Genomic DNA, 144179 nt, shown 5'->3' with positions numbered 1-144179 from the left:
TTCTTTAAAGGTATAAAACAAGGTAAAAGCTTAAAGAGAAATAACTTAAATAATTTTATATAAGAAAAAATCTTATATGGTAAATTTAATCCTAAAATTAAATGGTTGTTTAAGAAGAAGGGATGTTCAGGACAAACCAGAAAGTCCAAGCATGTCATGAATGGTTGGTGTAAGTCACAATAAGAGGATTTATATATATGTTAAAAAACTCAAAAAACTTTTATATAATCAAGTTGTCATATTATTATTAAGTTTTGGTTTGGTCAGGGAAAAAATGAGGTAAAAAATTTTTTAATTAATGTTATTACACCCATGTATCTTCCTGTATGCGTTTTTAAAGTTTTTGTAACATTATGTTACAGTATGTAACCTCCTGGGTGTAAAAGGATGTCAAGTCCTGCTAAATCTTAAACACTGACAGAAATTAAAACCTCATCTTGAGGCCCGTAGAAGGTGCCAATAAAAATAAACTGCATTCCTAACACAGGGCCAGAAATTAAAGCCATTAACTCCTCAAGACCCAGGGACCATTGCAGAAGAAGTGGACAGGTGAGATTTTAAGGACCGATTTTAAGAGATAAAATAAGTTCAGTTTCTCTATAAATTAATCATTAATGCCAAATGCACACTGATGCAAGACCAACATATGGACCCCTCTGTCAGATAAACAAGGTTTTCTTAAAGCATTAACCAACTCCTTAATAAAGGTTATAAAAGGCTTATGGAAGTTATATCATATGATCAAGACTAAAATTTTATAGCTTGTTTACAAAATTTTAAAAAACAAATTTAATTGGCTTCATGCTGTTTTTATTAGAGCTTCTTGTTTGGAAAATTAAGTCTCCTCTCTCATAGAATGAAGGCTTTCACTGTTTTTTTGAAATCCTTGAGTTATCACTTTGTGTATTTGTCCATTTTCACACTGCTGATAAAGACATACCCAAGACTGGGACATTCACAAAAGAAAGAGGTTTATTGGACTTAGAGTTCCATGTGGCTGGGGAGGCCTCACAATCATGGTGGAAGGCGAAAGGCACATCTCATGTGGCAGCAAACAAGAGAAAAGAGCTTGTGCAGGGAATCTCCCATTTTTAAAACCATCAGATATTGTGAGACTTATTCACTGTCATGAGAACAGCATTGGAAAGACCTGCCCCCATGACTCATTTACCTACCACCAGGTCCCTCCCACAATACATGGGAGGTGGCACAGCCAAATCATACCACTTTGGTTAAGTGAATGAATTTACAATGACCTGTAATCCTATTTCGTTATATCAAGTATTTTAAACCTTTTATATTTGACAAACTTTCCAACATCAAATTATAAATTATGTCTTTTTCTGACTTAATTAATCCTTTAAGATAGTAGAGTCTCTAAAATCCAAAAATGACATAATTTGGCTTATTTGATATAAAAATAATACAGGAAACATTGTCAAATATGAAATGGTGTTTGGTTTTCTTTGGGTTGTATTTGTATAAATATGTTATTGGTATGTGTTCCAAAATTATGGGAAACTCCTATAATTCTGATATGACTTAGTGTACATTATCAGTGATAATCATAATTCTTATGTTAAAATTATTGTGTGCCACAGAGGTAACAAATTTCCTTGTCAATTGTGTCTTTGATTATGGCTGCCCTAAAATTTTTGTCATCCACAGACAATTGTTGTCTTGTTTTGGTCCTCTTTAGAAGGTGGTTTTATAATCAGCTATAAAACTCTAACAGGTGCTCTTGAATGGAGGTTTCTGATAACTTTGGAGATTGTGACATCAGAATAGAGGAAAAACTTTCAGGACTCATTGAAAGCTAAATGTTCATGAGTATAAGCAGAATAGGGAAGAACTGCATGGACTGAACTAATCTTTTTGACTTTTTGCTTAAAATGTTGTTGATCCTTTGTTTTGTTTTTCAGAGTCTTGGAACTTTTCTTTTGAGCCATTGACAGCCTTTAACAATTTAGTATATTCCTATGAACAAAATTTAGAGCATATTTGTTTCTCTCTACCTGATTTCTCCAGTATTTGGGAACCATTTGTGAGTATTCTTAACTTATGGCAATACAGTTATTTGCATAAGTGCAGTAAGAATCTATTTTCATTTGTAACAGGACACAATTGGAGAAACTGGTTATTTTACCTAGGATTTGACTGGAATGGTGTACTTTCCTTTAAAGAATCAAACTTGACTTACGGAGCCAAGAACGATCTTGGAAAAACTGGTCTCATATTTTGTGTACACAGTCCCTGTACAGGGTTTCTGATCTGTAGTAACTAAAGAATGTCACTTTCTGACAGGCCCAGAAGTCCCAGGTTTATCTTAGAACCTCAAGAGGAGAGGAAATTCATCAAACTCATAGGTATTTGATGGCACAAATCCTTGACTGGGCTCAGGTTTAAAAAAGTCTTATCTGAGATTCCTTCTAGGCAACAAAGTTCCATCGAAGCCAATTTAAAAACCTATGTAAAAAATAATTATTATTGCTGCACTGCATACAAATAATTAGGCCAAGTATAATAAAGTAAGGCAGTCCTACCATGAATTGTCTTCAGCAAAAATGAAAAACTGAAGTGAGAAAAATTATGTTTCAAAAACTATAGTACACCTGTTGTTAGATTCTAGTCTTGGCCAATGTTTTAAAATTTTTAGTATTTTCTACAGTTTGGAAAGAATTCTAATTTTTTCTTGGCTATAAGTCTCAAAATAATGTTTTCAATTTTTTCATGTTTTTTTTCCCACATGTTTCTTAATTTGGAGTCACTGAAAACTAAGCTGTGCTTTTGTAAAGTCCTGTGAACTGAAACTAGACAACTTAAACTTCAGAAGAAAATAACAGCAACCTATTGACATATATAAGCCACTTTCATACCTGCCTACAGATGTATAGACTTCAGAGTAATGTGGCCTATATCGATTTTCAGGATTGTTCTTTTGTTTATTTTTTTTTTCTCCCTTCCTCCCCCTATTTTTTCTGTGTAGGTCATGAGACTTCACAACCTTCTAAAAATGAGCTTTCCTAATAACTTTGGATCTACCTTACAGGAATAAATCATCCTAGCCATGAGAGATCAAACAAATCCTAGGACCAGAGGCTCATTTTCTTCTAAAACACTTTCTCCAAAATATTTTTAAAAAGAAAAGGGGGGAATGTGAAAGAAAAATATCTTGGGCCCCCAAAGTCACTAAGCTAAAGGGAAAAAAGCAGCTGGGAACTGCTTAGGGCAAACCTTCCTCCCATTCTATTGAATGTTATCCCTCTGTTTATTGAGATAAATGCATATCTTATAGCTTCTTTTGGAAAGGCTAATCAGAAACTCAAAAGAAAGAAACCTTTGTCTCTCACCTATCTGTGACTTGGAAGCCACTTCCTGTTTTTCCTCCCTTTGCTTCGAGTTTTCCCGTCTTTCCAGATTGAACCAATGTACTTCTTACATATATTGATTGAAGTCTCATGTCTCCCTAAAATATATAAAACCAAGCTGTGCCCTGATCACCTTGGGCACATGTCATCAGGACTTCTGAGGCTGTGTCATGGGTGCATCCTCAAACTTGGCAAAATAAACTTTCTAAATTAACTGAGACCTATCTCAGATTTTCTGGGTTTATAACATAATAAAGATTTATGGAAGAGTTTTGGGAACAGTATAAAGAATTGCTACATACCCTTTACTCAAGTTCCCCAGTTATTAAATTTTTAGCCCATTTGCTTTGTCATTCTTTCTCTTGCCCTCCTACTTTCTATATGTATTATCTGTTGTGTGTGTGTGTGTGTGTGTGTGTGTGTGTGTGTGTGTGTGTAATGTAATTGTTTCTGAACCATGGGCAAATGAGTTGCAGACATGATGACCCTACATATCTAAATACTTCAGTGTTACCTAAAGTAAGAACATTAACCACAATAAAAATTATTAAACTCAACATGATACAATAATATCAACTAATCTACATATGTTAAATTTCACCCACTGTCTGAATAATATCTTTTATAGGAAAAGAAAACCACAGATTATTAATTGCATTCTATTATCGTTTCTCTTTAGAGATTGCTGGATTCCCCTCCATAAGGGGCATTTGGCATTTCCCACCAACAATTAAGTTTTTAATACTCTGATTGGGTTTAATTTGAGTCATGCATTTTCTCCTGAACCAATGACTATGGGGAAAGAGGTTTGCTGATGAACTTAGCCTCACTCACTTTCTACTCCCTAGGAGCCCGTGGATGGATTTAGGTTCACCTGAAGCAAGTGAGGTCAGACAGGGAGGGTGATTCCCCAAAGGAAAATTGGGGTACTGTTTCTACAGAATAGAGCTGAATGAAAACAACCACCACCAATATCCAATAAAGTGGTTCATGGATGCCCAACATGCATCTATACAACAAAACAACAAATGCCTCTGATGCTTGGCTAAAGAGAGACAGTGAAATTCGAACTAGAGCACAGGCAGACTCCAACCTAATTCTTTCACTTTCACGCAGTAAATATTTTAGTTTCTTTTTTTTAATTCATAGCACGACTTTTTTTTTTCATTTGAGGCAGGGTCTCACTCTGTTGCCCAGCAGGCTGGAGGGCAGTGGTGAGATCATGGCTTACTGTAACCTCAACTTCTCCAGGTTCAGGTGATCCTCCCACCTCAGCCTCCCTAGTAGCTGGGACTACAAGCATGCACCAGCATGCCCAGCTAATTTTTTTTTTTGTAGAGTTGTGGTTTTGCCATGTTGCCCTGCCTGGTCTTGAACTGCTGGGCTCAAGTAATCCTCCCGCCTCAGCCTCCCAAAGTGCTGAAATTACAGGCATGAGCCACTGTACCCAGCCATAGTACAACTCTTAAGAGAAAGACTTCAGTCTATCTACTGCCTATGATTTTTTGGTTTTTAATTTAGTTAATTCTCACAGCAGTTCTAGGTAGCAGGAAATTGTACATTTATCCCACTTCTGAAAAGTCTGTACTAAGGCAGACACTTGAAATGTACTAAATGTGCTCAAGTAAATAAAATAATCTTAAACCCAGGTTTTTGTTCCAAACAATAAGTTTTCTGAAATTATGATCTTTCTAGAAGAACTTAGATATGATTTTTCCTCTCAGTTTCTCTTTTTTAAAAAGTCTTAAGAATTTTCATTGTTAGCATGTTTATTTTTCTGCCTTTTCCAATGAGGGAGTTTCCATCTTTCTCAGAAACTGGAGGGCTCTAGTGGAGAGTGATGATGTGTCATCGTTTCACATTTCCTCTCACGCTCATTTTTCTCCTGGTTGTAAAGCTTCTAAATGATCGATTGCCATCTTAACAGATTTGAGGCCAGTCAGGGTCTCCTGCTGTCAGCACTGTCTTCTGGGGCAGTTTGTTTAAGCCCAGGAGAATTAATGCTCCCAGATATGTCTGCACCAGGACAAACTGATTTCTTACATTAGATCAAAAGTGTATTTAAGAAAGCATTCACGGCCGGGCGCGGTGGCTCAAGCCTGTAATCCCAGCACTTTGGGAGGCTGAGACGGGCGGATCACAAGGTCAGGAGATCGAGACCATCCTGGCTAACACGGTGAAACCCCGTCTCTACTAAAAAATACAAAAAAAAAAACTAGCCGGGCGAGGTGGCGGGCGCCTGTGGTCCCAGCTACTCCGGAGGGTGAGGCAGGGGAAAAGCATGAACCCCGGGAGGCGGAGCTTGCAGTGAGCTGAGATCCGGCCACTGCACTCCAGCCTAGGCGACAGAGCCAGACTCAGTCTCAAAAAAAAAAAAAAAAAAAAAAAAAGAAAGCATTCACTGAACCTAAGTGCTCAGTGTACTTTGAAGCACACGTTTGTTTACCTTAGTCATTAAGCCTCAGAAAGTCCTACCATTCCTTGAGGCAGGAATGCACTCTTTTTAAATTTTCTATTCAGCAGAACCACAAATGTCTAAAAACAGAAATCCCACTTAATGATTTCAGTCTGTCTCCATCCTTACTCGACAACTAGGCAACTATTAAACAAAAAGAGGCCCAGTGCTGGCCTGCCGGAAGCTTTCCCTTCTGTGAGTTGAAACTGGGAAAGTGCAGGGAGGTATTGAAGTACGAGGGGAGGTGGAATGAGCCTTGTTGGTGGAGACAGGACCCCTGAATCTTCATCTAGCTGTAACCTCAGCCACGCCACTTATACTTTGTGGGGCTTAGACTATGATATCCAAGAAAAATACTTCAGAATTTATTTATTTATTTATTTACTTATTTTTGAGACAGAGTCTTACTCTGTCGCCCAGGCTAGAGTGCAGTGGTGCGATCTTGGCTCACTGCAAGGTTTAAGCGATTCTCCTGTCTCAGCCTCCTGAGTAGCTGGGATTACAGGCACACGCCACCATGCCCCGCTAGTTTTTGTACTTTTAATAGAGACGGGGTTTTGCCATGTTGGCCAAAGTGCTCTCGAACTCCTGACCTCAGGTGATCTGCCCGCCTCAGGCTCCCAAAATGCTACGATTATGGGTGTGAGCCACCGCAAATACTTCAGGATTTAATACAAAAGTCATAATTCTCCCCATATTGACAATCCCAAAAGGAGAGTTTTCCTGAGAGAACTACCATAACTTGGTAAAATTATAATTTAGATTCTTCCAGATAAAAGTCATTTGCATAAATTTCCTTAATGTGGTAATAGAACCAGTCCCTCAGATACATTCTTCTGTTTTGTTTGCTACAGGTGAAAGAAGGCATATTCCTAGTAAAGGTGCTCTGTTCACTCAGCACAAGGTAAACTCAAGCCCGTTTCTTTAAAAGTCTTGTACGGACAAACTATGAAAGACAAATCTTTATAAAAGAAAAGAGGGGAGAGGAAGATGAATTATTCCTTTAAAAACAACTCATCTGACTTTGAAATGGGAGGGTATGAGAAAGTCATTAGAGGATTTTGAGTGACGCTGGCTACTTTTCCAGAAAACTCCCTGCCCCAAAGTAAATAGCAATTATGTCTTGGAACCCATATTTTGCCTACATTCTATATATATAAAATTGGACTAAAATGTAGAAGAATTTTGAAATAAAACAGAAACAGAATGGGACAAAATAGTCCCTAAGCTCTCTTAAAAAACAAACAGTCAAAATCAATTTTCCGCATTCCAATTGGCAACTCTGGATGCTCTCATTGAAAAACAGAAGAAAAAAATTTTTTTGTTTTTTTTTTTGTTTTTGTTTTTTGAGATGGAGTCTCTCTCTGTTGCCCTGGTTGGCGTTCAATGGCGCAATCTTGGCTTACTGCAACTTCCTCCTCCCAGGTTCACGCAATTCTCCCCTTCTGCCCCCCGAGTAGCTGGTATTATAGGCGCCCACCACCAGGCTTAGCTAATTTTTGTATTTTTAGTCGAGGTGGGGTTTCACTATGTTAGCCAGGATGGTCTTGAACTACTGACCCCAAGTGATCCACCCGCTTCAATCTCCCAAAGTGCTGGGATTACAGGCATGAGTCACCTCGCCTGGCAGAAGAATGATTTTTGATTTATGGCCTCTAAGTCTGAATGCTTGGCCTCCAGGTCTTTTAATTAAGAAATATTTCACAATGCATATTCATTATTTTGTAAAAGGCAAACAATAACTCTATCTCTGTTAATGTAACTTAGTCTAGATAGTACACTCAATCAGCTCCTTGTCCCTCACCAAATCAAAGTAAAATAATTTAACCACTAGAGAAGGTCTTAGAAATACTCTTATTAGAGAATATTCATTCATTCATTCATTGGAATGTTTACTGAGAGCCTGTGAGCATGTGGAAATGAGCCAAAACATTGGCTAGGTGTGGTTGCTCATGCCTGTAATCCCAGCAATTTGGGAGACTGAGGAGGGTGGATGGATCCCTTGAGCTCAGGAGTTTGAGATCAGCCTGGGCAACATAGCAAAAATCTGTCTCTACCAAAAATACAAAATTGGCTGGCCGTGGTGGTGCACACCTGTAGTCCCAGCTACTCAGGAGGCTGAGGTTGGAGGATCATCTGAGCCTAGGAGGTGAAGGCTAAAGTGAGCTGTGATCGCACTACTGTACTCCAGCCTGGGTGACCGACTGAGACCCTGTTTCAAAAACTAAATAAATAAAAATATATATTTTTTAAAAGGAGTATTTTCTCTAGGTTCCCATTAAAATTAAAAAAGAAAAAAAAGGAGATGAGCCAAAACAAAGGCCCTGATTTCATGAAGCTGGATCTTATGAGGAGAGACACATAATAAACAAATATCTCTATAACATCAGCTGAGGATAAGTGCCACAAAGAAAAATCATGCAATATAACATAACAGTGCAAAGAGCAGGTGGGGGGAACATGTTCTGTTTAGGTAGGAAGATCAGGGAAGACCTCTCCCCACCATGGTGACATTTGATCGAGACCTGAACGAAGTGAGGGAGTGAAACATGAGGTCACCTAGAGTGGGGGTTGGCAAACTTTTTCTGCAAGGAGCCAGACAGTAAACATTTTTGGCTTTGTTGGCCATACAATCTCTGTCGCAGTTACTCAACTCCGTCCTCGTAGCAGGAAGCCAGACACAGACAACATAAATAAGTGTGGCTGTGTTCCAATGATCTCTTATTTATGAGTGGTAGAATTTGAATTTCATGTAATTTTCACGTATCACAAAATATTATTTTTCTTTCTTTTCCCCAACCATTAAAAACTGTAAAAAATATTGTGAGCTCAGAAGCTGTACAAAATAGCCTGTGGGTTGCATTTGACCCACGGACCATAGTTTGCTGATTCTTGATCTCAAGGAAACACATTCCAGGGGAGGCAGCAATTCCAGCCTGGATCAGGAACATGCATGACTTGATGATAGAGAACAAAGGAAAGGTCCATCCTGAAGCATCAATTAGTAGTCATTATGGAAGACAGCCCACTACACTCATTCCAAATGATTTTTACCTAACTTTCCAACTTCTGACTTTCTAGATAACAGCCTGTTCTATATTGAGCACCCTTTGAAAGACAGATACCATGTTCCAGAGAGATGGGCAGATTAGGAGAAACATTTTAGAGGAAGTAGGTTTTGGACTGGTTTGGCTTTGGAAAAAAATGGACAAGATCCCAACAGGTGAGTCTGTTGGAGAAAGAGTATTCTAGTTAGAGGAATAACCTGAATAAAGGCATGGACGTGAGTTTCATAGTGCAGGCTAGAGACTCTTGTAATCCCATCAAGTATTGGGTGTATGTTGCATACCCTAACACTTTGAAAAGCAAGCCCTAAATGATGGTACTCAAACCCTTGCCTGCATCAGAATAGCCTGGAGGACTTGTTAAGCCAAATTGCTAGACCATTCTCCCAGAGTTTCTGATTCAGTAGATCTGGGGGAAAACCAGAGAATTTGCATTCCTAGTAAGTTCCAAGGTGGTTCAGATGCTGAGGACCCTAGAAGCACACTTAAAGAGCCACTGCCCCACAGGGTTGGCTGCTACAGAGGAAAAGTGGGCTGTAGCAATCTTATATTGCCTACTTTCAAGGTGGGGGTGATACCTGAAAAATTTGCCTGAGATCAGCTATAAAACATAATAGTGCCAGGTCCATCCTAGGCTTGCTTGTGTGTGATATGTGGAGTGGTGTACATCATGCCAAGCTTTCAGAGAATCCTATGATGTCACCAAGGGACAAAAGAATTGGAGACATTTTGGAAATGACTCACACAGTGAGTTTGTGCATCCTCCTCATAAGTTAAAGGCCAAGATTAAACTTAAGCTCTCCAGCAGCTAAATATATCATAATAAGCTTCGTATTTGCATGTACTATTGATTTTTTTTCTTATTCATTCTTTTAGAGTGACAAAGCAGCACATATTTCTTTAAAATCCTTGACTTGCATCAAATTTCCAGTGATTAGCAAGAAATCTGAAAGGCAGGCAGTAGAAAGACCAATATGCCCCAAAAGAAATAGGTTTTGGCAAGCTGGGCACGGTGGCTCATGCTTGTAATCCCAGCACTGTGGGAGGCCGAGGCGTAAGAATCACTTGAGTACAGGAGTTCGAGACCAGCCTGGGCAACATAGCAAGCCCTTGTCTCTACATATATTAAAAAGAAAAAGAGAGGGAAAAATAGGTTCTGGCCTGGTGTGGTGTCTCATGCCTGTAATCCTAGCACTTTGGGAGGCTGAGTGGGAGGATCACTTGAGCCCAGGAGTTTGAGACCAGCCTGGGCAATATAGCAAGACCCTGTCTCTCTATAAAAAATAATTAATTAAAAAATAAGAAAATTAAAGCAAAAAAGAGATAAGTTTTTAAGTGGAAACCACCAGGCCAGATGTGATGGCCCACACATCTGTAGTCCCAGCCCTGGAGACTGAGGTAGGAGGATCATTTGAGCCCAGGAGTTCAAGGCTGCAGTGAGCTATGATGGTGCCTGTGAATAGCCACTGCACTCCAGCCTGGGCAACATAGTGAGACTGGTTCTTGAAAAAAAAATAAATTAATATTAAATCCAACTAAATATATGGAACAGAAACTCAAAGTTTGAATTCAGATCAGTTTGATGGTTTGCTGAGCTTGTTGCTGACTACTCCCTTCTAAGGGATAAGGCCCTGTCTACAGACTAAGGTTGGTACCACACCACCCTGTTCTCCATAGCTGTGGCTTATTGGGCACTTGATCCAAGCATGGCCCATGTCAGATTGACCAACAATCTATGATGTGGCATGTCTTAGAAACCTGAGCTGGGCCAAATTCCTCATTGAGGAACTGGTAGTTAGGAAATAGAGGGAGACTGGGCTATTTTGCCATGAGAGCCAGCAAAAGGCTCCTGTGGGCCATGTGCAATGCGTGAGTATGAAGAGGCTTAGCCATAAAGGGAGGAGGACAGAGTGGACAGATTCACAAGAAAGCAGCAGAGAGGCTGTGAGCAAGAGAGCCTGTGACCACTGGGGGAAAGGAATAGACTGGTTCTGGATGATTCTGTAGTTCCAGCGTACACGTGTCCTTAAAGTCAGCTCCCTTTTCCTTGAAATATAACTAACTCGTGGGTTTCTTTCCTCAACCAAAGAGACCTAATGCAAACCAGTAGCTCTTTTCAATGAGAAAAAAAATTGACTATTAACTACCATTGTTTCTAATTAGAAAAGCAAGCAAAAACTACATTATTTTAATACATTCCAGCTTATATACAGAAAAAATATGGTTTAGTAGCAAGTGTGGATCTGGTTTTTGTGGGGCTTGAACTTTATACAGATTACAGATACAGATCTTTTAGAAAAGAATGCCAAATTATAGGTAAAAAATAGGTAGAGGGTCCAGGAGGGGCCTGTGAAAGTCAGGAGCCTTGAACCTGAGCTTCACTGACTGCATGGTAAATTCAGCTCTGTTTAGAAGAAAGAACATGATCCTAAAGCTAATGTGGCCTTAGGCACTTTTTAAATTTAAATAACAACATTTAACTTAAATAAAAAGTGGACCCCAGAAAATTACATAGTGTTCCCATACTTTGGTTGATTGCTTTTTAAGCTGTCGCAAATGAACTTTTCATGGCCAGGACCAGTACTTTTAAACGGATGAAATAAAAGGGAATAGAAAGGAAAGCCTCAGGGTGCATCATATGATATAAGGATGACTATTGTAGTGTGAGACTTTTGTTTCCATTTTATAAATATGTAAGTCAGTGACTCGCAAACTCTTTGGTCTTAGAATCTCTTTGTTCTCTTAAAATATACAGAGGACTATTATTGTTGTTGTTTTTAGAGACAGGGTCTCACTCTGTCACCCAGGCTGGAGTGCAGTGGTGTGATCATAGCTCACTGCAGCCTTCATGTCCTGTGCTCAAGTGATCCTCCCTCTTCAGCCTCTCAAATAGCTGGGACCACAGGTGCTTGCCACCATGCCAGACTAATTTTTTCTTTTGTGTGTGTGTGGAAACTGGGTCTTGCCCAGGCTGGTCTCAAGCTCCTGGCCTCCAATGATCCTCTTGCTTCAGCCTCCCAAAGTGTTGGAATTACAGGCGTGAGCCACCACATCTGGCCCAGAGGAGAATTATTTAAGGTCAGCACTTAGAATTAAAAAATACACACACACACATAGCCCCAAAATGTTTTTGTTTATGTGAGATGTATCTGTTGATATTTACTGTATTAAAAATTAAAACTAAAGCCAAGCATGCTGGCTCATACCTGTAGTCCCAGCACTTTGGGAGGCCGAGACAGGCAGATCACCTGTGGTCAGGAGTTTGAGACCAGCCTGGCCAACATGGTGAAACCCCGTCTCTACTAAAAATACAAAAAAAAAACAAAAACAAAAACCTAACTGTGCATGGTGGTGCACGCTGGGAGGCGGAGGTTGCAGTGAGCTGAGATCACGCCACTACACTCTAGCCTGGGCAACCGAGGGAGACTCTGTCTGGAAAAAAAAAAAAAAATTAAAACTAAGAATTAAAAGTACATATATTTATTAATTGTTGTTTTTTAGAGAATGGAATAGTAAAATCGCAAGAAGTGAAGACATTTAAGGAGGCATAGAAACCCCTCAAATGTAAGAGAATCACATTTCTTTCTGACATTACAAAGGCTCTTTTTCTAAATGCTTAATGTGGGGAGGATCTGATTAACACAACAGGAGAAAAAGAGTGAAAGAACTATGTTGCCAGGAGGTGGCGCCTGCATGCAGCTGGGAGCCAGGAGGAAAATGAGGGGGCAGACACGCAGACTTCCTGAGAGGAGAGGTTCCCAAAGGATGCTGGCAGCAAGGAAACTTCAGGACGAGGGCGGGGGATCTTCCTGGCCCAACAGCAAATCAGAAAACGGAAGAACAGCTTTTTTCCATCCCTCTTTACCGCCCCAGTGTAAGCAAGTGGTTTTCAAATTCCTTGGGGTGCAGAAGAATCACTGAAGATGTGTTGAAAATGTAAATGTGATGATGGGACCCACATCAAGATTTAGAGCTGCAAAGTCTGCATTCTAGGAAGCTTCCCAGAGGATCCTGATATAGGTGTGGTCCTCAGACCACAGCCGTAATTATTCTAGGAGAAAGGAGCAAACTTTACAGCCCTAGATTTGCATGTGAAAAAACTGACATCAAATTTCACCTCTCAGTTGACAAAGGCCTTTCACCTCTAAGGTCTTATTTAAGATGCAGAATTACCCTTTTATACATGTGGCAACCGAGAAGCCTGAGCCAGCCCACAACCAGAGCCCTCAGCTTTCAAATCCAGTGCCCTTGTCTTAGCCCCAGGCAGCATCTCCAGGGCCCCTGGTTAACAAGGATACCAGACCCGGATTACCTTGGTGGTTCTCAAAACATGGTACCTGGACTAGAATCACCTGGAACTTGTTAAAGCATAATTTGGGGGGCCCCCCTTCCAGACCTGCTGAATCAGAGACTCAGGGGTGGGCCTACCATCTTGTGTTTAATAACCTGCCCAGTGATGCTGAAGATGTAGGCTGAAGTGTTGGGTTACCTTGGCCAGACCCTGGAACCTAAGTCATCCTCAGCATCCAGATCCTCGGGGCATACTGCCAAGTGGAGCCAGCCACTGGAGAAATCATGGTGGGTGGAGTGGGGTGGAGGAGTGGACTAGAGAGGGCCTGTTTCTAAACCTTTCCCTGTGGTCAGGCATAAACCAGTGCTTTGGGGGCCTGCCTATGTTTTCTGCTTCTCTGCCTTGACACACTGTGCCCTTATTTCCACGCTGCCCCCCCGGAAAATTGATCTGATATCAGATAAATGTGTATCTGACTCAGCCCTACCCCTTCTCTTCTGCAGGCCATATGGTTGCTGCTGACCTTCAGCTCCAACCCCCACTCAGGTCTTGGCACAAGCTGGCCCTAAGAGGGAGGGCTTGAAGGAGCACCAGCCCCACCCTTGGGGAAGTAATTCATCATCCTCATCTGCCTGCCTGGATCTCTGCTGCTGGCTAACACATGCTTCTAATCATGGCTGTTTGGCTCTTGAAAGCTGAGAATTCCCCGCCCCCACTTGGAGATACCTGATACCTTGTCTTGTCTGCAGAGCCAGGCTCACAAATCTCCTTGGTGACATCTTTCCAATTACCCATCCTACCTCTTTACAGGAAGCGAGCAAGGTCTTCCTTTGGGCTCCTGTGACACCTTCAGCTTACCTCACAGCATTCCCTCACTCTATTATAATTCTTTATTTACTCTCTAAAGTCCTTATTAGATTCCTAGCCCCAGGCAGAGCATCAGTAAATGTTCCTTAGGTGGGATGAATTTTCGATTTCCTCCTAATCACAGGCCGAGATCAGTGCACTGCCTTTTATGTATCTGGATTCCTGCTACCTAGAGAGGCAATGCAGGAGCTCAACAAATGAGGGTGACCATGAAGGTGGAAGAGAACCAGAGCAGGCATTATTGCCTCCTGGGTCTTTCCCACACTGCGTTGAATGCTTGAGACCCTTCCTGCACTCCCCCTTCCTTTTACCTTTTTAGGAACCAGTGTCCTGTCCCTGGAACCTTGCTCTCCAAATCTTGGCTGCCAAATCTTGCAAACTGTTGAGAGAATAGCAGAAAGGATTCTGAACAAGGAGATCAAATAATTTATCACTCAAACTGGGGCACTTTGGAGAGTGAACGGGGTAGTATTAATAATGACAACAGGCAGCAGGGCGCGGTGGTTCATGCCTGTAATCCCAGCACTTTGGGAGGCCGAGGCCGGCGGATCACGAGGTCAGGAGATCGAGATCATCCTGACTAACATGGTGAAACCCCGTCTCTACTAAAAAAAAAAAAATACAAAAAAAATTACCCAGGCATGGTGGCGGGCTTCTGTAGTCCCAACTACTCTTGAGGCTGAGGCAGCAGAATGGCGTGAACCCGGGAGGTGGAGCTTGCAGTAAGCCGAGATCGTGCCACTGCACTCCAGCCTGGGCGACAGAGCGAAACTCTGTCTCAAAACAAAAAAACAAAAAAAAAATTCAACAGGCATAAATGGGAGTGTCACAGGCAAATTGGGAGATTGGGAGACATGGACACCCTATCTCTGAGCCACGGGGTGGCGTGGCCCACCTGTGTTCAGGAGCTAGGTTTGGCTCAGCTGGGCACAGACAGTGAAAGAAGTCTTATGGCTGAGGCAGACAGCATTTTCCGTGAAAACTAGTGCCAAAGTTTGAACTATGGGCAGGCCAGAATAATGAAATCTCAAAGGTCATTTGACCCCCAGCTGCCTCAGTAATGTCTTCATTTTGGGCAAGTCCTCTCCCTTCTCAATGGGCCCCCACAGTTAGAGCCCTCTATCTCCAGCATGTCTCGATGAGGGACCCCAGGAAGTCACTGACCTAGTTACAATCCTCAACCTGTCTAGCCTTTGTCTAAAAATCATTTTCAGATGCTCTCTTTTGGGCCACACAATGGCTTTCTGGGAGGAGAGTGCTTGGAATGACGGGACACCTGGACACCGGTCACAGAAACACACGACACAGCAGAGTGTGAATGAAAGGACTTCTGTGTGAGTAAGCATCCCCTCCCCCACACTGGGCAGTATTTTACATGATTAAATGTAATCATGCTTACCATTTATATTCTTACTGCACCAAATTAGAGGGTGAAATTATCCTTATAACAAAAGGATTCCCCAGGTTACAAAAGGATCCCTGTAAGAAGAAGCTTCTCCTGTGTATGTTTATAGATCTTTAAATGCTCAGCAGAGGGAGAAAGTAAAAGCTGAAGGACTCCAAGTCACTGCTTATTAAAGATTGCTAAAAATTAAGATGAAGGGAATCTTGGCCAGGTGCGATGCCTCATGCCTGTATTCCCAGCAATTTGGGAGGCCAAGGTGGGTGGATCACCTGAGGTCAGGAGTTCGAGACCAGCCTGGCCAACATAGAGAAACCCCATCTCTATTATAAATCCAATGTCTTGCTGATGTTCCAAATACAAAAATTAGCCAGGCGTGGTAGTGTGCGCCGGTAATCCCAGATACTCAGGAGGTTAAGGCAGGAGAATCGCTTGAACCTGGGAGGTGGAGGTTGCAGTGAGCCAAGATTGTGCTACTGCACTCCAGCCTGGATGACAGAGTGAGACTCTGTTTAAAAAAAAAAAAAAAAACAAAAAAAAACAAAAAAAACACAAAAAAACCAGCGATTCTGAAATTATGATGTTCAAATGTATTTTCCTATGTTTAGCTTTAAATGGTCATTTCACCAGTAACGTTTTCTACTTTACTGGGTAGAAAGCTAAAGTGCCAGACGTCCAGCTCAATACTCGACCCAGAGAGCATGAGTTAGGTGACTGGCCCTAATCCACACCATTAGAAAGAGGCAGAGCTAGGGCTCGAACTCAGTCCCCAGCCACAAAGTCCAGTCTGAGGTTTCAGTCCTACCCCACCGCTCATCCAGGGCTGCCTGAGACCCCAACTTGCAGCCTCCAGCCCCTTCGCACCCATTGACCCCTTCCTGGGTCTCTTACAGGTGGGAGCAGTACTGTCCATGACCATGGATCATGAATCACCACCTGATCACGAATCTCAAGGGCTTTGTCTACAGGAGTCGGAATGGTGCTTCCAACTGCTCTAAGGCAGAGTGGGAACACCGCGTCTCAGCGCCCTCCAAGGCCCGCGTGTGCTACCCCCGCGTGGAACTCCGGACATCTAAGCACACCCAGTCCTCACTGCAGCACCGCATCCCACCGGCAGGGAGCGCTCCTCCTTCTCCAAAGAATGAATCGCCTTCCCTCTTCAGGGCCTTCCTCATGAGGTTCCCGGGCCTGGAAAGCTCTTGCCCGTGCTGGGTTAACTACGATTACCTCTCTATAGGCTGAAAGCTCTATGCATGCTTTTTGTGCTCATCTGTTGGGTTTACTACCCTCTCTTTAGCACTTAAGTGCTAAAGATTTAGTACCTGGTGCATAATCCCCTGTTGAGTGACAGCTTTTAGGTGTTCTTTTCTGGCAGCCGAATAGAGACTTCCTGCAGCAGCTGCTGAAGTGGGAAAGCTTTCAACACCACCATGTAATATGGAATTTCTCCAAAATTCTGTTACCTTTGTACCACTATGAAATGAAAAGTCAACAGGACACATCACAAAGCCAGTCATCAAATAATACATATTATATTTATCTGAAGTTCAAAAGTAGGTAAAACAAATGAACTATGATCATTTTTGACTTATTATTATGATTATTATTTTAAGACAAGGTTTTGCTCAGGCTGGAGTGCAGTGGCGCTATCTCAGCTCACTGCGACCTCTGCTTCCCAGGTTCAGGCATTTCTCCTGCGTCCGCCTCCTGAGTAGCTGGGACTACAGGTGCGCGCCACCACACCCAGGTAATTTTTGTAGTTTTATTAGAGATGGGGTTTCACTATGTTGGCCAGGCTGGTCTCCAACTCATGAGTTCAGGCAATCCTCTCGCCTCAGCCTCCCAAAGTGCTGGGATTACAGGTGTGAACCACCGTCCCAGACCTTTTTGATAATTATTTACAAATAAAAGAGGTAAGTAAAATTTCCTTAAGACCCTGAATTTCTAAACAATACTCATTAGTTTCTTTTACAATATGTTATATAAAGACCTCCCTGGAAGAAGATCCTATTCACAAATGCAATAAAAAAATACAAGCTATCAAAAAAAAAAAAACCAAAAACCAACCAAACATAATCAACATAAACAACCAGACAAAGACATAAACTACCTAGGAACAAACTTAAAAATAAATGCAAAGCTGGGTGAGTGGCTCAATGCTTATAATTCCAGTGCTTTGGGAGGCTGAGGCAGGAGGATCAATTGAAGCTAGGAGTTCAAGATTAGTCTGGCAATATATCGAGAACTGCCTCTCTACAAAAAATTAGAAAAAGAAAAATAGCCTGGTGTGGTGGTTCAAGTCTATGGTCCCAGCTACTTGGGAGGCTAAGGGGGGAGGATCACTTGAGCCTCAGAGATTGAGGCTTCAGTGAGCTACAATCATATTACTGCACACCAGCCTGGACAACAGAGCAAGCCCTCATCTTTAAAAATATAAGAGTAGAAATACATAAATGCGTAGAACTGATATGATGAAAACTATAAAACTTTCCAAGAGATATGAAAATTTTAATAATACTGAATGACAATTCTCAAAATCAAGATATTCATAGTAGCATTATCCATAATAACCTAAAATTAGATAAAATCCAAATATTCATCAACAGCAGAATAGATGAATAAATTGTTGTATATTCACACAACAATAAAGAATGAAATCCTGCTAAACCCAACAACATGGATGAATCAGACATAATGATGAATGGAATAAGCCAGTCATCAAATAATACATATTATATGATCCATTTAGCTGAAGTTCAAAAGTAGGTAAAACAAATCAAGGGTGATAGAAATTGGAAGACTGGTCACCTTTGAAGGAAGTAATGACCAGTGGAGGGCACAAGGGAGGCTTAAGGAGTGATGGTTACACATGAGTATTCACTTTTGAAAAATTAAATATTAGCTGGGCATGGTGGCTCACACCTGTAATACCAGCACTTTGGGAGGTAAAGGTGGGTGGATCGCTTGAGCCCAGGAGTTTGAGACCAGTCTGGGCAACATGGTGAAACCCCATCTCTATAAAAAATACAAAAATTATCCAGTCGTGGTGGCACATGCCTGTAGTCCCAGCTACCTGAGAGGCTAAGTGGGAGGATCACCTAAGCCCGGGAGGTTGAGGCTGTGGTGAGCCATAATCATGCCACTGCACTCTAGCCTGGGTGACAGAGACCCTGTCTCCAAAAATAAAATTTAAAAAAATTAAATTAAATTAATTTAATTTAATATTAGAGCTTACCCTCCAGAAATACAGCAATTAAAATGAATAGGCTACCACTATACTCGATAACATGAGTAAGTTCATAAAGATAATATTGAGTAAAAGAAATCAGACACAAATAAGTACATACTGTATGATTACATTTATATAAAGCTAAAAGAAATCAATCTAGTATATTAAATGTTGGACAAGTGCTTACATCTGGGAAGGAGGTGCAGTGAAGACAAGGAGGGGGCCGGGCGTGGTGGCTCACACCTGTAATCCCAGCACTTTGGGCTGCCAAGGCAGATCACCTGAGGTCAGGAGTTTGAGACCAGCCTGGCCAACATGGCAAAACCGTGTCTCTACTAAAAATACAAAAATTAGCCGGGCATGGTGGTGCATGCCTGTAGTCCCAGCTGAGATTGCGCCACTGCACTCAAGCCTGGGTGACAGAGTGAGACTCTGTCTCAAAAAAAAAATAATAGGGAGGAAGCACGAGAGAGGTTCAGAGTATTGATGTTTCTCTATATCTTAATCTGGGTCATATATATAGGTATTTTTTTCCTTGTTTACATTGAAGGACTAGAGTGTCTCATATTTATACAGGTACATTTTTATGATTTTTCATCAAACTATAATTTGTGCACTTTCAGTATATGTGATATACTTTAATTTTTACTGTATGTATTTGAGGTGTATGACATGATGTTTTGATATACTGACTTATCTTGATATATAGACATAATGAATTGATTGCTATAGTCAAGCAAATGAACATACCCATCATCTCATATAGTTACCTTTCTTTTTTGTGATAAGAGCACTTCAAACCTACTCTCTGGAAAATCACGGATATGCAATATTATTGGCTATAGTTCTCATGCTGTACATCAAATCTATAGCCTTACTTATCCTACAAGACTGCAACTTTGTTCCCTTTGACCTGCATCTTCCCATTTCCTTCTATCCTGCAGGGCCCCCACCCTCCATAACTACCATTTTAATGTTTCTGTGTATTTTATATATGTGTGTATATGTATAGATAGATAGATAGATAGATAGATAGATTTAAAATTTACAAAAAAAAAAATATGCATTCCCTTTGACATTGCAAATCTACTTTTAAGAACTTTTCCTAAGGAAACAAAATAAAAGCTCCCAAAGATGTACAAAGATATGCATGGAAGCATTGTTTACAATAAATAAAAATTAGAGACAACCTAAATGTCTGATAGGGGAGCCAGATGAATAATGTATGAGACATACAAGTACCAAAACACTATCCAGCCAACTGTAGATGACACAGACCTACATTTATTGATCTAGAAAAAGGCTCACTGTAACAGCTCAGATGACAAAAACAGGTAAATATATTGGTGTTTTCAAATATAATACCGTTTTCTGTGGTAACTCTGGGTGGTGGATTATGTCTGATTATTTTGCTTTTTGCTTACATGTTTTTTCTTTTGTTTTCCTTTTTAAATTTTTTTTTCAAGGCAGAGTCTTGCTCAGTCACCCAGGCTGGAGTGCAGTGGCATGATCTTGGCTCACTGCAACCTCTGCCTCCTGGGTTCAAGCGATTCTCCTACCTCAGCTTCCCAAGTAGCTGAGATTACAGGCACGTGCCATCATGCTCAGCTAATTTTTGTATTTCTAATAGTGGTGGGGTTTCACCATATTGGCCAGGCTGATCTTGAACTCTTGACCTGGTGATCCGCCCACCTTGGCCTCCCAAAGTGCTGGGCGTAAGCCACTGTGCCTTCCCTTATATATTTTTTCTAACTTGTCTATAAAACTTGTATCTTTACATGCCTGTAACACCAGCACTTTGGGAGGCTAAGGAAGGCAGATCAGTTGAGGTCAGGAGTTCGAGACCAGCCTGACCAACATGGTGAAACCCAGTCTCTACTAAAAATACAAAAGTTAGCCGGGCATGGTGGTGCACGCCTGTAATCCCAACTACTCAGGAGGGTGAGGCAGGAGAATCGCTTGAATCCAGGAGGCGGAAGTTGCAGTGAGCCAATATGGCACCACCACACTCCAGTCTAGGTGACAGAGCAAGACCCTTTCTCAAAAAAAAAAAATATATATATATAAATATATATATATATATATATATATATAGCTATTTTATTCACTGTAAGACAGCCCAGTTATTGATAAACAGACGAATTGCCTCCCCTAAGAACGTGGACTCTGTTAGTCATGGTACTTTGTAGGTATGATCTCAATTTTAGAGCTTCCTTTTCTAGACCCGTGAAAGTGAAGACAGTTTTGTTTTGAGGGCTTAAAATTATTCAACATATGCAAAGCATTTGCATTAACTGACACACAAAAGACACCAATAAATGTTATTGCCCTGTTTTTGGTGTGTCCAAGGAACTTAATTTCAGAATTTGGGTTTCAGATACATTACATCATTTCAAAAGATGCCCAGTTTTCCAGGGGATTAATAAATAGTCTATAGTCTCTCTTGTTTTGATAAAGTATTTTTGTCCTTGTATCAGTTACTTTGGATAAAAATTGTCAACAGTTCCTGGACCTTTTTCCTTCAAGAGAGCAAAATAAATGGGAGTGGCGGGTTAGGGCAGATACTTTTTTTTTTTTTTTTTTTTTTTTTTTGAGGTAGGGTCTCTCTCTGTTGCCCAGGCTGGAGTGCAATGGGATGATCTCGGTGCACTGCAACCTCCACCTCCTGGGTTCAAGCGATTGTCCTGGCTGAGCCTCCCAAGTAGCTGGGACTATAGGTGTGTGCCACCACATCCGGCTAATTTTTGTATTTTTAGTACAGACGAGGTTTCACCATGTTGGTGAGGCTGGTCTCGAACTCCTGACCTCACGTGATCCACCCACTTTGGCCTCCCAAAGTGCTGGGATTACAGCCATGAGCCACTGTGCCTGGCCTCAGGTATTCTTGTTTAATCCTGTCAGCAGGTTGAGTTGCCGCACTTGTGCTCCAAGTTTGATATATAAAGGATTAACATCTGAAGGGGTTTAGAAGAAGCCAGACTGTTTGTGAAGTTTCCACCCACACCCCTCTGGTCTCTGATACTATAACAGCATGGAGCTGGCATACGTCTCAGGATCCCCGGAGAACAGCAGGTGGGCTCTTTTACTGTATTTTTCTATTCAACATAGTTAACCAAGTGACTTCAGACAGACCGACTGACCACGCCACACTCAACTGTTCCTGGCCTCAAAGTTTCTGCCTCCTAAGTGTCTTATTTTTTTCTTTGAATAAGCCCAACCAGAAGGACAAGCCATAGGCATCAGCAGAGCATTTGGTGGGTACAGAGGAAACTGAAGTCCCTTCCAACCAAAACTCCATGTCCTCAACATGTTAAGAGGTACCTCCCCCAACATGACTAGTCCTAGTATAAATCCAATGTCTTGCTGATGTTCCAAAGGAGAAAAATGCAATTGTCAGAAGCCTGATAGACTATGAAGCATGTAAGTACATGAAAGCTACATCATTGGCTGGGCACAGTGGCTCTCTCCTGTAATCCCAGCACTTTGGGAGACTGAAGCAGGAGGGTTGCTTGAGCCCAGGGGATCGAGATCAGCCTCAGCAACATAATGAGAGTCTGTCTCTATAAAAAATAAAAATAAAATATTAGCCAGGCGTAGTGGCATGGTGGCATTGTCCTAACTACTCCAGAGGCTGAGGCAGGAGGAGGATTGCTTGAGCCTGGGAGGTTGAAGTTGTAGTGAGTCGTGATTGCGCCACTACCCTCCAGCCTGGGTGACAGAATGAGACTCTATCTGAAAAAACAAACAAACAACAACAAAAACAAAAACAAAAAAAAACAGAAAAAGAAAACTACATAATTTATGAAACAGAAGTTTGTTTATACTGTGACAGTGTGTAAATATTGCAATTCTTTCAGTAAGATAGAAACTAAAAGCAAAGGTTAACTTATGAATACGTTTATATGAAGAGACCACGTTGGCACAGGAAGAGATATGTGTGGAAAATTTTTCTATTTTATCCACTAAAAAAGCTACCCCATTTTCTCACCTCTCCGAACTATAGCAATAGCTAAGATTTACATACCACTTAGTAGTGCTTCATATGCATTCACTCATTCATTCCCCATAACTACCCATGAGGCAGGTAGTATTTTTCTCACTTGTTTACAGATGAGGAAACTGAGGTTGTTAACCATCAGCCCCGGCAGCACAAGCCTTGTTACTTCACTTTGTCATCATTCAGCTCTTTCAGTGGCTTTTGAGGCCTGGCTAAAGGCCAGTCTCCCTGGTCTAGGCTTATTGATGATGAGATAAGAACTGCCAGACCTCCATGCACCCTAGAGATAGCTTCCTGCCACCAGCTGAGATTAGTGATGCTGGGTTATCCGTAGCTGTCAAGGGCTGTCATCACTGAGATTGTCAGCATCCCTGCAATCTGGTTGGCTCCTGCCAGGTCCACCCACCTCCAGGTTGTTAGGTTGTTAGGTCAGAAATGGGGGGCTTGTCTCTCACTGATTTATTGCTCTTGAGAGCTACTTAGAGAAGTGGAGAGATCAATATTCTTGAATGGAAGAAGGACATGAGTCCATAGGTCAGGAGAGGTCTGAGCTGCCAACAGAGAGGTGGGAGCTATCTGCACAGAGGGTACTTGAGGTGAGAAGCCAGCTTAGGCCAGTGCCCAGAGGGATGCCAACATCTAAGCATCTGGCAGATGACTTGGTGTTATTTCCTTAAGCTCTATAATTACCTCTACTTTGTTATTCTCCTTGCATCCAATTGTTTCCATAACAAAAACTGCAAAACCCTTAATTATGGCAAAGTTCTGTAACCTTGTCTTTGGGAATAATGAGGACAGAAGGAATGTAAGAAACAGGATCCCATTTTACAGCAGATTAGGGTAAATTTAACTTTTTTCCAAGTTTATTATTTATTTATTTTTGATTGATTGATTGATTGATTTTCGAGACGGAGTCTTACACTGTCACCCAGGCTGGAGTGCAGTGGCATGATCTCAGCTCACTGCAACCTTTGCCTCCCAGGTTCAAGCAATTCGCCCGCCTCAGCCTCCAGGGTAACTGGGATTACAGGGGTGCACGATGCCTGGCTAATTTTTGTTTATGTTTTTGTGTTTTTTCCCCAAGATGGAGTCTTGCTCTGTTGCCCAGGCTGGTGTGCAGTGGCATAATCTTGGCTCACTGCAATCTCCACTTCCCGGGTTCAAGCAATTCTCCTGCCTCAGCCTCCCAAGTAGTGGGGATTACAGGCACGCAGCACTACTCCTGGCTAATTTTTGTATTTTTAGTAGAGACAGGGTTTCACCATGTTGGCCAGGCTAGTCTCGAACTCCTGACCTCATGATCCGCCCACCTCGGCCTTTCGAAGTGCTGGCATTACAGGTGTGTGCCACTGCGCCTGGCTTAGGATAAATCTACATATAAAAAAACTGATGCCTGGAACAGGAAGGAGACTAGCAGATTAAGGTACAGACCTCCCAAGATCTAGTGGAGGGAATAGTGAAGTGACCAGGGTGAGAGAGAAGCAAGTTGAATCCCTAGGAATTCCAGAAGTGGGAGGTGAGGTGGAGAGAGGAAGACCGGGAAACCAGACCAGCTTAAAGAGGAACTAGTTAACAGAAGAATAAGCACGAGGACCCAACACAGAATACAAAATTAATAAGAACCCATTTTCTTTATTAAAAATTAAAGACATTATAATGGCCATTTATTAACAGCCATGTGTTTGGCACTTTTTGTAGTCGTTTCACACAATTCTAGGGGCATCCCACTGAAGAAGGGTTTACAATCCTCATTCTACAAAAGGGGAAGCAGAGGCTCTGAAGGATCTCCTTGTGAATTGCTAATTAGAAGCTCTGGAAATTACCTATGTTCTGACTCAGCCACTTCCTCACTGTGGGACCTGCGGCACGTCACTTCATCTTGAACCCCTGAAAGACACCTGGCAGCTGAGAGACCCCTCTGGGAATCACGAGACTCTAGGGGTTCTAATGTCCCTCCACTGCACTGTCCCCCTGCCCCCTGCATTCAATCTCTGTCAACCTTAAACAATGAAGTTCAGAAAATGTAAATAAGCATAGAGTTTATCTGAGCACAAAGATTGAGGATGGCCATCCAGGAAAGCGCTGACTCCAAACAAATGATGTCAGCATTTCCAAAGTGAAGTTAAGGTTTCAATTATATAGGCAGAGATAGGGACATTCCAGGAGGATTACAAGTGTGCACGCAAAGTGCCTACCCACAGCGATGTGGTTGGTTTCAGATTGCTATATTCCAAGGAAGATGATGACTGTGAGGAGGGACAATGATCTAAAGGGGTCTTATCGCGGTTGCTACTTGGTCTTCTTAATTATTTACAGTGGAAAAAAGGCAGAGATTGCATCTGCATGCCATGTGACTCAGGCTGCATAGCCACATTCCTCTCAAGGCTCGGGATCATGTAAAGTTCCAGAAGCTTTAAGTTGTAATTCTTTTAAGTTTGATTTAATTTCACAGTTCCAAAATCCCTGTTTTACAGGTAAAGAAACTGAGGCCAGCGGCAAGGGCAGGTCTAGCATCCAGGTTCCTGCTTAAGTACCTGTGATTCTGAAGCGGAACCTGCTTACAGAACATCACTGGCGGCTCCTGGGCCTATATAAGAAAAACCGATGCCCAAGCGGGAAGGGGACTAGGAGGCCGTGTTGAGAAAACCAGAGCCAGCCAGTGGCCTTGAAGTCAGGATGAAGGCTGGGCGCTCGCCCCGTCTAGTCTGCCTTCCGCGCTGGTGCTGAGCAGCTAGTCCAGAGAGGGCAGGATCCGCGCTTCCGGTTTTCGGGCACTCCGGGTGTAGCCGCCTCTGCCCTGGGGGATCCCTTCTCCTCCAGCAGGCCGGGGAGGCCCACGTGGGCGGCTTTGTTGCAGCCAGCTTGCAGTTGTCACGGAAACCTCCTCCGGCGTCTCCAGGGACCACAGCGGTAGAGGAAATAGCCACCAATGAGATAGCGGGGTTCTCGTGACGTCACGGTAGCTGGGCAGGCTTCACAGCTTTGGCCGAGAACTCAGCGGATCCCCGGAGTCTGAGGCCGGGGGTTGGGATTCTGGTACAGGGAGAGGAGTAAGAGTGGCAGTCTGAGAGACGCAGCTTCGTCGCCTCCAGGGTGTCCGAAGGCACCTCCTATCAAGTTCCTCCAAAATGCACCTCTCCCCTCCCCCCACCTGCTCCTCCTCCTCCTGAATTCCTTTTCTTTTTTTTTCTTTTTTTATTTTTTTTATTTTTTTTGAGACGGAGTCTCGCTCTGTCGCCCAGGCTGGAGTGCAGTGGCCAGATCTCAGCTCACTGCAAGCTCCGCCTCCCGGGTTCACGCCATTCTCCTGCCTCAGCCTCCCAAGTAGCTGGGACTACAGGCGCCCGCCACCTCGCCCGGCTAGTTTTTTGTATTTTTAGTAGAGACGGGGTTTCACCGTATTAACCAGGATGGTCTCGATCTCCTGACCTCGTGATCCGCCCGTCTCGGCCTCCCAAAGTGCTGGGATTACAGGCTTGAGCCACCGCGCCCGGCCCTGAATTCCTTTTCGATGCAGGCACCGCCGTCTACTGTAGGATAAGCGGCCCTTGGGTGGGGGAGAGTGGAAGAGAACTGTCGTTGGCAGAGAAGAGAAGACTTCAGGAGAAATCCTGTCCCTGGCTTTCGCTGAGTGGGGTTCAGGCAGCTATGGGAGTTCAAGAGAGGAAGGGCTTTTCCTAACGGGGGAGGGTGGGAGAGAGAAGTGCCACCCTGGAAAACTACTCCACTAGTTGCAGTGTGCATGGCGGGAAGGAGGAGAATTGGCTGGAGCTGAGCTGCAGGGAGCCTGAATGCCACCTTGTCTTGCTGCAGATGGCCCCAAACCTTGCGGTGCTCTTCCTCAGGTGGCCATAGGACCTGGCTCAGTCCAGCTTGAGGAGGGTCCCCGGAAGGAAGTCATTCCCCCTTCCCTTCTCAGAATGAGTAAGAACCAACTGTGAGCCAGGTCCTTTTCCAAGGCCTGGGGTGCAATAATGAATAAGAGAATAAGGTTCCTGCCCTCAAGGAGACTGGCTCTAGGATGTGTTAGAACTTAAATTCCAAACTCTCCACCCCAGCCTCTGCTCTGAAAGTGAACTTTTGTACTGAACGAAGTGAACAGATTATAACAAAACATGGCCCTAAAAGGGTATCCATTCTTGATGGCGCCCTGACCATATCCGGAAACCTGCTTCTTTGCAGTGCTCAGGGCTGAGGTCCTGGGGCCGCCTCCTGAGGCCCCAGCTTGGTGTCCATCCTGTCCCCTCCTCTCTGTATGTTTTCTTCACCTTCAGTTTCTGCTTCAAGGATTCCTCCAGAAAGAACGGGGCTAGGTTGGAAGTGGTTTATCCTAGTCTCTTGTCCCTAGGAAGGAGTAAATAGGCATGAGACTTACAAGCTATCAGGGTTTCAGGCGTTTGGAGGCTGATCAAGAAAAAACAGGAACACTAGAGGCAGGCACACAGAAGCATTATTGGGCAGTGCTTGGATAGGGATGCATAAGAGGGGAAGTTCCTCATAGCATGAGACCATCCAGAGCTTTAAGGTGGGGGAGCCATCTTTCAGAATGGGAGGGGTTAAGGCATCTCCTGGGGGAGAGGGTGACCAGAGAGGGGTCTTCTCGGTTTTAGGTGATGTCCCTCAGCAGCATGGCAGGGAGTCTCCAAAGGGAAGCAGCTGCTTGGGGTCTTATAACTACAAAGCTATGTTGTATCTATTGCTAGCAACTTTGTGTGAGGTTTTGCAGGGTTTGCAAAGCAGGCAGCCTCTAAGTGGCTAAAAATATGCTTCTTTGGACCATTTGAAAAAATAATTGGATGTGTAGAAATTTGAATGTGGCACTGGCAGGCTTTTGAGCTAACAGGTCTCAGCCCATGGTGAAGAAATAAACAACCTAGGAACCCATACACGGAGGCCATCTTTGCCTCATCAATATAACACATGTACTGAAGGAAGAGAGAAAGGTCTGCTGCTGGCCTTGCCTCTTGGCATGACCTTGACCCAAGGTCCTCTCGGATAGTAAATGAGGGACATCTCATGGCAGACATTCCCACCCCCCGATGACTCTTAAGCCTGCCATTCAAGTCCTTCATGATTTGGGTCTGCTGACTCTTATACCCTGTGCTGAGTGTCGTAATAGCGTCATGGGCAAGGTAGTCTTCAATGGATAAGACAGAAATTTCCTCATGTCATGTCCAACTCAAGAACCTTAACAGCTCCCTATTGTCCACTTTGTCCTGACCACAGGCCTAGCCAGATTCACTGATTCTTAGTGCCATGTCTGCACTGCCTTGGCCACTTGCAGAGGTCATTCTACTGCTTTCTGGGTAAGTTGTTGAGTTCTTGGGGACTTAGTGAGATGTTCTTAAGCCTGCTGGCCTCAACACCTGTGGCAGATGCTCCACTTATTCCCCACTTTCTGTTCTCCTCCTCTTCCATGATAATAGAATCTCACACAGCTGCCCCAAATAATACCTATATTTCCTGGCCTCTCTTGCAGCCAGGTGTGGCCAGGTGTGTTAGCCTCCTAGGGCTGCTGTACCCGAGCAGTGCAGATCGAGTGACTTAAAACCACAGAAATTGATTGTCTCACATGGAGGCTAAAAGTCCAAAAGCAGGGCCGTGCTCTCTCTGAAACCTGAGGGGTGAGTCCTTTGTTGCCTCTTCTGGCTTCTGGTGTTTGCCAGCAACCCTGGGCATTCTTTGCCTTATAGACACATCACTCCAACCCCTGCCTCTCACATCCCATGGCATCTTTTCCCTCTGGGCCTCTTTTCCTCATCCTATAAGGACATCCATCATATTGAATTAGGGCCCACCTTAATGACCTCATCTTTTTTTTTTTTTTTTTTGAGATGGAGTCTCGGTCTGTTGCTCAGGCTGGAGTGCAGTGGCACGATCTTGGCTCACTGCAACCTCCACCTCCCAGGTTCAAGTGATTCTCCTGCCTCAGCCTCCCGAGTAGCTGGGACTACAGACACCTGCCACCATGCCTGGCTAATTTTTGTATTTTTAGTAAGAGGTTGGGTTTCAGCATGTTGACCAGGCTGGTCTTGAACTCCTGACCTCAAGTGATCTGTCTGCTTTGGCCTCCCAAAGTGCTGGGATTGCAGGCGTGAGCCACTGCGCCTGGACTTTTTTTTTTTTTTTTTTTTTTTTTTTTTAAGAGACAAGATCTTGCCCTGCTGCCCAGGCTGGAGTGCAATGGTGTGATCATGGCTCACGGCAGCTTTGAACTTTTGGGCTTAAGCCATCCTCCCGCCTTCTTGGCCTCCCAAGTAACAGTGACTACAGTGTGAGCCACCATGCCTGACTAATTTTATTTTTATTTTGTAGAGACAGAGTCTTGCTACGTTGACCATTCTCAAACTTCTGGCCTTAAGCAATCCTCCTATCTTGGCTTCCCAAAGTGTTGGTATTACAGGCATGAGCCACTGTGCCTGGCCTTTTACTATAAATAAAAATAAACTTATAAGTGTATAAATCCCTTATTATGGAGTTTCTGTCCCTTGCAGAACCCAGTTCTAGCACACACACTTCATGCTATCTCAGACTTGGAGCTTATTAATGAGGTTTGATTTCTCCTTGGAGTTACCAAGAGGAATAGAACACAGGTGCTTTTGTTTTTAGATCTTCAGATTTATTTGGGGATTCTATCTTGCATTCTCCTTCTCAGAGACACCCACCAGTGCCTAATCTGTGGCTTCTTTTCTGGCTTTTTTTTTCTCCCTTCACTCAATTCAGAGATTCTTAATCTAGAGCAGGAAAAAAGTATTATCTTGCATTCATCCAAATCTATTAATTCTGTCATAAACTGCCTGCCCTGAGTTCCTTGGGGCTTTGACATTTGACACTCAAAACCTTTGTCTCTGCTGGATGCTGTGGCTCATGCCTGTAGTCCCGGCACTTTGGGAGGCCAAGGCAGGCGGATCTTTTGAGGTCAGGAGTTCAAGACCAGCTTGGCCAACATGGTGAAACCCCATCTCTACTAAAAACACACATACACAGACAATGTTAGCTGGGCGTGGTGGTGGGCGTCTGTAATCCCAGCTACTCTGGAGGCTGAGGTAGGAGAATCACTTGAACCCGGGAGGCGAAATTTGCAGTGAGCCAAGATCGTGCCACTGCACTCCCGCCTGGGTGACAGAGTAAGCTTCCATCTCAAAAAACAGAACAAAACAAAAAAACCTTTGTCTCCTTTTGTTGTCTCAAAGATGTACTTTGAAAACCAGAAATTCAGAATGGACATTTTTGCGTTTCTGTGCCCCTCTTTCCCTGGGGCCGGGAGCCCGGAGTGCTGTAGTGGATGCCCAGTATGGGAAAGGTCACAGGGACCAGGAATGACCAGGGTGAAGACACATTGGCTAGTTTATCAAATGATCCTGCCACATGAGCATTCACCTAGATGTATCAGGAAATGCCATTACAGAAAACATGAAAAGTCTTCAAGAAACTTTCCCCGTAAAAGATTCTGTATTCAAATAAGTTTGAGAAACACTCGGCGCTTTTAATATGCTAATAGGCACTGTGAGATGGATAGAGTACTGTATTTCCAAAATTTACTCCCCCACTCCCCGAACCACCAACTAACACATCAAAGCACACACAGGGTTCTGTGTTCTAAAATGCATTTCTGTGTAAGTACACGGGGTGTGTGGATGCAGAGATGACGTCCGGGAGGAAACAGAAGAGGCCGGTACGGTCGCCTCAGAGAGGCGAGGTGGGAAGGAGACTCCCTTTTCACTGTGTATCGTTTGGTATTTTTGGCTTCTGTTTACTATGTGCATGTATTAAAATAGATGAAATTAATTTGTGGCAGCTTAGATGAGCCCAAAGCTGAAAATGTATTGACATCATATTTAACTGAATCCTTATGAATGATAACTACCAGACTTACTGAGGGTCATCTTAAGAAATATCCCTCATTGGTGAGGATGTGGAGAAAGGGGAACCCTCGTACACTGTTAGTGGGAATGTAAATTAGTACAGCCATTTCAAAAACCATGGAGGTTCCTCAAAAAACTAAAAATAGAATTACGATATGATGCAGCAATCCCACTTCTGGGTTTATTTCCAAAGGAACTGAAATCAGTGTGCCAATGAGATGCCCGCACTCCCATGTCCATTGCTGTGTTACTCACAATAACTAAGATACGGCAATAACCACAGTGCCCATCAACGGGTGAATGGATTTTTTAAAGGGGCAAATATACACAATGGGATACTATTCAGCCTTTAAACAGCAGGAAATTCTGTCTTCTGTAACAGCACGAATGGGCCTTAAAGGACCCAAGAGAAATAAGAGAGGCACAGAGAGACAAATACCAAATGATCTCATTTGCAGGTGGAATCTAAAAAAGTTGAACTCAGAAGAAGAAAGTAGAATAGTAGTTGCCAGAGGCTGGGCCAGTGGGAGTAGTGGGGAATGTGGATGGGAAAACGGGGGATGTTGGTCAAAGGATACAACATTTCAGTTAGACAGGAAGACTAGGTTCTGGTAATCTATTCTACAACCTTAATCCTAACCCTGACCTAATTATCTACAGCATGGTGACTATAGACAGTGTATTGTATATTTCAAAATAGCCAAAAGCATGGATTTGAAATGTTCTCATCACAAAGAAAAGATGAGTATCTGAGGTGATGGATATGCTAATAAGCCTGAATCGATTACTCCACAACATACACATAATTGAAACATCACAGCATACACCATACATATATATGGTTGTTATTGTCAGCTAAAAATAAAATAAAATGAAAAATGAAGAGAAATGTCTCTCAGAAACTTTTCATTGAACCTGATATAAGAATGGCATTGAAGATGCTATAAAATAAGAAGCAAGAAAAATAAAAACAAAAAAATGAATTTGACTAGGGTGGTGTGGAACTGACGCTACTGAATTTTTTTTGAAGCTGTAATGTGCAGTTGGAGTTGAGACCTATTGGGATTTAGAGAGATCTTTGAGAGGTCCTCACTCAGCCATTTCCCTTGTATTAGACAAGGTATTAGACATGGGAAATTTTAAAGTGAGACTCAGTCTCTATCCTCAAGTGGCTCATGGAGATGGAAGTCACTCGGTTTCTTATCAAAGATGTGTCCAGAAAGAGCCTTTTCTGCACCCATTGAGCCCAGCCCCATTGTGTATGTGCTAGGGAAGGGCTTGGCATCAAAGCGAGGCCAGAGATGGGCTTGCCCAGAAAATGGCTAAAAGGAGCTTATCACGTCAGCCTAGGAAGCTAAAGAGCTTTGGGTCACCTGCAACCCTGAAGGCAGCCTGGTCCTTCCAGGCACTGCAGGGCGTTCTACATCCAGGTGACATTCTCAGGCCTAGGAAGTTCAGGAGGGGGTCAGCTTGAATAGCAGTGGCTCCTGGATTTTGCCCTAAAAAAGCTTTTCCACTTGCCAGGCCTCTAACCACATTTTTTTTTAAAAGCATCTCAGATATAGAATCACCCAGTTTCTATTTTAAACTCCACCAAATGGAGAAATCACCATTTCAGGGAAGAGAGCTTGTCAGTTTTGGACTACTCTAATTTTATTTTATCTCAAACTTTCTATTGGAAATAATTATAAGCTCAGAGAAAATTACAAAATTAGTACAGAGTCCTTTCCCCACATAGTGACATCTTCCATGGGTATAGTGCAATATCAAAGCTAGGAAATTTGCATTGGCATATTACCGTTTTAGACTACAGGTTTTATCTCACCAGTAAAAAAATCCTTCATGCATTTTGTGTGTATGTATATTCTTCAATGCAATTTTATCCCATGTAGAAATTTGTGTAACCACCACCACAATTAAGATACAGAACTGTTCTGTCACTGCAAAAGACCTCTCTCCTGCTACTTCTTTATATTCACACCCACTCCTTCACTCCCCACCCCTCACCTGGAGAAACCACTTATCTTTTTTCTCCATCTCTACATAGACAATGTTATATAAATGGAATAATTCAGGATGCAATCTTTAAATATAACAGCTTTATTGAGATATAATTAATATAACATGTAATTCCTCCGTTAAAATTGTACAATTCAGTGGTTTTTAATCTATTGAAAGAGTCATGCAACTATCACCACAATTTTAGAGCTTTTTCATCACTGAAAAAGGAAACCTTATATCCATTAGCAGTCACTCCCTATTTCTCCCAAACTCTCAATCTTAGGCAACCGCTAATCCACTTTCCTTTTTATTTACCTTTTGACTGTGTGCTGAACTCTTAATTTGCTTTCTGTACTGATAGATTTGTCTATTCTGGGCATTTCATATAAGTAGAATCACACAATATGTGGTCTTTTGTGACTGGCTTCTTTCACTTACCATAATGTTTTCCAAGTTCATGTATGTTGCAACACGTACCTCATTATTTTTTATAGCTGAATAATAATCCAGTGGATGGATAGATCACATTTTGTTTACCTATTTATCAGCTGATGAACATTTGGATGTTTCAATTTTTTGGCTGTTATGAATTATGCTGCTATGAACATTTGCATACAAGCTTTTATGTGGACACAGTGTTTTCATTTTTCTTAGATATACACCAGGGAGTGGAATGCCGGATCATATGACAACTCTATGTTTAACTTTTTCAGGAGCTGTCAAACTACCATCCCACCAGCAGCATATGAGGGTTCCAATTTCTCCACAACCTTACCAACACTTATTATCATCTTTTTTTTTTTTTTTTTTTTTTTGAGACAGGGTATTGCTCTGTCGCCTAGGATGGAGTGCAGTGGCGTATGCATGGCTCACTACAGCCTTAACCTCCCAGGTTCAAATGATCCTCTTGCCTCAGCTTCCTGAGTAGCTGGGACTAAAGGAGGATGCCCCCACACCTGGCTAATTTTAAAATTTTTTGTAGAGATGAGATCTCATTATGTTGCCCAGATTGGTCTCAAACTCCTGGGCTCTAGCAATCCTTTTGCCTTGGCCTCCCAAAGTGCTGGGATTACAGGCATGAGCCTTGATTATAGGATGGCTATAATCAAGAGCCATCTGTCCTGATTATAGCCATCCTACTAGGTGTGAAGTAGGAGCTCACTGTGGTTTTAATTTGCAATTTCACTAATGACTAATGATGTTGAGGATATTTTCATTCTCTTATTAGCCATTTGCCTATATTCTTTGGAGAAATATTTATTCAGATTCTTTGCCCATTTTAAAATCGAATTATTAGTCTTTTTATTATTGAGTTGGAAGAGTTTTTTAATATATGCTAGATATAAGTCCTTTATCAGATATAAGCTTGAAAATATTCTCTTCCATTCCATGAGTTGTCTTTATGCTTTCTTCATGGTATCTCTTGAAGTACAAAAGTTTTTAATTTTGTTTTTGTCTCTGTTTATGAGACAGAGTCTTGCTCTGTCGCCCAGGCTGGAGTGCAGTGGTACGATCTCCACTCACTGCAACCTCTGCCTCTTGGTTCAAGCAATTCTCCTGCTGCAGCCTCCCGAGTAGCTGGGATTACAGGCATCTGCCACCATGCCCGGCTAATTTTTGAATTTTTAGTAGAGACAGGATTTCATCATGTTGGCCAGGTTGGTCTGAAACTCCTGACCTCAAGTGGTCCACCCACCTTGGCCTCCCAAAGTGCTGGGATTACAGTTGTAAGCCACCACGCCTGTCTAATTTTTATATTTTCAGTAGAGATGAGATTTCATCATGTTGGCCAGACTGGTCTTGAATTCCTGATATCAAGTGATCTGCCCACTTCAGCCTCCCAAAGTGATGGGATTACAGGCATGAGCCATTACACCTGGCCCAAAAGAGTCTGTTTTGTCAGGTGGTTTTTTTTGTTTGTTTGTTTTGTTTTTGAGATGGAGTTTCACTCTTGTTGCCCAGGCTGGAGTGCAATGGCATGATCTTGACTCACTGCAACCTCCACCTCCCAGGTTCAAGGGATTCTCCTGCCTCAGCCTCCTCAGTAGCTAGGATTACAGGAATGTGCCAGTAGGACCTCCACCTCCCAGCGTGCACCACCATGCCTAGCTAGGTTTTTTTTTTTTGTATTTTTAGTAGAGACAGGGTTTCTCCATCTTGGTCAGGCTGGTTTCGAACTCCCAACCTTAGGCAATCCACCTGCCTCGGCCTCCCAAAATGCTGGGATTACAGGCTTGAGCCACCACGCCCGGCCCCTTGTCAGTCTTAAGATCTGTTTTAATGTTAATGTTGGTCAGCTGTTCTGAATTCCAAAGGGAGGGAGGTACAATGAGGCATCTTGGACCCCCCCTTCCCATCGTGGCCTTAACTAGATGTTCAAGTTTACATTGGAATGCCCTTGGTTGAGAGGGGGTCCATCAGTTGATTGCGGGGCTTAGAATTTTATTTTTGGTTTATAATTTTCACATATAGTTTGAGGAAGAAGTTCAATTTTATTTGCATGTGGATATTCAGTTGTCCCAGTGCCATTTTGTTAAAAAGACTTTCTTCCCCTTTTGAATTATTTTGGCACCCTTGTCAAAAATCAATTAACCATAAATGTAAGGGTTTGTTTCTAGACTTTCAAGTCTATTTCACTGATCTATTTGTCTATTCTTATGTCAGTACCACACAGTCGTGATTACTCTAGCTTTGTAATAAGTTTTGAAATCATGAGGTGTGACTGCTCCAACTTTGTTATTTTCTAAGATTGTTTTGACTGTTCTGGATCCCCTGAATTTCCATATGAATTTTAGAATCAGGTTGTCAATTCTCATGAAAAAATCAGCAGAGTTTTGATAAGAATTCCATAAAATATGTAGATCATTTAAGGGAGTATTGCTGTCTTAGCAATACTATATTAAGTCTTCCAAACCAGTATGTTTTCTATTTATGTAAGTCTTCTGTAATTTCTTTCTGCAAATTTTTGTAATTTTCAGGCTATAGGTTTTCCAAACCTTTTTTTTTTTTTTTTTTTTTGAGACAGAGCCTTGCTCTGTCACCCAGGCTGGAGTGCAGTGCCACAGTCTGGGCTCACTGCAACCTCCGCCTCCTGGGTTCAAGCCATTCTCCTGCCTCAGCCTCCTGAGTAGCTGGGATTACAGGCATGCCTCACCACCCCCAGCTAGTTTTTGTATTTTTAGTAGAGACAGGGTTTCCCCATGTTGGCCAGGCTGGTCTTGAACTCCTGACATCGTGATCCAACCTCCTTGGCCTCCCAAAGTGCTGGGATTACAGGTGTGAGCCACTGCACCTGGCCAAGTTTTCCAATTCTTTTGTTAAATTTATTCCTAAGTATTTTATTCTTTTGAAACAATTATACGAGGAATTGATAATACGACTTAAGAAGAAATCACTTAGGCAGATAGTAAGACTATGCAGTCCTCGACAAGGTTTTTCTCTTTAATGAAAAGCAGCCCAAATCATTTTCTAACAATGAGCAGCCTGTAAAGTTGAGCTGCAGACATAGACAAGCAAGCTGGGAGCTTTGCAGCCAAGAATGCTGGCAGGAAGTAGGGACTAGACATGTTCAAGATGGCGGCTCCATCTTCCCTTCTCAGCCAGACAGGCATACAGTAAGGAGCAGCCAAGATGGCACTGTCCAAGGAGAATTCATTTACCTAATAAGGTTAGAGTGGGGCAACCAGCCTTCCCCCACTCTCTGCTGCCCCCATTCCCACCCCCACCCCCGCCCCATGCTATGTAAATATCACACCTGATCAAACCAATTTGTGAGTCCTATGTAAATCAGACACCGCCTCCTCAAGCCGGACTATAAAATATGGTGCATTTGCATCCAGCCAGTCTTTTCTGCTCAGAAGACCCTTCTCTATATGCAGAAAGAGTTGTTTTTCTTTCTGTTCTCTTCTGCCTATTAAACGTCCGTTCCTAAACTCCTGGTATGTGTCTGTGTCCTAAGTTTCCCTGGCACGAGACGACAAACCCCAGGGTATATACCCCAGACAACGTAGCCACTTCAGAATTATTATGTTTTAAAAACCACTTTTGTTGGGTTGTTTATAGCTAGTGTATAGAAATGCAATTGACTTTTGTATATTGATCTTCTACTCCGCAATCATACTGAACTCATTTATGAGTTCAATTAATTTTTAATGGATTCTTTAGGATTTTCTGTACACAGCATCATGTCATCTGCAAACAGAATTTTATTTCTCTCTTCCTGTGGTGTTATTTTATATATATATAGGTTTTTGTCCGTGGTTCCTGGCCCATAGTCTTTTGTAGTCTCTTATTATAATGTTGGGTGTATTAGGCCTCAGGAAACAGAATCTCTTGCCTGCCCTCCTTTCACCTGCCCCAAAGCAGGACTCTATTCTTCCCACCTTTCTGATTGTGAGTCTTACAACTCTCCCCTGAGAGGATCCTGCCTCATACCCTGGGGGAAGGAATGCTGACTTCCTGAAGCTTCCATAGAAATCCAAGAGAATTGGGTTCAGGAGTTTTCAAATAGCTGAAAATGTGGAGGTTCCTGGAGGGCAGTGCCCCAGACAGGGTATGGAATCCCTGAGCCCGTTCCCTTACACCTTGCCCCATGTATCGCTTCATCTGTATCCTTTGTAATATCCTTTGTAATAAACTGGTAAATGTGTTTCCTGAGTTCTGTGAGCTGCTCCAGCAAATTATTTAAACCCAAAGAGGAGGTGGTGGGAACCCCGATCCAAACCCAGTGGTCAGCAGTTCTGGAGGCCCAAGTTTGTGGTTGATGTCTGTGGAGCAGGGCTAGTCTTGGGGACAGAGTATTCAACCAGTGGAATCTGATGCTATCTCCAGATAAATAGTGTCAGACTTGAACTGGAGGACAACCAGCTGGTGTCCCCTGCTTGATAGTAGGGAGAAACTCCTAAAATTTTGTCACAGAATTCTTCTTCTATACAGATATTATTGTTGTGGTGTAAGAGTAGAGGAAAAACGTGGTTTGAGAGAGTTTTTCCTGACATAATTTGTGTCAGTGAATTGGGATTTGCTGGAAAGGCCCTGACAACAGAAACACGTGGTTTGGGAAAAGAAAGAAAAAAAGGGTGGGCAGGGGGTGGGGCAGTGGTGAGAAACCTTTGATTCCTGGGTGGCCACGTGGTCGCCCATGATATGAGGCTGCAGCTGTGTTGAGATTGTAAACCGAACATAAAACCGACTGAATGGGCCTACTTCCTCTTGGCTAAGGAGATCACGCCTAAAACCTGAAAAACTAGTTCAGGCCATGACAGGAATGAGGGAGCAGATGTTAGAGTAGGTAGCTAGGCAGACATGAGCAGGGCAGGAGAGGAGGTTTCCCCTGCCCAGTCGCCAGCAATGTCAGGCAACCATCAGGTGAAGGTGGTTGTTATACTGTCTGTCTAAAATAATAATCGATAGTCTCCCAATAGATAGAAAACACCTGAAGCTGGTGATCAGTAGCTTCCTAAAAAGATCTGAGGAGTTGGTCAGGCAGGCTCAATCATGCGCACTAAGGGGCAAAATGGTGAAGTTTCACTGGTATATGACCTTTTTCTAGAAACACTTGACTGGTGTAGGAAAAAAATGCCTCAGATGAGCACATGCACAACTTCAGTAAACACACTGCTCATGTGGCCCCTCCTAAGTGCTGACAGGCCACCCCAAAGAAAGAATCAAGGGGGAGGAAACACAAACCCTGGAACCATGCCAGTGTATAAAACTCCTATTTGGCCAGGTGTGGTGGCTTAAACCTGTAATCCCAGCACTTTGGGAGGCCGAAGTGGGTGGATCACAAGGTCAAGAGATCGAGACCATCCTGGCCAACATGGTGAAACCCTGTCTGTACTAAAAATACATAGGTTAGCTGGGCCTGATGGCATGTGCCTGTAGTCCTAGCTACTCGGGAGGCTGAGGCAGGAGAATTGCTTGAACCTGGGAGGCAGAGATTGCAGTAAGCCAACATTGCACCACTGCGCTCCAGCTTGGTGACAGAGCCAGACTTCTTCTCAAAAAAAAAAGAAAAAAAAAAATTCAAGGATTGGATGGGGCACTTAGATCTCTCAAGTCACCTGCTTGGTGCTTGGCCTTCTTCCAAGTGTACTTTGCTTCCTTTTGTTCTTGCTCTAAAGCTTTTTAATAAACTCTCACTCCTGCCCTAAAACTTGCCTTATTCTCTCACTCTGCCTTATGCCCCTTGGCTGAATTCTTTCCTCTGAGGAGGCAAGAATCAAGTTTGCTGCAGACTCATTGGATTCACACTGCCAGTACAGATGTGCCTCATTATACTCTCCTCCCTTTAGAATTCAGGCACAATTGACCAACATTAAGATTAAAACAGAGATCTTAAGACTGACAAAACAGACTGACTAGTAATAATATACCAAATTTCAAACCAATGCTAATATAGCATCACATGACAGATAGCAGGACCTGAAGGAAAAAAAAAAAAAAAAAAGGAAGGCTTCCTCTGGGAGAAAAGTTGCATATGTAAAGAGTCTCTATTAACATAATTGATCTTTCCCCTTCCAGGTGCTCCCAATCCTGAAGAGATTAACCGAAAGTCTGGCACCTTTTAAAGGTCTAAATAGGAAACATTTGCCATCTGTTATCTCTAAGGTTGCTACCTATGATACTTCATCTACATAATAGTAACCTTGCTCTCCACAACCCCTTATCTTAACCTAGACACTTCTTTCTATTGACTTCAGGTCTTTAGGTAATAACTCTTTCAACTAATTACCAATCAGAAAATCTTTGAATCCATCTATAACCTGAAAGCCCGCTTCCCCACTTCCCCAGCTTCAAGTTGTCCTGCCTTTCAAGACAGAATTAATGCATATATATGAGGTATCAATTGATGTCTTAAGTCCCCCTAAATGGTATAAAATCAAGCCATAACTGAATCACCTTGAGCACATGTTCTCAGGACCTCTTGAGACTGTGCCTCAGGCCATGGCCGCTCATATTTGGCTCAGAATATTAAAAATTTTAGAATTTGTCTTTTTTCATCAATAAGGTGAACATTTCCAGTGAAATTTAAAGATGGATCCAACTCCCAGGGAGTTGGGTCACTGGAGGCATAAGGAAATGCAAACTAATAAGAAAAAATTAAAATATTCAATCTCTCGGCTACTGTTATCTATAATAGCTAAAATGAAAGTAAAAGAGGCTGGGTGCGGTGGCTCATGCCTGTAATCCCAGCACTTTGGGAGGCCGAGGCGGGCAGATCATGAGGTCAGGAGATTGAGACCATCCTGGCTAACAGGGTGAAACCCTGTCTCCACTAAAAAATAGAAAAAAAAAAAGATAGCCGGATGTGGTGGCGGGCGCCTGTGGTCCCACCTACTCGGGAGGCTGAGGCAGGAGGATGGCATGAACCTGGGAGGCAGAGCTTGCAGTGAGCCGAGATTGTGCCAGCCTGGGTGACAGAGCAAGACTCTGTCTCAAAAAAAAAAAAAAAAAAAAAGTAAAAGAGAGTGTGAAGTTGGGTCTTGAGGCTGTTGAGGCTGGACCAAGCTCAGATGTAGGTCAAAGCTCAGGCCACCAGCCTCAATGCTACCCACAAGTGGGAACATTATGCCAGGACAACAGAAAGTACCTCTAAGAACTGTGGTTACCAAGAAGGTATTCAACGTGGGAGAAGGACAAAACCAAGTAACGACTGAAGCCACAGGGAATAGTGTGAAGGAATTGTTTCATTTTGTAGAGTGGTATCATCAGCTTCCCAAGGCATCTTTACAAAAATGGATCATGGGAATAACTAATTTAGGAGCAGTATCTTTGGTTTTAAATGCTGAGAGTGGAAGAGCATGTTTGGGTTGATGCAGGACCCATAGCTCGCTATTGAACAGTCGCACATGGGTATATATGATCTGGACACACAGGAGGTTATGCCCGAGGGAACAGCCAGCCTGGTGCACTGGATAAAAACCTCTGTGAGGTCTGTTAACCCTGGGAAGGGAAACTGTTTAACTTCACCTATAAAGGCCAATGGACACCCCAGATGAGGCAGCTGATTCACTTCATACGCAAGCCATGTGCAATTGACTCTATGACCTCAGGGATATTCACCCACTGAATATGTCTGCTAGCCAGGTCATAGATAATTAATTTTATAATGTTTTTGTAGAGATGGTGTCTCACCATCTTGCCCAGGCTGGTCTCAAACTCCTGGGCTCAAGCCATCCTCCCTGGCTCAAGACATCCTCCCACCATGGCCTCCCAAAGCGCTGGGATTACAGGTATGACCCACAGTGCCCAGCCCTATTTTAATTTTGTTTCTTTTTTTTTTTGAGATGGAGTCTCGCTTTGATGCCCAGGCTGAAGTGCAGTGGTGCGAGCTTGGCTCACTGCAACCTCCCCGTCCTGGGTTCAAGTGATTCTCCTGCCTCAGTCTCCCGAGTAGCTGGGACTACAGGCGCATGCTGCCATGCCCAACTAATTTTTTGTATTTAGTAGAGACAGTTTCACTGTTGTTGCCCAGGCTGAGCTTAGGCAATCCACCTGCCTTGGCCTCCCAAAGTGCAGGACTACAGGTGTGAGCCACTGCACCTGGCCAATTTTGTTTCTTTTAAAGACAGGGTTCTCACTATGTTACCTAGGCTGGTCTCAAACTTCTGGCCTAAAGTGATCTTCCCCCATCAGCTTCCCAAAGCATTGGGATTACAGGCATGAACCACCAAGCCTAGCCTGTTCTCTCTACTCTTATGAATGGATCCAAGATTTTCCATAATAAAAACTTAAATTTTTAACACTGCTCAATGAAAGTTAATGGCTTAGTGACTCTGCATTTCTTTCTTCTTTCTGTCATCTTCAATGACACTTTTTATGTTGTTTTACACTGCTCATAGAGTCTGCCTCTCTTTCTTCTGAAGTGTCCTGGTGGGCAGGAACTGTGTCCTGTTCACAGTCTTATCTCTGCAACAACCCCACTCACTCCAACAAATACATGATGATGTAAAATACATGTCCTGGGGACATGATGTTGTGTAAAAGCAGACATGGTTGCCAAATCATAGAACTCAGAATTTAGAGGAACTCTCAATCATTAATTAAATAATTGTGTCCATAAATGTACAATTGCTCCTAAGTGTTGCATTCGGAGAATACATAGAGTTAACAGGTAGGGACTCTATTAGTCAGGGAGCTCAGGGAGGCCTCCCATAGAAAGTAACAATCAGCCTGAGGGATAAGAAGCTTCAGTCTGAAGGATGAGAAGGAATTAACTTTGTTTATCAGGTAGGATGCTTTTGGCTTCAAGTATTGAAAACCCTAACTTAGTTGACTCAACAATAAAGAAAATGGATCATCCAATATAAGATGCCCAGAAATAAAAGAAACTTCCACATTGGACAACTCAGTAGTTCAACAATGTCATCAAAAACCCGGGTCCCTTGGGAAGCTGAGGTTGGAGGATTGCTTAAGGCAAGGAGCTTGAGACCAGCCTGGACAATGTAGCAAGACCTCATCTCTACAAATATTTTAAAAATTAGCCAGGCATGGTGGCATGTGCCTATAGTCCCAGCTAATTGGGAGGCTGAGGTGAGAGTATAACTTTACCCAGGAGTTTGAGGTGGCACTGAGCTATGATTGCATTACTGCACTCCAGCCTGGTTGACAGAGCAAGACCTTGTCAATAATTAAACAAACAAACAGCAAAAAAAAAAAAAAAAAAAAAAAAAGGCCCCTTCATCTTCCTCTTGCTATTGTCAGTGTCAGCTCATTTCCCCTCACATTGCAAAAATGGATTTCACAGTTCCAGATGTTATGTGCAAAGGCAAACGTGACCAACAGAAGAGGAGCCACTACTCCCTGTGCATCTACTTTTAGCAGAAAATCTTCCCATGAAGTCTTGAGGCAGCATCCCAAGTCTTATTAGCTAGAATCACATGATGCCTAGTCCAGTCAGTGGCAAGGGGACTGGAACCATCCTATTTGCTTAGACCAATCAAACATGATTTATTCCCTGAGCTAGAATTGAGCTTTTGGCCTCTTTTCATACAGAAAAGAATGGATTCCTGAACAAAACTGGGCTGTACCAGAAAGGAAAAGGGGTGGTAGAAGAATAAATTTGGGGTAGGAACCAATGTTGTTTGCTATGCTTGACAAAGAGGAATGTGAAAGAGGTTTTCCAGCAGTGGGACTAGCATGTGCAAAGGCTCTGAATTGGGAAGGACTATAAGAAACGAGTGTGACTGAAACATGGAGTGCCAGGGGAAGGGAGCACAGCATAAGATGGGGAGAGCTTGCAGGGCCCAGTGAGGCTTGTGCATTAGTTCCCTGTTGCTGCCATGACAAATTATCTCAAATTTAATGACTTGAAACAGCACAGACTTATCTTGCAGTCCTGAAGATCAGAAACCCAAAATGGGTTTTATGGAGCTAAAATAAAGGTGTCAGCAGAGCCACATGTGTTCCTTCTGGAGGCTCTAGTGGGGAATCTGCTTTTTGGCATTTCCCACTTCTAGAGGCTGCCTGCATTCCTGGGGTTCTGGCATCACAACCCTCATTCTCTGCTTGCATCTTCCCATCTTCTTCTCAGACCCTGCTTCCATCTTAGAAGGACCCTTAAGATTACACTGGACCCACCGAGATAATCCAGGATAGTACTCTCCTCTCAAAATCCTTAACTTAATCACACCTGCAAAGTCCCTTTTGCCATATAAGATAATAACATATCCACAAGTTCTGGGAATTAGGACATGGACGTCTTTGGGGGGCCATTTTGCAGCTCACCACACTATTTTTGGAGTCCTGTATTTATCTTAAAAAGACTGCTCTCACAGATTGTTGAGTGCCTGTGGCATTTCCAAGTGCAGGATGCAAGTTGCTGGTCTATCTACCATTCTCTGATCTGGAGGGTGGTGCGTACTTCTCACAGCTCCTCTGGAAGGTGTCCCAGTTGGGACTCTATGTGGGGGCTCCAACCCCACATTTTCCCTTGGTACTACCCTAAATAGAAGTCCTTTTTGAGGGCTCCACCCTTGTAGCAGGCTGCTGCCTGGACATCCAGGCTTCTCCATACTGAAATCTAAGCAGAGGCTCCCAAGCCGACTTCACTTTTGCATTCTGTGTGCCTGCAGGCTTAACACAAAGTAGAAGTTGTCAAGGCTTAAGGCTTACATTCTCCCAAGTGGTAGCTCAAGCTGAACCTGGGCCTCTTTGTGCCCTGGCTGGAGCTGGAATGGCCAGGATGCAGGGAACAATGTCCCAAGCTGTACAGGACAGCAGGGCCATGGGTCTGGTCCATGAAACCATTCTTTCCTCCTTGGCCTCTGGGCCTTTTATGGGAGGGGCTGCCACAATGTTCTCTGAAATGCCTTTGAGGCCTTTTCCCCATTATCTTTATAATGGGGATATCCCCATTATCCCCAGCACTTGCCTCCCTTTCAGTTATGCAAATTTCTCTAGCAAATGGTTGCTCCACAATCTGCTTGAATTCCTATCCTAAAAAAGTTTTTCCTTCCTCTGCCACATGGCCAGGCTGCAAATTTTCCAAATTTTTATGCTCTTCTTCCCTTTTAAATATAAATTCCAGCTGCTCATGCCTGTAATTCCAACACTTTAGAGGGCCAAGGCAGATGGATCTCTTGAGTCTAGGAGTTTGAGACCAGCATGGGCAACATGGCAAAACCTTGTATCTACTAAAAGCAAAAACAAAAGACGTTAACGGGGTGTGGTGGTGCATGCCTGTAGTCCCAACTAGTCAGCAGGTGAAGGCAGGAAAATTTCTTGAACTCAGGAGGTGGAGGTTGCAGTGAGCCAAGATCATGGCATTGCACTTCAGCCTGGGTGACAGAGTGAGGCCTTGTCTCAAAAAATTTAATAAGGTTTATTAAAAAATAAATATAAATTCCACCTTTATATCATTTCTTTGCTCCTGCATTTGAGCATAGGCTATTAGAAGCAGTCAGGTCATGTGTTGAATGCTTTTCTGCTTAGAAATGTCTTCTACCAGATACCCTAAATCAATCATCACACTTTAGTTCAAACTTCCAAAGATCCTTAGAGCATGGTCACAATGTAGCCAAGCTCTTTGCTAAGGTATAACATGCATGACCTTTCCGCCACTTCCCAATAAGTTTGCCATTTCTATCTAAGACCTCAGAAGCCTGGACTTCATTTTCCATATCACTATCACCATTTTGGTCACAACCATTTAACCCGTCTCTAAGGAGTTCCAAACTTTCCCTCATCTTCCTGTTTTCTGAGCCCTCCAAACTCTTCCAACCTTGGCCTGATACCCAATTCTAAAGTTGCTTCCACATTTTCAGGTCTCCTTATAGCAATATCCCCTCCTGGTACCAATTTTCTGTATTAGTTTGTTCTTGCATTGCTATGAAGAACTACCTGAAACTAAGTAATCTATAAAGAAAAGAGGTTTAATTGGCTCATGGTTTTGCAGGCTATACAGGAAGCATGATGCCAACATCAGCTCAGTTTCTTGGGAGGCCTCAGGAAGCTTACAATCATGGCAGAAAACAGGGATGGACATGTCACATGGTGAAAGCAGGAGCAAGTGAGATGGAGGGGGAGGTACCACACACTTTTTAAATACCAGGTTTCATGAGAAGTCACCATCATGAAGACAGCACCAAGCCATGAGTGATCCACCTCCTGCCATGACCCAAACACCTCCCACAAGAGCCCACCTCCAGCATTGGGGATTTCAATTCAACATGAGATTTGAGAGGGGACAAATATCCAAAATATATCACCTGCTGAGCCCTGCATACCCTGACAATCACTAGCTGTCCTTTTAAGGCTGATTTGTCATGATAACTTGTCAGAAGGTTTGTGACTTCTCTCTTGGAAATGGATATTGACCTTTGACATAAGGACAGTGCTTCATTTGAAGCCTCCTCCCAGCAGTGGAGCAAACTCACAAAGCAGTTGCTGATTTCCTGGAATTGAATGCTTCCTTCTCTCTTTGGCAGATACGCAGTGGGACAGGGGGATTACTTAGATATGCTACTGGCCAGCCTTTTCACCAGAGGCTGCAGCTGCTGCTCAGCATTTTCCTGTTTTCCTTTTTCTATTGTTTAAAAATCCTGTGTTAATACAAGCTCTTGATGTTAATGTGTCTCAGAATAAATACAACCGTGACATAGGCTTCACAATGTATTTTGCTGATTTCATCATGTATTATCATTCTCATTTACTATCACTTTCCTGAGAAATACTGTATTTTCTTTCTGGGACTGTGGGAGTGTGGTGTGCTGGGGGCAGGATAAGAGAGACACAAGATGTGATGTATATGCAGGTGTCTGTGCCCCTTCACCTCCATGCTCCACTTATGCTATTGGCCCTCTCAAGAAGATTTGCCTTTGGTGATGCCAGCTGACCCCCAAAATAGAGAATCAAGGTGAAGGCAGGCCGCTTTAGTTTAGTGGTTTGAATCAGTGAACCACTTCATAATTCCCAAAATGCAGCCTCGCTCACATCCAATGTAATGGGGCTTGAAAGTCAAACCCCACAAACTCTTGGAGCTGGTATCTCGGGTTGCTCTAAAAAATTCTTTGAGAATGAAATTCTTCATCAGTGCTTAACCATGTGCTCTCTATAAATCAAGGGTCAAAATGTTGAATGATTCAATCTCTCCAGTCTCTCAGTCAATGAGTAAAAGTGTACTGAAGGCCTCTTCTAAGTCAGAACTTTCGTATCAGCGGCCAAAGAGAATATTCATCTCCACATTAATGGTCTCTCGAGTTTGCCTCTACCCCAGTGCTCCAGGCCTTCAGTGAGGCTGAGAGAGGAGCCTTCTCTGTAACTAGTCAGGTATCTCTGACCTGTCCTTCCTTCTAGTGTCCTTATGCTCCATACCCCCATCTCCTTGGCAGGAACTCCAGATATTGATGAAAGATACTAGAGTGGGGTAGAAAGAACACGAAAGACTCGGCCAGCAGTGCAGGATTAAGTCTTTCTAGCTATGACCTTGCACAGGCCACCTGGTCTCTGCAGACTTCACTTCCTTGTTTCCATGACTTGCCATCTGAGGGTATTTTCAGTGCTAAGACTCAGTGAATACAAAGGTGTGGCAACCTGAATCTCTGGTTCCTTAAACTAGAGTCTCCCAGTTTCTTCTTTCCAACATAAAGCATGGACTTGAGGGGTATTGTCAATGGTTTAATTGGTGCCAAGCAGAATGTCACACAGAAACTGCTTTTTACAGAGAACAGGGGCCAGCCACAGGGAGAACTTTTCTCTGCATTTAAAATATGTATACCCTGTACTAAAAATATCTTACTCTTTGTAAAATCCTCACAATAACCCCAGGATTTAGGCACTGACTAGGAGTTTTACAGCGAAGAACCCAGGGTTCAAGGAAGTTCCTCAAGGCAAATGAGAAGGGATGGAGGCCAAATTTGAATTTCAGTTCATCATGCTCTGGGAACCCTCAGACTATTGTGCTGTCTCCATATAAGCACCCTCAGCCCCCACCCAGAACTTGGAAAGGTAAGTGGGAAGAGCGTGGAATTAGAAGACTGATGACTCGGCTGGATGTGGTGGCTTACACCTCTAGTCTCAGCTACTCAGGAGGCTGAAGTAGGAGGATCACTAGAGTTCAGGAGGTCGAGGCTGCAGTGAGCTATGATCATGCCACTGCACTCCAGCCTGGGCAACAGAGTGAGACCGTGTCTCTAAAAAAAAAAAAAAAAAGACAAAGATGACAGATGCTTTTTTTTTTTTTTTTTTTTCGATGGGGTCTCACTTTGTTGCCCAGGCTAGTCTGGAACTCCTGGGCTCGAGTGATCCTCATATCTCACCCTCCATAGGCATAAGCCACCACGCCTTTCTTTTTCTTTTTCCTTTTTTAATTGAAGCTCTGCATTCTAATTTTGGTTCTTATGTTACTCCTGTGATCTTGTGCAAAGTATCTTTCTTCTGATCTGTAAACTGAGGGAACGGCTTTTAAGGTGCCTTTTAGGCCAACTTCTAGGATTCTAGGAAAACCATCTAAATAGCTACCCATTGAATCCGTTGAATCTGACATTCTTTTTTGTTGTTGTTGTTTTTGAAATGGAGTCTCGCTCTATCACCCAGGCTGGAGTGCAGTGGCGCAATCTCTGCCCACAGCCAACCTCCACCTCCCAGGTTCAAGCAATTCTCTTGCCTCAGGCTCCCAAGTAGCTGGGATTACAGGTGTGCACCACCGCGCCCGACTGATTTTTGTAATTTTAGTAGAGACAGGGTTTCACCATGTTGGCTAGGCTGGTCTCAAACTCCTGACTTTCGGTGATCCACCTGCTTTGGCCTCCCAAAGTGCTGGGATTACAGGTGGGAGCCACCATGCCCAGCCCAATCTGGCATTCTTTACAAAGACCAGTCCATAAACAAATAAAATAGCTGGCATGTGATGATGCAGCTCTCAGGGCTGTAACCTGAAATCCACTTCACATCCTTCAGAGACGAGTTACCTGTCAGCAGAGGCTCAGAAGTTAGCTCTCATACCTGCTTCCAATTCAACAAGCACAAAAACTGTCTTTAGGAATATTTTCTAGGTACTATCTGCTTGCAAGCACCTAAATGCTTTTCTGCTTATTTTCCTTGGGGCTTTTGATGCGAGCAATCTTTTATCAGATATCTGACAGTTTTTCTATCAGATTAGCCTTGCAAAATTTCACGTGTCTCATATTCTCTCTTAAACAGATGTTAACTGTTCCTCCACCCTCTCCCCATCCCCATCAATGGTGTCTGGGTCCTGATCGAGAATAGATGACCAAACCTCACTTCCTCCCCATTTGCCATGCATCCACAGGCATTGTCTACAGTAGCTACATGCAGAACTGCTAGAGTAGAGGACTAAAACAATTTTGCAGTTAAAAAAATATGGGAGGAAAGCTCTGGGCTGCCAAAGGAATGCTGCCTTTTTACTGATATTATGGAAAAAGCAGAGTCAGGCCTGGCTCCACAGCTGAGCTCTGCACAAGGTTTTGCCTCTTGGCTCTTGATCCTCTTAGCAACCAGGCTGCAAGCACAAGAAGCCTCTTTCCCATTCACACAGCAACATCTGCAAGCTTTCAGTCATTCAACAGGCTGCAGCCCTGGGGAAATCTCGGGTGTTTCCTACTTTAGTATAGGCAATAACCAACTGTAATCTGAGTTCCATTCTGTTGCTTCTCCACTGTGCAGTGACTAATAAGAGCATGGACTCAGAGCCAGACTACTTTGCTTCCAATCTCAGTTAATAATGACCAGTTCTGTGGCCTTGGGCGAGTTATTCAAATTCTCTATGCCTCAGTTCCAACATCTGCAAAATAAGGGTTAATGGCACTATCTACCTCTTTGGGTTAAGTATTAAATTTAGATACACAAAAATACAGTATCTTGCATGTCAGGTGTACTGTTTGCTAATATTATATGGATTGACGATCATTAAGAAATAGGGGGCCTAGTTCAGCATAAGGAGAATGAGACAAACTCTAATCTTTTTGAAACTTCACTTCCTCTCCTTATACATGGGGTACTTTCTTCAGTAGCAATTGTCCCTTATGCCTGTTTGTCCTTCACCTGCATATTCCCAGTCGAACCCAGAGCAGGCAGTTCATCAAAATATATTGAATACTAAAGGCACAAAGACCTCTACTGACCTGCCATTCTTGGCTTCCAACACCAAAGGAGGTTTTTTTTTTGGTTTTTGTTTTTTAAATACAGTTGTGGTCTCACTTTGTTCCCGATGGCTGGATTGAAGTGACTTGATCATAGCTCACTGCTGCCTCAAAATCCTGGGCTCAATCGATCCTCCTGCCTCAGCCTCCCTCGTAGCTGGGATTACAGGCGCATGTCAGTATGCCTGGCTAATTTTTTGATTTTTTTGTAGAGATGAGGTCTCACCATGTTGCCCAGGCTAGTCTTCAACTCTTGGGCTCAAGCAATCTGCCCACTACGGCCTCCCAAAGTGCTGGGATTACAGACTTGGCCTAAAGGAGACTTCTAACACTGGATTACTCTGACACCTCTACAGAAATTTTAGTAAATGCTTTGATAGCTTAAGGTAGTAATACAAAGTTGCCAAATTTTTACGTTCTCACAAAATTTTGAGACATGACTTTCTAACTCATTCAGGTGAGCAAGACCATGTCTGGCTAATTTTTAAATTTTTTTTGTAAACGGGGCTATGTTGTCCAGGCTGGTCTCCAACTCCTGGGCTCAAGCAATCCTCCTGCCTTGGCCTCTCAAAGCGCTGGAATTACAGGTGTGAGCCACGGCGCCCAACCAGAGCACAGTATTTAACATCATACTCCATATTGGAGTTAAGAATGTGTACACACAATGAGATTTAAAATTATGCCAATTATAACTTAAATGTGCTCATTCTAGCACTGCTTATGAAAGTGATGCAATTAAAATGAACTGGAGTTTGAAAGGCTGTGCTCAATATTGGGCCAGATTGTTTCTAACTTGCAGGCTATTCGATAGTTAATAGGCCACGCTTCCCTCCAGACATCAAACGTTGGCCCAAAGCTTGGTGAAATGGTACAGGGTGTCATTCCTCCCACAATTTGTAAATTGTCTCTGGGGGTCATTCTGACCAGAAAATGAATATAAAGCTGTCACCTATTCATTCTAGAGTTTGGAGCATTCTAAAAGTAATGTACACATTTGTCATTTCATGACCGCATAGAACATCTTCCATGCAGTTGTACACGAGTCCCTCCATTTCTGAGCCTTGATTAAATCTTAGCAATGCTGACACTATTATTTAGGAAATCTGGCATTACACAAAAGAAGTCTCCGAACGGAGAGCTCAAAAGATGTAGTTGTTTGGTAAAAACACCCGCGTTGATACATTTGAATATTACATGTTATGTTATAAACATCAAGTAACACCACAAACATTTTAAAAAAGGAAGTTTATTGGTCTTTAAATGGCTCAAATTGCAAATAAACAAATCGGGTAGTGGCATCAGCCTAAGACACGTGATGCATCTTTGTCAGTTGGCTTCATAGCACCTCAGTACCCAGGAGAGGAAAGGTCTCAAAGAAAAGTCACAATGTTAGTGGTTAGGACCCCTGGTTAAATAAGACTGCAATGAGTACACATGGAGATTGCTGGGCCCGCTGGCCAGTGTTACATTGGTAACTTGAATTCCGCACATGGCACAGCCTATGAGAAATACGAAATGAAAGATGTACATCTCAAACCCTTTAAGGACAAATATTTAACATGAGAAGCTGGATGTAATATCTAAAGAGTGAGTTCCTAACTTTACGTACACACCTGTTACCTGGAATGCCTGAACACATCTTTGACCTGTTGAAATTAGGACTGAGAAAAAAGAAAAAAATACTTTGTTGAATCAACTGTCCTAGCCCCACTGCAAAGAGGGGGGAAAAAAATCTGACAGTGGCGTATTTCCGACTGAAATTATGTTCCCAAGTAGTGTGCCAGAATTCTTCCAGCAGGAGCACCACACAACGGTGACACAGCCTAATGTGTGGTCAGTGTGTGCCACACGTTTTCTGCACTATACCTAGGTTTGACGGCTTGATGTTAACTTCTGAAAATGTAGCTAGTGTTCTTCATTATACATGAACAGACAAGAATTACTACTAATAATTCCTGTATCAAATTGTAACTTCATGAGTATAAATTTAGAAATGAACAGATGGCAAGCATGAATATCTTCCCAAAGTGTTCTAGTGCAAAATGCATTAGCACTACTGACATTTTCTTCCTGCGCCCTGCTCCCAGATTAAAAACTTAACACTTACATGCTCACCACTGGCAGAAAGTGATTTCCAGGGACCAGCATCTTCAAGAAGAGGAGGGTTCATTCAAACATAACGTGCTGAATCCTCGCAGTTGAAAATTATCTTACAAGTATAGGCTGGCCCTTCACTTAAAATGACCTTGCAGTTTATTAAAAGCGATCAAAGAGCTCTGGAATCTTATTTTCAAGAACCAGAGTATGGCACACATTTTAAATTTGGACAGACTCCTAGCAGACAGTTACTTCTCAAGAATTTTCTATACAAGAGCTGTACTCCATGCTAGGCATATATTTTCTCACCAGTACACATGGGGCAGTGGACCCCTGGTGTCAGTGACACACCCAGAATGATATAACCGGGTATTTTTCAGTTTCTAAATTAAGGCATATTCAAAAAATTCCATGTACAAGTTTACACCACTTTTCTAAGTTACTCACCAGGTAACTAAAGCAGATTCACAGATGAATTACTCTCAGTTTAACTATATGCAACAACCATGCCAATAACTTTTCTTCTAAATTTTGCATAATAATGGTTAAAAAAAGTGGTACAGTTTAACTATCATGTTCACAATTGTCATTTTTCAAGGCAGAAGACCAAGACATTTTAAAATGATATAAAATTTAAGCTTTATAATAAACACCAGAGGAAGTCGCCTTTCCTCCCACTCCCCACCCCCATCTCACCTCTTTATTTAATATTTCAAGAAAGACTGCCGAGAAACACAAGCTCACACGCTACATTCAGGACCATGATAAATGTAGGCAATTATGAAATAAGTTGAACTTTGCTTCTTGGTGAAGCCACATTAATTTCTTTTTTAAGTAAATTTGACTTTCATTGCAGTTCCAATTCATGCTTTTAGTGATATACAACAATTTCCAAAATGTTAAAGTAATTTCAGTCAATTAAGCCTTCAATGGCAATGCTTATAAATTATATTTATTAGTATGGTCAAGATAAGAAAGGAGTTTGGGCTTTGATTATAAAATGCAGCATCTTTCTCTGATTCTCTTGGCTAAACTTTTCCTCTTCTTTTTTCCATTCTTTTCTTTGCTGTCTTCCATCTTTCTCGCTCGAATTTCTCTCATTAAATCAAAAAATACCTAGAAAGAAAAAAAATAGGATCAATAAAGCAAACAGATATATGAACTTAGTACTTCTCCAAATCACAGCAGTAAACTTTGGGGATAACAGAAGTATAAATATTTAAGAGCTCTTGTTTGGAGTAGAGAGTGGAAAGCATACAACTAAAGCCTGATTCTCCCAGTATCTTGAAAAAAGGAGGAAACTAGGAAGTTTTCTGAATTACACTTTATGGTAAAAATGTTCATATGTAATAAAACCTGATCTTTCTGTTCCAGTTTTTGAGACGAAAATCTATCAAGTGCTACAAGGTGACGATAGCCCCAAAGATAAAACTCAATGGATTATACTGAAGTACTTTAATAATCAATAAATGTATTTTATTAATTTATATTTAACAATATATGCTTAACTTTATATTTAATAATTTGGTATTTCATAACTTGGTTTCCTCAGCTTCATTTCTAAAAATGGAGAAAAAGCTCCATTTTTAGAAATGAAGCTGAAGAGATGGGTGTATGCTTTCTCATCTTGATACCAGGCACTATGAAACAACTTTGTCTGTTACTCTATATGTGCGAATTTATCAGTTTTTGTCTGATGTCTAGGAACTGGTAAATAATGAGATATTAGCATAGTAACTAAAAAAATCATGAGTATAACAATTCAAAGTTAAATTTCAATAAGAAATTCCTCTGTTCTGTAACACAGAAGGGTCTGGAAGGCTACACACTCACACTCCACATAAACAGCTGAGAGTATATGATAAAAGGAGGAATAACTTTTATGATCACTTTTGAATTCTGGATTTAAAAAATAAGTTTTTACTTATAGAATTACAAAACCCAGTAAGACTAAAGATAAGCAAGAAATATGAAAGCGATAACGAGTGCTGTGAGTAAAGTGTGCGTATGTCATGACTGATGTGGCCTTTCCTAACGCATCTCTGAAAAAAGCAACATACAGAATAGCAGATAGAGCACTACCTGTGTGCGTGTAGCGTAGGAGTACACCTGTATTTGTTTGCCCTTGGACAAAGAACAATGAAATAATAAACCAAACCCTAATAATCAATTTTATTTTCAAGAAGAAGGGAGGAGGGTACAAGGAAGAGTGAGGCATCTCTGAGTATATCTTGTTATAGAATTTCTACTTTAGAGACACAGGTGGTTTACATACTCAAAAATAAAATTAGGCCGGGGCAGTGACTCACGCCTGTAATCTCAGCACTCTCGGAGGCCGAGGCGGGCAGATCACCTGAGGTCAGGAGTTCTAGAATACCCTGGCCAACATGGCAAAACACTATCTCTACTAAAAATACAAAAATTAGCTGGGTGTGGTGGAGGGCACCTGTAATCCCAGCTACTCGGGAGGCTGAGGCACAAGAATTGCTTGAACCCGGGAGGTAGAGGTTGCACTGAGCCAAGATCGTGCCACTGCATTCCTGCCTGGGTGACAGAGCAAGACTTAGTCTCAAAAAAAACAAATAAAAAAATAAAATAGCAAATCCTAAAAATTGAAAATCAAATTTAAACAAGTAAGACTAGCTGGGCATGGTGGCTCACGCCTAAAATCCAGCACTCTGGGAGGCTGAGGTGGGTAGATCACCTGAGGTCAGGAGTTCAAGACCAGCCTGGCCAACATACAGAAACCTCATCTCTTCTAAAAATACAAAAAATTAGCCAGGTATGGCGGCATACGCCTGTAATCCCAGCTACTAGAGAGGCTGAGGCAGATCACTTGAATTCAGGAGGTGAAGGTTGCAGTGAGCTGAGATCATGCCACTAAACTCCAGCCTGGGCAACAGAGTGAGATTCCATTTCAAAAAACAAACAAACAAACAAACAAACAAAAAAACCACAAACAAGTAAGACTGACTATATTCCAAGATGGTGACAGAGAAATTATTTCAAAGGTCTACAAGACATAGCATAGAAAGTACCTATTTTAGAATAGATGCTAAGGATAAAAATAGAAACAAAATTCCAACAAAACAATACAAAGACAAATCTTAAACTTTTTTTTTTTGAGAGACTCTCTGTTGCCCAGGCTGGAGTGCCCCAGGCTGGAGTGCGATGACGCGATCTCAGCTCACTGCAATCTCCGCCCCCTGGGTTCAAGAGATTCTTCTGCCTCAGCCTCCCGAGTAGTTGGGATTACAGATGTGCGCCACCATGCCCGGCTAATTTTTGTATTTTTGGTAGAGACAGGGTTTTGCCATGTTGGCCAGGCTGGTCTCAAACTCCTGACCTCAGGTGACCTGCCTGCCTCAGCCTCTGAATGTGCTGGGATTACAGACGTGAGCCACCACATCCAGCCAAACTTCATTTTGTAGTTTGTTTGTGACAGCAATGTTGCTCTTTTGGAACTATTTTATATACACTGAAGACTAATGCAAGGGAGGAATTATGTTAATGTAATTTAGGAACCAAGATTTTCAGTGTAAGAGAAAAGATATAAATACAAAATCAAAGATGTAAACATTTATAATGTTAAATTTGAATTGGAAATAACAACATGATCACATTTTTTTTCTTTTAATAATACCTATTTCCTAGCACTATTCACTAAAAAATGACAACACAATACCAGCAAGCAAATTAAGTAACTATGCTGTGGCTGCTAGAAACCATCCCTCCTAAAGAGAACCTGAGTTCCTCAGATGAATGGTTGATTTCTGATCTGCAGCAAGAAGCATAAAATTTAAGTCAGAAAGCAAGGAAACTACCAGAGATGAATGGACTGAGTCAAATGGACATACAACCAACATGAAGGAGCATAAATGGTTAAAGGGAAAAACTGAGCATAAAACACACACACACACACAGTACGCAACAGAATGAAACACAACGATGACATAAAACCCATGAATTCCTGCCCTGACTGGTTGTGATTCTATTTCCCCAGAGACTAGGAATTTCAGAAGACCTCTTTTTCAAGTCTCTGGTTAACTAGCTAGGACAGGAGGTCTCAATTCTAAATAATGTAATCATTGGAATACTCCCAGTATTGCTTTCTAATGCAGATAAATCACTATGAAAAGGAAACTGGATGAAGGTTTAATTTCTGATTTTATTTTCAATTGAATTTTGTCTGTTTAACTGACACATATTCACAGAGTATACCGTGATGTTTTGATACATATAATGTACAGTGATAAGACCAGGGTAATTAGCACAGCCATCATCTCAATCACTTATTATTTGTGTTGGGAACATTCATTATCCTCCTTTCAGGTTATTTGAAACTATATATTATTGTTAAGTATAGTCATCTACAGTAGTGTAGTACACCAGAGCTCATTCCTCATATCTAGCTGTAATTCTGTATAATTTAACAAATCTCTACCTATCCCTCCCATTCCCGCCTCTAGTATTCTGTTCTATTTTTTACTTCTGTGAGATCAACTTTTCTAAGCTTTTACATATGAATGAGAACATGCAGTGTTTAACTGCCTGTTCCTGGCTTATTTCACTTAATTTTCTCCAGTTCTATCCATATTGCCTTGAATGACAGGATTTCATCCTTTTCAATGGTTGAACAGTATTCTATAGTGTGTATATATCATATTTTCTTTATCCATTCATCTGTTGTTGGCACTTGGGTTAGTTCCGTATCTTGGCTATTGTGAACAGTGCTGTAACAAACAAATGTCATTAATAGGAAAACAGCTGTATTATGGAAAAGTCTAACCATGGAATACTTTGTGGTTTTGAAAGGAATGTGGATACATCTATATGCGGTGACATGGAAGAGTTATAAGATTTGTCATAAAATTTTAAAAGCACACCACAGAAATATGCACTATATATACAGATATAAAATGTGTGCATAAATATGCACAAATCCTATTAATACAGGGGGAAAAACAAGCAAATGCAAACTTCCCTTAGAGATGTGTATGCCTGCTTTTAACGTCTGGAAAGACACACCCGTGTTAGCACTGGCTACTGAAAGGCAGGGGAAGGGAATGAAATATGGGAGAAAAGTGACTCATTTTTCCTCCTTATGTTTCTGTATTATGAATTTTTCTTTATATAATAAGCATGTATCCATGTATTACTTGTACAATGAAAAAACCCAAATATCTTTTCCAAAAAATACAGTGTATTTCTACCAACATTCTTCCCTCAACATAAAACTGATTCTCTTGACATAATAAATCACACTCCCCCTTTGGACATCTGTTAATATTTGCTCAACTTCTTTCTGTTCTGCCAGAATGTTCCTTAAAATCAAGAGCAACCTTGGAGTCGTGAATTAAGAACCAGAGCATTTAGCTAGGATACTAACAAGGTCATTGAATGAATCCAATGAGTACACAAGTAGGTTTGCCCAGATGTTCCTCGAGCCTTGGGGTGATTCCTCTGTGACAAGCATGGCCTCCTGAGATATGCCATGCCCCATCTCTGGTGGCTATGACACTTTTTCATAAGTAGATTTTAAATCTGCATCTTTGAAACTTCCACCTAATGGTCTATTTGGAATCCAGATGAGGATAAGGCATGAGCCAATGATCTTACAGAGAGCTAGCATTTGTTCTGCGACAAAGCACAACACGTCACAATTTAATAAAAGGGAATAACACTTCCTATTCCTGAAAATTTGTGATCAGGCTTCTAGTAGTGGATGACATAAGAAATGGGAGATACACTAGCTATTCCAACCATTGTTTTGTTTTGTTTTTGAGATAGGGTCTAGCTCCATTACCCAGGCTGGAGGGTAGTGGTGTGATCTCAGCTCACTGTAGCCTCCGCCTCCCAGGGTCAAGCAATCCTCCTGTCTCAGCCTCCCAAGTAACTGGGACTACAGAGACATTCGCCACCACACTTGGCTAATTTTTGTATTTTTTGTAGAGATAGGGTTTTGCCATGTTGCCCAGGCTGGTCTCGAACTCCTGGGCTCAAGTAATCTGCCTGCCTCAGCCTACCAGAGTGCAGGCATTATAGGTGTGAGCCACCGCACCTGGCCCCAACCATTTTTCTGAGTAAAACAGTGAGGAAACAATGTGAGCATGTTATAACCAGAGTTGGCCAGACCCAGAGGCTGCAGATGCCACCACAAACCCCGTGACCTTGAGCCAGTTATGTAATCTTCCCACACCTCAGCTTCCTCGTCTAAAAAGTGAGCATCGGAAGAGTATCTTTGCCTCACATAATTAAGGATTAAATGGTTGGTACTTATCACAGTGCCTGGCTCTTATAAGTACAAATATTAGCTTTTCTGATTATTAGATTATTTCCTCAGGAGAACAACCACGAAGACAAGTATAACCTAATCCCGGAAATTGAATAGTTGCTGCAAATGACTTTTACGTAGCCACTGAGGTACTTTATCTGGTAGCCACTCCGCAGGATGTAGCAGTACACGAAATTACATTCTTCAGTATGGATTTCCACCTCACTTTACAAGCAGCCTCGTTTAATGTAATTCTGTTTTGGACAGGTGACCACTGACTGCAGACTGTATTATCTGAAACTGGCCACAGCAATGCTTCCTATGTGCTTTTTCAGAATCCTGCCACTTTTCATCAGGAGGTGAAGTCTACTGCCCTTCCTTCTCAACCTAGGTGAGACTTTGTGACTACCTCCAACCTCTAGAATGAGGTAGAAATAATGCTGCGTAACTTCAGAGACTATGTCATAAAAGGCTGTATGGTTTTTGCCTGGTTCTTCTTCTCTTGTGACACTTGCCCTTGGAGACTCTGCCCACTGTGCTGTGAGGAAGCCTAAACTAGCACATGTGGAAAAGGCCACATGGAGAAGCCCACCTGGAGAGGAACTGAGGCATCCTTGGATAACAGCCAGCATTATCTGGCTGAGCCAGACATGTGCGAACAAGCCTTCAGAACCTAACTTTAGGTATTTCCAGTGCCTAGACTTGAAGCTTTCAGCTGAGGCAGCAGACACTGTAGAGCAGAGCCAAGCCATTTCCACTGTGCCCTGTTCAAATTCTTGGCCACAGAATGTATAAGCAGAATAAATGACTGTTTTACCCAGAAAGGTTTTGGGGTGTACTTTGTTATACAGCCATAGTAACTAAAACAGTCTTATACTTTTATTTTTTTGAAAAAGTGATACAGTCGTACCTCAGTATCTGTGGGGGATTGGTTCCAGGATGCCTGCGGATACCAAAATCTGTACCTACTCAAGTCCCGCAGCTGGCCCTGCGGAACCCATGGATACAAAAAGCCAGCCCTCCGCATATGCAGGTTTCACATCCTGCTGTATTCTGTCTGTATCTAGTTGTAGACGCAGAGCCCAATGACATGGAGGGCAGACTGCATCTGTGAAAAAAAATCCGTGCAGCTGAAATCGGTGTTGAGGGCCAAGTGTCCATGAATATGGCAAAAAGTTCACAAGGGTATTTACAGTGAAAAGTGCATAAACTGTGACTTCTCTGGAGACAACCACAGGTACCAGAGTCTTACATATCCTTATGATGTGTACATAGATAATGTGTATGTATGTGTGTTTAAAACACATGGCAGCAAGCTACAGACCCCACTCTGTACTTTGTTTCACTTACTTTATAATTGAAGATCATTTGATATCAGCACATTTAGTTCTATCTTCATTTCTTTTTAATGGTTGGGCAATACTCCATTATTTAAACCAGTCCATTATTGAACACTTGCATATTTCCAGTCTTTTGCTTCTAAAACTAATGCTTCACTGACTACTACTGAACATATATGTATACGTGAGTGCATAATTTGTTCTGTATAATACATTTTTAGCACTTAAATTGTTGGGTCATAATTCTGATGGATATCACAAAACTGTCCTTCCACCAAAATGAGAGGTTCCTATTTTTCTATACTCTTGCCGACAGTATATTCTATTCTCAACCTCTTTGCTTTTTTTCTCCCAAAGTGATGGGTAAAAAAAGGACATTCCACTATATTTTTAAGTTGTACTTCCCTTTTTATAAGAGACCGAACCTCTCTTCCAGTTCAAAGGCCATTTGTGTTTCCTTTCTACGACATGCCTGTTGCTGTTTTTGGGCCATTTTTCCTAGGTTTTTGGTCTTTCTCTCACTGTCCGTAAGAGCTGTGCTAATGCAGACACCATACTTCCCAGGGCCTCTGATGCCAACAGATGATCACAAGGACTGTTACAATACAGCTTTCTATCTTGAACTGCCAGTGTCTGCATGTCTTCCCCACTCCCCTTAGGTTTAACTAGTTTTTATAGTGTGTTCTACAACCTACTCGAGACATCAATTAGGAAAGTATATATATGCTATGAGAATGTTCAATGTTGCCTTTTAAAACCTCAAACACCCTCAATTTTAAAATATATTTTCATTAGCACTTTAAAAATATTTGCCCTACATATTGTCTCTTCAAATCTATAATTTTCTAATGACTTACTATAGGTCAGGCACAGGCTGGGGCATTTTACATATGTGATTTCATTTCATCTTTACAATAATCCTATGAAGCAGGTATTCTTGTTCTCATTTCCAAACGGAAGCTAACCCAAGCCCTACTTACTGTGTTCAGAAACCGTGGTTTCCAGGAAACTATGAAAGGGCATGCTATGGACTGAATGCTTGTGTCACCCCAAAATTCATATACTGAAACCCTAATTCCTTATGTGATGACAATAAGAGATGGGGCCTTTGGGTGGTAATTCTGTCACTAGGGTAGGGTTTTCATGATGGAATTAGTATCCTTCTAAGAATGAGGAGAGCTATCTCTCTCTCTCTGTCATGTGAGGATACAGCAGGAAGGTATAAGGAAATCCTGCAAATCAGGAAGAAAGCCCTCTCCAGAATCATATTGTCTAAGACCTTGACCTTAGACTTACCAGCCTCCAGAACTGTGGGAAATAACTTTGTTATTTAAGCAAAACACACACACACACACACACACACACACAGTTGCTCTAGCCCCAACCTTAGAAAAAACTAGTATCCTGAATAAAAATCTGTAGTACTCACTTTGTACAGATATGTTAGACCTAAAGGAATCTGACAATGTGCTAAAAAGTTAGTAAGTTTAAGACAGCAATGACACTGTCTTAAGACCTACAGCAAAATGACAGAGCAAATCTTGAACTTTTTTTTTAACCTAGTACTTTCTGGATCAGGGTTATAAATCTACAGGCACACGCAGCACTTGCTACAAGTGTAAATTCTCAGGCCCCATTCCAGACCAAATGAATCCAAATCTCTGGGGATAAGACCCAAGAATGTGTGTTTATCAAGATTTACTGGCAGTTCTTTTGCCTATTAGAGCTTGAGTGGCACTACTGTAGAGCCTAGATACTTGCAGGCTAAAGAGAGACCACACTTGGAGGCCTTTAAGATCCTGTGCTACCTCAGCCCAGTGGACAGTCTTTCTAGATACTGGACCTGGTCTAGGGTAGTGGGATGAAATGTACTTGCGGGTGTTCCACATCTGGTCTTCAGGAAGGGCCACTCTGAACAAAGTGAGAAGACAAGAGAAAGGAGGGCAGAGGGTTTCCTTTTCTTTCTTTCTCTTTCAGGAGAAAACAAAAGTTGAGGGTGGGGAGTGGAGAGTGGCAGGAGAGATTTTAAAACGATCTTATCTGGGGGCTTCTTCATCTTGGGTGGTATCCTTATTTTTAAGAACTTAAGTGGGGTTGGGTAGGCGTCAGGTCAGAGGTAAGAATGCTCAGTGCTGGAATCTTGGGACTCACACAATTCCTTCTAAATTATTCAAAGACTCAATAGGATAAGGGGGGAAAAAGGTCAAGAATGCCATCAGTGCTTAAAAAAAAAAAAAAAAAAAAAAAAAAAAGGGTACATTTAGCTGCAGTGTCTTGTGTTTTAACGTCTCTTGGGAAGCTAAGGAGAAGGTGAACTAAAATTCCTAACATGTATCTGAGCATTCAGGGATGATAAAAATCAACATACTTTACATCTCTATTTGAAAGTTTCATAGACTCTCCAGACAAAAGAGAGCCAAGTTAAAGCAAACCAACCTATTTTAACATGATGCAGTAGTAAAGAGAGTCACGTGTTACCTTGTCAACATTAGCTCGTGTTTTAGCAGATGTTTCCACGTAGTTAACATTCCACTGCTCAGCTCTGTTTTTTGCCTCTTCTACAGAAACCTGCCTTTTATCTTCTAAATCTGATTTGTTACCAACCAGTAGAAAGGGAACATTCTCATCTTCTTTTACTCTTAAAATCTGCTCCCTGGATAAGAGAAAATGAAAAAGAAATAATAACATTATAAGGATAGTACAGAAAGTTCTTGTTTACCCCGTATCTAGTTTTCCCTGTTGTTAACATCTTCTACTACTATGGTACACGAATCACAATTAATGAACCAATATTGATACAGTATTAGCAACTAAGGTCCAAACTTTATTCAAATGTGCTTGCTTTTTGCCTGACATCCTTTTTCTGTTCCAGGATCCCATCCAGGTTGCCACATGACATTGAGTTTCGTCATGTCTCTTTAGCCTCGAGTTGGCCATGGTAGTTTTCAGACTTTCCTTGTTTTTGATGACCTTGATAGTTTTGAGGACTGCTGGCAGGCAGTTTGTTGAATGTCTCTCAACTGGGATTTGTCAGATGTTTTTCTCATGATTAAACCAGGGTTATTGGTTCTTGGGAGGAAGATAACAAGAGAGTGCTATTCTTATTGCATCATATCAAGGGTCCTGCCAACTCTTTTTTAAAACCCAAATGTGCCAGGAATTACTGGAAGTCAAACCTCGAGCATAAATTTCGCATTGAGAGGTAAGTTATCCACTGTGAAAGTGTCATCAACTTTAAAGTACCATGGTTCTGCTCTTCCTAGTCATGTAAGTCTGAGCAAAGTACTTCTTACCTCAGTTTCCTCATCTATAAAATGGAGCTAACAATGATACATTCCTTATAAAGTTGCTATGAGGGTTAAATGTGAAGTGCTTATAACTGCATGGAACAGTGTAAATATTAAAAAAATGTTATCTCATTAATCTACTGGAAGAAATGTTTTCTTATAAAATCAACAAACAAAAGGAAATCTGTAAGATTTAGGTTCACTAATTTGCTACCTTAAAAATGTCTCTCCTCTGAAATTATTAAGAGCTGTTGAAGCTATAGGAACATAAGTACAGTCAGCCCTCTGTATCCACAGACTCAACTAACTGCAAATAAAAAATATCTTTTAAAACCCCCAAAACAGCCAGGTGCAGTGGCTCATACCTGTAAACCCAGCACTTTGGGAGGCTGAGGCAGGAGGACTGCTTGAGGCTAGGAGTTCAATACCAGCCCAGGCAACATAGTGAGACCCCATATCTATAAAGAATAGAAAAAAAAAAATTGGCCGGGTGTAGTAGTGTGCACCTGTAGTCCTAGCCACTCAGGAAGATCACTTGAGCTCAGGAATTCAAGGCTGCAGTGAGCCACGATTACATCACTGTACTCTAGCCTGGATGACAGAGTAAGACCCTGTCTCAAAAAAAAAAAAAAAAAATCAAAAACCAAAAAAATGCCACAACAAAAAGTAAAACAAAATTTAAAATGCAGAATAACAACTATTTACCTACCAATTACACTGTATTAGCTATTAAAAATAATCTAGAGATGACTTAACGTACATGGGAGGATGTGCATAGGCTATCTGCAAATACCACACCATTTTATAGAAGAGACTTGAACATCCATGGATGCTGGTATCCACAAGGGGTCCTGGAACCAATCCCCCCCCACCCCATACTGAGGGATGACTATATTTTACAATAAGAGAAAATGAGAAAATTAAAGGGATATTAGAATGGCAAATCAGCAAAGTACACTTGGTTTTGCAGGTCTTTTTTTTTTTTTTTTTTCCCCCTGACACCCAGGCTGGAGTGCAGTGGCATGATCATGGCTCGCTGCAGCCTCAACCTCCCAGAATCAAGCGATTCTCCCACCTCAACTTCCCAAGTAGCACAACTATACCACAGGCACGCACCACCATACCCAGCTAATTTTTTTTTTCTTTTTTCCATAGAGACGGGGTTTCACCGTGTTGTCCAGACTGGTCTTGAACGCCTGAGCTCAAGTGATCTGTCTGCCTCGCCCTCCCAAAGTGCTGGGATTACTGCAGTGAGCCACTGCACCTGGCTGCAGGCATTCTATAGTGATGCTTGAGAAATTGGGAAAAACCTTCTTCCCTTATTTTCAGATTATTCTATTCTGTGCTTCTTAGACAATGTTTCCTAAATACCACCACCACACTACTACCACTAACATTTTACTCAGTGTTCACAATGTGCCAAACACCGCTTTCAGGACTTTACATATTTTCTCATTTAATCCTTACCTAAACCTATGAAGTTAGTATCATTATTATTCTTGTCCTACAGATGAGGAATCTGATACACAGAGAAATTACGTTAACTTGCTCAGAGTCACACTTAAGTAGAACCAGGTCTGAGAAATCCAACTCCAAAGCACACAATGAACTTGTACATTAGATACCACGAGAATACAAAGGCAGACCTCCTGGATTTTAACTCTATGCTATTCCTGACTGCACGACCTGGGGCAAGCCACTTAACCTCCCTGCATTTCAGCTTCTTCATTTATAAATTTGGATGTCGCTTTTTAAAATAGTCAAATTTAAGACATCACTGTTCTCAATCTTATTTTATAGACTCCAAGAAAAAATGCTGGCAATTATAACTGTATGGTGCCATATCATAAGACATAGCCCTGAGAGCTGTTAAAATGTACATCTTATAATCTATGAAATTCAGTAGTATCTACCTCACAGTGTTGTTTGAGAAACTAGTTTATATATGTGCATGCTTAGAAAAGTCTGGCTCCTGGTAAGTGTTGCATGAGTATGAGGTAGTGCTACTACTATTATTACTTCATTCACTTGATTACTCATGATGTAGCAAACATTCGAATACATTCAACACTCAAAGGAAGTTCTTTGGAACTGAACTCTCAGTTCTTCTAACGTGAATAGACTATAGGCTGCACAGACTATGGGTCACAGAGAAAGTAAACTCCATTCTTCACTGATTTGTATTTGTCTTAAACATCCTTTTAGAAAACAAAATGCCAAATAAGCATGGTATCTGGGTGATGCAGGCTAAGACGTACAGCACTACATAGTGCTATGATGCTTCCTACCACTCACATGATTTCTTGCAAAAACTATGTCAACTTTCACCATGATTACTATTAAATATATGCAGTACTTGTGAAGAGGATTTTGGCCAATCACAATCTTTTTCTAGGGCGTGCTGTGACTTTCTTAACCAGTTTCCTTTGTGAATGAGGACCTGAATGCTGTTCTTCTTCTTCTTTTTTTTTTTTTAATTATACTTTAAGTTCTAGGGTACATGTGCACAATGTGCAGGTTTGTTACATAGGGATACATGTGCCATGTTGGTTTGCTGCACCCATCAACTCATCATTTACATTAGGTATTTCTCCCAATGCTATCCCTCCTGCAGACCCCCACCCCAAGACAGGCCCAAGTGTGTGATGTGTCCCGCCCTGTGTCCAAGTGTTCTCATTGTTCAGTTCCCACCTATGAGTGAAAACATGCGGTGTTTGGTTTTCTGTCCTTGTGATAGTTTGCTCAGAATGATGGCTTCCAGCATCATCCATGTCCCTGCAAAGGACATGAACTCATCCTTTTTTATAGCTGCATAGTATTCCATGGTGTATATGTGCCACATTTTCTTAATCCAGTCTATCATTGATGGACATTTGGGTTGGTTCCAAGTCTTTGCTATTGTGAGTAGTGCCGCAATAAACATACATGTGCATGTGTCTTTATAGCAGCATGATTTATAATCCTTTGGGTATATATCCAGCAATGGGATCACTGGGTTAAATGGTATTTCTAGTTCTAGATCCTTGAGGAATCAGCACACTGTCTTCCACAATGGTTAAACTAATTTACATTCCCACCAACAGTGTAAAAGCATCCCTATTTCTCCACATCCTCTCCAGCATCTGTTGTTTCCTGACTTAATGATCGCCACTGAATGAAGTTGTTAACAACAACTAACCTGCCACTCAGTCTCACCACTTGGAAGGTGAGACTGACTCAGGTGTTTTTAACTCTAGCACCTCTGGTTATATGTGTGTATAGATAGTCATTAATTTATTTCTTAATAAATACCTACTAAGCTACTCTGAGTCAGGCGCTGCAGGGAAACCAATGCTGAAAAACTATAGTGTGACTGATGCTGGCAGAAACAAGGCTGTAGAAAACCTGGACCTACTGGGTTCTGAGGTGAGAAGATGTTATTTTTTTTCAGAGTTAATAGATTGGTTTTATTAGCAACTTTCCTGGATGTCAGAGAAAGGTAATCCTATGGTATAAACTTCATATACATTTTGCTTAATACAATACTCCCTTTAAATACAGTTTTAGAGGCTATTACAGAATTTCAGAATAGGGAAGTACAATCTGGTCCAACTTCATTTTGACATTGGAAAGTAAAAACCAAAAGGTAACGGTTTTTGAATCAAAACAAATGTTTACTAAACATGTACTTACTATAGATTATATGCTAGCAACTATGTCATATATAGGTACTGGGGATACTGAGACAGGCAAGGAATGGGTGTTAAGTGTGATACTGGAGTTGTATCAAGGACATCGCATATATAGACAAGGAAGTAATGGATTTTGTGGATCATAGAGATGACCAGGAAGGCTAAAGGGTTGAGCTGATATTTATGCTACTCTTGTAGTTTAGACCACATGGAGTGCCTACTATAACCATTCAGACCTTCTCAAAAAAGTCTTTCATATTGTTGGTGAGTCAGTAGGGTCATTTTTATTTATGGCAGGGGCACTGGAGGTATGCCATAAGAGTAATGAATCATCCTTATTTTCTGTAATAATAATCGCCCAAGATTCTTGGCATGAAAATACCTTATTCTCCTGAGATACCACTTTGACTTTGGTGACTATGGTGATTAACATTTATTCCATTACTTAGAACACGACTTGCTACATTATAAGCACTCAAACATCTGCTGAATGAATAAGCATTGGCATTTACATAACTTTCAACATGTCTCCCAATTACAAGTTACCAGGGTCTGCCACCCTTTGCATGTCATCATATATGAAATTCCTTCCTCATAGAAACCAACACACTTTATTTTATAAATAAATCTATACTTCAGAGTTTCTCAATTACCTACTTTTTGTACTTTTAGTAAGTGGATTTTCCTATTTAGTAAAAAGAGCCATGAAATGGACATTGCAACTGATTGTTTAAAATGCTTTGCACACAGGCACAGACACAATCTCTCAGTCTCCTGTGGATTAGCAAACTGGTGAGTCACTTCTCTGTGTCTTTAACTTGGACATGTTTACAAAGTATTTACCTATTATTCTCTATTAGAATAAGTTCTTGAGATTTTCAAGTGTGCATAAAAAGGAATGCTTTGTATAAGCCTTGGTTTAGTTTTTTGCTCAACCACCTGAAATGCCCTCTTTCCTTATATGTGAAAATCCTTCTTTTCTTCAAGCTCATCTATTTCATGAAGGTTTCCCAGTTTCTTTCCCCTCCCAGATCCTCTGTACTAACCACTGCCCATGTTTCCTACTTTGTCACTAACTTGCTCTTGGTTAAATGCCTTATATATTCATTTAGGCTGTGTGAATCTCGAAAATAGTGGATACATTACATGCTTCTTTTCTGTCCTCCATAATCAAGTAGACACTTAACACAGAAATAAAAATATGTATCACCTAATTAAAGAACACTTCATTTATGCATGTAGTATTTGCAAGACCACACAAGAACTCTATGCCAAATTTCTCTTATAGAGGAGTACCTCTTTCCCCTTCACCAAAACCACCTCCTCTAAAACCAAATGGGTTCCAGATTTTGATTAAATAATAAATATTAAAAATATTATATAACAATCTAGTGTGCCCATCTACAGAGATATTATTTCTATTCAAAAATTCATTCATTCTGAAGGTTCCCATGTAATAAGAAAAACAAACAAACAAAATTAGCCTGTGCTATTAGGGCATCTATATTTTGAGGAGGATGGCAAAGTGTCTCCTGAACATTACATAGGTGCTGAGAAACTGTGACTAACAGAGAAAGCTGTAACACCTGGGTAAGCTCCACTATGTGCTCCAAGTATGAACTATTATGGCAGCAGTAGTTTACACTAAAGAGAAATACTTCAGTAACTCATAGAGACTCTGGGTAAGTGAAGCTATCACAAGATCAAACTCTAATACCGGTGACACTGGAAGAGCTGTCTCTATGCAAAGTATCCTAACCGTGTGTACATAACACAGTAGAGAGAGTCATATACTAATATCAAAAAGGGAATAAGCACAATTAGAGTAAAAGACTAACAAGTTAGAACCTCTAGTTGTCTACTTGTGTGTGGGGAAGAAATTGTTGTATGGTATGTCACAAGCAACATTACTCTAGGACATACCTGAAGTCAGCTGTAGCTGCAAAGGATTCCATTTCTGTAATAGAGAAAACACAGAGGAACCCCTCCCCGCTTCGGAAGTAGTTGTCTCTAATTGCAGCGTAGTCCTCCTGCCCAGCTGTATCTAAGATATCGATCTGTACTTCCTCCCCATCTAGCACTACCTTCTTCCGATAGCTGTCCGCTTTGGTAGGCTCATAGTCCTCCACAAACTAGAAAAGATAAAAACACACCAATTTTTTAATTGTTATTTTTACGTTTCAAAACTGCTTATTTTGAAATAATTATAAATTCATGTGAAGCTGCCAAAATAGTACAAGAAGAGTTCCGTATACCCTTTGCCCAGATTCCTCCATTGGTAAAAACTACATTAATTTTAATTTTAGACAATCTGTAGGTTTCCTCATTTGTAAAAAGAGAGGGCTGAATTAGGCTTTTTACAGCTTGAAAACAGCTTTTCTTCCTTAAAACACAATACCTGCAAAAACTATTACACATATATTTTACCAAATTTATAAGAATCTTTTTTCTATGTGACTCTGAATATAAATTTTCATGCTAGAATTGTGGAAATAACTTAAAAGTCAGTATTTTGGTAAGCACTGAAAGTATCATTAAATCCTTTCTTTTTCTAAAATGAGCCAAGTAAATAAAGTGATTTATACTACTCAATAAAAGTCAAACCTTAAACTTTATGAGACTTCTTCCCAAACTTTTGATTTTTTAAATAGTACAATTAAACAACTTAACATTCCCACTCCTATCGGCAGCCCCATAAATCTCACTTTAATATACCCTGATAAACCAGTATGTAGGTAGGCAGGCAGATAGATGATAAGTACATGTGTATGTACGTAGACAAGGCCTTACTATGTTGCCCAGGCTGGTCTTGAACTCCTGGGCTTAAACAGTCCTACTGCCTTGGTCTCCTAAAGTGTTGGGATCACAGGTGTAAGTCACTATGCCTGGCCTATCTTTTGATATCATTGTTAGCACGTGTTCATTTATACACAGATATTTGTGGGTTTTTTATTAGTTCCTGTAAATATTTTCATTATCTGATATGTTCTTATTTATTTGCTATGACTATATCCTGTCATTAGAATTTAACCCCTCAGAGCAGGGACCTTGGATATGCTACTCATCATTATATCTCTAAAGCCTACAACAGTGCCTGGTATATGGTAGATACTCAATAAATAATTATTTTAAAAATAGACACAGTGTATTTGTAACTGTAAAAGTTAAATAACATTCCACCACATTTACATGCTATTAACGGGCTTAGTCATTCATTAAAAGTTAAGCATGTGGGCTGGGTGTGGTGGCGCATGCCTGTAATGCCAGCAGTTAGGGAGGCTGAGGTGAGTGGATCACTTGAGCCCAGGAGTTCAAGACCAGACTGGGCAACATGGCAAAACCCTGTGATATGGTTTGGCTCTGTGTCCCCACCCAAATCTCATGTTGAACTGTTAATTCCTCATGTTGGGGGAGGGACTAGGTGGGAGGTGACTGGATCATGGGGGCAGATTTCCCTCATGCTGTTCTCATGATAGTGAATTCTCACGAGATCTGATGGTTTTTGAAGTGTGCACATCTCTCTCTCTCGCTCTCTCTCTCCACTCCCACCCCTACTCCAACATGTGAGGATGTACTTGCTTTCCCTTCACCCTCTGCCGCAATTGTAGGTTTCCTGAAGCCTCCTAGTCATGCTTCCTGTTAAGCCTGTGGAACTGTGAGTCAATTAAACCTCTTTTCTTCATAAATTACCCCAGTGTCAGGTAATTCTTTATAGTACTGTGAGAACAGATGGATACACCCCGTCTCTACAAAAATATACAACAATTAGCTGGGCATAGTGGCATATGCCTGTAGTCTCAACTACTTGGAAGGCTGAAATGGGAGGATTGCTTGAGCCTGGGAGGCAGAGGTTGCAGTGAGCTGAGACTGCACCACCGCAAGGGCGACAGACATTACCTTAAAAAAAAAAAAAAAAAAAAAAAAGGTTAGGCATGTGAATATTCTTACTTTTGGCTTCCTTATTGTCAAGAGGAGACTGATTTAAGGATTAGTCTGAGAGAAGATTAGCTCTTAAATAAACAGTATGAAAAACAGAATTGAATGAATACATCAGTAATTTCATTTAAAGTACCACTTCAATCCTCTCTCCATAAACTTTTTTTTAAAAGAGACAGAGGTTTTGCTCTGTTGTCTAGGCTGCAGTGCAGTGGCACAGTCATTGCTCACTGTGACCTCCAATGCAAATGATCCTCCTGCCTTAGTCTCCTAAGTAGCTAGGAAAACAGGTGTGCAGCACCATGCCCAATTAATTTTTAAATTTTTTTATAGAGACAGAGTCTCACTTTGTTGCCAGCTGGTTCAAGCTCCTAGGCTCAAGCGATTCTCCTGCCTACGCCTTCCCTAAACTTTTTAATTCGCTCACTAACAAGTGTGGCAACTGATAGATTTAAGGGTTTTATGTATGTATGTAAAAAGAATGGTGGGACACAGGCAATAGAAAAAGACATGGGGGGTTGGGTGCACTGGCTCACACCTGTAATCCTAGCTCTGGGAGCCCAAGGTGGGAGGAACAGAGCGAGACCCTGGTCTCTATTTAAAAAAAAAAAAAGGTAAAAAAAGAGATAAAGACATGGGGTGGGAAAAAGTCTGTAGAGGTATTTTTAGTCAAAAGACCAGGTTTAACACTTTGTTGCTCATCACAGGTCACTTTTCTTGGGCAAGTTGGGTAACTCTCTGAGGTTCTGTTTTCACATCTGTAAAATGGGGATACCACCATCTCCCACACAAGATTGTTACGAGGACTAAGTTCTGTGCAACCATAAAACCTGGCTTTTATTGGGAGAAAACAGAAGTGAGGATAAATGCTCACATTGGATTACCAACTCTTAAATCATCATTAAGACTTGATAACAGTCCTCCAGGGAAAGACTACATTGCTGTATAGAGGCTATACCTTAACTCAGGGATGATGAAGTCTGATAATGAATACAGGCATACAAATCTGTAACCTGTGTAGTAATTATAAATTTTAGAGACACAGCCTGTTTAATGATGAGGGTAGTGCAATGCCAAACATGCAATAATGACTTTTTCATCAAGTTTATTAAAATATATATATATATTTTTTGAGACAGAGTCTCGCTCTGTTGCCCAGGCTGGAGTGCAGTGGTGTGATCTCAGCTCACTGCAAGCTCCGCCTCCTGGGTTCATGCCATTCTCCTGCCTCAGCCTCCTGAGCAGCTGAGACTACAGGTGCCTGCCACGGCGCCCGGCTACTTTTTTGTATTTTTAGTAGAGACAGGGTTTCACCGTGTTAGCCTGGACGGTCTCAATCTCCTGACCTCATGATCCACCCGTCTTGGCCTCCCAAAGTGCTGGGATTACAGGCATGGTCCACCACGCCTGGCCTAAAAGATACTTTATATATGTTAACCTATAAAGTACTATACCCACCGCTTCCATTAATTAAAGGTAGGAATCGCCAATAAAACTTAAAAACAAAAAAGCTAAAGTTAGATTACTAAAAAAAGAGGCGCTCCTTTTAGTTTAGTTTTGTGTTTAAAGCATGAGGATTTTAAGGACCGTAAGTTCCTGATTCGTAAAATCAAGTCATGTACAGATGGCTCTAAACACAAAAATGAAAAAAAATTATTAATAGTTTCGAGGATTCAAAGAATCCATACAAAATAGCACCAAAACTAAGCTAGGGAAATATTCTCTGAAAGCCTAAACTTTGATCCATTATAAAATTAACACTTACCTCATCGTACATGAACTGTAGAGTCAGAGCTGACTTGCCCACGCCACCACTGCCCACCATGATGACTTTGTGTAAGGCCAAAGAATTCTGACCCTTGGGCTTATTTGCGGCCATCGTGTGTCTCAGTTTTCACCAAAGGATTAAGAAGAATCTAAGAAGAAAGAAAGAGTAAGTAATGCTCAGTACGTTCTTCTTCAGAATTCCAGTGTAAGAAAGAGATTACGTCCTTAGAGTTCAATATACTACTTTTCAATCTGTAGTGATTTTAAACAGATGGCAAATGAAGTATGCTCACTTAGGGGAAGAACCATTAACCATTTATCAGAGAATACCATGGCAATAAATCAAGCCTATGACTCAAGGGCATTTCTTTTAAAATAGTTGGGTTTCAGTAATGAGCTATGATCACATGTGAAAATTTCCTAGTACAACTGCATGCTGACAATAATGAGGTATCAGCTGCACTGCAGTATGTCCACACAGACATGAAAGCAGGCTACAGGATCTCTGTTTTCACACTAATTTACACTGGTAATAATTAAAGAGATGTTTCTTCCTTTTTTTTTTTTTTTGAGACGGAGTCTTGCTCTGTCACTCAGGCTAGAGTGCAGTGGCGTGATCTTGGCTTACTGCAGCCTCCACCTCCCAGGTTCAAGCGATTCTCGGGCCTCAGCCTCCTGAGTAGCTGGGACTACAAGCGCGCACCACCATGCTTGGCTAGCTTTTGCATTTTTAGTAGAGACAGGGTTTCGCCATGTTGGCCAGGCTGGTCTCAAACTCCTGGCCTCAAATGATCCGCCTGCTTTGGCCTTGCAAAGTGTTGGGATTACAGGCATGAGCCACCACGCCCCCAACCAAGATGTTTCTCTTGAGTAAGAAACAAGTGACCAAAAAAAGGACTGCTAATGTGTTTACTACATCATGCCTCACATTAAGGACCTCATTGAAATGCTTACTTAATGCTATTTTATAGAAGAAGACACCCCATCCCAAAAACTTGGTGGTAGAATTATAAACAGAATACAACACTGTATACCCCAACTAACAGATTACTGGAACATTTGTTTCTCGGGGTGGATGGCCAATCTAACTTAAATGCTTGGATCTAGCATGCCTTCACTTTTCTCAGAGCATGCACTGTTTAATACATTTTGACATTCAGTGTGGAGAGGCCAGGTTTTTACAGAAGTTGTAGTGGTGATGTGCACTAATGGCATCCAGTTACCTCTGGCCACACTTACTTAGCCTTAGAAAAAATCCTGTGAGGCCACAACAAACACTCTGAATGTGTGTGGAGATCCAAGCAAGGAGACTTTTTGTTATTAGGGGGTTGCACCCCTTGTCCTCAGCAACTCTTTGACTTGTTTTGGACACAAACAGCTTTCTAAGTTGCAGCTCCCAGAACCATGCCCCCTCCTGTTTACCTTTCTATCTTGGGCCAATCCTTCCTAGCTCAGCTGCATCAGACCCACAATGGTCTCCTTCTGTTCTTCACTCTTCTATGCCTCTTGGCCTTTGCCATGCAGCTTCCTCTGTCTGGTATATTCTTATTCTATCTGGCTAACTCCTCTTGGTTTTTGGGTCTTAGCCTTACCTGAAACTCTCAACCTAAATTAGGTTCTTCTCTGCTCTGTGCTCTCAGATAGCATCTGCTACTTTTCCTTCATAACCCTTATCACAAGTTGAAATTGCCTGAATATGTATTAGGTTGGCGTGAAAGTAATTGCAGTTTTGACCATTACTTTCAATGGCAAAATCGCAATTACTTTTGCACCAACTTAATAGTATAAGTATTTCTCTAGTATACCAGAAACAGAGAGTTCAGGGCCATGTCCATTTTGGTTAATAGTCTGCTTAATGTAACTAACATGGCTGGCAAAATCAGCCACTTAGTGCAAAAGTGTTGAATGAATGAATGAATGAATACACAAATGTTTGCAGTCTGACTTAACCCTGAGGAATACTTTAGGCCAAGCTTGTCCAACCTGTGGCCCATGGGCCACATGCAGCCCTTTGAATGCCCAACACAAATTTGAAAACTTTCTTAAAACATTATGCAACTTTTTTTTTTTTTTTTTTTGCTCATCAGCTATCATTAGTGTATTTGATGTCTGGCCCAAGACAATTCTTCTTCCAATGTGGCCCAGGGAAGCCAAAAGATTGGACCTCTGCTTTTAGGCTGTACTGGTGAAAAGTAGCTCTTCCTACTAGAGGTTCAATCACAAGCAGGGGCCAGGACAATCTGCCATGGGTCTGTGCCTCACATACGGGATGTACAGGGCACCTAAGAGCTGGGCACAGCTTCAGGCCCCAACCATAAATCATTCCCATATGCCTGTTTGCCCAATACAGAAAAGTATTAAGAAAAATCCGCCATAATCCTCTTGTCCATTTAAAAATATGAACAGGCTAACATACCTCCTTGGAGACTGCTTTCAATCTACACTTAACATAACTGAGATCATGTATACATAAATGCATTTTTTTCATCCTGTTCTTACCATTGTATCAAAAGCATTTTAGCAGAAGCAGTTTGAACTGTTAAGTGTATGGCAAAAAATTTACACTTACAGGCTAAGAGTTCAATTTAATTCAACAAACACGAATTCAGCCGCTCTTTGACTTGGGTATGGAGAACATGACCATTCAATTGTGAGTGCTTATCACTACTCAAAAACAATGAAAATTACAGTACACTGCAGGTAACTAAAAGTCTGAAAGATACCAAATCTAAGCCAGTTTATGAAGCATGCTGTTGCTGGTGTTCCTAAACACGTCAGGAAGTCACTTCTTTATTATGATCCTTACTTGCTGGCAGTTATAATCATGTCACAGCTAATATATCTACTGTTTTATTTTTAAAACAGTTCATATCACATGAGCTCAGGGCATTACCATACCAATTAATACTCTAAGAGTTGTGTGTGTGTATGTGCTCAAAAGAAAACACTTATCAGTCACTACAACTGGGTTAAAACACTTTTCCTTCTAGAACAATTTAAAATACAATCTGTGACTCAGAAAAGGCAGAGATTTCAAAGGACATTTTTCCAAAGTGCAAACATTTCCTAATAACTATGAGCTGCGCACTCCAGACTATTAAGAGGCTATCCAGGAAAAGAAGCTCCTGCCAAGGAAAAACTACTCGACCCCCGTATTAAAAGACTTGGAACTCCACCACTTAATTCCCAAGCCCTAGTCGAGATGTTGTTTCGAATGATAAACAAGCCAAAGACCCTGCCTATGTGGAACTTAAGACAAACACATACACAAATAAGCAAACACCATTAGTGCAAAGTGCAATGAAAAAAAAAATAAGGCAGCAATGGGGGGAGGAGCTACTTTAATCAGATGTTCAAGGATGACTCCTCTGAAGAGGTGGCATTTGAGCTGAGACCTGAATGTTTTGAAGAAACCAGTCAGCTCTGAGGGGAGAGCGTTCCAGACACAGGGAATAACAAGTACAAAGAACTTAGAAGGGGGTGGGAGTGGGGAGCCTGTTCTAGGGACCAGGAGAAGGCCAAAGTAGATGAAGCCTAGTGTCAGTCTGTTTCTTGTTGCTATAACAGAATATCTGAGACTGGGTAATTTATTTTTTAAAAAGAAATTTATTTCTTACAGTTCTGAAGGCTGGGAATCCCAAGAGCATGGTGGCAGCATCTACATGGCTTCTGGTGGAAGACATCATATGGCAAATGGGCAAGTTTGCTGCCTCTTATAAAGCCACCAGTCCCATCAAGGGGGCCCTACCCTGATAACCTTATTTAATCCTAATTACCTCCCAAAGCCTCACTGCCAATCAACATATGAATTTGGGAATTAAATTTCCAACACATGGCCAGGTGCAGTGGCTCATGCCCATAATTCCAGCACTTTAGAAGGCTAAGGCGGGTGGATCAATTGGGGTCAGGAGACCAGCCGGCAACACGGTGAAACCCCATCTCTACTAAAAATACAAAAAAAGTAGTGGGGCATGGTGGCAGGCGCCTGTAATCCTAGCTACACAGGAGGCTGAGGCAGGAGAATCGCTTGAACCCAGGAGGTGGAGGTTGCAGTGAGCCAAGACCGTGCCACTGCACTCCAGCCTGGGCAACAGAGTGAGACTGTCTTAGAAAGAAAAAAAAAATTTCCAACACATGAAATTTGCAGGACGCATTTAAACCACAGCATTTAGTGAATGACTGGAGAGTAAGAGGAGCTAAAATTGACAGGTAGGCAGAGGGCGAATCACAAAAAACCTTGAGGGCCCCGGAAGTGTTTGGATTTTACTAGAACTGCAACGGGAAGCCTCTGGAGTTTTTAAGAAGGATAGTGGCAAAATTTGGGTTTTTAAAAAGATTACCCTGGTTAGTGTGTAGAGAATGGACAGTGGAAGTGGCAAGAGTTGAAAGTATAGGAGGCTATCCCATTAATCTACGCAAGAGAGGATAGAGGCTTGGGGTACAGCAGCAGCAGCAGCAGCAGTAACTGTATTACTAGTTCCCGTATAACTACTAATACCAACTACACTGGGGACAACGAACATTTACCGACCACTCACTAAGTGTGAGGCACTGTTCTGAGCACTCTGCACATACTAATTCAGCTGAGTACTACATTTCAGATATTTACAATCCTAGGTGGTATGTACTATTTTAACTTCATTTAACAGATGAGGAATCTGGGTCACAGATGTCGACTTGCTCAAGACTAAGCCAGAATTCAGACTGAGGCAACCTGGCTCTCCTAACCACTATGTTATTTGGGATACACTTTGAAGAAACAGTTGATAGGACTTCCTGATAGACTGGATGGGAGAAAACAAGACTAACCTTTAAGTTTTTGTCCCAAATATCTGAATGTTAGGCACCTCTATCTAAGATGGAGAAGGACCAAGAAGGAATAGGTCTGGGAAAGAAATCCCAAGCTCTGCTTGCACATTAGACATTTCAACTAGAGTTGAACAAGAAAAACTGAATGTTTTAGTCTGGAGTTCAGGGATGAGGGTAGAGATGGAAAAAAAAAATCGCATGTCAGTTTACAGATGATATTTGAAGTCACAAGACTGGAATGAGCTTTCTTAGGGACAAGAGGAAGATAGATACGAGAAAGCGGCAAAGGAAAGAGCCCTGAAACAACTCAACAGGCTAGGCCAGCAGGAGATCTAGTGACCGCACAGTCACTGAGGCTGGCTGACTTAAATCCTGCTGACAGACTGAGGTGAGATATGAGGAGAGACAAAAAGAGAGCTAATTCTGTGCAAGATGGAGGTTGTTGGTAATTTTGGGAAGAGTCATTTCACCAGTTGAGGTAAGAATGGGGTGGACAGTGCATGCCTGTAATCCCAGCTACTTGGGAGACTGAGGCATGAGAATCGCTTGAACTCGGGAGTTGGAGGCTGCAGTGAGCCAAGATCCAAGATTGCACTACTGCACGCCAGCCTGAGCTAGACAGACTCCGTCTGAAAAAAAAAAAAAAAAAAGGAATAGGGTGGGTTTGGGTTGAAGAGAAACAGAAGGTAGAGAATTGGATTTTTACTCTCAAGATGAATGGAGAAATGCAATCATAAGGGGAAGGTGTTGTTAGGAAAAGGGCTTTTTGTTTGGCTGCTTTTTAAATATTATTAAGGGATGTGTGCATGACAATCATCCAAGACAGGCATAAATTAATGATCTAGAAGGCAGGGTGAACTCTAGGAGCAAAGTTCTGGAGTGAACCAGAAGAATTAGGACCTGGAACATAACAGGAGCAGGGACATCTCTTCCTTCGTAATGGGAGGTGAGGCAATGCAAAGAATAGGGGCATAGGTGCCGGCTGTAAGTAGATATATTTGACTGTATCTGTATTTCTTCAATGAAATACAACCACAGATAATTTTGTGAGGGAGTCAGAATTCAAAAGCAAGCCTGTCTAGATAGATCAATAGAACAGAATATACACACTAGATTCAAATACATACTGTAGTGTAGTGTGTAATAAACGGTGGCACTTCAAATGGGGGTGGGGGAAGATGGAGAACAATTCAACAGGTAGTGTTTGGACAACTGTTGAGCCAACTGGAAAAAAATAAAAGTTGGATCTATTCTCCCGATACCAATATAAAGCCTAAGAGGATCAAAGATTTAAGTGACAAAATGAAATCACAAAGGCACAAGAAAAAAAACATGAAAGAATTGAATTGTTTGATAATCCTTTTTTTTTAATCTTTTTTTTTGAGACAGTTTCACTCTTGTTTCCCAGGCTGGAGTGCAACCCCTGGTTCAAGCAATTCTCCTGCCTCAGCCTCCCGAGTAGCTGGGACTACAGGTGCACGCCACCACATCCAGCTAATTTTGTATTTTTAGTAGAGATGGGGTTTCTCCATGTTTGTCAGGCTGGTCTTAAACTCCCGACCTCAGGTGATCCGCCCGCCTTGGCCTCCCAGTGTTGGGACTACAGGCATGAGTCACAGTGCCCGGCCTGTTTCATAACCTTAAGTGGGGAAGGTCTAAAGTATTACACAAAACCCAAGTCATAAGTTTGAAAAATTTTACTACTGAAAAAATTTCTGGCCAGGTGCGGTGGCTCACGCCTGTAATCCCAGCACTTTGGGAGGCCGAGGTGGGTGATCATGAGGTCAAGAGTTCGAGACCAGCCTTGCCAACACAGTGAAACCCCATCTCTACTAATAATATAAAAATTAGCCAGGCATGGTGGTGCACGGCTGTAGTCCCAGATACTCAGGAGGCTGAGGCAGGAAACTCGCTTAAAACTGGGAGGCAGAGGTTGCAGTGAGCCGAGACTGTACCACTGCACTCCAGCCTGGGCAACAGAGGGAGAGTCCATCTAAAAAAAAAATTCTGCATGGCAAAATCTTCTGAAAGCGAAGTAAAAAGATAAAACTGTGGAAAACATCTGCAATTCATTTTACAGATAAGAGATGATTTCTCTATATAAAAAGCTATACCCCACTTCTCACTACTGCACTTGACTAGTCTTTAAAGAAGTTACCATAAATAAAATAAAAAACTGTAGGAAATTGGGCAAAAAATATGAGTAGTCACAGAAAAGGATATACAAATGACTCTAAGTATACTTGACCTCACTGATAAATAATACAAATAAAACTATATTGGGATAATGTTTTATCCATCAAATTAATAACTATATGTTTGCAAGGGCTAGCAAACCACAGCCCCCCTTGAATTGTTTTCATACGGCCTGTAAGTTAAGAATGGTTTTTATGTTTTTGAAGGGTTGTAATTAAAATCAAACCAAACCAAGAAGAATATGCAACAGAGAATGTGGCTTGCAAGCCTAAAATATTTTCTGTCGGCCCTTTACAGAAAATTTTTATCTATCCCTGGTGTAGAGAAATAGGCATACTCAATGATTGCTGGTGGAACTGTAAATCTGATACACGGAATAATATGCAACCACAAAAAATGAGGAAGCTCTTTATGCACTGAAATAGAAGGAACTCCAACGCAGAGTTAAAATGAAAAAAAAAAAAAAAAAAGATGCAGAACAACACATCCCGTATGCTATACATTGCCTAAAAACATTAAAAGAAAAAAGGAACATTCAGGATTTGACTGTTCATATATTTGGAAGGATTTTTTTTTTAAACGGTAACACAAGTTTGTCTGTGAAAATGGAAACTAAGTCACTACAGAGGTGAGAGAGTACACCATTTTGTACATTTGATTTTTATATCATGTAAATGTATAACTTATTTAAAAAATATAATTAAAACTAGTCATAAATCAACGAAGTCCAGTTATTTATTGTACTTGGCAAAACTGCAATTAACTATGTTCTTGGTACCTTATATAAACTAGAAATTAGAGATGTGAGCTTGAATTTTAATTAAAATATAACTTACCCACATGTACAAAGCTTTGTATTTTTCCCCTTCAAATGAGCAGGGATTCTTGAATTTCAAATTGTGTGACTTTTTTGGCTCCTCAATTATTTTCTGACTCTCACTGTTCAACTTTTTAAAGTGATGTCCTAGAATAATACTATAGAACCTATTTGGGGTGATGGGTGGGCTTCAAGTTTTCAAGTTCACTGTTTTTCTCTGCTCCATCCAGAAAGTAGACACCTACACCATGCTCATACGAGCTACTTAAGTTACTTCCTTTCTTCTTTCCTCCATTTTTCCTTCTCTCCAAAAATACACCCAGGGCCTACCTTATTACATAAGGCACTGTGCTAAGTGCTGGAGCTATGGAATCCTGCCCTTGTATGTTTAGTTAACAGGTCCCACAATGTATTAGTTTCCTGTTGCTGCTGCAGCAAATTACCACAAAATTAGTGGCCTAAAACAACACACATTTATTCTGTTACAGTACTGGATGCCAGAAGCCCAAAAAGAATCTTAAAGGGCTAAAAAGATGTCGAGTTGGTTCCTTGAGGGGGCTTCAGGGGAGAATGTGCTCCTTGCCTCTTTTGCTTCTATAGCCTGGGGCATTCCTTGGCCCCTGGCCGCCATCACAGAAGCACTGCTCTGCTTCTGTGGTCACACTGCCTTCTCCTCTACTTTAGTCAAACTCAAACCTCCCTTTAATTCCCTTTTATAAGACACTTGTGATTCATTTGGCCCATCCAGATGATCCAGAATAATCTCCTCACCTCAAAATCCTTAATTATGCTGGCAAAATTCCTTTTTGCCACATAGGGCAACATTCACGGGTTCTAGGAGTTAGGACATGGATATTTTGTGGGGCCATTACTCAGCCTACTGCTTACCACACACAGGAAAGTGGGTCAAGGAGCTTCGGACCACAAACCTTCAATCCAGACTCTAAACTCTCTATTTTAAACTTTAAAAATTTTTCTAAAAAACAATCAACTCAGGTTTTTCAATACTTACTAAGGAATACTCTACCAAGTAAGGTGTCAGATACCCTATGGCTGCCAAAACAAAAACCCCAGTGATCTTTGTATGCCCAGAATTCATTATTATCTTCTTTAGACTTTTGATAGAGAAGCTCATTACAGGATAAGCATAGCTAATCCAAAAATCCAGAATGTGAAATGCTCCCAAATTCAACACTATTTTAGTGATGACATGACCCTCGAAGGAAACGCTCATAGGAGCATTTGGGATTTTTGGATTAGGGATGCTGAACCGGTTAAGTATAATGCAGATATTCTAAAAGCTGAAGAAAATCCAAAATCCCAAACACTTCTGATCCCAAGCGTTTCGGATCAAGGATACACAACCTGTTTTAGGCTTCAGTCTAATAATAATATTGGCTGGTAAAAGTTGTGAGAGTCCTTTTTAATAAAGAGATTCAAGGAAGCATTTCCCTTGCCTCTGATCTGAATGGTGCATTAAAGACTTATGATTGGCCGGGCGCAGTGGCTCACGCCTGTAATCCCAGTACTTTGGGAGGCCAAAACGGATGGATCACAAGGTCAGGAGATCAAGACAATCCTGGCTAACACGGTGAAACTCTGTCTCTACTAAAAATACAAAAAATTAGCCAGGCGTAGTGGCGGGTGCCTGTAGTCCCAGCTACTAGGGAGGCTGAGGCAGGAGAATGGTGTGAACCCGGAAGGCGGAGCTTGCAATGAGCCGAGATCAGGCCACTGTACTTCAGCCTGGGCGACAGAGCGAGACTGTCTCAAAAACAAACAAAACAAAACAAAACAAAAAAAACAAAGACTTATGATCATTAAAGTTCTGCCCCTATCAAATCATTACAAATCACAAGGAGGTACAGGCCATATTAGTGAATGGAAAGTATTTCATATAAACAACTCACACATGATACTCCCTATCTGCATTAAGAATGTTTGCTCAATTAAAAAAACACAGGTAATATAAAATGAACAATTTCAGAAGAGGTAGAATATACACGACCAAGAAAAGGAGATACACAGTTTTTTTTTTTGTAATTTCCTGGACATGGTCTCACTCTGTTGCCCAGGCTAGGGTGCAATGGTACCATCACAGCTCACTGCAGCCTTGACCTGCAGGGCTTCAATGATCCTCCCATCTCAGCCACCTGAGTAACTAGAACTACAGGCATGCGCCACCGCCACCACTCTCAGCTAATTTTAAAAATATTTTGTAGAGACAGGGTCTGTGTTACCCAGGCTGCTCTTGAATGCCTGGGCTCAAGCGATCCTCCCGCCTAGGCCTCCGTGTTAGGATTACCAGCTGAGCCACTGCGCCAGGCCCACAAGTACATTTTCCTAACTGACAGAAGAACAAGTGTCATCAATACAGGTTGAGCATCTCTAACCTGAAGATCGGACATGCTCCAAAATCTGAAACTTTCTGAGCATTGACAAGATGCCACAAGTAGAATATTCCACATCTGACCTCATGTGACCTCATGTGGGTTGCAGTCAAAACACAAGTGCACAATACAGTTTATTCAGCATCCCCAAGACCCTCCTAGCCCTCTTTGGCCGCAATGTATCTTTTCTGCACATGCCCAGATTCTCTCATGCAAGCATTCCCACAAAGGGTAGCAAAATGGTTCCATGTATACAAACTTTGTTTCACACACATAATTATTAAAAATTGGCTCATGCCTGTAATCACAGCACTTTGGGAGGCCAAGGCAGCCAGAGCACCTGAGGTAAGGAGTTTGAGACCAGCCTGGCCAAAATGGTTAAACCCCGTTTCTACTGAAAATACAACAAAATCAGTGGGGTGTGGTAGTGTGCGCCTGTAATCCCAGCTATGCAGGTGACTGAGGCAGGAGAATTGCTTGAACCCAGGAGGTGGAGGTTGCAGTGAGCTGAGATCATACCACTGTACTCCAGCCTGGGCAACAGAGGGAGACTTTGACTCAAAAAAAAAAAATTGTATAAAATTACCTTCAGGCTGCTATATGTATAAAGTGTATATACATAAACGCATTTCATGTTTAGACTTGGGTCCCATCCCCAAGATATCTCAATATGCATTTGCAAATATTCCAAAATCCAAAAAAATCTTGCAACACTTCTGGTCCTAAGCATTTAGGATAAAGGATACTCAATCTGTACTATTTAACGTCTCAGAGCACAGGGAAAGCTTCCAAATTCTTTTTAGCAAGCTAGCCTAACAGTGATGCAAAGTACTGACAAAAATAGAATAAAGACAAAATAGAATGATTGGACTATCACATGAATATGGGGCAAAAAATTCTAAGTAAAAAATGTTAACAGATAGAATCTAGCACATTAAAAGAATAAACCAAAGTGACCAGGTGTGATTCAAACCAGATACAAGAATGGCTTAGAATTTTAGGAAGTAATAATTTCTGATATTAATAGTTGAAAAAAAAATCATGAGTATCTCTACAGGTTCTAGAATATTTGATAAAATTGCTTATAAAAAAAGTAGAAATAGATTAGTGTTCACTTAATCACACAGGAACTGATAGTCTTAAAACCCAAATCAGGCCCAGTGCAGCAGCTCTAACTTGTAATCCCAGTGCTTTAGGAGGCTACGGTAGGAGGATGGCTTGAGCCCATGAGTTTGAGGTTACAGTGAGATACGATTTTGTCACTGCATTACAGCCTGGGCTACATAGTGAGACACCCTCTTTTTTTTTTTTTTTGCAATGTATGCCTGTAGTTCCAGGTAATTACTTCCAGGCTAATTTTCTTTGTTGTTGAATTTTCAGTAGAGACGAGGTCTCACTATGTTGCCTGGGCTGGTCTTGAACTGCTGAGCTCAAGCAATCCACCTGCCTCGGCCTCCCAAAGTGCTGGGATTACAGGTTTGAGCCACTGGGTCTGGCCAACCCTCTTAAGGGAGACCCTGTCTCTTAAAAATCATTTTTAATGACAAAATAAAAGCACTTCCATTAACATCAGGAGTAAGATAAGGGTGGCTGCTAGCATCACTCTTACTTGGCACTGTTCTGGAAGTGGTACCATATTAGAAAAGGAAAGAAAGAGGCATATGATCATTATTAACTGATAATATGATTTCATACCTAGAAAGACCAAAGGAATCAACTGCAAAGTTACTACAAATAAGAGATTTCAAAGGGTAAATGGTATATAAGCAATATAACATATACAATTAAATTTCTTCTCAAATAACAGAATATATAATGAAAGACCCAATTTACAACCTCACTCACAAAGAGTATATAACTAAGAATAAAACTACCACTATCTGTGTAAGATATACATGAAGACAGTTTAATAATAATACTTAAGTAACATAAAGGATGACTTGAATAAATAAAGACAACCTGTTCTTGGGACATAAAGAGTGTACTTTGGTAAAGGTACAAAACCCTGACAGTAAAAAAAAGACTATTAATTATGAAAATTAAAAATATCTTCATGATTAGAAAAAACGTAGTACATCAAAACACAAAATACCTGACTCAGAAGTCATCTGACCTGTCTCCTAAAGTTTTCTTCACCATAAAATTTGTGAAGATAATTTCTCTCTCTCTCTTTTTTTTTTTTTTGGGGACAGAGTCTTGCTCTGTTGCCCAGGCTGGAGTGCAGTGGCACGATCTCGGCTCACTGCAGCCTCTGTCTCTCAAGCTTAAGCAATCCTCCCACCTTGGCCTCCTGAGTAGCTGGCATGCACCACCACACTCAGCTAATTTTTGTATTTTTAGTAGAGAAAGGGTATTGCCGTATGTTGAAAACTGACTTGAACTTTTTCAGGGAAGGTTGATTTACATGCAATAAAATTCACCCTGTTAAGCGTATAGTTCAATGAGTTCTGATAAATGTATACAGTCATGTAACTACCATCACAATCAAGGTACAAAACATTTCCATTACCCCAAAAAGTTTCCTCTTGCCCCTTTGCAGATAATCTTCTCCATCACCCTGGCAGCCACTGACAGGATTTCAAGCCTTACTGTTCTGCCTTTTGGATCACAATGTATATAGCTTTTTATGCCTGGCTTCTTTTAGACAAGGCTTTTGAGACACACAAATATTGTTGCACATATCAGTGCATGCACCTTTTTTTTTTTTTTTTTTTTTTACACGACTGAATAGTATTCCATTGTCTGGATGTATCATGATTCATTTATGTTGTTTCCATTTTTAAAAATTTTATAAGTAGAGCTGTCATGAACTTTTGTGTACAGGTCTATACATTTTCATTATTCTTGGGTAAACAACAGGTGCAGAACTGGTAGGTTGTATGGTGTGTGTTTAAATGTTTTCCAAAGTGGCTGTACCTTTTTGCATTTCCACTAATAACATATGAGATTTCCAGTTGCTTTCACATCCTAGTACTGTCCCAGGCTTTTAATTTTAGGCAGTCTAGTGAATGTGTAGTGATATTTCATTATAGTTTTAATTTGCATTTTCCTAATAACTAATCATGTTGAGCTCTTTTCATGTAGTTACTTGCCATCCATATGACTCTGGTGTTCAAACCTTTTGTCCATTAAAAATTAAAAATTGTCTTTTAAGTGAGTTTTAAGAGTTCTTCATATATTCTGAATTAAATCCTTTCCAGAGATGTATTTTGAAAATATTTTCTTCCAGTTTGTGGCTTATCTTTTCATTTATATTTTTTGATGAGTATTTTTCTTTATGCTTTTGGTGTCTCAAAAATGTTTGACAAATTTTAAGTTGCAAAGTAACTATGTTTTGAATATTTATAAATAAAGCCTTATTATTTAGTTAATAATTTATTATAAAGAGATGGAAGGAAGTCTAGTCAAAAAAATGACATTAGTTATAACTGACACCCTAAACAGTTAAACTCTCCATTTAAAATATGCAATCAAGCTCCCTAGGAACAACATTCAAAGAAAATCCCTGAGGCATTTTTCTACTATTGAAACATAACAACTCAATATTTTCACGTTACTCTAACTGTGCTGAATAAGGAGAACACAAAATAATAACAAAGACTGAACTAAGAAAAGTAATATTCTGTTTTAAGGGTACAGTAGTTGATGGCTTAAAGATGGTTTAACATTTTTGCCTTGTCTGCAAAATAAAATTTATTTATAAGACTTGCCAGACATGTTGTCAGACATCAAAGCATAGAATCTTAACATTAACATCATGAAGGGTCAAATTTTATCTTCCTGGGTTTCAGCTTATTTGTAACACTAAGGTTGACATTAATAAAACAACATATGTAAGATATCTAATATGCATAAATACGTATTCAATAAAGGGTAACAAATATTCAGGCATCTTTTTAGAAGACCACATCTTTATATGCCACATATACTCAGTCCGCAGTCAGTGCAAAATCATTACCAGCAGCACAAAGGTAAAGCACTTACCACAGTTAAAACTTACAAAAAATTTCTAACACACATGAGAAAGTGATGGATGAGACTTGAGACAAAGCATTAGCAAATCAAGTGAACCTTGGGGTGACAGTAAGAAAGCAAGCTATAAAAAGTAAAAGGGCCAAAGAGGGACTTTATAAACCAAGTCTTTAGATTTTTATCCTCAGAGCAATGGAGAACCACCAGGAGTTTTAAAAAATGAGACACTGGGACTCAGAAGGCAGGAAGAACAGGTGGAAGGCTACAAGTCAATGATGACTTGAGTTAGGACTAAGGAGGTGGGATGGATGGATCTAAAAGATATTTAGAAAAAAAGAGTCAAATGAACTAGATTAGACGTGAGTGGTAAAGGAAAGTGAGAATTTAAGCCAAAATAACAAACTTCCTAGCTTCAGTGACTATGGTCAGGAAAACAAGGGGAACAAGCAGCTCCTGTGGGACCAGGTGGGAGTAGGAGGGGAGAGAAGAGTTAGTGCAAGGAAATGATGGAAATCAATATTGATCTATTAAAAGATCAAAATATTTAATAAGAAAAATCTGAGAGTAGCCTAAGAATAAGCAGTTTTCTTACCCCAGCCCCAGTGGTTTTGCTACGAGACTATGACCTGAATGTTTTCAGCAATACTGAGAAATAAGTAACAGAGTAGAACCTGAAAGGCAGAAAAGGAAATAAAAGACTCATAAACTGCTATTTATATTTTAATATTTGTTTTTAAACCCCTGTGTTTTCAAAATAAGATTATGTAGTTTAGAAAACAATAATTAATTGCAAAGATATATGTGTGCTTCCATATTCCTATGCTAATTCTGGAAGAATACATCACCTTCTGAATTTTGATCCATGTGAATGTATTACATATTTGGAAATTAAATACATAGATGTTTTTATTTACTGAATTTAACAGCCTACAAAATTGAATAAAGAAATAATGTTCAGCTGAGCATGGTGGCACACACCTGTAATCCCAGCATTTTGGGAGGCTGAGGTGGGAGGATCACTTGAGACCAGGAGTTTTGAGACCAGCCTAGGCAACACAGTGAGACTTTGTCTCTACAAAAAATAATAAAAATTAGCTGGATGTGGTGGCACATGCCTGTAGTCCTAGCTACTCAGGAGGCTGAGGTGGGAGGATCACTTAAGCTGAGGAATTCGAGGCTGCAGTGAGCTAAGATTGCACAACTGTATTTTGGCCTGGGCAAGACAGCAAGACCCTGTCTCTACAAAAATAATAATAATGCAGGCTTAGACGCTTAATAGATCTAATTTTTAAAAATATAATTTATGTAATTTATACCTGCTTTAGGTTCTATGTATGAGCTACCACAAATTAAGCATATATATAGCCTGGTAGTTTTGAGTTTCTCTTATTGATTTACTTATGAACTTGATATTGTCTATGAGACCTTTGTTAATTTTAAAAAATGCAGCCAGAAAAAATAACGGAATTAACCATGCCTGAATGATCCAGTTTAAAAATGAGTAGGGCACTTGCTTAACTGATTAAGACTTACATCAAACCATGTATTAGAATAGTGACAGAAAGTTTACTAGCAGGCTTTTTTTTTTTTCTTTTTGTTAAGAGACAGAATCTCGGTCTGTCACCCAGGCTGGAGTGCAGTGGTGCTATCATACCTTACTACAGCCCTGAACTCCCGGGCTCAAGTAATCCTCCTGAGTAGTTAGTTGGGACTACAGGCACGTCTGGTTAATTTTTTCTATTTTCTTTGTACAGACAGGGTCTCACTATATTGCCCAGGCTGGTCCTGAACTCCTGGCCTCAAGTGAACTTCTCACCTTGGCTTCCCAAAGTGCTCATATTACAGGCATAAGCCACCGTGCCTGGGCCCACAAATGAAATATTTTAAAAGAAAAATCTAAGCATAGCCTCTGGTTTACATGAAGACATCTGTTAAATCCTACTCTTTAATACACGTTTCATCAGTAAGTTGGCTCTCTCTTTGTATTGCTGCTTCTCTGATCTTTTGGTATTATTCTGGATTTCCTTTTCCTTTTTCCTGTGCCTATATTCTGCACCAACATAGATTTATTGAGTCAGGTACTATGCTAGGCATTGGGAGAGGGTGGGGGATAGGTTCATAGATGAGCAAGTCAAGATCCTTGACTTCAAAGATCTTAAAATCAAGTACAGAGATGGAGCAAGAGCGGGAGGGAAAGAATGTATTAAATTCTTATACATCATTTTGCCTTTTGCATTCCTTACCACTTACGTCACACTTGTATTTTTATTTTATTAATTAATTAATTATTATTTTTTTAAGACAGAGTCTTGCTCTGTCACTAGGCTGAAGTGCAATGGTGCAATCTCGGCTCACTGCAACCTCTGCCTCCCAGGTTCAAGAAATTCTCCTGCCTCAGCCTCCGAGTAGCTGGGATTATAGGCGAGCACCACCATGCCCAGATAATTTTTGTATTTTTAGTAGAGATGGGGTTTCACCGTGTCGGCCTGGATGGTCTCAATCTCTTGACCTCATGATCTGCCCGCCTTGGCCTCCCAAAGTGCTAGGATTACAGGCGTTAGCCACTGCACCCGGCCTTTCCTTTTTATTTTTTGAGATGGAATTTCGTTCTTGTTGCTCAGGCTGGAGTGCAATGGTGCGATCTCGGCTCACCGCAATCTCTGCCTCCTGGGTTCAAGCAATTCTCCTGCCTCAGCCTCCCGAGTAGCTGGGATTACAGGCATGTGCCACCATGCCCAGTTAATTTTTGTATTTTTAGTAGAGACAGGGTTTCTCCATGTTGGTCAAGCTGGTCTCAAACTCCTGACCTCAGGTGATCTGCCCACCTCAGCCTCCCAAAGCGCTAGGGTTACAGGCATGAGTCACCGCACCCAGCCTTATGTTGTTTTACTGACTTCAGAGCTGTAATTTTTAATGGCTATGTAACATATCATCCTGTGGACACAAAGCAATTTACTTATCATATACCATAATATAAGAACTGTTTTGATTTCTTCAAAATTATAATGGATGACCATCTATTTCTACATTTAAAGTACTTTCCATGAGACAGAATCTAAGAAATGGAAAATTAACAAACTGACTGTTTAAGGTTTATCATGCACATTGTCCAACTGCTTTCTTAAAGTGCTATATTCTAGCACATGTAACTATGCTAGTATTATTAGTATCCCTACTGGCATTGAGTATTCTTTTAAAAAACCTGCTACTTGTATACTGTGAAAAATATCTCATTGTTATTTCTAATTACATCTCTGATTTCTTAAAGAGGGTGAATATTTTTTCTATGTAACATTTATTTTGTGAATTGCTAGTTCTTATCCTTTACTCATTTGGTAATAATATCTCGTATCACATTTTGTGTAATTTCATGTCACCATTGGCTAGACTTTCTTTTATCTTGCTCTCCCAGTCCACTATAGTAAGTAAGTTTCCTCTGTTGTTGGGTAGACCTGTTTCTCACAACAGATCAGGAAGAGGCTTTAAATTCATGGAGTATTTTAAAGTTTCACTTTAGGTTCATGGGCAAGAAACAGGTTGACAAATTGGCTCCTTCTCCAAATATCAAAAAAAGAGAGTTTACCCTGGGTTGTTAACATGTTCATTAGAACTCCTAGTCCTCCCAGGCTGTGAGTTCAAAAAGAAATGTTTTTCGAAGTAGATTTCCAAAATTAGCATGGAACAGATGTTGCTGCAATCTTTGTATGGGCTGGGTGTGTGGGCAGGATATCAAGCTAGCTTTTCATGTATATTCCTTTAATTAATAGCATGTCCTATCATCTCTTCTGCCCTCTGTTCCTACTGACTCATTGCTTAAAGTCTCTTCAGGACTCAGTGGGGAAGAATAGATTTCCCTTGCAGGCCTCCCTCATGGGGATGCTGGGTAGCCCTTCCTTCGCCCTGCTTCATCCATCAGCACCATCTGTTTTCTGTCTTCTACAACCTAGAAAGTCTCTGCTTTGCTGATGGTCACTCCATCTGTTCCCATTCTCAGTGCTATGACAGAATTACACATTTCTGTCTGTAAATTCTTTTTCCTGTCTTTTCACAGAGAGTTGGGGATAAGAGGAGGTAGACACATATATTTAGTCTACTGGCTTTCACTACTATGAACTTGAGTTAAAATCCTGAGGTGACATGATTTGGAACCCCAAAATATTTCAAATTTAGACACTATATAAAAAAATTCCAAGACATTCAATTAAAATTAGCCTGAATTTTAAAGAATACTATTTTTCAGTACCAACTTCAAGAGCAAATCAGTTTCCTCATATGGATGACCAAAGAATCATAAATAAACACAAAAGTTTAAGATGGGGCAATACTTGGCATCAAAAAGACTGGGAGTGAGGCACAAATGGGAGAGAAGATAAAGGAAAGCTAATGGTCTCAACTGCTACAGAGAAGGGATGAAGTGATTGTTTTTCCCAAAAATGTTTCTTTCTTCACAACATTGGGACAAGTTGGCTAAAACTCAAAATTTTTAAGAAGATGTATTGATCGGTCAAAGCCTTGAAAATTAAACACTGACATTATTTTTACACACCAGGAATGTAAAGACTGTCTCTACAGCAACAAAGATTCCCTTTGTGCCAATTAACCTTTACTACAGCTCTTTTACAGACCACCTGCTGAATTCTTACTCTGTGGAACTGTGGGTGAATAGCCAATTCTTTTTACGGAGTAACAGGGGCCAGTTAAAAAGAAAGAAAGAAAATATAAACTAGTAATTTTTTAAATTCTGACTTGCTATATGTGGCACCCCACATCCATCCAGTCAGGTTAACCTCTTAGTATGCACTGCAAGATCCTTCCTATAAAAGTAAGGCTTTGCGAATGTCACTTTTTAAATTTAAAGAACCCCTCTGGCACTGAATATAAAAATATATTACCTGAAATTATGTTTAATGACAACTGAGTACTATCAGTTACATTCTCCAACACAAATCTGTTCAGCACAGGCTTACTGCCACGGGTGATCTTGAATGCTGCTGAATACGCCTAATCCTACCACTTGTGTTCATCACCTCCCAACACACACAGGCACGGGTGGGACCTGAGCTCCTCCTATCCTCAGTATTTTTTCATGACTATAAAAGTAACATATATTCATTACACACAACTAGAAAGTAAAGTAAGAAAATGTCACCTTTGTGGCCCTGACACCGAGTATACATTTTTTTGAATTTTTACTGTCTTCTAGGACTATCTTACACAAAGTGGTCAACCAGTCACAAAGTTCAGGAAGCTAAGAGGAAAATTCCAGGGAGAGCAGGAAAAAGAAAGGGAAAAAAAGGAGATTAAAAAATCCAAATACCTGGATAGGACAAAAATCTTGGGGAAATCTTGGGGAAAAGTAAATAATCTTCCTATTTATTGAGTGCTTATTCTATATCAGACACTTTTTCAACTACATACTTAATTATCTCATGAAACCCTCAAAACAACTTTAGACCTATCATTCACATCTTATAGGTGAGAAAATTGAGCCATATCAAGCTTTAAAAATATGCCCTAGGATACACTATTGATGTGAAGCCAGGATTTAAAAAAAAAAAAATTCACATCCTAAGCCATCTAAACTTTATTACCACTATGGAAGAAACTAGTAAGAATGACCTTATACAAAGGTTAGAGGCAATTTCTTTTAAACATAAAAAGATAATTCTCACGGGTGGCACAGAAAAGCTACCCAAATCATTTTATAAGGTCAGTGGTACAAAATAGCAATAATCACACCAAAAAAACTACATTGCAATCTCATTTATGAACAGAGAAATTCCATAAAATACCAACACCTGAAATTTACCTCTCAGCACACAAATAATCCATTACAGCACAGTGTGTTATACAGTCGACCCTTGGACAACACAGGGATTGGGGTACTGAACCAACTCCCCCAACCTCACTGTGTGCAGTCGAAAATCCAACTTTTGACTCCTCCAAAACTTAACTACAAATGCCTACTTGACTGGAAGCCTTGCCAATAACATAATAGTCGATTAACACATGTTATATGCATTATATACTGTATTCTTACAATAAAGTAAGCTAGAAAAAAGATAATATTAAAAATTGTAAGGAAGGAAAAATACACTTACTAGTCATTAAGTGAAAGCGGATCATCATACAGGTCTTCATTCTCATCATTTTCATGTTGAGTAGGCTGAAGAGGAGGAGGAAGAGGAAGGATTGGTCCCGCTGTCTCAGGGGTAGCAGAGGAAAAAGAGGTGGAGGAGGTGGAAGGGAGGCAGAAAAAGCAGGCACACTCAATGTAGCTAAAGAAATGCACCATAATTAGACTTTTTTGCTCTTTCATTTTTCTAAAAATGTTTCTATATGGTACCAATCCTTCTTCCGCCATTTGCTTTAGTTTTAGTGCTTGTATCATGAAAGAGTCTATGTTGTAAATGAAGTCAAAAGCAGTCTTGAATAATAAGAATCCTTCTGCTAGATTATCTAACGTCATTTCCTTTTATGGGTTTGCTTCTTCCAGGACTCCTTTCTCATCACCTGGCACCAGTTCAGACGCACTGATCTCTATCAAGCAGATTTTTGTGCCCCCTCGACCCTTTTTTTTTTTTTTTTGGCACATCCACAAACTCTTTCAAGATTTCCTTGATTGGCTATGTCATAAATCTTGTGAAGTCATACACAATATTTGGACACAGTTTTCTCCAGCAGGAATTTATTGTTTGGGGATTAATGGCTTTCACAGTTTTTTCTGTAATAATGATGGCATATTCAATAGTGTAAGCCTTCTAGGCTTTCATGATGTTCCTTCTATTGGGGTCCTCCATAGCACTGACATCCTTTCCACAGAGTGCTGTGTATAATGAGCCTTCCAGGTCCTTACAACCCCCAATCTAGAAGTTAAATTACAGATGTTGTGTTTGGTGGCAAGTAGACCACTTCAATGCCTTCAGTTTTGACCTCATAGGGTTTGGAGTGGCCAGGGGCATTATCCAATATCAAAAGAACTTTAAAAACCAATCCTTTACTGGCAAGATATTTTCCTGACTTCAGGGACAAAGCACTGATGAAAGCAATCCAGAAAAAGGGTTCTTGTCCATGACTTCTTGTTGTACAACCTAAAGACTGGCAGCTGCTGTTTATCTCTTTAAGACTTGAGAATTAGCAGCTTTACAGATAAGGGCGGCCCTGATCATAAACCCGACTGCACTTGCACAAAATAGTAGTTAACCTATTCCTTCCTGCCTTAAATCCTGGTGTTTGCTTTTCTTCCTTACTAACAGAAGTACCTTGTGGCTTTTAAAATTTTTTCCAGAATAGGGCAATTTTGTCTGCATTAAAAATCTGTTCAAGCAGATATCCTTTCTCCTCAATGTTTTTTTAATGGCTTCTGGGAATTCATCTGCTGCCTCTTGGTTGGCAGATGCTGCTTCTCATGTTATCTTGACATTTAAAAAGCCAAACCTCTTACTAAAATTATCAAACCATCCTTTGCTGGCATTAAATTCTCCAGCTTTAGATCCTTCACCTTCCTTTTGCTTTAAGTTGTCATATAATGACTTTGCTTTTTCTGGAATCACATTAGAGTCTACAGGTACAGCTTTTTTTCCTTAGACGCATGGACAGATTGGTTGGAAAGGTATGCCTTTCTTACAGCAACCCTGCACCCTCATAAAAACTGAATTTTCAATATGATAAAAAGGTATTTTGCAACAAATGCAAAGTTTTTGTGCCTGCTGCTGTAACTACAGTGAAGGCTTCATATATTTTCTTTTCTTTTTTTTACAATGTCCCTTACTCTGGATTCATTCATCTTGAAATGATGGACAATCACAGCTCAATCTATGTAACATTATCAGGCAATTAAACTTTTTTCTTGTAATGTTGACTCTTCTCTGCTTCTTGGGAGCACTTCCAGCATCACTAGTAACATTTCCTATGGGTCCCATGGTGTTATTCAAAGTTTGCAGTGTTGTACAAACACTACATTTACTGGAGAGATGAACTGCTTACACAGAGATAATCAGTGTCACATGACATTTGAAGCCGATATCTGCAACACTTGAGCTCACCAATAGCAACAGGAGGTAGTTACAAAATTATTACAGTAGTATCATATGCACTACAGTTAATTTCATGCAGTTATAATTTAATACTGAATCTTTACATTGGTTTACATTTCTCTTGACTGCAAATGGCACCACATATAGTTGTGTTTGTATGGGATATGATTTGGATGTGTCCCCACCCAAATCTCATCTTGAATTGTAGCTCCTATGATTCCTACATGTTGTGAGAGGGACTCAGGGGAGACAACTGAATCATGGGGGTGGTTCCCCCACACTATTCTCATGGTAGTGAATAAGTCTCACTTAGCTTGGCTCTCTCACTCTCTCATCTGTCACCATGTAAGATGTGCCTTTCACCGTCTGCCATGATTGTGAGGCCTTTCCAGCCCCAGGAAACTGTGAGTCTGTTAAACCTCCTTTTCTTTATAAATTACCCAGTCTAGGGTGTGTCTTTATCAGCAGCATGAAAACAGACCAATACAGGAAACTGGTACTGGTAGAGCGAGGTGCTATTGTAAAGATCCAAAAATGTGGAAGCAACCTTGGAACTGGGTAATGGACAGAGATTGGAACAGTCTGGAGGGCTCCAAAGAAGACAGGAAAATGTGGGAAAGTCTGGAATTTCCTAGAGACTTGAATAGCTTGGACTGAAATGCTGATAATGATATAGACGATGAAATCCAGGCTAAGGTGGTCTCAGATGTAGATGAGGAACTTGTTGGGAATTGGAGTAAAGGTGACTCTTGCTATGTTTTAGCAAAGAGCCTGACAGAATTTTGCCCCTGAACTAGAGATCTGTGGAACTCTGAACTTGAGGGAGATGATTTAGGGCATCTGGTGGAAGAAGTTTCTAAGTAGCAAAGCACTGAAAAGGTGACTTCAGTGCTGTTAAAAGCATTCAGTTTTAAAAGGGAAACAGAGCATAGAAGTTTGACAAATTTGCAGCCTGACAATGCAATAGGAAAAACAAGCCAGCTTTCTGAGGAGAAATTCAAGCTGGCTATACAAATCTGCATAAGTAATGATGAGCCCAGCGGGAATGTCAATCACCAAGACAATGGGGAAAATGTCTCCAGGGCATGCCAGAGATCTTTGCGGCAGCCCCTCCCATCACAGGCCTGAGGCCTAGGAGGAAAAAATGGTTTCCTGAGCTGGGCTCAGGGCCTCCCTGCTGTGTGCAGCCTAGGGACTTGGTGCCCTACCTCCCAGTCACTCCAGCTAAGGCTAAAAGGGGCCAGGGCACAGGTCAGGTTGTGGTTTCAGAGGGTACAAGCCCCAAGACTTGGCAGCTGCTTCCACGTGGTATTGAGCCTGCGAGTGCAAAGAAGTCAAGAACTGAGGTTTGGGAACCTCTGCATAGATTTCAGAGAATGTATGGAAATGCCTGGATGTCCAGGCAGGGGCAGGGCCCTCATGGAGAACTTCTGCTAAGGCTGTGCAGAAGGGAAATGTGGGGTTGAAGCACCCCCACAAAGTCCCCACTGGGGCACTGTCTACTGGAGCTGAGAGAAGAGGGCCACTGTCCTCCAGACCCTAGAATGGTAAATCCACTGACAGCTTGCACCGTGAGCCTGGAAAAGTCACACTCAACATCAGTTCACGAAAGCAGCCAGGAGGGAGGCTGTACCTGGCAAAGCCACAGAGGCAGAGCTGCCCAAGACCATGGGAACCCACCTCTTGCATCAGAGTGACCTGGATGTGAGACACGGAGTCAAAGGAGATCATTTTGGAACTTGGATTTGACTGCCCTGCTGGATTTTGGACTTGCATAGGGCCTCTGGCCCCTTTGTTTTGGCCAATTTCTCCCATTTGGAATGGGTGCATTTACCCAATGCCTGCACCCCCATTTTATCTAGGAAGTAACTAACTTGCTTTTGATTTTACAGACTCATAGGCATAAGGGACTTGCCTTGTCTAGATGTGATTTTGAACTGTGGACTTTTGAATTAATGCTGAAATGAGTTAAGACTTTGGGGGACTGTTGGGAAGGCATTATTGGTTTTGAAGTGTGAGGACATGAGATTTGGGAGGGGCTGGGGCAGAATGATACGGTTTGGTTGTATCCCTACCCAAATCTCAACTTGAATTGTAGCTCCCATGATTCCCACATGTTGTGGTAGGGACCTATTGGGAGACAACTGAATCATGGGGGCAGTTTCCCCCATACTATTCTTTTGGTAGTGAATAAGTCTCATGAGATCTGATTGTTTTATAAGGAGTTTACCTTTTAGCTTGGCTCTCTCATTCTCTTGTCTGCCACCATGTAAGACAGGCCTTTCACCTTCCACCATGATTGTGAAGTCTCTCCAGCCACAGGAAAAGTGTGAGTCGATTAAACCTCTTTTTCTTTATAAATTACCCACTCTTGGGTATGTCTTTCATGTCAGCAGCATGAAAACAGACTAATATAATATGCATGTATTTTGATAAATTTTAACTTTTTATAAGATTTGTGTACATTATATGATAGTAAATAATAAACTAGTATCTGCATATATTTAATGCATTCATGATATACCTATCTTGTTTTCGATATTTCTAGGTAATACAGCTCAACTGCAAGTTTTTTCAAATTGTTGTAAATCTGTAAAAAAATTTCCAATATATTTATTGAAAAAATCTCCATAAGTAAACCATTGTGGTTCAAACATGTGTTGTTTAAGGGTCAACTGTATTCCAAAAATGCAATATTAGATTAATAGTAAGCATGAAAATACAATTACATGAATAGGCCCAGTGAGAAAATATAATCAATGTAAGTGAAAAGAAAAAGTAATGCAGAGAAGGCAAATCCATTTAAAAACAAAGAGAGAGAAAAGAAATAAGCATTGGATAAAATTCAATATTCCTTCCTGATAAAAATTCTTCTGAGTTAAGCACTAGAGACTGCCTCTTATAAGTGTTATGTATTTCTAAAGAAATGGATCACAAGTAGGAGTCATTTTGCGATTTTTTTTTTTTTTTGAGATGGAGTCTTGGTCGCCCCAGCTGGAGTTCAGTGGTGTGATCTTGGCTCACTGCAACCTCTGCCTCCTAGGTTCAAGCAATTCTCCTGCCTCAGCCTCCCAAGGAGCTGGGACTACAGCTGCATGCCACCACACCAGGCTAATTTTTGTACTTTTAAAGTAGAGATGGGGTTTCACCATATTGGCCAGGCTGGTCTTGAACTCCTGACTTTGTGATCCTCCCACCTGGGCCTCCCAAAGTGCTGGGATTACAGTCATGCCACTGCGTCTGGCCTTAAATTGTTTTTAATTAAAAAAAAAAATTTTTTTTTAAAGAGGGGGCCATGGGCAGACCAGGTTCAGACTCCCAGTCACAGGCATCCAAGGGCCCAGAGCTGCGCATAACCCCCTTGGACAGCATGTTCCTTTTATTATTATTTTTTGAGAGCCATTTTTATAAAGGAGCCACACTAAACTTATCTGTATTTTTAAAAAATATACATGCCACTAAAGCAAGCCGAACTCATTTTTAAGGAATGCAAAATTAGAGAGAACACGCTAGGGAGAGGTAGAAGGAAGCTCAGAACTCTTTTCTGGGTTTTAGTACTCCTTTCTGCAGTGGCCAATGAATTAAGAGACAACTTTTGCTCATAATTTTGGGCTTATTTAGAGCCTACTTACCCAGAGATTCCAAAAGCAGTGATTAATAATAATGGCATAACACACAAATTACCATCAGTGAAGGGAGACAGATGCTGTTCAAAGAAACTCCATTTTCTCTCGGCTACAGTAAAATTATGAATCATGTAGGTAAGCTGCATTGTGAGTCATGATTAAGTTGATAACCAACTACAGCCTGCTCACTACTGTTAACTCCCTTTTTCATGAAAGACAAAAGCATACTTGAAAAGTACAAAATCTTAAGTTGAAGTTATACAAAACATAATGTGAAGTTACAAACTAGGAAAAAAAAAGACTTGACAATTTCCTGAAAATCATAAAACATCTCGTAGCACTTATATTTTTCTTCCTAAGATTGAGTACTGAAAAATCTAAATGTAAGATTTGATCATATTTTTTTTAAATTTATTGTTTTGAGACAGAGTCTCTCTCTCTTGCCCAGGCTGGGGGTAGTGGTACGATATGATCTCAGCTCACTGCAGCCTTGACCTCCTGGGGTCAAGTGAGCCTCCTGCCTCAGCCCTTTTCATCCCCACCACAGCAGCACCACCACACCCGGCTAATTTTTTTGTTGTGTTTTTTTCTAGAGGGGTTCTGCCATTTTGCCCCAGGTTGGTCTAGAACTTCTGGGCTCAAGTGATCTGCCTGCCTCGACCTCCCAAAGTGCAGGGATTACAGGTATGAGCCATCACACCCAGTCCATATCTTAAAATTTTAAATAATAGTAATTTATGAAGTCATAGACTTAATGTTTCAGTTCATATCAGACAACTGATTGCACCAAAAATGCATCTGTATGCAAAGTCTGCTTGAGGCAAGGCGTGGTGGTGCATGCCTGTAGTTCCAGCTACTCAGGAGGCTAGGGTGGGAGGATTGCTTGATCCCAGGATTCTGAGGCCAATCTGGGCAACATAGTAAGACTCCATCTCTAAAAAAAATTAAAATTAAAAAAAATAAAAACACCCTAAAGGGAAGATTCGCTTACAGGTGTTTTTAACCAGGAGTATGACTCAGAATCAGCTTTTTAAAAAATGCATTTACCCTAGACCCATCCACGAAGATCCTAACTCACTGGTCAAGGATGCAGATAGTGTGTGTGTATATATATTTTGAACTGCCTAGATAACTGTAGTTTATATCTCTGGTGAAAAATCATCACGGTGTATATTTATAAAGTGAAACCATATGAAACTGCAAACATTATATATACACATACAAAAACAGCAGTTTCATATGGTTTATCTAATAGAAAGTGGCTGGGGGATAAAAATACCCAACAGACTGAACATACTACTTTGTACTAGGCGTGCTTTACTAACTTCTTTATACTAGTTGTTCAAAGTATTGATAACACTAGGCAAGAAACGGGCAAAAATATACCTTGACTTTGTATGGGGAGGTGAGAGGGCTGGAGAGGTGGCTGAAGGAGAAAAGGAGCAAAGTCATGGATGCCACAGTGCAAACCACTGTTATGTCTGGAATGAAGACCACTGGGGTTAATGATGGAGTGAGAAGGTAATAGAAGACACCAGAGAACACTAATTTAAGACAAGGCCTGCATTTAGCAACTGTCTGTGTGCTCAAGAAAGGGACGACGCTCTTCAGTCATTTCCAACATGTCTAACATCAAGAATACGGACAAGAATGCATGTGCTGTTAATACTCTTAACTCACAGAAAGAGAAGTAGGGAGAAGAGTACCCTCTGTTTATGGGGCTTAGTGGGTACAGTCACGGCTCATCAGGAATGAACTAGTATCACACAGGCTGGGCATCAGGCCCATGCACAAGCAAACCTCCAATCTTTTAAAACTATCATTAAAAGACAATCATATTTAAAATTGAAATAGTAAACACATGCACCTACATTCCAACTAGTGGTTGGAAACAGAATTGTAGCATTTCATTATCAAATTTTTTTTCTTTTTTTGTGGAGATAGGCTCTTGCTATGTTGCCCAGGCTGATCTTTAACTCCTAGGCTCAAGCAATCCTCCTGCCCCAGACTTCCAAAGCGCTGGGATTACAGGTGTCAGCCACCATGTCTGGCTGCATTTCATTATCACTTAAGGCTTACAGGCCTCAACTAATATAGAGGACAGGTTAATGACCAAAAAGATAATGTTTAGAAGGTCCAGACCCCACAGAAAGTAAGGCTTTCCTGGGACCGTCTCTAATACTTCAGTATACTAGTTTGTTTCTTTCCATTTTACAATTTGATATGATTTTTTAACAAGTTGCTTTTATGTTTACCTAGAAGTTTCACTGAATAGTTTTTAAAAGTAAATATAATTAAACTGAAGAATCACAGAAGGAAGCCTTAAAACAATTCAAACCCTCCATTTTTTATATAAGGAAATAAGGGTTCAACAAGAGTTACATCACTGGCATAAAGTTCCAGAGAGTTGTAGTGGAGTTAAAACTGAACTGGGCTGGGCATGGTGGCTCATGCCTGTAATCCCAGCACTCTGGGAGGCCAAGGTGGGCAGATCACCTGAGGTCAGGAGTTCCAGACCAGCCTGGCCAACATGGTGAAACCCTGTCACTACAAAAATACAAAAATTAGCTGGGCATGATGGCAGGTGCCTGTAATCCCAGCTACTTGGGAGACTGAACGGGAGAATCGCTTAAACCCGGGAGGTGGAGGTTGCAGCGAGTCGAGGTTGCGCCACTGCACTCCAGCCTGGGTGACCAAGCAAGAGTCCATCCCAAGAAAACAAAACAAAACAAACAAACTGGAACTGAGCCAGGATGGTATGATCCAAGAGATTCTATATATCCATGCCAGTGTAGTCAGATGTGACATCACTGGAAACTCCCAAATGACTTTTGAAGCAAACATCCCTTACTCTCATCCCTTCACTTTATCCCAAAATTCAGGGTCCAGATCAAGAGATGGGCTGAGCATGTTTGTTTTACTTAGTAACTGGTACTCACTTCCACATTCACCAATCTGTCATACTGGAGGACTGAGTTTAAATACATGAGCCAGACTTTAACTAACTTCCTTCAGGATTAGCCACAATATAACCTAACAGTTTCATGTTATGCTAGGTGTTCAAAAACATGGTCTTGTTGCACAGTAACAGATGCTGCATGAAGACAAAGAGACTTGTTACAATAGACTCTTAACAACAAGGCATTCTGGTTGCCAGATAATTGGCTACAGTTCATAAATTACCTTTTTTTTCTTTCCTGGGTTCCTGTTCCTATCAAAAATCAGTAGTAGCCTCATAAGAGAGTCATAACTAATCCCAAATCAGTGAGTCTTAACTCTAAAGGACTGAAAGAAAGACAAATAAAATACTAAAGCTCTTACATGCTACAGGATTTTAAATTGAGAAATAGCAAACATGAATAGATGAAACCTGTATTTGCTTAATTCCAGTAGACTAAATACTTTGGCCTAAATAGAGTTGTCAATCTCATAAACCCAAGAAATACTGAGAAGCAAGAAAATTCAGATAACTCTGAATTTTGAATTGCTAGTTACAGTTCACTTGACAGGATGCAACTATAATGTACAAGGCATGGGAATAAATTTAAGATATCAGAATAGGGGTTTTGACTCTGCCACTACAAAAAACTATATACTAAGTAAAACACCAAAGAGACTGATTCAAAGCCCCTTATATAAATACTGCCAGCTTTTTTATGTAAGTTCAGCTGATCACAATAAAAAGTGAAATTAGTTTGACACAGCTTACTTAAAATTCTTCAGACTCCACATTGCTCATAGGTGAAAATCTAAATTCCTTAATTCTGCCCCTGCTCATTTCTTTTTTTATTCCTCTCCCCTTAATCCTTATATGCCTTGATCCTGATGTATTCTGTAATTTCTATTAATAATTGTGGAAAATCTGGGGAAGTTTGGGTTAAATTATAATAAGTAAAGTGAAACAATGGTACTAAGTAAGGTTAATAGACTCTGAAGGGATTGGCATGACATAACTCAAAGAAACAGAAGATATACTTGAAGTGAGTTTACAACAATCACAATTATTTTCCAAATGCTATATTCAGATCTACATACCTTTTTAAGAGGAAAAATAAACTGGAGTTACAGTATAAAAAAAAATTAAGAAATGGGAAAAGAAAAACCTTGGTTATCAGAAGCTTATCTAACCACTATGTTATACTATATAAATTTCAGAATTTTATTTGGAACAGCTTTATTGAGGTACAACATATGATAAACTGCACATATTTAAGTCTGTTCAACTGTAATCCCTCTCCTTCCTTTCCCTCCATCTCCCCTCCTCACACCGATCTGCTTTCTGTACATATAGATTAGTTAGTACTTTCTTCAGTTTCACATAAAAGGAATTATGCAATATGTACTCTGTTTTATCTGGCTTCTTTCAGTAAGCATAATTTTGACATTTATCCCTGTTGCTTGTATCTATAGCTCATTTCCTTTTATTGCTGAGTAGTATTCCATGGTATGGATATATTACAATTTGTTTATTCATTCACCTGTTGATGGACATTTGAGTAGTTTGTAGTTTTCAGCATCTGCTGACAAGGGTGCAAAAGGCAATTCAGTAAAGAATCACTTTTTTTAAACAATGATGCTAGAACAATTAGATGCAAAAATAGAATGGCAAAAAAAGAATTTAGAGGCTGGGCGTGGTGGCTCATGACTATAATCCTGCATTTTTGGGAGGCCGAGGCAGGAGGATTGCTTGAGCTCAGGACTTCAAGACTAGCCTGGGCAACACAGTCAGATACAGTCTCTACAAAAAATAAAAGAAATTAGCTGGGTATAGTGGCATACGCCTGTAGCCCCAGCTGCTTGGGAGGCTGAGATGGGAGAACTGCTTGAGCCTGGGAAAGCGAGGCTGCAGTGAGCCATGATCACACCATTGCACTCCAGCCTTGGTGACAGAGCGAGATCCTGTCTCAAAAAAACAAACCAAAATTTAGATTCATATATTATACCATATACAAAAAAAAAAAAAACTCAAAATGGATTGTTTCTAAATGTAAAACCTAAAGCCACAAAACTTCTAGAAGAAAGCATAGAGTTAGGCATGTGACCTTGGGTTAGGCATTCAATGATTTCTTAGATAGAAGGTCAAATGCAAAATCTATCAAATTGATAAACTGGACATCAAAATAAAAAACTCCCAGTCTTTAAAGGTTAAGAAAATGAAAGGATAAGTCACAGACTGGGAGATAATTTTTAGAATTTAAAACTAAAATTACTGAGGAGAAGACAAAAAGAGGCAGCTATGGCTCACTAGCAAGATCTTTCCAATTACTTATTACTCTAAAAATTGGAATAAACTGTCTGTAAGCCCCATCAAAGAATTCCAACAGATAAAGAAAGAGGATTGGAGACTGAGCTGATTAAATTAAAATTTCTTATTCTATAAATACATATTTTAGCTATTTCTAAGAAGACCAATTTAATGCATATTTGATATAATATTATTCAATGGTGAAAGAAGCAATTATGTTCCTGATTCATACAATTCAATAAAAATGTTTTCAATTAAAACATTTTTACCTGCCAGGGTGATGTGACTGTGTACATAAAGGTAAAGAAAGTTGTTCAAATAGAACTCCCTGTGCAGTATCCTCCACCTTCCAATTGCTCTCCAGCCTTCAATGGGCTAATTGTTTCACTGTTCCATAGTACTCTGGATGCAACTTCTATCAGTGCTGCTCACCAAATTAATTATTGGGAGCTGAGAGCTGTCTTTTTCAGTTCTGTAATCTCAGCATCTAGCACAGTATGTGAAAATAACTAGTACATATTCAGTACATATTCAGATGGAAAAAAACCCTAAACTCGAGAAGATGATTTTAGAGAACAGTTAATCAGTATTGGAAAAATTCTAAGACATCCACTCAGGAGGAATAGGAACCCTACTTAACGCTGTTTTATCACCTGGAAGTACAATGTACTACACAAAAATTAAACGCTGGTCTTGGAAGCTATAAGCTACTACAAGACTAATGTTCAAAAAGGTCCTAAAAAATAAAATGGAACTTTGAGAGGTAATTCTGCTGAGCTGAGGTGACACTTTATATAATTATTCTAAATAGATAAATTCTAAATAAATTATTCTAAATAAATTATTACAACTAGGTGGGAGGACTGTAGGACCTCAGGAGTTCGAGACCAGCCTGGGCAACATAGCAAGGTCTCATCTCTATTAAAAATGTTTTAAAAATTGGCCAGTCATGGTGGCACACATCTGTGGTCTCAGTTACTCAGAAGGCTGAGGTAGGAGGATGGCTTAAGCCAGGTAGTCAAGGCTGCAGTGAGCCATGATTGTGCCACTGCACTTCAGCCTGGGCAACAGAGCAAGACCCTATCTCAAAAGATAATAATAATAGGCTGGGTGTGGTAGCTCACGCCTGTAATCCCAGCACTTCAGAAGGCTGATGTGGGCAGATGATGAGGTCAGGAGTTTGAGACCAGCCTGACCAACATGGTGAAACCCTGTCTCTACTAAAAACACAAAATTAGCCAGGCGTGGTGGCACATGCCTGTAATCCCAGCTACTCAGGAGGCTGAGGCAGGAAAATCACTTTAACCTGGGAGGTGGAGGTTGCAGTGAGCCGAGATCGCACCACTGCACTCCAGCCTGGGCGACAGAGCGAGACTCCATCTCAAAAATAAATAAATAAATAAATAAATAAATAAATAAATAACAGCTTGAGACCATACTGGCTAACAATAATAATAGTTTGAGACCAGCCTGGCTAACAAGAATAATAGTTTGAGACAAGCCTGGCTAACATGGCAAAACCCCATCTGTACTAAAAAGTTAGCCACGTATGGTGGTGCATGCCTGTAATTCCAGCTACTTGAGAAGCTGAGGTGGGAGAATTGCTGGCACCTGGGAGGCAGAGGTGGCAATGAGTCAAGATCACACCACTGCACTCTAGCCTGGGCAATAGAGCAAGACTCTATCTCAAATAATAGTAATAATAAAAAAATTAATTCAACTACATCATGATTTGACTACAAAGAAATTCAAATCCTCTGATAGGATAGTCGTTTACTAAAATCACTCTAGCAAAGTAGCAAACCTCTGTAAAACTTTTCTTGCTTCTTACCTTATACAGGTATTATGAAGTTTAGGAGTCTGAGGAATGTTACAATTGCTATATTCTTATACCTACTCCAACAGGTTTATGTAACATCTGATTACAGCAACTGAACAATTTTTGCAAATTAACTGAGGATTTGAATATCCTAGTCATCCTTGAGAACCCAATAAAACCAATGGACCTTCATCCTAGAAGCCCTACTATGGTCCTGTTTAAAAACTAATACAAATATTATAAAACTTATCCTTACAATTATTGCTTTTGGTGAATTTGTATGTGAATTATTAGCAAGAACTTACATTGGGGGGGAAATGGCTATTCCAGTTTGAATGTTTGTCCCAACTCATGTTGAAATTTAACTGCCATTGTTAACAGTATTAAGATGTGGGACCTTGAAGAGCTGAGTAGGCCATAAGAGGCCCACCCTCATGGGTGGGATTGGTGCCCTTATAAAAAGACAGGTTCATCACCCTTCATCTTGCCCTTTCAACCTCTCTTGCTGTACTGCCATAGGAGGACACCATATTCCTCCTCCTCCCTAGAGGATGCAGCAATAAGGGACCATCTTGGAACCAGAGACTGAACCTGCTGATACTCTGATCTTAAACCTCCCAGCCTCCAGAATATAAGAAGGAAATTTCTGTTCTTTACAAATTACCCAGTCTGGAGGCGGAGCTTGCAGTAAGCCGAGACTGTGCTACTGCACTCCAGCCTGGGCAACAGAGTGAAGACTCCATCTCAAAAAAAAAAAAAAAAAAAAAAAAAAAGGGCAATTAAAAAAACGAATTACCCCGTCTGCAGTACTTTGCTCTAGCAGCAGGAAATGGACTGAGACAATGGCTGTCAGGGTCATGACTATGCATAGAAAATTAGTGATAAGAATATTTATTGTAACATTATTCATCATAATAAAAAAGAATTATGGATAGCCATGAACCATAAAACAGTCATTTTAAAATGACACTGAGTACTGAACGACACTGGAAAACGTTCAGAAAATAAAAGCTGCTTACAAAGAGTATTTATATATTAACTTTATTTTGAACAGATATGTATTACTACAAACATGAAAAGATTGGATAGCAAAATAAAATTTCACTAAGAGTAATCTGAACAAGGGAATATGAAAAATGTTTAACTTCCAGGGCTTTTTGCTTAACTGTATTCCAGTTTTCTACCACAAATGTTACTTTTGTAATCAGAAAAAAAAAGGTTTAGTGAAAAAGGAAAAATATTTAAAATATTTGTGGCTAGGCTCCAATATAATCAAACTGTCACAAATAGCTGCTTTGGCAATTGTGGAAACACTGGTCACATGACACAGAGTTTTGCAGACATTCAAGTGGGTCAGTGTGGTGAGGAGCCTCCAAGATGGCTTCCAACAATCCCCACACCCCTAGTATTCACGTTCTTATGTAGGCTTCTATGTTGTACCAGGGTAGGTCTGTGAGACAAATATACAGATGTTCCTTGACATACAATAGAGTTACATCCCAATAAAACCACTGTTAGATTGAAAACATCATAAGTCGAAAATGCATTTAATACATCCAGCCTAACCTGAACATGCTCAGAAGACTTATATTAGCTTACAGGTGGGCAAAACCAACTAACACAAAGCCTATTTTATAATAAAGTGTTGACTATCTCATGTAATTTATTGAATACTGGGTTGAGAGTGAAAAACATAATGATGGTATACCATTGTAAAGTTGAAAAATCCTAAGTCAGGGACTGTCTATGCATGTCAATTCCAAAGATTAGGGTATAAAAGGCTGAGGCTTCCGTCCTGGGCACTCTCTTTCATTACTTTCTACGGGGGAAACCACATTGTGACTAGTCCAAAGGACAGGCCAATGTGGCAAGGAACTGAAGCCTCCTGCCAATAGCCATGAATGAGATATGAAGCCGATACAACCGAGCCAAGTCTCAGAAGTCTGCAGCCCTGGCTGACACTTTGATTGCAGCCTCATGGGAGATTCTAAGTCAGAACCATCCAGCTAAGCTGCTTCCACATTGTTGACCCACAGGAACTGTGATAATAAATGTTTGTTGTTTTAAGCAGCTAAGATATTGGTAATTTATAACACAGCCCCAAGAGATAACTATATAGTTAGCTTACAGTTTGAGACCAGAGGCCCTTCCAAGAACCCGCCTTAGGAAAAAGCACCGAGGCTGCAAGTCATTTTGCTCTAAATGCAAAGTTCTGATTTTCTATGTGGTTTGATCAAAACCAGAAAAGGTGTCTTAATACGTTCTTCAAAATGTTCAATTCCCTAGATTTGATACCTATTTCTTCCCCTCTGCCACTCATATTTCATCCTATCTTTCTTCAGTTACTGTAAATCTAAGGGTTGGCAAGCTCTTTCTAGTAAATATTTTAGGTTTCTCTGTAGCACTACTCAATTCTGCTGCCATAGTTTGAAAGCAGCCACAGACAATACCTAAATAAATGCACAAGGTTATGTTCCAATAAAACTTTATTTTAAAAACAGGCAGCAGGCTGAATTTGCCTCCAGAGCTGGGGTTTGCCAACCCCTGCTATAAATGAAACTGATCGAGATCCTAGTAAGCCTGATGCTTCCGCTCATGTTGATCTCATTCCCTCTAGCCAACTCAACAGAGACTGCTCCAGAAATTCTCTCCCTTTCATCCATGAATTTGTTCCTCTCTACTGGATTCAAATGTGTTTTTTTCTATCTTAAAAACAAAACAAAAACTCTCTACCCTACTTCCATTTCTCAAACTCACTGTCTCCAATTTTTTTCCTTTTATCTTCTCCCAAGCCTACTCATACCAAGTTTTTGTTAAGGTCACCTCCACACTGCTAAATCCAATGGTCAATTTTCAATCTTAGTTATACCTCACTTATCAGTAGCAGCAGACCATGACTCTCTCTTTCTTAAAACATTTTCTTTGTTTGGTTTCCAGGATACCACAATCACCTGGTTTTCCAAAGTCATTATGGCTTCTCTTTTTCCATCCATCTCTTTTTGGGCCTCTTTTTTCCATCTACATTCATTCCTTTCATGAGTTCACTTAGGCTGTTTGAGTTGCTGCAACAAAACATGTAAGCCTGGGTAATTTATAAAGAACATAAATTTATTTCTCATAGTTCTGTGGCCTAGAAATCCAAATCGAAGCACCAGTAGGTTCGGTATCGGGTGAGGACCATCATCTGCTCCAAGATGGCACCCTGTTGCTGCATCCTCCAGAGGGGACCAATGCTGTGTCCTCCCTAGGAAAAGGAGCTGAAAAGCAAAAAAGGGCCTAGCTAGTTCCTTTAGCCTTTTTATAAAGTTGCTAATCCCATTCATGAGGACTGCCCTCGTGGACTAATCACCTCCTATTGGCACCATTTCTTAATATTGTTGTATTAAGGATTAAGTTCCAACATGAATTTTGGAGGCAACACAAACATTCAAACCATAATACTCAGTATAGAATCTACATGGGAATGACATCCAAATTTATATCTTTAGATTTCATCTCTCCCCTGAACATCAGATTCACATGTAACTACCTACTTAAAACATAAAACTAGTTCTCCAACAGGCAACTTAACTGTCCAAATTCCAAACTGTCTAAAACTCCACACCTGGTTTAACCTACTCCAACCCGCCTCTCTCTTAGCTCTCCCTCTATCAGTAAATGGCAACCCGATTCTTCAGGATACTCATGCCAAAACCCCTGGAGTCATTCTTTTATTTTTATTGAGACAGGGTCTCGCTCTGTCACACAGGCTGGGGTGCAATGGTGTGATCACAGCTCAGTACAGCCTCAGTCTCCTGGGCTTAAGCAATCCTCCCACCTCAAGCCTCCTGAGTAGCTGGGATTACAGGCGCATGTCACCATGCCCAGCTAATTTTTGTATTTTTTTGGTAGAGACTGGGTTTTGACTTATTGCCTCTTCTGTCTCAAACTCTTGGGCTCAAGTGATTAGCTTGCCTCGACCTCCCAAAATGCTGGGATTACAGGGGTGAGCCACTGCACCCAGCCCCTTGGAGTCATTCTTAACTCTTCTTTCACAGCCCACATCTGATTTTCTGGCAAATCTGTCACCTCTACTCTCAAAATATAGTCATTCCTAAGAAGACTTCTCATATCACTGGGAATAAAAGCCTTATGAGGTCTAAGAGATCCTAAATTACTTTGCCATTCCTTCAACTGGAAGATTAGCAGATTACTCGCTCCCTCACATCCTTTAGGATTCCTCTCTGCAAAACCTAAGATCCATGAGGGCAGGAATTTTGCCCATTTTATTTACTGTTATATCTCCGCTACCTGACACATGAGATCCTTAATATCTGCTGGATGAAAGAGTTAACTGTGAAAAGAGACTCCCCCCCGCAAAAAAGTTATTAAGTTGATGGAAAACTACTGGCAAAAAAAACTGTATATATTAACTCCTTTTTCATTTTCACAGTGTTTTTAAACATAAAGCTCTGGATTACACATGATAGCAGAAAGAGGACTAGAGTATGAGTCAATGGGCCTAGGTTCTACTACCTCATAGTCTCTAAAGATTTTGGTTTTCTGCCTCTACAAACTTCTGAAGACCATGGTTTTCAGACATGTAAAATGAGAGGATTGAACCCATGCCCCTGGGCCCCTTTAAAATCTACAAAATTCCAAAATTTTTTATATGACTTTAGAAGCTTACAAGCCTCTATAAAGGTGTGTTAATATGGAAGTATAAATCTGACTTCCTGAGAAAAATGTTACACCCTATAGAAGTGGCCTACAAGCTTATGTGGTTGGTGAAACAAAATGAAACAAACACTTATTTAAGGGCTTAAAATAGATCTAAGACTTTTTGATAGATACTTGAAAAAGTTATCTTTGTTTTCAATAATAACACTGAAAAGTAGGAAGAACTTTTCACTCTTTCTTTAAACAACAAAAATTTATTTCTTACAGTTCTGGAATCTGGGGAGTTCAAGATCAAGGTGCTAGCAGATTCGGTGTCTGGTGAGGACCCATTTCCTCCTAGATGGCTGTCTTCTCACTGTAACCTCACAGAAGGGGCAAGGGCTCTCTTTGGGGCTGTTTTCAGTAAGGCCACTAATTGCATTCATGAGGTCTCTTCCCTCATGACCTAATTACCTCCTGAAGGCCCCAACTCCTAATACCATCACCTTGCTGTCTAGGATTTCAACGTACGAATTTGGGGGGAACATAAACATTCAGTCCAGTGCAAACATGTCCAGGATCACACAACAGTAAGCTGGAACTCAAATGCAGAACTACGAAACTCCAGACCTACACTGTTTCCAGTGTTTCCAACAATACCTCAAGTTTCAGTTACAGGATACACAATACACCTATACTTAAGGAACAGACACAGATACTTAAGGAACCTTTTGATCAGAAACAATCACAGAGTAAGCCTCATGAGTGCAGAAGCTATGTAGATTTCCACTAGAAAGAATCTGCAGCCAGGCATGGTGGCTCATGCCTGTAATCCTAGCACTTTGGGAGATCAAGGAAGGCACAACGCTTGAGCGCAGGAGTTCGAGACCAGTCTGGGCAATATGGCAAAACTCTGTGTCTACAAAAAATACAAAAATTAGCTGGGCATGGTGGCACATGCCTGTAGTCCTAGCTACTTGGGAGGCTGAGGTGGGAGGACTGCTCGAGCCCGGGAGGTCAAGGCTACAACGAGCCATGACTGTGCCACTGCACTCCAGCCTGGGTGACACAGTGAGACCCTGTCTCCAAAATAAATAAATAAGAATCTGTTCATAAGCTAATAGGAGTTCTTAGTTATACTGATCTCACTAAACAATGGTTTAGTGTCAACACAATATTTACATATGATTAAAAATAAGATTTTACATTTTATAATAGCTTATCCAACCTCTCATTTTCTTACTTTTTATAGTTTATTATTTTATGGTTTATAATGGAAATCATATAACTGTACAGCAGTACATGGATAAGGCTAAAAAGCAAATATATACACGGGAGGCTCTAGAGTTCTGTAGTGAGAGCATGCAGGACCAAAAAAACATTACTCCTCTGTAACAGAGGTACTCAAAGTGAAGTAGTTAATGACTAGAACAGAATAAATTTGAGAGTACACACTCAGAAATTTTTATAGAGAAACTTAGAGCAATTTTATGTCTATTCAACGTTCAATCTTTTTTTTTTTTTTTTTTTTTTGAGACAGGGTCTTGCTCTGTTACTCAGGCTGGAGTGTATGGCGAGAACATGGCTCACTGCAGCCTTGACCTCTGGGCTCAAGTGATCCTCCTGCCTCAGCCTCCTGAGCAGCTGGGACCACAGATGTGTGCTGCCACATCTGGCTCATTTAAAAAAATTTTTTGTAGAAATGGGGGTCTCACCATGTTGCCCTGGCTGATCTCAAGCAATCCTCCCACCTTAGCCTCCCAAAGTGCTGAGATTACAGGTGTGAGCCACTGTGCCCAGTCTGTTCAATCTAATTTAAAAGTGGGCTTGTATTTATTTTTTATTTTGGGGGGGGGTGCGGGGACAGGGTCTTGCTCTGTCATCCAGACTGGAGTGCAGTGGCATGATCATGGTTCATTGCGGCCTTGACCTCCCAGGCTCAAGTGATCCTCCCACCTCAGCCTCCCAAGTAGTTAGGACTACATGCATGAGCCAGCACAGTTTTGTCTTTTAAACATTTCATTCTTCTAGTAATTCACTGTGGTTGTATTTTCCAAAAGTATCAGTTGGCCACTTATTAAAAATTTTTTAAATAGCCCTTCACCAGAGATAATTTTGAGAGCTCTGAAGTACAGAATGGCCGAAGTCTGTCTAAAGGCAAATTTTGTAATGCTTCTTAAATTGTTCTTTTGACTCCCCAGTGACCTAAGATGCTTTATGATTTGCCTATAACCTCCTGACCCCTCTAATCAGTCTCTTTTCCCTCCCTTCTTCACCCCTTAGGAATATACTCTTGCTCTGAATTCATGGCACGAATTTTATTTCCCAGTTTTGAACATTCAATGTCCAGCTCAACCTGATGCATCTCCGTTATCAAATTCCTATTTGTTCTCCTGTGGTCACTTATGCAAAGCTTTCCTTGTTCCTTAAGCCTAGGTTAAGCGCCAGTCCCTATTATTTGCCTAGTACAGTACCTGGGACATAGTAGGTGTTTATTCATTCAAGAGCATTTTATTAAACAAGACCTATGCTCATGTCACTATACCATACTGTCTCCCCTAAAAGGTTATATGCTTCCTTTACACTTTACTGACAATAAATGGACTTTTGTCAGCTTCAAATATTAAAGGAAAAACAACCTATAATTTCTAAAGAAAAAAACCCTCAATTACTATCATTATTCCCTTTCTCATTTCATTTATGAGGCCATAATTGTCAATGTGTCTCAGTTTAAGAATTAAGAAAACTCACATTACTAACAACTTTCATCTCAAAATATTTTCATATTACTGCCTTAAAAAGGAAATGTTCTTTCTGAACCCTTCTGCCCTCACCTCTCACACTGTCACACAGGATTTACAAAATAGGTTTATTGGCTAATATAACAAAAATAAGCTACAAAACCCTGCTGGTAAAATTCTTGTCCCAAGAATTTTAATGTGAAGTGATAGGATACTTTATACTGACATTAAACTGGAAAAAAAAAAAATGAGTACTCAGTTCTGAACCTGGATGATGTTACAATTACAATCTCAATATTTTAAGCCAAAGCACACTTCACACTTTTAACATCTAGGAAAGTCATCAAAAAGTCTGATTGCATCAAACCTGCTTAATCCATCAGTGTAAAGAAAGAGGAAAAAGTAATTTATAAGCAGAACTTGGGTTTCCGACAATTTTGTACAAATCTGTCATGTGATGAAATGTATTGTATTGTATACTGCACAACAAAACTCTTTAAGATGAAGTACCTAAAATTTCCCTGAAAGCATAGAAAAGTTTACTACTGGCCGGGCGCGGTGGCTCAAGCCTGTAATCCCAGCACTTTGGGAGGCCGAGACGGGCGGATCACAAGGTCAGGAGATCGAGACCATCCTGGCTAACATGGTGAAACCCCGTCTCTACTAAAAATACAAAAAACTAGCCGGGCGAGGTGGCGGGCGCCTGTAGTCCCAGCTACTCGGGAGGCTGAGGCAGGAGAATGGCGTAAACCCGGGAGGCAGAGCTTGCAGTGAGCTGAGATCCGGCCACTGCACTCCAGCCTGGGCAACAGAGCGAGACTCCGTCTCAGAAAAAAAAAAAAAAAAAAAAAAAAGAAAAGTTTACTACTTTTTAGTCTCAATGGTAGCAACCCTCTGACAAACATTACTTCTGGGTTTTAAATAATCAAGAAATAACAGCATAAATATTCTGGACTATATATTTACCTAATCTTTTTTGGTTGAAGAACAAATTGTCAATATTTGCATCAAAGATTTAAAGATCTAATGAAATTAGACAGTTTAAATCTACTAAGAATAAAGGGCAGTACTCTATGGCAAAACAGTAACCAAATTAACAGCTGGGGTTTGAAGGAAAAAGAGATGAAGGATGAAACAAAGTATTTCAGTAGTAATGCAAACTTATTCTTTTCTTTCCAAGTCTACAAGAAAGCAACTGTTATGTAGATAATTTTAAAAGTACTCACATACATATTTATATGAAAAATTAAACTATGTTTCACTCAGGCTAATAATAACAGCATTCTGTAAATACTTAACAACTGATAGCAGGGAAAGTGGACCAGGATGTGCTAAGACACAAGGGAAGTCAAGCTGGGATAAACCTTGACATAGTCAAGATGGGAAGACTTTGATGATTCAACCAAGGTTATAACCAAGATACATTCTAACTGTATGAATTAGCTCCCAAAATAAGCACCAATGAGTGAATACCTACTGAGTATCTTATTACACTTAACTCTTAACACATACAAATAAAAAAAAAAAAACTGGAATTTCCCAGCAAGACCATAATAAGTAACAATCAATTTGCTGGGTGTGGTGGCTCACGCCTGTAATCCCAGCACTTTGAGAGGCCAAGGCAGGCGGATCACGAGGTCAGATCCAGACCATCCTGGCTAACACGGTGAAATCCTGTCTCTACTAAAAAATACAAAAAATTAGCCGGGTGTGGTGGCAGACGCCTGTAGTTCCAGCTATTTGGGAGGCTGAGGCAGGAGAATGGCGTGAAGCTGGGAGGAAGAGATCGTAGTGAGCCGAGATTGCATCACTGCACTCCAGTCTGGGCGACAGAGCAAGACTCCATCTCAACAACAATAACAACAAAAAGAAACATTCAATTTAGCCACCAGAAGTAGTAGTCAGGTAGAATAGTATTTTAATTTCTGAGTTATATTCAATAAATGTTTTCAGTTCAGAATTTTCTCTCTCTCATAAATTCCTCAATTTAACTGAATAACTTTTTAAAAGATTTCTGAGGACCTGGAGTCATTATGTATATTATTAACCCGCTCTCAGAGGCTATTATGAATTCTGGGCAGTATTCCTTGAATTCAATAGCCCTGGAATGTGGAACTCTGAATTCTTCTATCAGCACTGCATAGTCCCTCTGCCTCTTTTTTTTTTTTTTGAGATGAAGTCTCAACTCTGTCACCCAGGCTGGAGTGCAGGTGGCGTGGATCTCGGCTCACTGCAATCTCCACCTCCCCGGTTCAAGCGATTCTCCTGCCTCAGCCTCCTGAGATGACTGGGATTACAGGCATGTGCCACCACGCCTGGCTAATTTTTTTATTTTTAGTAGAGCCGAGGTTTTGCTATGTAGGTCAGGCTGGTCTCGAACTCCTGATCTCAAGTGATCCACCTCCCAAAGCGCTGGGATTACAGGCGTGAGCCACCATGCCTGGCTAATTTTTGTATTTTCAGTAGAGAGGGGATTTTGCCATGTCGGCCAGACTGGTCTCCAACTCCTAACCTCAAGTTATCCGCCTGCCTCAGCTTCTCAAAGTGCTGGGATTACAGGCATGAACCACTGCACCTGGCCGTTTTTCTGCCTCTTTCTTCCCTTGCACAGTTGTCCCCCGCTGATCACTACTGCCTACGTGCCTGCCGGCAGCAACATCCTTTCACCCCTAAAAATTGTTTGGAAATAAACTATCAAGTTTATTACTAGGTATAAAGTAAGGTAAGTAGGTTCTGGGTGATAACCTAATTATTCTCTTGTGCATCAGATACATAAGAGCCTTTAGTGCTAGGACTCTGGCATTTATATGGATGCTCAAAGGTGTTCTTTGTTTGAACTTTACTTTCTAATTCTTAATGGTATAGTCTTAAGTTTCCTCATCTTCTACCTCACAGGTTTTACTGGATAATTAGATGTAAATAATGAATCTGAAATTGCTTAGGTCAGGGCATGGGAACAGAAGGAAATCTACAGATTCTAGTCACTTCCTCCTGCCTTATGTGTTCCATATGTAAGCTGTAAAACTTGAGCTCCAAGTAAGTGAATGTTACAGTGTTATTTTCAGAAGTTTGTGATCAGGATAGTTAGAAACTAACTAAATAAATGAATGATGTGTGGCCTGAACAGGCAGACCACTTGGGAAACCAGTGGGAAAGTTTTACGACAGCCAGCTTCAATTATTTGATTAAAGGTATATGTAAAATGATTACTCTCAATTCTGTCAACAGTTGCGCTATTTAACAAGTGCTCAAAAATATGTCTACTAAATGCTGCTCCGGATAGCAAACCAAGGAACGAGAAGTCACAACAGTCTTCAGGTCAAAGAGGACATATTTTTAAATATAAACATCCAAAAATGAAGCAGATTTCCACAATATCACTACAGGGGTTTACGAATGGCTAATAGCCAGATAGCTTTGAGGGGATTTTTGTAAAGAGTGTGAAGGAAATCAGAATATATAACCCCCAAATATGCCTCTCTGATGTAAAAATTACTTTTTAGCTGAAGACAACTGAGAGATAGCAAACCAAGGAAAATCTCTATCCTCTTCCTTTTCTACCTAAAGGCAGGATATAGGTTATAAATCCTCTGTTACTAGAAACAACTCTAGACTCATCAGCCCAGAGACAGCACCAGAGGAATCTGCAAACAAATCTTACTCCTTTACTTTCCCCCCTTATCTTTACCTTTCCACAGTTTCCCACTCCTGGAAGCCTAAAATCCTTTCCTTTGTCCTGTCATTTACCCACACATTTACTGCCCTTTGTTGACGACGCTATATAAACCAGAGCTGCAAGCTACTGTGCTCTGAGTTTGTTTTCACTGCGGTTTCTCCCATGTGTTGTATGCTGCACATGTTAATAAACTTGCTTTTCTATTGTTAAATTGTCTTTTGTTACAGCGATTGTTCCAATTGAGGAACTAAGATGGGTAGAGGTGATCTTTAGCCTTCCTCTTGGGTACAAAAATACACAAGATGACCCCTTAAGGTCTGTTTCAACTCTGACAGATAATACATTTTATACAGATAATCTGAAGCCAGAATTTTTCAATTCTGCATTTAATTTTCATACTAAAATAAATCCCAAAAAGTACTATATGGAAGAAATGTAAGTTTCACACGGTATCCAAAGATATCTGTTCAACTACATGAACAAATTCCAGTTGTATCAATCTACTAAAGGTTTAGATAAGAAGCACTTCAAGTGATAAACATGATTTCCTTTTTTCAGCAAGAAAATCACTAAAACTACATCAATAACACCATCACCATCACCATCCACATCATATACCCAACGTCATGAAAATGAACTGGGAATTATGCTTACTTAAAAAAATTATCCTTACTTAAAACAAAAATCACTTCAAAGATGAATCATATAACATATGGACACTGACAGAGCTTGGGAATCCAAATATATGAACACAGAGGAGAAGCAAACCAGTTTTAAAAAATTGATTTCAGCAATCTGTAGGAATGTAGGAACTCCAAGATGGTCATAACCCCACTCAGAGAGGTAAAGAAAACTACGTAAAAGAAAGTCCACGAGAAGTGGGGAGGTCAGCCACAATTATCAAGTTGTTATCAATGTTGAGATAGGTCCCCTCCCTTCCCTGGGAGGTGGGAAGATGTATGTGGAATATTTTAGCATAAACCAAGTATCATATGTGTTTGTTTCAATACAAAAATGGTTCTATTAGTAATGCTAAAATTAATCAGAAAATAAATGTGAGTTTTAGAAAATAGTACAGGTATTAACCTTCTATTCATTACTTTTGGTTTAACCTCATAAAAATGGGCAAAACTGATATAACAGCCGTAAAGAAGTAGACATATGATTTGTCTGCCCAGCACCCCTCCAGTACCCCTTCCTCTCCTTACCCCATCACAACAGGACTAAATTAGCATGCGCCACTTCCCTCAAAAGCAAGGCATGAGACCCAAGCTGGCCAAAGCGCTCCATTTCTTGGGCTCTTCTAGTAGGGCTAGTGAGGAAGAACTGAATCTGGAGATAAAGGTGACCACATGAAGAGAGTCTGCCAGTAAAATGGAGAAGTAGAGGAAGAGAGAAAAAAATGGCAAAACTCTGTTTTGCTGAACTGGTTTTCTGGCTCTTACAACTGTGGGTAGAGTCCTAATACCCACAGTATGAGTATCTGCTTCACATGATTCAAAGCGGAAGAGTTTCTCACTGCTTAATTGTTGAATGAAGATGAAGGTGACTATTCTTTCTTTAACTGACTCTGCTTTAATACTATTAATAGATACATGGAAGAATTATGACCAGAAGATGTAGCTTTTCTCCCAACCCTCCAAGAAAGTCACATGGGAAATTAGAAAACATTAAGAAAGGCTCATGGTCAACATCATTACCAAAAAACACAGCACTCTCTGAGAGAAAATATCTGCCAATCATATATATCTGATAAAAGATTTGTATCTGTAATACACAAACTCTTACAACTCAGTAACAAGAAAATAACCCAATTAAAAAAGAAACAGGAAAAAGATTTGACTAAACATCTCACCAAAGAAGATATGTGAATGGCTAAGAAGCACATGAAAAGATGCTGAACATCATCAGTTATTAAGGAAATGCAAATGAAAACCACAATAAGATACCATTTCAGGCTGGGTACAGTGGCTCATGCCTGTAATCCCACCACTTTGGGAGGCCAAGGCAGGTGGATCCCTTGAGCTCAGGAGTTTGAGACAAGCCTGGGCAACACAGCAAAACCCCGTTTCTACAAAAATACAAAAATTAACCAGGAGTGGTGCCATGCACCTGTAGTCCCAGCTGCTGGGGAGGCTGAGGTGGCAGGATTTCTTGAGCCTGTGAGATTGAGCTCCAGTGTGCCAAGATCTCACCACTGCACTCCAGCCTGAACAATAGAGCAAGGCCCTGTCTCAAAAAAAAACAAACAAAACAAAAACCAGATACCATTTCATACCCACTAGAATGGTTATAATACAGAAAAAAACACTAACATCAAAAAAGACTACAGCAGGTCCTCAAATAATGTTGTTTGGATCAACATCATTTGGTTTTAATGAAATAGGAGGAAAAAACCCCACATTCCAAAGATGTGTACAAGAGGTTCACAGGCATGTCTAAATTGTCCATGCCTGAGTGAGTGTGGGTGTGTGCATGAGGGCATCCTGCAACAGGATGGCATCCTGTTCAAGGCTGGTTCCAGCCTGGTTCCCTAAGTTGCTGGAATGGGCTCTGGCCATCCAAGAGCCTGAACTGGAAAAAGCGGGTTGGAAAATGAATGGATGAATACAAATTATTAGAAAATAAAAATCTATAAAGTCTATGATAATCGGACAAATGTATGAAAACACAGGATATGATATAAACGTGCTCAGAAAGTCTGTCATATTTGTGATTATTTCTCTCCCTCTATTTTTTTAAAGGAACAGGGTCTCACTATGTTGTCATGGTTAAGACTGCAATGACTATTCAGTCTTAACCATAGTGCACTACAGCCTCAAACTCTTGGGCTCAAGAGATCCTCTTATCTCAGCCTCTTATGGAGCTGGGACTACGTGCGCACATCACCGCCATTTCTTTCTGAACTGTGTGGTGGCAGAAAGTGCTCCTTACATTTTTCGCTTTGTAAAGATTTCTTCTTTGATTTGACCAATCACTAATGCAACTGCTGTCACTCACTGATTCACCAAAAATTGGGTAATAATCTTACTTGTTTGTATCAATCTTTCTGAAAGGTATGTATACCTCACAATTATTTCAATGTTTAGAAGTGTTTTGGGTCTTGATTTAGAAGTTTGTGATGTTTTTGTGACCAGAAATATGCTGCAGAAACTTAACTCTTGTTTATGTCAATTAACCTATGGTAAAATTGTTTTTGTTATACACCATTTCACTTAAAGTCACATTTTCCAAGAACCTACCTAAGACATTAAGTGAGGACTTACTGTGTAACAACTGTCCATAAAGATGCAGAGAAACAGAAGCCCTCAAACACTGCTGGTGAGGATGCAAAATAATGTGCAGCCACTCTGGAAAACAGCGTGGCAATTTCTTAAGAGATTAAACATAAATGTACCATACAGCCCAATAATTACATTCCCAAGTGTATATACATGAGAAATGAAAACATATGTCCACACAAAGACTTGTACATGAATGTTCACAGCAGGATTATTCACAACCAAAAAGTGGAAAAAATCCAAACGTACACCAACTGTAAATAGATAAACAAGATGGCCTGGGCACAGTGGCTCATGCCTGTTATTCCAGAATTCTGGGAGGCCAAAGGGGAGGACTGCTTGAACCCAGGAGTTTCAGACCATCCTGGACAACACAGGGAGAACCCCATATCTACAAAAAAAATTTAAAAACTAGCCAGGCCTGGTAGCATGTGCCTGTGGTCCCAGCTACTTGGGAGGCTGAGGTGGGAAGAATGCTTGAGCCCAGGAGGGTCAAGACTGCAGGGAGACATGATGATAAATAAAATGTGGTATATCCATATCCATAGAATGGAATACTACTAAGCAACAAAAAAGAACTACTGACACATGGGCCAGGTGCCGTGGCTCACACCTGTAATACTATCACTTTGGGAGGCCGAGGCGGGTAGATCATGAGGTCAGGAGATTGAGATCATCTTGGTTAACACAGTGAAATCCCGTCTCTACTAAAATACAAAAAAGTTAGCCGGGCGTGATGGTGGGCGCCTATAGTTCCAGCTACTCGGGAGGCTGAGGCAGGAGAATGGTGTGAACCCGGGAGGCGGAGCTTACAGTGAGCCGAGATCATGCCACTGCACTCCAGCCTGGACAACAGAGCGAGACTCCATCTCAAAACAAACAAACAAACAAACAAACAGAAAAACACATGCTGTAACATGAATGAACCAGAAAGACACTATGCTAAGTAAAAGAAGCCAAACACAAAAACCACATATTGTATTTCATTTATATGTACCATCTGGAAAGGGCAAATCTATGAAGATCCCTGTTATACCCTTAGAAAAATCACTGACTTGACACTAAATATTGTTCTAAATTTATGAACAAGTGGCACACTCCTGTAATCCCAGCTACTCAGGAGGCTTAAGCAGCAGGATCACTTGAGGCCAGGAGTTAGAGGTTAGAGTGAGCTGTGATCACACCATTGCACTCCAGCCTAGGTGACAGAGCATTCAGCCTAAGTGACAGAGTAAGACCCTGTCTTTTAAAATAAAATTTAAAAAAAAAAGAGGGAGAAAGAGACATTAGGAGACAACTGGGAAACCTGAATCTGGATTAGATATTAGAGGATGTTACGGAATTACTACTAATTTTCTTAGGTGTTACAATAGTATTACAACAGTATTATGCAGGAGAATGCCTTTATTCTCAGAAAATGCAAGCTGAAGGACACAAAGGTGAAGTTTCTCCAGCTTACTTTCAAATAGCTCAAAAATCAATCAATCAATAAAAGCATCTATACTCAGAAAAAGCAAATGTGGCTAAAATGATAATTGGTGATTGGTGAATATAGGTGTAGGGTATGTAGGCATTCAATATACTACGTTACTCTTTTCTGTAGGTTTTAAATGTTTCAAAACAAAAAGCTGGGAGCAAATAGCACTCTCATTTTAAACCTAACCAAATGTAAAAGGAATCACCAATAAAGTTCTCTGTGCATTTAGAAAGAAGCACATAGTTGATGTATAAATACTGTCATCTTTTTGGTCTACCTGTGTTAACATACTGAAACAGAGGGAACAATTGTTGAATGAAGGTCAATAAATGTTCCCATGTGGAAGAACAGCTGTTCTCTCTATATCTCTTGGCTGATAATAAAGATCAAATAAGATAATGTATACAAAAGTGCAGTTTCCATTAAAAAAAAATTAGTCATACTTTGTACCTTCCTGTTAACAGGGACAGAAATACAGGATTAAACCTAGCATCATTTTGGGTTACTTTGGCTATAACTGGGGCTCCTCAATTTTGTAGTCAACACTGCACTAACAATTCACTTAGACAATGTCAGTATTCACTATGAATAATTCCCCTTCATTACTCTTAAACATTCTATTTGCTACACCACAAATTTTAACAGTGTGCTTTTAGCAATTTACTGTTTTAACAGCTTGAAACTCATCTGATATTGTTTGACTCTGTGTCCCCACCCAAATCTCATGTCAATTTGTAATCCCCATGTGTCAGGGGAGGGACCTGGAAGGAGGTGACTGGATCATGGGGGTGGTTTCTCCCATGCTGTTCTAGTGATAGTGAGTTCTCATGAGATCTGATGGTTTAAAAGTGTAGCACTTCCTTGCCTGCTGTCTCTCTCTCCTGCTCCACCTTAACGAGAATGTGCTTGCTTCCCCTTTGCTTTCCGCCATGATTGTAAGTTTCCTGAGGCCTCCCAGTCATGATTCCCATTAAGTTTGCAGAACTGTGAGTCAATTAAACCTCTTCTCTTCATAAATTACCCAGTCTCAGGTAGTTCTTTATAGCACTGAGAGAACAAACTGGTATAACATCAAATACACAAATGTAAAACAGAAATTTTGTTAATGAATCAAAAGAAAAGTCCACCTGGAAGTTCAAACAAAAAGTCAAGTTTATAGTTTTTACAATAAAGTGTTCTTGGGACTGGACCTTAAATTTAGAGATCTAAGAAGAAAAGGCATATATGATATGCTAAAACATAGATAACTTCATAAACATAGGCGAGCTCAAAGTATCCTAGCAGAGGAAGGAAAACAAATTATATTCACTAGAATGGCTATAATAAAAAAAATAAGGCAATAACAACTGTTAGTGAAGTTGCGGAAAAACTGGGAACTCTCATACACTGCCAGTGGGGATGTAAAATGGTGCAGCTGCTTTAGAAAAGTTTGGCTGGTCCTCAAAATGTTAAACATGGAGTTACTACATGACCCAGCAATTCCACTCCCAGGTATATACACCTAAGAGAAATGAAAACATACATCCATGCAAAAACACATACATCAATGTTCATGTCAGCATTATTCAATATAAGCCCCCAAGTGGAAACATCCACATGTCTATCAACTGATGAATGGATAAATTATGGCATACCCACACAATGGAACATTATTCAGCCATAAAAACAAATGAAGTATTGCCACATGCTACAATGTGGATGATCTTGAAAACATTATGTTAGGTGAAAGTAGCCAGACACAAAAGACTACACATTGTGTGATTCCATTTATGGAATCCAAAAATTGTTTGGAATAGGAAAGGCTGTAGAGCAGAGTCCCCATCCCCTGGGCCGCAAACTGGTAGCAGTCTGTGGCCTGTTAGGAACTGGGCCGCACAGCAGGAGGTGAGCGGAGGGCAAGCAAGCATTACTTCCTGAGCTCCAACTCCTGTCAGATCAGTGCTGGCATCAGATTCTCACAGGAGTACAAACCCTATTGTGAACTGCGCACATGAGCAATCTAGGTTGTGTGCTCGTTAAGAGAATCTAATGCCTGATGATCCGAGGTGGAACAGTTTCATCCCAACACCTTCCTCCTCCCCATCTCCCCTGGTCTGTGGAAAAACTGTCTTCCACAAAACCAGTCCTTGGTGCCAATAAGGCTGGGGGCCACTGCTGTGGAGACAGAAAATAGATTAGTAGTTGCCAGGGGCAGCTACTGAGGGGCAGAAGAAATCAAGCCTGATGACTAATGAGTATGGCTTTCTTTTTGAAGGTAATGAAAATCTTCTGGAATTAGATATTGGTGATAATTGCACAACTCTGACTATTAAAAACCACTAAATTGTACTTTTTTCTTTTTCAAGACAGGTCTGGCTCCGCTGCCCAGGCTGGAGTGCAGTGGCATGATCTCGGCTTACTGCATCCTCCACCTCCTGGGCTCAAGCGACCCTCCCACCTCAGCATCCTGAGTAGCTAGGACTACAGACAGGCATGCGCCACCATGTTCGGCTAATTTTTCTGTATTTTTTGTAGAGATGCTTGGTTAATTTTTTTGTACTTTTTGTAGAGATGGGGTTTTGCCATGTTGCTAGACTGGTTTTGAACTCCTGGATTCAAGCAATCTGCCCGCCTTGGCCTCCCAAAGTGCTGGAATTACAGGCATGAGCCTCCATATCTGGTGAAATTGTACATTTTAAAGGGCAAATTTTATGGTATGTGAATTATATCTCAATAAATCTGTTATTATAAAGAAGATTCAAGTCCTCACTACAAAAAAATAATAAGCAAAGGAAATAAAGACAATTCACACACTAAGAAATACAAATGACCAATGAAATAGAAACTTTAACAAGACAAAGAAATGGGTTTTATGAACTGGACCAAAACAAAACATAAAAATAAATAAGCATAGCAACAAATAGCGACAAAATGATCAAGTTTTATTTTATTCTTAGGGACTAAGAAAGCTACTGAAAATCACAAGCAGCAAATAAGAATGAAGCAGCAGGGGCACAGAACTGTCTTAGCTGTATTATGCAGATGTAAGAAACAGGAAGGCCTTGGAGATTAATAGGGTAGTGGGAAGGTTACCAATTATTCAAGCACTAAATGACTAGGGCTGGTGTCCCAGAAACCTAAGACTTCAGAGGATGGACTAAATATTTTAGGCAGAAAGATGATGGAAGACAGATTTCCCTCAGACTAAAAATGGTAGGGGGCAGGCAGAGGAAATAAGACAACAACAACAAAAAGAACAGAAAAGATCACCCTCCTGCTGAAGCGTGCCATCAGGGTAGCTGCACACACCACAGAACAAGATCTGAGGATCTTCAAGGCAGGAAACCCCAAAGTCTGCCCCACCCAAGTCTGATTTTCATACCAGTGAGGCAGCAAGACCCTGAGAGAAAAAGGTGACATGGGTCACAGGAAAAGTGAAGACAGATAGGTGGAATGGACCAAGGAATGGACCAAGGTGAGTGAAGGCTCCTCAACCTAAGGACAAGAAGAGATCATTAAATACTCCACCTACCAGCACTCCAGGGACAGCAAAGATGGACAACAGGCCAAGGATTGAGAATTGTAAGGAGTTCTAGGAAGGAACTCATTAGCATATGGGGCAATAAATTAATAAACATCCTACCACCCAGCCCTCCTGGGAGAGAAAACAATAGAATGACAGAAAAGGGCAATAGCATGTGGTCTGAGAGTTCACAAAGGGACCTGGAAATCTTGAAATTACAAGAATCTACAGAAAATATGCTACTTGAACTTTCTGGATAAATTAGATGGCAGTGAAATCAAAACACTCTCCAGAACTTGGGAGACCAAGCACTGGTGTGCAACCACCTTCATTGCCATGTGGATGGAACATGTGCAGGATGCTGGGCCAACACCTGACTTCACACCAACAAATCATTCCTGCCAGATGACTGGATCCGGATAAATAAAACCTGGAGAAAGAACTGCCCCAAAGCCAGATGTCCCAGGCCCTACACACTTGTCAAGAACCACCCACAGCTATGTACTCTAGGATTACCCCCCAATGGATAAACTCATCTAATTACAAACCTGCTGATACAGTTCGGCTGTGTCCCCACCAAAATCTCATCTTGAATTGCAATCGCCATAACCCTACCTGTTGAGGGGGGGACCAGGTGGGAGGTGACTGGATCATGGAGGCGGTTTCCTCTGTGCTGTTTTCGTGATAGTGAGTGAGTTCTCACAAGATCTGATGGTTTTATAAGGCAGTTTTTCCTGCTCTCGCGTGCACATGTTCCCTCTTGCTCTCTCACAGGCATTCTCATTCTCTCTCTCTTTTCTGCTGACATGTAACACATGCCTTCTTCACCTTCCACCATGATTTTAAGTTTCCTGAGGCCTCCTCAGCCATGTGAAACTGTGAGTTAATTAAACCTCTTTTCTTTACAATTACCCATTCTAGGGTATATCTTTATAGCAGTGTGAGAACAGACTAACATCTACCTCGCTATACGATCTAGAAATACAAGAAGTCAAGGTAGCACCACATTAATACAAAACCAGCCTTGCTCATCTGCAAAGCACACACACCACTTAAGACTATGAAGCCTAGAAGGGAATCCCTAGATTTTCATAGACCCATGACAGCTTTAGCCTAGAAGAGAAAAGGAGGTCACCCTGTGGCATCTATGACTAGCTGGGTAAAAAACACAATGAAATCCAGAAAACTGTATAGAGAAGCAAGAAAACTCAGGACTGGTTGTATAAACTGAGAAACCATGGAGCAGTTACCATGCTAAGCACCGTATTTTGCTACCATGCACTAAAAGTTTGACTTTTCCTGCCTCTTGCCACATCCATCTCCTTAAGTATCTTTTGTTAAAATTTAATTTTTTAAAAATTGAGATGGAGTCTCACTCTGTCACCCAGGCTGGAGTGCAGTGGCATGATCTCAGCTCACTGAAGCCTCCCCTCCTGGGCTCAAGTGATCCTCCCACCTCAGCCTCCCAAGTAGTTGGGACCACAGGCACACGCCACCATGCTCAGCTAATTTTTGCACTTTTTGTAGAGACAGGGTTTCACCATGTTACTTAACCTGGTCTCACACTCCTGAGCTCAAGCTACCTGCTGGCCTCAGCCTCCCAAAGTACTGGGATTACAGGTCTTAGCCCCCATGCCCAGTCAATCTCCATAAGCATCTCTTAAAGACATAGCAAAGGACTATGTGCAACCCTTGCAAGGTATATACATAGCCAGATTATTATCTAGGTTTAAATGTACACATTTGTATATCCATGATGAATGTAATACAATGAAGCAATCAGCACCTCTATTATAGACACTGTTACAGTGCTATTTAATATTGTTCTGGAGATATTAGTCAATGCAATTAGATAAGATAAACAGTTAAAAGCATAAACACTGGAAAAGAAGGAAAAAAACTCTATTTACAGATGACATGATAGTATATCTGGAAAGTCTGAGAGAAGCAATGATGAAAGTAATTGATATGATTTGGATGTGTGTCTCTTCCAAGTTTCATGTTGAAATGTGATTCCCAATGTTGGAGGTGGGCCTAGTGGGGGATGTGTCGGTCATGGGGCAGATTCCTCATGAATGGCTTGGTGCTGTCCTTACAGTAATGAGCAAGTTCTCACTCTATTAGTTCACATGACAGCTGGTTGTTTAAAAGAGCCCAGAACCTCTTCCTCTCTCTTACTCCTCTTTCGACATGTGTCACACCTGCTCACTCTTCGCCTTCTTCCATGAGTAAAAACTTCCTGAGGCCTCACCTCGCCAAGCAGATGTTGGTGTCATGCTAGTACAGCCTGCAGAACCGTGAGCCAAACAAATCTCTTTCCTTTATGAATTACACAGTCGTAGGTATTCTTTCATAGCAACGCAAAAGAGGCTAACATAGTCAACTTAATAAGAATTTGGCAAGGTGGCAGGAAAATATGCAGAAATCGACAATATTCGTATTCATGGACAATAACCAGCTAAAAGACATAAATTATAAGAAAACTATAATAGCAACAAAAAAGATAAAACAGCTTAGGAATAAGCAAGAAATGTTGAAAACTTATATGAAGAAAACTATAAACCATTCCTCAAAGACACAAAAGTAGAATTTAAAAAATAAAAAGACATTGTTTGTTTTAGGTTAACATGTCTCAATACCATCAAGATGTCAATTCCATAGCGGGGCATGATGGCAGACACCTGTACTACCATCTACTCAGGTGGCTGAGGCAGGAGGATCACTTGAGCCCAGGAGTTCAAGGCTGCAGTGAGCTATGATGGCACCACTGTACTCCAGCCTGGGCAACAGAGGGAGACCCTTTCTCTAAAAAAAAGATGTCAGTTCTCAATAAGTTAGTATAAGCTTAATGTGATCCTAATAAAAACAGCAATGAGGCCGGGCACCGTGGCTCATGCTTGTAATCCCAGCACTTTAGAAGGCCGAGGCAGGTGGATCACTTGAGGCCAGGAGTTTGAGACCAGCCTGGCCAATATGGCGAAACCCCGTCTCTACTAAAAATAAAAAAAATAAGCTGGGCATGGTGGCACACGCACGTAGTCCCAGCTATATGGGAGGCTAAGGCAGGAGAATCGCTTGAACCTGGGAGGCAGAGGGTGCAGTGAGCTGAGATCGCACCACTGCACTCCAGCCTGGGTGACATGGCGAGACTCTGTCTCAAAACAAAACAAACAAACAAAAACAGCAATGGAATTGTTTCACAGACTTAAGACAAATCGATGCTAAAGTTCATACAAGAAGGCAAGAAAAACAACGAAGAGGAAGCGCTATAATGGGGGACTAGCCCTACCAACTATTAAAACATACTACAAAGCCTCTATGATTAAAATGATGTGGTACTGGTACATGAATGGTGAGATAATCCAATAGAAAAAAATACACCCAACTGCATATAGAAGGAACAAGAATTTTTTTTTCTTTTTAAAATAAATGTCATTGGGGCAACTGGATAGCCACTTGGAAAAGGATAAAATTAGATGCATTCCATATATCATACATAGAAATAAACTCTGAATGGAACTAAATGTGAGAAACGAAACTATATGCGTACCAGAAGAAAGCACGTATAATGTGAATTCCTCTATAACCTGAAGGTAAGAAAAAGCTTCCTAAATATGACTAAAACTTCAGATGCAGTAAATTTAAAATTTACATATTTGACTATACAAAAACAATCTCTTGCATGGCAAAAAATCACCACAAGCAATGCCAAGACAACTAGCAAAAATATCTGCAACATATGTCAAAGTTAAATGGCTAATATTCTTAAATAGAAGGAACTTTTAAAAGCTGAGGGGAAAAAAGACTGAAAGTCATATAGAAAATGGGCAAATTGGTCGGGCACGGTGGCTGCTGCCTGTAATCCCAGCACTTTGGGAAGCTGAGGTGGGCAGATCACTTGAGTCCAGGAGTTCAAGACCAGTTTGGGCAACATGTTAAAACCTCATCTCGACAAACAAAATACAAAAATTAGCACAGCATGGTGGCATGCACCTATAATCCCAGCTACTCAGGAGGCTGAAGTAGAAAGATCACTTGAGTCTCAGAGGCTGAGGCTGCAATGAGCTGTGATCGCACCATTGCACCACTGCACTCCAGCCTGGGAGGGTCCAGCAAGACTCTGTCTCAAATAAAAAAAAGAAAGAAAGAAAAAGAAAAAGAGAGCTGGGCACAGTGGCTCACACCTGTAATCCTAGCTCTTGGGGAGGCTGAGGCGAATGGATCATGAGGTCGGGAGAGCGAGACTATCCTGGCTAACACGGTGAAACCCCGTCTCTACTAAAAATACAAAAAATTAGCTGGGCGTGGTGGCACGCACCTATAGTCCCAGCTACTCGGGAGGCTGAGGCAGGAAAATCGCTTGAACCTGGGAGGCAGAGGTTGTAGTGAGCTGAGATGGCGCCACTGCACTCCAGCCTGGCAGAGCAAGACTCTATCTCTAAATAAATAAATAAGTAAATAAATACAAAAATTAGCCAGGCATGGTGGCGCACACCTGTAATCCCAGCTACTCAGGAAGCTGAGGCAGAAGAATCACTTGAACCTGGGAGACGGAGGTTGCAGTGAGCAGAGATCATGCCACTGCACTCCAGCCTGGGCGACAGAGCAAAACTCCGTCTCGAAAAGGAAAAAGAAAAGAAAGTGGGCAAATACTATGAACAATAAAAAGAAATATTAAAATGGCCCTTAAATCTATGAAAACATGTTCAATTCACTTATAATAGAAGTACAAAAGAAAACTACACTGAGATACCATTTCTTACCTATTAGATCAGCAGAAATTCAAAAGCTGACAAAACACTGCTGGTGAGGCTGTGGGAAATAAACACTCTACTCTCATACACTGCTGGCAGGAATGCAAAATAGTACAACCCCATAGGATGAGGAGTCTGACAGTATCTAACAACTCTACATATGCATTATCCTGAAGATGTATCTCCAACAATACAAAGATACACGTACGCAAAGTTTTTCACTGTAACATCATTTGTAATTGCTAAATATTAGATATTATTTAAATGTTCAAACAGGACATAGTTGAAAAAACTATGGTACATACGATAGCAGTTAAGAATGAAAGTTATTGATTTTAGTTTATGTATATTATCTTTTCACATTGCTACTGAGTTGTTAGGAGATAAATACTTATTAAGTTGTTCAGACCTAATTACTTAATAAATTAAACTGGCTGGGCGTGGTGGCTGACGCCTGTAATCCCAGCACTTTGGGAGGCTGATGTCGGCAGATCACGAGGTCAGGAGTTCGAAACCAGCCTGGCCAGCATGGTGAAACCCCGTCTCTACGAAAAATACAAAAAATCAGCCGGACATAGTGCCATGTGCCTGTAATCCCAGCTACTCGGGAGGCTGAGGCAGAAGAATTGCTTGAATCTGGGAAGTGGTGGTCGCAGTGAGCCGAAATCGTGCCACTGCACTCCAGCGTGGGTGAAAGAGCGAGACTCCATCTCAAAAAAAAAGAACAAACAAACAAAAAATTAAACTGTTAGGTGTTTCTTTTGACCTAGGGATGCTGTGAAAAAAATTACTGCGATAATAAGGGTGCCATGAATTCAGAAAGCTTGGGCACTTGACTGATAAAGGCCTATGAAGAAGGCCTTTAAGAGAGAGAAAGAATGCGTGTGTGTGTAGTTATGAGGTTACTGTAGATTGTTGTCAACAAAATTTACAATAGGCTAATGAAAGTACTCTCTCCAGTGTAGTAAGAGCTGTAACAGATGTTATGACAGGACATAAGAGAAGCAACCAGCCCAACCTTGAAGGTTTTTTTTTTTTTTTGAGGGATGGGATCCAGAGAGAGAACCTAATTGTAATTTTTTTTGGAGAAGTATAACCTAAACTGAATTCTGAAGGACCAGTAGGAGTATACTAAATTAGGGTAAGGAAGAGAGGCTAGAATTCCAGGAAGAGGAAATGGAGGACTGAGTAAACAAACACTAGCATTCCAGAAGCTGGGTATTCTTAGAACAAAAGATCATCCAAGAAGAGAGATAAGGCTAAAGGGTTAGGTAAGAAAAAAATGAAAAAATATGAAAGATAAAGGGGAAAAAAAAGAGTTAGGTAAGGAGCACATCTTGAAGATTTTGTATATGAGATTAAGGCTAAATGGAGTTTGAATTTTATTAATGGGCAAAAAAGAGCCACAAGAGGATTTCAAGCAGGGGAATATCACCACTGTTCTACACAAGAATGGGAAAAGTATCAGATGAGTTCCAACCACAGGCTATAAGGCTGCTGCAGTAATCCAGAATAATCTAGACAGGGCAGCTGAACTCAGTGTTCAGTCGCTCAGTGTGGCAACCTCCACTTTCAATGGAGTACTACGTTAGCTTCTCGACTACATAAGCAAACAGATCCCATGGCTTAGATGATCACAATCATAATCTTTTGGAAACTGGGGGATCTTCGCTCACCTTCCCAATAAATCAGGGAGTATAAGCCATTTTATAATCTAACTGTGTCTTATTGTCCAAAATAACATTATCAAACCCTGACATTTAGTTTCAAAAGTAAATTCAGTAATAAAATTGGATCCCAGACTTTAAGGAGATTATGTATGTCAGTGTTACATCTATTGCATCTAATATAGGACCCTAGCTGTGAAGGGCTTTAAGAACAGTATCATTTTATGGAGGCATGCCTTTTTTGGCTTGTAAAGACTACCCTCTTCACTTTGAGAAACTAAGTCAACACCTTCACGTATAATTAAATCAAATATGCAAATTCTCATCTAAAATTTACTCATACATAGAAACCCATAGAAGTTTAATTTCTTTTTTTCTATATGGCAACCCAAATCCTTATGAATGCAATAAGGTAATAAGAAAGATGTCTTAAAAAAAAAAAAAAAAAAAAAAAGAATAACTGTTACTTATGGGGGCCAGATAATCAGCTGTTTTTTACTTAACGGTATATCTTTAAAAAAACAGAAAGAGAGAGAGAGAAAAACACATTCTTCAAAGTAAGCCTATTTAAAAGTGCATTTTAAAAAGTGCACAGGCTTAGAAGGAGGGAAGAGAATTCTACCAGCACTGAATAGCAGCTAGACCCTTACAAGACTTCTGCCACCTTTAAGCCTCCATCTTAAACCCAGAGAAAATGATTAACGGCCTCAAATGGTTAAAAACAGACCCAGAACATCTCTGCTTCTTTTACCATTCTTTCTACTGTCCCCCTTAGCTTCTCCCCAATTTCCATTAGTGAAAGAAAGAACTAAAAAAACAATGTGATTTCAAGGAAAGGTCACTACAAATAGACTTATGGTATTCCTCTCAAACAGGGACAATTCTGTTACTTTAAAAAGCACTAATCAAAAGAACTGAGTCCAAATACTTTACCAGAACACTGACAGGAACAATGCCCAACCATTTTTCCATCATGGCACACATAGAAGGTGGTAACACTGTATTTGTAGGCACACTGAAGATAGAAGAATGGCTGCTCCTTGAGGCCACCTGGCCAGGGCCACTGGCAACCCCAGGCCACACTTGATGTCCAAGAGAGAGGAATCAGTATCTTCGCCTTCCTGAAGCTCCAGTTCCCAGCTCAGTCAGAACTGCCTTTTCCACAGCCATTTAGGATTAACTGCAATAATACTCAATGCTCTCAGCAATTGTTACTTTCAAATCTAGGCTCTACTATACAGAAGCTAGGTGCCCAGCCTCTGGCAAATAACTTCAATTTACCTTAATAAAGTATGGGAAAACTACCTGTCTTGCAGAAGTGTTGTGGAGATTAGAAATAATTTAAGTAAAGCTCTTATCACAGTGCTTGGCAGGCAATCAACACATGAGAACTCTTATTACCAAGAGGACTACTGAATTAAAGAAGGAAAATCTAACCTCTGTATAGTGGTAATGTCACTGCCATAAGAAATTGCTGGCTTCCCTCTCCTTAGTGTCTAAGAGTTAAAACATTTTATAAAACAATGAAAATCATAAACTATCTACTTCAAAATCATAATATTTTTCCTCATTAACATTCACAGCCTCTTATTCCAGTTATTTTTTTTTTTTTTTTTTTTTGAGGCCGAGGTCACGCTGTCGCCCAGGCTGGAGTGCAGTGGGCAGCGATCTCGGCTCCTGCAAGCTCCTGCCTCGAGGTTCGCGCCATTCTCCTGCCTCAGCCTCACGGTGGCTGGGGACTGCAGCCCTACAGCGCCCGGCCCCTGTTTTTTATTTTTTAGTAGAGACGGGGTTTCACTGTGGTCTCGATCTCCTGACCTTGTGATCCGGCCGCCTTATTCCAGTTATTTTAAAAGTAATTGTCCTTGCCACTCATCTACTAAAGAATACAAATGCATATTACACTGATATGCATATCTACAAGAATTGACAGTGGTACATTTATTTACGTTCTGTACAAGCTAAGCTCGGAAAAACAGTGCAGGACCACCACCAGATACTTGGAGAGGACAGAAAACATCAGCACCTTCTTCTTATTTGAACCTCCCTAACATGAAAATAATCCAACCATCTATAGACAAAAATATTCCCTCACAAATAGTAGACAAGATTCTTTTCTATAATTAGTCCTTTCTTCCTTTGGAAAGTCCTGTGAAGAAAGTGTTGTAATGAAGTACTGCTTCAAAATAAATGATACGTATTATTGCACACTCAGCAAACACACTAGAGAACAGCATCTGGATCTTGGAAAATAAATGTAAAAGAGGCTATTGGTAAATCATGCCAAGGTCACATCAGGATGTCAGAGGATTGCATGTATTCATGGGAAGAATGAACCACTATAAGCATTCTGGGAAGCACCACGTTTTCCAAACAGTGATAATTCTTAATTTCCTCTTTTTGATTAAGATAGGGTACAGTTATCAACCCCAAACATAAACTTGCTGTGTATCACCAGGCAATCTCTTCCTACTAACTCTGAATATGCTCAAGTAGTAAGCATTTAACACTGGAATACAAGTTACAATGCCCAGCACAATTTTAATATAATTTTAACCTTTCAGAGCAGGATAGTTTTGGAAGGTAAAGAATCCTTTGACTCTGCTGAAGAATGTAAAGACGAAGTAAAGTCTGCATGTGGCAAGAACCTAAAACAAAACAAACAGCCTAGCCCAACAAAAATAAGCAACTCCTGGATGGTGACTGTGAGATAACCTATACATTCATTCATTCAGTGCAGGTGTGAACAGCTTCATGTTCAAGGCATTCTGCATAGAAACAGTGATAAGTAGGACATGGCTCCTGCCCTGAAGAAATTCAAGGTCAAAAAATGGTGTTTTCAGATAATATTTTACAATAACAGTGTTATTATTTTAATACAAGAGTCAGTTTAGAATAATATTGTGTTCCAGAGACAGAAAAACATGAGCTAATAAGACACACTGAAATACATTAATAAACATACTATAAGAGTTTACTAATGAAATCTGTTATCCAATTTCTGGAATATGATTAAAGTTGCAATTTACTTCCTGGAAAAGCATTAACTTATGATACATGTTTTATAATGTTTTATAAAGGTTGTTCCCCACACACACTACACACTTTGTAAATTAGGTGCTTTTCAGCTTGACACGTAGGGCGTGGCACGGGGCTTCTCACACTACCTCAGCGACACTTGGAAGAGCTCTTACAAGTATGGACATTTAGGTTTCCGAGCACAGGCCAGTTAACTCCCTAATTCTCCCTAAATCCTGAAACAACACTGCCACCCGTGTGCCGTCACCCCCGTCTACTTATACACATATATACAGGCTAAAGCATGTCAATCACATCTTCCACTTCTAGAAATCTTTCAGAAACGAACCACAGAAGAAACACCTCTCTCCTAAAATGTATTCTCTTCCTCATTTTAGAAGCTAGATTACCTGAAAATGGGCTAAAGCTGTGCAAGCGCCCAAGGCCAGGTAGTCAGTTCAGCGCGGGGAGTCTAATGACTTTAGTCTGAAAAAACATTCCTTTAACTGGTAAAAAACAAACAAACAAACAAAAAACCCTGGGGGAGATGCTTAAAAAGCAGCAGCTCTAGTACAGGCAAGGAGTGGAAAGAAAGGGAAGGAGGGGAGAGGGGCGGAGTGAGGCGCGGGGACTGCGGCGGCAGCGGGTTGCCCCAGGTCGCGGGCACCGCCCGGGCGGGAACTTGGGCGCCGTGGACGAGAGGTGCGGGGTGACCTTCGGACGAGGCCAACTCAGAGGGGCTGCCGGGCGCGGGGGACCTCTCCGCAGCCGCCCGCTCTTGGGGGCTCACTCGCCCCACAGCGGCGAACGCGGTGCCCCGGATTCCAGCCGGGCTCATCTCGCAGCTCGACCCCGGGCAGAACGCGGGATGTGCAATCTCGGCAGCCCGAATCCGTGTAAGGGCCTCGGCCCGCCGCAGCCCGGACACACCCCCGCCGCCGCCCCGGTGGCCCCAGTCCCTCCCCGGGCGGCCCGAGCGGGCATCGCTCACCTGCACCCCGAGCCAGTCCGCCGCCCCGAAGGCTCCGGAAGCCGCGGCTGCGTGGCTCCGGCCGGAGGGTACTCGGTCCTTGTCGCCTGGGAGGCCCCGCGCCGGGAGCGGTCGAAGGAGGAGTCTGACGGGTGGCGACGGAGCCTGGGCGGCTAGAAGAGGAGGAGGAGGAGGAGGAGGAGGAGGAGGAGGAGGAGGAGAACTCCAACGCTCTGCTCTGGGGAGATCCACCCTCCTCCTGGCGGCTCTGCAGCAGCCGCCGCAGATCACTTCCGGGGCGCTGGGGAGCGGGGCGGGGCGGCTGGGGAGCGACTTCCTGTCCGTGGGCTGAGAGGAGGGTGATCATGGGCCCGGGCAGGAGAACAATGGCTTGGAGGGCGCAGGCTGCCCGGCCTCCGCCCCCTGCATGGTGAGGCCTGTCTGCGCTGTCTTTCCGGTGGCCCCACCCCCGGCTCTCTGAGCTCCGCGAGGTGAAGTCATCTCCCGGGGGCTCGGGAGTGGCTGCGGGCCTCGCGGAGGTTCCCGGATCTCGGCGGCGTCGCCCCGGTGTCCTTGTCTTTATTTTGGGGACCAGGAGGGGGTTCTTGCGGGAAGGAGGGGAGAGCGGAGTCCGCCATCTTGCTTCTAGAGGGTCAGCTCCTGTTCCCTGGGCGTCTGAGGGTTGAGGCCGCTCGGTGGCGTGGCCGGAGGTATTCAGAGCGGAGCTGGCGACGTGGCTTGTCGCGGGCCAAATCCCAGGAGGCGGGTCAGCCGCCTACCCTGGCTGGAGGGTCTCGTGGCTGTCCTGGGCCTCATCTAACTGCTGACCCCCTGGAGAATTCGCCTCCTTGGACGGTCTGCGAGTTCTTTCTGAGGGGTATCGGACCCCCCCTGCGATTCTGCGGGTCGGGTGTCGGTGTGGCACTGAGATCATCTTGCGGCCCCATGGCACTGTGATTTGGTAGCTTGTGAGAAGTAGTTTCACTAAATCCGTAAATTTAAGTTAGCAACTACAGATTCTTATGTCTTGACATTTATTCGCTTATCTCTCTTTGCTTCCTACAAATTGAGTACCAACTACATTCCTGGTATGAGCCATTCAAGTATTGTCCAGTCTAGTGGGCAGACAGACATGAAAGCAAATAATTGCTATTGAAAGTATGGTATATCAAGATGTACAGAGTAAAGAATGGATAGCTGTACTAACTGTAGGTTAGAGTTTTTAAGATAAATAGGTATTTTCTACTACAAAAAAAGGGGTGGGATGGCAAATCCGGATCCGAACAGAAAGGACATGCAGCACGGGGACAAATAATGTGTTGAGAAGAATGAGTAATAATTACAGGTCTTAAATTTCATACTTAGGTTGCTGAAAAGGATGAGGCTAGAGAAGAAAACAGGAGCCAAATCACGAATCATCTGTGCCCTGGTGAGGCAATGAGTGGACAGATTACAATTTAAGCTATTCTTCTGTTGGTAGAGAACAGATATAACTTGCGGGGTGGAGGTGGGAGGGCAGAGGAGAAGGGTAAGCAGAGAGCCCACAAGGGGGCTATTGCAGAAGCCCGATCCTGTGAGTGGTAGTGAGCATCCAAAGGAGATGGATTCCTAAAATATTCAAGAGACCAGATCAACTGATAATTGGTTGCTAGGGGCAGCTGCCAGATAGGAGAATGGAAGAGGCAATGATGAGGCCTTGTTTTGCTTTGAGGGAGGGGCAGGATAAGGGCGTATTTTACTAAATAAGATAAGGAAGAGTTAGAATGAGTCCTGGGAGGGGACAGTCAGTTTTGGAGTTGATGAGTGAAGTAAGAGTGGTGCTGTCTAATGGTGGTTGCTGTATGGGTCTAGAGCTCAGGGAGGAGCGGGGCTGAAGTTGGAAACACCACAGGTTTACATTACCACATCCAAGCTGACTGCAGTCTTACGTCATTGAGCACAGTTTCAAAACTACTACTCCTTTCTCCCTGCCTTTACTTGGGAAAATTACTGAAATACCGTATTAAAAAACCCAGTATGGTGATATGTGTCATCCATAGACCAATACTTTAATGTTTAATGGTCTTCTAAGGACCCTAAAGGTCAGGTTTAGCAGAAACTGGATGTAACAGTGGTAACTGTTAATAGTATAGCATCATTAACTCATAAAATGAAATATTACCTATGTTTATATTTTAATATTTTAATTTTTTTCTTTTTTATTCTCTAGGAATTGCTCCGTTCCAATAAAATATTTTAAATTTAATCATTGACAGCAGTTAAGCTGGCCATAGGTTAAGGATTGAGGATGGTGGGTTGCACAAATATCTGCTCAATGGAGAACTAGAAGGAGGATGACTTCAAGAAGAGTGAGCGATAGGAATGCAATGAAAGACAACCTCAGATTCATTAGTCAGCCTGTCTCAGCTGCTTTTCGGTGGCTCACAGCTATGCTAACCTAGCATAAAGCAGTCAGAAATAGAATAGTTCATTTTGAGCAGAGCTTCAGAAAACCACAAATAGTAAAAGCCCTATAAATAATAGCTACAGCTGCAAACCAAAGACTAATTATTAGTTTTTAACTCTATATCCCTGTAGAGCAGCATTTTTGAACACACAAAAATGAGAAACTCATTCACTTACATCGTAGATTATTTAAATACAGTATTCTCAACTTGCCTTGGATAAAAAAGCATTTAGGTGTATTGAACAACCATATAATGGATAATATACTGAATAGGAAATGAGAATAATTAGCTTGAGTCCCTTTTTTGTTAGTTGTTCACCGTATGACCCTAGCAATGTCACTTAACCTCTCTATGCCCTAGTTTCTCTGACTGTAAAATAGAGATAATAATAACTTTCTATCAACTGCCTCTCAGAGATATTATAGGAAATAACAAATTAATGCTATGAAAGCTCTTTGAGGTACTTGGATGAAAGGGCATAATTGTAAGCACATACTATTAATAATTAGCACTAATATCCAGTAGCACTCATGAGCATTCCTGACTTTGCTGCCTGGATTACTCAAAGAACATGAAGGATCCTGTTTTGAAATACACTTAGATCTTTTTTCTTAACTTGTGAATTGACTGTTTACTATTTATGATCAAACCTAGTGTATTAACAAATATAGTTAATGAAAGAGGGAAGTAAAAAGAAGTTTTGGTAACTACAACTTTTATGTTCATGCTACTCATAGCTAATATATGCTTTGGGGGAAAATACAGGGTAGATAGGGATTTGCCAGAAGCATATTTTAGAATTAATGATTAGTCTACTCCAGTCAATTAACTGGAATTTTGTATTAAAAACATTGCTCATGTCCCCATAGAATAATGCAGTCCCTATAGAATTTATATACAGTTACATGTTTGACACAATTAAGTTGAACATTCCTGTGAGACTCTGTCATTCTCATCGCTGTTTAATCAGAAACGTAATGAAATATATAGACTTGTGAAGTTTCGTCCAATGTCTATCCCTAAAGTAGATGAAATTTTTTTCCATTAAATTGGTGACTTCAGTGTTTCCTTTAGAAAGGTGTATGCATAATGTAAATATTTAAATATATTCATGACTACATAATGTGCATATTTATTTTTATATACTTGCTTATATACCAATTTATAAAATTATCATATAATGTATATTAACTATACATCTGGTAACAACAATGACAAACAAGACTTTTTTGTGTTTTAGGGCCAGATGAAAAGGTAATTGGTTAACAGCCATTTGTCACCATTGATGAAAAATCAACTCAAAGTCATGTTTTATTATTTATCAGAGTTAAGAGCATTATCTATAAGAGTCATGACACCTTGACTGCGTGTAGTGGCTCACACCTGTAATCCCAGCACTTTGGGAGGCCCTGGCATGAGGATCACTTGAATACAGGAGTTCAAGACCAGCTTGGGCAACATAGGGAGTCCTCATCTCTATTTAAAAAAAAAAAAAAAAACAAAACTAGGCAGGCATAGTGGCATTAACCTGTGATCCCAGTTACTCGGGAGGCTGAGGTGGATCCCTTGACCCCAGAAGGTCGAGGCTACAGTGCCTGTGATCATTATACTGTGCTCTAGCCTGGGCAACAAAATGAAACCCTGTCTCAAAAAAGAAAAAAAAAATCCATGACACCTTAACATTTGTACTATTTCATTTTGTTTTCACAATTTTGTGAGATACAAATTGTTCAAAGAAAGATTGCAGTGAGCCAAGATCTTGCCATTGCACTCCAGCCTGGGCAACAAGAGCAAAACTCTGTCTCAAAAAAAAAAGAAAAGAAAAGAAAAAGAAAAGAAAAGAAAGAAGTAGGCTTAGAGTGCTGAAAGACTAGCCCTCTAAGACTAGTTTTTAAAGACTTAAAAACTCGCTACAGTTGTCAAGTAGCATACTCAAGCACACATCTTGAGATTCTCAAATATATTGTTTCTTTTAGTACTTTATACCAGGGTCACCAGCTTGATATGACTGTTATTTCAGAACGTATTTATAATATGAGCATTTCTGGCTTATTTTTGATTGCCTGCAGCATCTCCAAAATTCAGCCAAACTTAAGTTTTTAAAACTGAAAACTACAATTCTTATGTTTATGGCTGTATCTTTACCAGCTGGAAGACAGGCACTTTGTTTTATTCATTTTTGTATCCTTCATGTTGTCCAAAATAAGTACTCAGAAAATATTTTGGGGATAAATAAAAAGTATATTGTGATGTTTAGTTGAATTAGGGATTAAAAAGCTGATACAATCACCTCAGAAACTTTTTTAGGGGGTTGTACCCATTTTCAGCACATTCATATAAAGATAGTTTGTTTGGGTTTATGCTTTAAATTGGTGGAACCATTGCCTCAGTTTCCCACTTCATTTTTAATGATGTCATGCCTTGGAGAGATAGGCTTAAGTAGGTGCTGGAGATGACAGTCACCTGTATGATATGCTTCTGGATATGTTTGTTGGGCTTAGATAGTCTGGATGACCCACAACAAAAGGGTCACCTAGAATATCTAAACACAGCTTTAATGAGAATGTGTAAAGAGTGGGGTTATGACAGTTTAGGTCTTCATAATTCTCCTCTTCATGTCGACGACCCTTTTGGACCACGTATTTCTATACTTTTTCTGTCAAGGGATTGGAGGATAAGAGTACTGTATCAGTGGTTCCCAAATGTGACTGCTTATCACAATCACCTGTATAGTCCCACTCTAAACATAGAAAATATTTAGATTTAGGATTAGAAAATCTTGGGTGAAGTCCAAGGCATCTGTAACTGTAATAACACTCTCCCTCGAATTCCAATGATCAGTCAGGTTTGGGAAGTTCTGGTTTCAATAACTTGTTCGAGGTCACACAGAACCCTAAGTAGAGCCAGAAATGAACTCAAATCTTTTGAGTCCAAGTTAAATATCTTTTCACTGGACTCCTGCTGTCCTTTTACTGATAATATATGATGGGGTAGGATGAAGAGGTGGGGAGAAAAGTAGCAATTTTAGTTCTTTCATATTTATTTTTTTACCATATTCTCTTACATGGTTTTAAGATTAAATGAGCTAACATCCATAGAGTGCTTAGAACAGTATCTGGCACATGGTAATTACATATAACCATTCAATGAATAGGTCTGCGTTGTCCAATCATGGCATTCACTTTGCCTGGGGTTGCATTAGGTAACATTTTATTGGATATCAACTTTTTCTATGAAGAAAAAAGTGTATGTAAATAAAGGTGGAATCTTTAGCCTTTATTTGTCATGGAAGCCCTGAATTTGTATAGCTGAAAATATTTCTATATTGTTTCTTTTCATCTTTTCTGACATATTAAGAAAATATTAATGATATTAGAAAATTGTGGATGTGTAGCTGTGTAGCATTTTTATATTATCTAATTTAGAATATAAGGTATTATACATTGTCTTCCTATCACTGAACTAGCTCCAAAATTGATTCTTATTGGTATATAATTAAGTATTTAGTTTTTAGAAGTCATTGTTTGGATTGATCTTCCAGATGAAATATTTCCCCTTAATGAGGTAATAGATATGTGTGGTTCTATTTTATTCCCTTATTTCTCTGCAAGTTTTTTCAGTTTTTCAATCTTGAACAAGTTTTTATACTTGTTAATTATAAATAAAAGTATGTATTTTCATTACTGGTAAGTGAAGAACCCAATTTAATACTTTAAAATGCTCTTTGATACATTTGGACAAAGTCTGAAAATATGCCTTTGGTCAGTACCTGTCACTATGAAAATTGACATCAATTTTAGTTTTTGTTCAGTTTTATAAGTTGTATTATTTTTGAGGGATTACCCCATACCCAGCATCAATTTCTAGTGGCTCCTGTAATCCCAGCACTTTGGGAGGCCTAGGTGGGCAGATCACGAGGTCAGGAGATTGAGACCATCCTGGCTAAAACACTGAAACCCCGTCTCTACTAAAAATACAAAAAATTAGCTGAGCATGGTGGTGTGCTCCTAGAGTCCCAACTACTCTGGAGACTGAGGCAGGAGAATGGCGTGAAACCGGGAGGCAGAGCTCGCAGTGAGCTGAGATCATGCCACCGCACTCCAGCCTAGGCAACAAAGCGACTCCATCTCAAAAAAAAAAAAAAATTATTGTATCATAAATGGATAGATTTATCCTGGAAAAATGTAGAAGTAGGGCTAGATCAGAAAAGAAGATATTTATAACCTCAGGAGGTATCTGGCAGGTAGAGTAGATCATACTAATGGAGAAGCTAGAAGAAGAATCAGATATCATCAGTGATGAAGCCCCTAACTCTTAGAATCCAGAGTCAGCCAAGGAAATGGGGTTAAATTACCACTTGTGAAATATTTACGGTATTTCAGACATTGTATAATGCACTTACCAAAACAAAAAATGGCTGGCTAGGTCCCATGAATCTAGGTAGTTTGAGTCTTGAGAATCAGAGAAAATAATACTAATAAACAGGATATTTATATTACTCTATATTTCTATACTTATATACTTTATTATAAGAATTCAATTAATAACATGAGAGTGTGTGTTACTACTTATAATCAAATTAACAAGCTTTGAACTATACTCATTCCTTCCTCCATTCTTTTTACAATAGAGGTCATCATTCAATGTGTATTCTAGGTCTTGGCTACTCCTGTCTACTTGGGGCCTTGGTCCATCAATTATTCTCTTTCTGTTGTGTCTTCAACCTCTCGCTCTTTACTGGTTTCTTGCCATTAGCATTCTCATTTGTTTAAAGTGTCTTCTTCATGCATATCCTCCTTCTAGCTTCTGCTCAAATTCTCCTTTCCCCTAAAGAGAATTTTTGAGAAAATTGTCTATGCTTGCTTATCACCAGTTCCTCACCTCCAGGTGACCCTCAACTGTATATTAGACTTTTACCCCCAATACTGCTGTGAAACTCCTCTTGATAAACTTACCAACATCATTCCTATTGTGAGAGATATCTTAGTTGTTAATGTTTCAACAGCATTTGAAGCTGTTGACCATTGTTTCCTTTTTGAAACAATCTTTTCTCTTGGCTTCTGTGATACCATGCCTGTTTCGTTGTCCTTTGCATGCTTCTGTCTTTGCTTAAATATTGCCACTCCAAGGAATTCTAAGGCTCTTATCAATGTAGTCTAGTCTCCACATTCTTTTTGGATGATCTCATCTAAACCCATGGTTTTATATACCTGTGGCTTTACTTTCTATATATTGGTTACTTCTAGCTGTGAGGTCACTCCTAAGCTTGAAGCCTATATATTTAATTCCCTATCTGATATCTCTTTGAGTGTTTTGTAGGTACCCAGCTCAAACTAGGCATGTCCAAACTGACTGATGATAGCCAAATGAGCAAAGCCAGAAATCTAAATGTTTGCTTTGAATTTTCTCTCTACTTCTTACACATCCACTCATTTACCAAGATGTGCTGAATCTTCTTCCTCATTATATCTCAATATCATTCATTTCACTCTGCTTCTACCACCACTTCGCTAATCCAAGCCATTATTACCTCCTTACTATTATTGCAGCATAGATTAATGGGTTCAGACTTTTCCTGCTCTAAACTCAGTCTTCACTGTGCAACCATTGTGATCTGGGAGACAAATATGCTAACTTCTCTGCCTAAACTACTTTAATACTTCCATTAATCTTAGGATGATCTGGAATGGCTTGTTTGTCGTTCTTACTAGGAGGGCAAGAACTCTGTTTTGTGTACTGTTATTACCCCCATATTGGCTCAATATTAATTCTTTTAAAATGAATCATGGGAAAATATTATGAAGGCAAGTGCCCTATGTGTTAATCAAGCTAGGTTATACTGCAGTAGCAGAAAATTTCAAAACTTCAGTGACTTACCATCACAAAAGCTTATTGCTTGCTCATGTAACATGTACAGTTTGCTAGGATTCTCTCCTTTTCACTGTTACCTAAGAACCTACCTGTTGGAGGCACCAAGTGACATGTGTTTTCACAGTCACTGCAGGTGACTGCCAGGTACATAGAACATGGCAAATCTTGCACTGGCCATTAAAGTGACATACTTGCATTCATAATTCATTGACAAAGCAAGCCACCATGTCATGCCTATTCAAAGTGGATAATCAAACCATATATCTGGAAGGAGAGGGAAACATAAACATTTGTATATAACCCAATGATATCATACCCTCTTAGTTGAGACTCTTTTGCTTGCAGGTAACATAAAACCAGCTCAATCTAGCTAAGGGATGATGAGAAAAATACCCCTTCAAATTTAAAAAGGGAATAAAAGACCAGTGTGGTGGCTCATGCCTATAATTCCAGCACTTTGGGAGGCTAAGTGGGAGGATTGCTTAAGGCCAGGAATTTGAGACCAGCCTAGGCAACATAGCACAACCCTGTTTTGTTTTTGTTTTTGAGATGGAGTCTCACGCTGTCACCCAGGCTGGAGTGCAGTGGTGCGATCTCGGCTCACTGCAACTTCCACCTCCTGGGTGCAAACAATTCTCCTGCCTCAACCTCCTGAGTAGCTGGGACCACAGGCACACGCCACTATGCCCAGGTCATTTTCGTATTTTTAGTGGAGATGGAGTGTCATCATGTTGGCCAGGCTGATCTTGAACTCCTGACCTCAAGTGATCCGCCCACCTTGGCCTCCTAAAGTGATGGGATAACAGGTGTGAGCCACAGTGCCTGGCCTCATTTATTTAAAAAAAAAAAAAAAAATAGCCAAGCAGGAGGACCTGCAGCTGTACTCCCAGCTACTCAGGAGGTTGAGGCATGAGAGACTGGTTGAGCTTAGGAGTTGAAGGTTACAGTGAGCTATGACTGCACCACTGCACTCCAGCCTGGGCAATGGAGCAAGACACTGTCTGTTAATCAAAAGGGGTTGGGGAGGGGAATCATAAGACAGCAGATCATACAACTGAAAAAAATTCAACAACTGAAAATGCGGGAGTATATCTGGGCCTCAGTGATAACTGGAACTAGGACTCTTCCTCCAAATCTTGTCTCTGTTTCTGTAGGTTTGCTTCAGTCTCCTCCATTTCAGAATGACTGACTGTCCATATGGTCACTGATATCTCCCAGTCCTCATACCTCATGGCTGCCACCACACCAGAGAGGGCTAGATGTCTTTTGGTTTTGTTTTTCCAGTTTCCTTAGTAAATCCTGGGTTGGGGCTCTGAATGGTTTGGTGGGAGTCATGTGTCCACTCTTAGACTAGTGATCTATGAGCCAGGAGACAGAGTCACGGGGCACAACCATGATGCCTGCCACCCACCCCCTCAAAGGGCAGGTGATGGTTAATTTTATGCATCAACTTGACTGGGCTGTGGTAACCAGCTATTTAATCAAACTCTAAGTATGGACGTGAAGGCATTTTGTATATGTGGTTAACACCTGCAATCAGTTCACTTTAAGTAAAGGAGAATACCCACAATAGTGTAGGTCGACCTCATCCAATCAGTTGAAGGCCTCATAAGCAAAAATGGAGGTTTCCCGGAGAAGAAGAAACTCTGCCTCAAGATTGCAGTGTCAACTCCTGCAGAGCCTCCAACCTGCCCTGTGGATCTATGGATTTTGA

At 40.9% G+C, this 144179-nt stretch overlaps 1 protein-coding gene across 3 annotated transcripts; it reads right to left on the bottom strand.

Annotated features, from left to right (window-relative positions):
* Nucleotides 1-50369: 50369 nt before the first annotated feature.
* Nucleotides 50370-135042, bottom strand: RALA (RAS like proto-oncogene A). 3 transcript variants are annotated; one of them, XM_009203071.4, is made up of 6 exons: nucleotides 134169-134262; nucleotides 91799-91863; nucleotides 71512-71662; nucleotides 67734-67942; nucleotides 61331-61505; nucleotides 50370-52354 (listed from the first exon to the last, which is right to left on the bottom strand). In XM_009203071.4, the coding sequence occupies exons 3-6, from the start codon at nucleotides 71623-71625 to the stop codon at nucleotides 52232-52234; spliced, it is 621 nt and encodes a 206-aa protein (XP_009201335.1). In that variant the 5' UTR covers nucleotides 71626-71662; nucleotides 91799-91863; nucleotides 134169-134262; the 3' UTR covers nucleotides 50370-52231. The 3 variants fall into 3 exon arrangements, with proteins under 3 accessions (XP_009201335.1, XP_003896128.1, XP_009201336.1); XM_003896079.5 differs by lacking the exon at nucleotides 91799-91863 and having other exon boundaries at nucleotides 134169-135042; XM_009203072.3 differs by lacking the exons at nucleotides 91799-91863; nucleotides 134169-134262 and adding an exon at nucleotides 133588-134103.
* Between the last annotated feature and the right edge of the window lie 9137 nt (nucleotides 135043-144179).

Source organism: Papio anubis, chromosome 4 (genome assembly GCF_008728515.1).
Source record: "Papio anubis isolate 15944 chromosome 4, Panubis1.0, whole genome shotgun sequence".
Taxonomy (NCBI): domain Eukaryota; kingdom Metazoa; phylum Chordata; class Mammalia; order Primates; family Cercopithecidae; genus Papio; species Papio anubis.
The sequence above is the reverse complement of the archived record's forward strand: the minus strand, read 5'-3'. Positions and strand labels throughout refer to the sequence as shown.

Bases quoted from the DNA above. Each gene is read 5' to 3' on its own strand.
- RALA (XM_003896079.5), bottom strand. From the start codon at position 71,625: ATGGCCGCAAATAAGCCCAAGGGTCAGAATTCTTTGGCCTTACACAAA. The intron at 67,943-71,511 runs GTAAGTGTTAAT...TATCTTTTCTAG, and splicing joins TACAGTTCATGTACGATGAG to TTTGTGGAGGACTATGAGCC. The intron at 61,506-67,733 runs GTATGTCCTAGA...TCTCTTATCCAG, and splicing joins GCAGCTACAGCTGACTTCAG to GGAGCAGATTTTAAGAGTAA.